The 143,446-nt window shown below is 43.2% G+C and overlaps 12 protein-coding genes across 15 annotated transcripts; 5 read left to right on the top strand and 7 right to left on the bottom strand.

Annotated features, from left to right (window-relative positions):
- Nucleotides 1–1,438: 1,438 nt before the first annotated feature.
- Nucleotides 1,439–6,974, bottom strand: LOC128731749 (uncharacterized). The gene is made up of 4 exons (XM_053824886.1): nucleotides 6,923–6,974; nucleotides 5,628–6,845; nucleotides 5,374–5,556; nucleotides 1,439–5,301 (listed from the first exon to the last, which is right to left on the bottom strand). The coding sequence occupies exons 1-4, from the start codon at nucleotides 6,972–6,974 to the stop codon at nucleotides 1,631–1,633; spliced, it is 5,124 nt and encodes a 1,707-aa protein (XP_053680861.1). The 3' UTR covers nucleotides 1,439–1,630.
- Nucleotides 6,975–53,256: 46,282 nt separating this feature from the next.
- Nucleotides 53,257–55,162, bottom strand: LOC128721140 (inositol oxygenase). Its single transcript, XM_053814863.1, has 5 exons — nucleotides 55,142–55,162; nucleotides 54,845–55,016; nucleotides 54,005–54,350; nucleotides 53,714–53,944; nucleotides 53,257–53,644 (listed from the first exon to the last, which is right to left on the bottom strand). The coding sequence occupies exons 1-5, from the start codon at nucleotides 55,160–55,162 to the stop codon at nucleotides 53,536–53,538; spliced, it is 879 nt and encodes a 292-aa protein (XP_053670838.1). The 3' UTR covers nucleotides 53,257–53,535.
- Nucleotides 55,163–56,887: 1,725 nt separating this feature from the next.
- LOC128721139 (protein suppressor of white apricot-like) lies at nucleotides 56,888–61,338 on the bottom strand. The gene is made up of 3 exons (XM_053814862.1): nucleotides 60,926–61,338; nucleotides 59,518–59,690; nucleotides 56,888–59,450 (listed from the first exon to the last, which is right to left on the bottom strand). The coding sequence occupies exons 1-3, from the start codon at nucleotides 61,336–61,338 to the stop codon at nucleotides 57,010–57,012; spliced, it is 3,027 nt and encodes a 1,008-aa protein (XP_053670837.1). The 3' UTR covers nucleotides 56,888–57,009.
- A 2,107-nt stretch (nucleotides 61,339–63,445) lies between these two features.
- LOC128730485 (uncharacterized protein CG7065-like) lies at nucleotides 63,446–67,880 on the top strand. Its single transcript, XM_053823535.1, has 3 exons — nucleotides 63,446–63,505; nucleotides 63,910–64,168; nucleotides 64,275–67,880. The coding sequence occupies exons 1-3, from the start codon at nucleotides 63,446–63,448 to the stop codon at nucleotides 67,769–67,771; spliced, it is 3,816 nt and encodes a 1,271-aa protein (XP_053679510.1). The 3' UTR covers nucleotides 67,772–67,880.
- A 538-nt stretch (nucleotides 67,881–68,418) lies between these two features.
- Nucleotides 68,419–70,880, top strand: LOC128731434 (U3 small nucleolar RNA-associated protein 14 homolog A). The gene has a single exon (XM_053824556.1). The coding sequence runs from the start codon at nucleotides 68,419–68,421 to the stop codon at nucleotides 70,861–70,863; it is 2,445 nt and encodes an 814-aa protein (XP_053680531.1). The 3' UTR covers nucleotides 70,864–70,880.
- An 18,145-nt stretch (nucleotides 70,881–89,025) lies between these two features.
- LOC128730390 (neuropeptide CCHamide-2 receptor-like) lies at nucleotides 89,026–95,732 on the top strand. Its single transcript, XM_053823434.1, has 5 exons — nucleotides 89,026–89,366; nucleotides 91,254–91,473; nucleotides 91,541–91,707; nucleotides 91,916–92,230; nucleotides 95,370–95,732. The coding sequence occupies exons 1-5, from the start codon at nucleotides 89,026–89,028 to the stop codon at nucleotides 95,596–95,598; spliced, it is 1,272 nt and encodes a 423-aa protein (XP_053679409.1). The 3' UTR covers nucleotides 95,599–95,732.
- A 1,351-nt stretch (nucleotides 95,733–97,083) lies between these two features.
- LOC128731729 (uncharacterized) lies at nucleotides 97,084–97,614 on the bottom strand. Its single transcript, XM_053824865.1, has one exon. The coding sequence runs from the start codon at nucleotides 97,612–97,614 to the stop codon at nucleotides 97,084–97,086; it is 531 nt and encodes a 176-aa protein (XP_053680840.1).
- A 15,063-nt stretch (nucleotides 97,615–112,677) lies between these two features.
- LOC128731718 (protein 5NUC-like) lies at nucleotides 112,678–115,113 on the top strand. Its single transcript, XM_053824854.1, has 4 exons — nucleotides 112,678–112,889; nucleotides 113,037–113,187; nucleotides 113,259–113,515; nucleotides 113,589–115,113. Exons 1-4 carry the CDS (start codon nucleotides 112,678–112,680, stop codon nucleotides 114,793–114,795), a joined length of 1,827 nt encoding a protein of 608 aa, XP_053680829.1. The 3' UTR covers nucleotides 114,796–115,113.
- A 194-nt stretch (nucleotides 115,114–115,307) lies between these two features.
- On the bottom strand, nucleotides 115,308–116,602 carry LOC128721205 (serine protease snake-like). Its single transcript, XM_053814932.1, has 3 exons — nucleotides 116,504–116,602; nucleotides 116,401–116,421; nucleotides 115,308–116,322 (listed from the first exon to the last, which is right to left on the bottom strand). Exons 1-3 carry the CDS (start codon nucleotides 116,580–116,582, stop codon nucleotides 115,460–115,462), a joined length of 963 nt encoding a protein of 320 aa, XP_053670907.1. The 5' UTR covers nucleotides 116,583–116,602; the 3' UTR covers nucleotides 115,308–115,459.
- A 1,024-nt stretch (nucleotides 116,603–117,626) lies between these two features.
- Nucleotides 117,627–118,816, bottom strand: LOC128731707 (serine protease snake-like). The gene is given in 4 exon segments (XM_053824842.1): nucleotides 117,627–117,973; nucleotides 118,042–118,566; nucleotides 118,655–118,675; nucleotides 118,738–118,816. Coding segments are annotated over 4 exon segments (972 nt in total).
- A 422-nt stretch (nucleotides 118,817–119,238) lies between these two features.
- Nucleotides 119,239–120,363, top strand: LOC128731696 (serine protease snake-like). The gene is made up of 4 exons (XM_053824831.1): nucleotides 119,239–119,308; nucleotides 119,373–119,393; nucleotides 119,472–119,978; nucleotides 120,029–120,363. The coding sequence occupies exons 1-4, from the start codon at nucleotides 119,239–119,241 to the stop codon at nucleotides 120,361–120,363; spliced, it is 933 nt and encodes a 310-aa protein (XP_053680806.1).
- Nucleotides 120,364–120,510: 147 nt separating this feature from the next.
- Nucleotides 120,511–129,798, bottom strand: LOC128722008 (uncharacterized). Of its 4 annotated transcripts, none has more exons than XM_053815818.1 (4): nucleotides 129,423–129,798; nucleotides 124,133–124,499; nucleotides 123,869–124,021; nucleotides 120,511–122,145 (listed from the first exon to the last, which is right to left on the bottom strand). In XM_053815818.1, exons 1-4 carry the CDS (start codon nucleotides 129,469–129,471, stop codon nucleotides 121,380–121,382), a joined length of 1,335 nt encoding a protein of 444 aa, XP_053671793.1. In that variant the 5' UTR covers nucleotides 129,472–129,798; the 3' UTR covers nucleotides 120,511–121,379. The 4 variants fall into 4 exon arrangements, 2 of the variants coding, with proteins under 2 accessions (XP_053671793.1, XP_053671794.1); XM_053815819.1 differs by having other exon boundaries at nucleotides 123,869–124,018; XR_008410786.1 differs by having other exon boundaries at nucleotides 122,025–122,145; nucleotides 123,176–124,021.
- Nucleotides 129,799–143,446: the final 13,648 nt, after the last annotated feature.

Genomic DNA, 143,446 nt, shown 5'->3' with positions numbered 1-143,446 from the left:
TACAGCCCCGGTAGGTGAAGGTTCGAGACGATAGAGTTCGGGATTTTTCTTCTTCTGGTAGGACCACGATATCACGCGGAAGCTAACCACCTATAGTAAAATTCGATAATCATAATCGCTCCTTATTGTTGCATAAAACAAGAACAGAGGGTGCGGAACTGTGTTAAAGCACCGGATGGTTCACAATCTTATCGATCAGATAAAAAATTGGAAATGCGAATTAGAGTGTATTTGTTTGATACCGTTCCAACGAGTATAAATTTTATTTGGTTTGGAATATTTTTCAAGGTAAGTTATGCTTATCCTTATCAAAATCACGACATATTCAACCAGTTTTCTACAATTAGTTTTCATTTACCGATGAATCGATATCTCAAAGCTCGATGATTTGAATTCCACGCTAGTGGAAGACTGTCACGCAGACTGCATACCTTTTGGGCGCGTATACATTTTGGGTGCATTAGTTGGAGGATTTTTTGCGTTTTTCAAACATTCCTTTACAGCAAGAGCTTTTTATGCCTGTATGTTCTTTCCAGCAACTCTCAACTAAAACACTACAGCATTATGTATATTAGTAAATTTTAATATCCACTTTTATATTTCACGTTAAATCTATTCGACTGTAAGTATAAGACGCTTCCCGATAAAAATATAACAATATATTAAAAAATATACAACCAAAGTGACGAAAGACAAATCTATGCCTTTGATTTCACTTGCCTGAATCTTAACACGCCCTTTATCGATGGTGTTTTGTGAACAATAAAGAGTGCTGTCGCGAACAAAACATTTGTGAAACAGTTCCAGTCCGGTGCCTTCAAATTTCGTAGAAGGGAAAAGTGAGCTTAAACTAAAACCATGCCGTTAAATATGACTACAGCACGAACCACCCGTTGGAATTAGCGTGTTTTACTTGTGTTATGTCTAGATTACCTTATTCTGTGCTCAAATGTAAATCCCTGCTTGCCACATCGATTATCCTATACATTACATATCATTCATATTGTGCCTCTTTTAACGATCGCTATTATGAGGCAGCATCAGTATAATACGGATAGCGACTGTAAAAATGACGTTGTGGATATTTGCTTCCAATCCATCATATACACATCAGGTTGCACGTAGTTAATTGCGAATCTATCTTTTCGGGCAGTACCAGCAAGATTGCAGACTGCAGAAACCAAAGGGAAACTGCGAAAATGTGAATCGTATAACTACTGGTAAGGATAATTGAGCTCTCATGTATATTAAATACATAATTTTACGCTGAGAGTTAAAGAAACAATAAAAAACATAAGAACAGACATCCTTCTATTTAAATAAGAAAGAAAAGCTAATATCAAACTGTATACCGAACTTTTTATCCAACATATCCTACTACGAGCTTCGTGGTATACGAGCACTCAAAAAAAGACTAAACAAAACAAAAATGTACCTTTTAACAAGCCAAAAGTACAATAACAAAAAATATTCCCACTGCCAAATGTTGTACAAGAAGAAAACATTTGTTTAGCAGTAGAAAAATTAAAAGCCAATAATAAATCTTTTTCGCACAACTGCTTGACTTTGGTCCCATTTGATTCGCATCGAATCCTTAGCGCCACCGTTCTCCAGAGAACGTGGGTTTTCATCATTTTCGCAACGAATCCTTATTGAAATTTCTAATGGCATCCAAGAGGGCCGTCCTCGTATCGATGGCCGGCGTATTGACGGGTGATTTTTTCACGATCGCACCTCGCACTACTGGTTGAGATGGTTTTGCCAGTGACGGCATCGGGGCAGGCGGCGGAGGCACATTTGACGCCGTTGGAACGGAAACAGGCACCACCGGTGCAGCGGGGATAGTACCGCTAACGCTTACATTGGCCTTCACAACTGTGTCGGCGGACGTTGTGACCGGATCCTCCTTAGCTAAGATTTTATCCTTCAATCCCGTGCGGCGCAGGGTGTGCTGCGAGAAAGGTAACGAATGTGGGGCTTCTTGCGACGCTGTGGCCAATGACGGCATATCAATGGTTTTCCGCAATGTCCCGGTGTCTATCATGGAGACTGGACGCAACCGAGGCATGCCACTGCCAGATGTGTTAGATTCAATATCGAGCGATTTGAAGCCTCGTACGGTTGGCTGTAGTACGCTTGGAGGTTTCGGGCCAAAGCTCAAGCGACTGATACTGGTACTGCCAACGGACAAAGCGCTTCCGTTTATGCTGACACTGCTGACGTTGGTTCCTGGAGACATGTTTGGCCCATTGCGCGAGAACGCTTCGTATATATACGATGGTTTCGGTTCTACTGGTGGCGGTGGCTGTCGCTGAGTAATGTTCTTTTTATACTCTACCGCTCGTACGATGGGCAACCGTTCGCCTGGAGCAGTAGTGGATGCAGATACCGTTGCAGGCTTTGGTGGATTCGCAGCCAGTTTAGTTTCCGTAGTGTCTTGCTGCTGTTCTTGTGATGCTCCCGATGGCACATTGACTGCAACTTCTTCTTCCTTCTGCGGCTGCAGCTGGTCGACCTCGTGGATTGTTTGACGGACATATCCGACCGAAGATTCCACTGTCGAGGTGGAATTTCCACCTGGCCCAATGCTGATCTTCGTGCTTTTCACACTGTTCACGTTGCGGAAACCACGCGGCAGCGTCGAACTGCCGCCGAATCGATAGTCTCGATCTGATTTGATCGATACATCAATCTTGGGACGCTCGTTCCAGGTTGCAAAACTGATCGTGGGAGGTCCTTGGTAGGTCCACTTCTTCGTATCAGATTCGTTCACTGGAGTAACTACTGCGGAAACATCGCTGGTGTTGCTGGCGCTGCTGCTTACTACCGTGCTGGTTGTTGTAATGTTTACAACTGTAGTTTGCGGTTCTTTAACGGCATGATGCTGGTGTTGCTGTTTGTTCTGCAGCTTTTCATCATCACTTTTCGACTCACTAATCATATAAGACGCCGTCTCTGACTTTGGCTTCCAATCCGCTTCTTCTACTTTAGTGTGAACCTCCACTTGCTGTTGCTTTTCTGTGTTCAGCCTTTCAGCGGATTCCTCCGGCTCTTTTATGATTTTAGCAGCGGAGATTTCTACGATGCGTTCGATTTCTTTTACATCTTCCATTTTTTGTTGGGGTTTCTCCGGTTCCTGTTCCATTTCGGGTTCTTGTTCAATCTTCGCTTCTTCAATGCTGTCTTTACGCACGGCGCTGCCTAGTACTCCGCAACTGGTTCCGTTCAACTGCGCCTTGGCACCATTCAATTGAGATAGCGTAGAAATGTCGGTGAAACTGTTGCGCTTAATAGCGGCCATTGACGGGAGCACAATTTCATTTAAGGATGAATCTTCCACCGCACCACCATTATACTGATGTAGATTGTTAATGCTACTCTTGCGCGATGTGTTCAAGATGTTCTTGATTACCTCCAGGCTCTGTAGGGAGGGAGAATCGCAGATGCTGAGCTCGCTGGTCGATTTTCGTCGGCTGAAGGAGCTTGCACCGCCAAACAATAATCCACCGGAAGCGGCACGGTTTTCCCAGCGCTGTGCCCCGATTAGTGAAATGTATGACGTGCTTCTTGGCGTTAGGTGCAGCGGCCCGGCACCGCTCGTTCCCGCCTGGGCAGGAGAATTCAAGGACTGAATGTAATCCGACCGGGTTGAATGGAACGAATCCGAACGATTAATTACCCGCGGGCTTTTGTTCTGCATCGTTAAGCTGCGCCGCTTGACCGGGGCTACCTCCTTCTTGGCACTGCTGCCTTGAACCGAATATCCGTTGACTTGCCGGCCCGTAGCATCGTCCTCGTCGCTGCTTTGCGTAAGCGAATGTGGCTTTCGAGGCGTTATGGAATCAACAGACATCTTTCGATGCGCAGTGACATCTGTTTGCACCTTATCATTGAAATTCCCGTTTGCTTCGAACATTTCTTGACATTTCGCGACCGGAGTTGCATCGATTGTCTTTTCATAACTTAGTTCGCGAGACTGCTGCTCTTGCTGTTCGATTAGTACAGAGTTGGTGGCGTTGGTGCTAGTGGTGATAATGTTTTCTTTATTTTCCGTGCTATTGTAGGTCGAAATTTTGAAATTTGCTAAATTGCTTCGGTTAACAACGGCAATTTCCGCTTCCTCTTTTCGACTAAGCTCAACACCTTCGCGGAGTAGTTGGTTCAACTCGCTCATGACACTACTCTTACGATCGTTCACCGACTGAGAGCGAGCAACCACGCTACCGGTGGTTTGAGTAACTCCGATAGATTCCCTTAGTGTTTCCAGTTCGCCTTCAATGATTTTTTCGCGCCGTTTCTCAAGCGTCTGCAACCATACTTCGCGGGCTTCTTGCGTGCTGTCTGGCCTATCTGTAGGTACTGCCTCCGATCGGCCGTTGCCAACTCGATAGCCATCTTCAACATCTGAGCTGATGTGCGGGACGTGCTCCGACACGTGCGTGATTCTATCGGTGTCTGTTGCTGTACTCAATGGACTTTCTGCCCGATGACCAGGTGGCGAGGGATAGAACGGAACATCTAGTAGTTTTCGGTCTGCAGTTAGCTCAAGCATGGTTTGCAAGCGTTCATGGATAAACGGTTCAATACGTTCCATTGGTTCATCGGACATGACAGTAAGCATATCGCTACGTAAAGTCGTATTGTCAACGAACGTGGACGCCGGTCGGTAGAATTGACCCCGTTCGTCGTAATCGCTTGTTTTAATAGACGAATCAGCAAACTTAGGAGGAGCTGGAAGCTGGTAAGTCCACTGCTCCTCATCAGCACCACCGTTCGTCTGTTGTTCATCCACTTGATTATCTCTATTTGGTACTGTTCGATGAGCTTTTGATTCGATATCTAGAGACGGACCTAATTTAGTCCCAGTAGGTGTAGCAGAGACGTCCTTGTTTTGCTTTACAGGCTCGCCTTCTGGTGCAGATTTTTTCTTAATCATAGTTTTCCCAGACTCAATGTTATAAATTTTTATCTCCTCGTCAGAGCTATTATCGACAGGAGATGTGGGATGTTCCATAGTTGCCATTTGTTTGCCACCAATTTGCACTTTCGAAACGATCGGCGTCGATGGAGATGACAGATTTTGCTGTTGTTCGCTTGTATCATTACCGACGATCTTGATGGATACGGATGAAGTCGATCCATTCTTTTGATGTTTCTTTTCACCACTGTCGGGAGTAGTTGATGTCACAATCGGATCGTTCAGTGGAATCTGCTCGACGTTAAGCATCACTTTCGACACGTTCTGCTGCGACATGTGTGGGGCTCGATGGACGCTCCCGTTAACGGCGTTCAATCGCGATACTGTATAAGAAAAGGATATTTAAAGTTATAAACAAAGCTTTGCTCGAATACTTGTAAGTGAAAGCATCTCACCTCTGTTGCGTTGCGTATCATCAGGTTCGCTGCTAAAATTGGAGTCCGTTTCAGAAATAGTCGTATCGTGATCTCTTAGCAGATCCAGAGTCGAGCGCGTTAGTGCCCTTGGCGAGGGCGTCGGCACTGGTGTGATGGCAGTCTTTGCTCTGGGCGGAGGTGCAGGGGCTTTCGACTTTTTGGCTTTGGAGTAAAAATTGTGGCAAACAGTTACAATATGATCCTCATGCAATAAAACCTTACAGTTTACTCACCACTGGAATTCAGACGTTTGCGCGGTGTTGGCTCGGGCATATCCTGGAAATCTCGGGGATCTTTCGCATCCGAACAGCTGGATGAAGCTCGGGAGTGATGAATGTCCATCATACTACCACCGTTGTCAATCGAGCGCTCCAGGCTGTTCGATTCTGGCTCGCGGATGATATACATGGACGTCGGGCGATTTTTGAGCGAATTAAACGACGTTTTGGTATTGATAAGGTTCTGTCGGTCCTCCTCCTCAAGCATCATTGTTTGCGTTACGCGATGACTATTGTTGTGAATATCTGTGCTATAGCCATTACGGTTACCGTTGGCGAATTTGGCATCTGCGTTACCATTAGTGCTGGTGTTGTTGTTGATACTATCAACCGACTTCAGCTCACGATCGTATAGATTTGGTGTTGAAACGTGAAAGTTCTGTCTCGAGTACGGAGGTAACTGGGGTTCTTTGAAGATGTGATCGACCGGACTGAGCTTTTCGCTTGTCCCGTTAGCATGCGGCATTTGTTCTTGCAAACGCACTTCAGAAATCGAGTTCTGACTCGGCGGTCGAGGAGCGAGCCGCTTTTTGCGCGTTGGTGCCACCGGTGGTCCCAATTGACCATGTCCGTTACCCACTTTTCCGCTAGAGGGACCACCGTTGCGGCCACTTCCACCACCCCTAGAGCTGGAGCTGACACCGGACGAGTCCATCGAGTTGAGTGAATTCGTGGAGCTGTAGGGTGAGGTCGTTTTCAGCACTAGTTTCGACGTACGGCTCATATCCGACGACGAAACGGACGTACCGCCGGACGTTTCTCGTGCACTTTTCTGGTGCATCCGAAAAATGTCGCTCGTGCTCAGGCGATAATCACTGTTGCGTAGCGCCTCCAGCTCTTTCCGCGATATCAACCGGATCTCGCTCAGCCCCACCTCGCCGATATTCATGTCTAGCTCAAAGCCTTGCTGAAAGTCGACTGGGTGGCGGAAAACATACTTTTGCGCATCCAGCAATTTGTCACTGCACACCATTTCCAGAAGGGCGGAAAGCTTCGTTTTGGCACCAACGCGTGCCACGTACAGCTGATCACGTGGCAGTAAAACCGTTACGCGGAATGTTTGTTCGAACGGAGTGTTTGCGACCACGGGCAGCTGTATAACTCTGGTGGTCATGTGACTAGAAGCGTCCAAGTTGGTTGTGGACCGGCTAAGGTTGGATGTTGATTTGGAAACTAAAACGACAGAGACACATAGCCAATGAACAACATAAACATATAGCAGACAGATGATATTGTTCATCAATATTTACCATCTTTGTTTCTTTTTCCCAACAATCTGTTGAGCGTTGATAATCCGTTCATTTTGCCTGTTGCGCTAGACGCTAGATTTTACAATTTCGTTTAAAAATTGTACGGTAACCTCGAAGAAGCATAAAGTATCAGCGTAATGCAAGGATCTGTGAATAGCCGTGGATCTTTTATCTACAACATCACAAACCTGAGCATATCGATCAATTCCATGGAGAAGAAGATGCTGTAAAATAAAGTAAAAAGAAGATGTATGAATATATTTGCTTTTAAAAATGCAATTTGCGAACATCTGAATTTAACGAGTTATTACATTTGAATGAGTTTTCGAATGCTACTGTGAACGAAAATTTCAAAACGCATACACGTGTTGATCATTGTCTTGTCAGGCATTCATCGAGTGTTATTTGACTATCGTGAGAACAATTGTTTGAATGCATGTGGAAATTTTCAATAGCTCTCTACCCATCTGCATCGGGAGCTTCACAACTGCTCCGTAACCGCGCATCAAAGATCTAGTGTTTTAATAGCTGAACTTGGCCGTAGTCACGTGTTCACGACGTACTCGAACCTAGTATCAACGCTAGAAAACGTATTTAATGGCAAGCTAAACGTTGATGGGCTCTTGTCTCTTCTGGTCAGTTTATTCAGCTTGAAATAGCAAAGAAATTTCCAAGATATGAGCCCAGTCGCCGACAACTATCTTTTTTGTTTGTATTGTGAAAAGTATGACTACGCAGTATGCATACATTTAAATTTTGTATAAAAAACCGCAGGTGTAGCTTGAAAATTAAGGCTGCTTCACTAATAAAAAAACAAGTAATTATTAGAATTTTTACACCAGTTTTTTCAATTGAAGTCTACTTTCATCTGTATTTTAGTTGAGTTGGTAATACCTTGTTGAAGATACATATAAGATTATATGAAAAGATATTTCATACAAGATGATATGAAAAACTACGCAAAATAATACGTAATAGTGTGGCAAAATGACAGCAGAGAAAAACAATCCGTCACTACTGCACAATCAAAATTCGTTATTGATGAGCGCGTACTGCGACCGTTGTCAACAAGTTGGGTCCAATCTCGGGGCATTCCACCGCAATCTGATAAGCGGACAATAACGAAAGAAGGGATTCAGTCATACTTCTCGTACAGTCACAACACTGCCCGATGACTACGTTGAAGACCAATTACAGCTCACTAATCAAGGACATATTAACTGACACGTTTCACCTGTCCTAACAAGGGGTTTTATGGAACTTATAAGTTTATAACCACTAGGAAATTATTCCGTCAGAGGGTTTCACCTTCATCGCTCATTGTAAACATTTTCAAAAGACAAGGGCCGCCAAGCATCACATCTCTAATCAGTTCACATCTACACAATGCTTATCCTGTCATACGCATATTTCGCTTTGGAATGTGACGTTTGTTCTTACAGAAAACATCGATTGGATAGCTTATCATCCCTACATTTCATTGACACCCCATATCTTGAATGTTGCAGTGGACGGCAGGTATGACCTCTAACGTTTGTTTTTATCTTATTTTTGTTTTTTAAGCAAATGATAAGTGGATTTTACATGGCACAGGGACCGGACTGGCATGGTATGAAGGTAAAATAGGTGGATTATTGGAGAACTGGATTATTGATGAAGCAGTCGTTGACTCACTAAAGAAATTCGTTGTACGTAGCACTTTCGGAGGAAGTACACAACACACTTTCGTAACGAAGGTGATTAAACACCATGACCGTGCCGCTAATGGCTGCTAACTGTAATGTCCTTATTTCCTTCCGTCTGGTTTTTTTCGATATCACCAATAACGCAAAGCACTGATTAAAATCAAGCCGAAAATCAAAAATCGCACGTACGCTCTACTTTCGTTCCTACTACTTCTGCTCGTGTCGACTTGATTGCGATAAAACGCGCTACCGACTGCACGATTCGTGCGCAACGCCTAGTCAGCAACACGTTATACTAGCGTCGGCGAGTGATAAAAATTAACTAAAACAAAAAACGTGTTCTATTGCCTCGACTCCACACCAACCTATAGCAAACCCCATGGAAGAATGAAGAGAGTGAGGCAGTGGAGACGAGTATCTCGTGGTTATTGATGATGATGATGATGATGATGATGATGATGATGATGATAACATTGGGTGGGTGGAGCTGCCAAGCAGAATAGACAGTGCACGCACACAAATTCACAGAGCCCTCGGGTTTGGCGCAATGTTGATACAGTCTTTCTCACAGCTGGAACTTCTGCTACAACACCGAGAGTACGTTTGGTCACGGCAGTGATACGGAGTAGCGCCCTGATAACGCAGATATGCAAGGATCGGTGCTGGATGGCTACTATGATAAGAGAGTACTAGCAAACAGGACCGTAGCGACAGCAACAGGGGGTGTAAATCTGAACTCTGAACAGTATCCACAATTCGGGGGAAAGGTTATTTTCAAGATAGTACACTTTATGAACTATATTTTTCAATTATTAAAAAAATAGACTAAGATATGGTTTTATAATTGACAGACTTCACCCACGCTTTGCTCTCAAAATCAACCATCTTCACCACGAAATAAGAAGTTCTTGATCGTATGTGTTTAGAAACAACATTACGATTGCGTGAAGTGCATTCTTCCCACCTCTAGGCCAAGCACTACGTCAAGGTGATGCGCCATGAGCTGCATTCCCCCCTTCCTTTATAGGCCCTACAAAATTCTAACAGCATCAGTATTCGATTGTTGAGTGGTAATTAGCGTTGATTGAAATGCAGCCGGCAGCAACCTTACCGCCCTTTCTCGGGTGGCAACCTCTACTAAAGCGATTGATCTTCGAGACGTGTCTAGGAATGCTATGGCTCTGAGAGACTAGATAATAAGATAGAGAAAGAGTGAAAGAGAAAGAGAACGAGAGACACAGAGCGCTAGATCCGGATTCTTGTGAGGAAGAGGATCTCGTCGGGTGAGATCATCATAATTGGGTACGGCTCATTACAGGGGCTTCAGCATTCAATGGGAGAAACAATGGAAATAACCGACTACTATGTAGCCAGGTTTTTTACCTTTAAATCACTGTAGTTCTAGGTGTGATTGTAGAGACATCATTTGCTTTGATAAACGGGAATATATAGCCTAGTTATTGTGCAATAATAGAAGTTATATAATTAAAGTTATTGCATGCAAAACAGGCATTTAAACGTTAAATTTCACATATAATGAAAAACATACATAGACAGCATTCAACCATTCAACATTCATCAGTGTTTTCCTCTTCTCCAATGCTCATTTAAACAAGGTCGTTCGTTTCAAATCTGTTGAGAAACAGTAAAAATTAACATTGTTATAGAACATATCCGACACGATCGCCCTTGTTAAAAGATGTTGTTTCTATATCTTAAACGATCATTTCTCCCATTAACACCCTCTCGACGCACACACGGATACAAAGAAATAGTGGTCGGAGGGATTGTGTGAGAAAAAGTATGCTCCATTACATAGCGCCCTTACTAGCAGCGAATCTCGAACCGTCAGCCGCGAAAGAGCTGGAAAAGCTGGTGTAACCCACGACTAGCTTGACTTATTCTCATACCAGCTACCCCTTTACATCCACCCTTCGTTGATGATTGGGTGTGAATAAAAATGTTGCATTTTTCCAGTCGACTTGGCAGTAGGCTCGGAGGAGAGGAAATACAAAAACTCCCCGCTCTCATTCCCTGCAGCTCTGAAACTGATGATAGTGATTATCGCGCTGCACCGGAAGATGATGGCCAGCTTGGTGTTTCCGGCTGCGATTGGAGTCGGTGCATCAGAACCGCAATATCTCATTGGTTCGTTGCGATGGAGATCGTATCGGTCAGACGCGTGCGAGAACTACCGAACCCGAAGGGCAGGATGGTTGTTCACATAAACCTTTTGAAGGGCCAAGGAAAGGCTCAACCAGATCGCTGTCTTGCAGGCTAACGGTGAGTCGAGCTTCTTCACACACATGGGCACTCGCGAACCTACCCGGGATGGTGTCGTTTAACGCAGTGCAAAGAATTCTCGCGAGCGTGAGCTTATAGCATGGGATCATTTATAACAGCAGCCGCGCGAGGTCATGATTTCCCTTTCGATCACTTTGCATACAATGGGAGCAGTGTGTACCTTGGACTTGAACAGAGCTTCGAGTACTTCAATCAAGGCGCACTAACAATAAGCCTCATCACAACCACGATAGCGCTTGTTATAGAGGCAGTGAAATTAGTTCGGACACTGCTAACTGCACAAAAGACGAGAGTGAAGCTGAAAGCAGCGATTATGTTTAGGCGTGAAGCATTCTTTACGACATCAAGTGCTCGCCCGAATGAAAAAGTACGTCCGGCCAGCATTCAACTTCCATTTGGTGCGGTTCATTTTACACATTCACCAGATGCAACTCCAAAAAAAATTGACATTGTCAAAGCTGACTCCGTTGATGTTGGGCGACAGTGGGCAACGCTAGTCCTCAAGCATCAATCAGTTGGCACACGATTTCTTCAAGAAACGAACCGAAACGAATCGAAGTTCTTTTATGTTTGACAACCAACCTTCAAGCCAATTTGATTCCCCTCATCCGGTGACTTCACGAGATGACCGCCACCCAGGGGGGAACGAGTGACGACTCGTTGATTCAATTTTGCCATTTAACACCAATGTGCTCATCAACCATCAACATTCGATCGGTTAACCATCGGAGGAATGCGATTGGCGGCAGCTTCCGATTAAGGCGATCATCACATTTTGAAGGTCTCACCACGTTACGATGATCTCAGTCTATCGGGTACTATTCATATCGCAGCGAAAAGAACTTTAGAGCGTCTTGGCTATCACTACGATACATTTTTTGGGAGTTTTATTTACAACGCATGTTTCAAAGACTTCAGTCCTTTCGCAACCAAGAGAGCGAAAGTGTGTGAATCGACTATGCATTCGATACTGGTGTGAATGATGGTTTCGCCAGCGGCATTTAAATCGATGCAAATGAATCATTCGATCTTTCTTCAGCTAATCGCGCATTCCACTGACTAGCCAAGCTATCCTTAGGAACGAATCCCTCGTCGAACCAATGACATCAAGCTTGGTGTCGTCATATCGGCAGGGATTTCAACTAAGGAATGTGCGATTTATGGACACCCTTCAAGCCTCTTGGCTCTAGGGTTTCTCCTTCTATTGCTGGGACTCCCACACGGCGCTTTACGACTAAAACGTCGATACACATCAGCGATGGGATGCACGTTTGGAACGAGCTCATTCGTTGCATAGATCACCGAGCATGAAACGTAACAGACTGAAGCAAAGCCCGGTTGTCCAGGGTGTTCGATTTCCATTTCATTCGACCCGGTTTGAATTACGATGAAATGTTGCGTATTGTAATCACTCACACTCATGGCATATGCAGCTAGGACACGTACTCTGAGTATTTCTCTTGTTTATCGCAAATCAAGTGCCAGAAACCCTCATTTTACTCAACCAAGTATTTGTCAAGTCCTATGCTGTCAAGCCGGATACTTGACTGCTAATCCAGGTTGGTCGTATATTGACTGTGGCTTGTGGTATATTTTTTTGTATAGTTACAACTGGTCTAATTTTTTGTTCAAACTGGGACAAAGAGATTATGACATTCTTCGGTGCATGAATATAACATCGTTTAGGGGACATTACAACATCATGTAACGGACGATAAAAATGAATTTCATAAGCTATCTTGATCGGATGTTTCAATTTTCCAGCAAACACAATGAAAACGGTAATATTGACCAAGCTGAAACTGAACAAAAGTTTAAATATTGCTTAAACAAAAATACGGGGCCTAAGAAACCTGACATAAAAACAAAAGTTATTTCATTCAATCATACAATCTTTCGTTGCAAATACAAATTGCATTGTAAATGCAAATTTTACAGATTTAAATTTATTTTCACCTTCACAAAAATTAAGCTTGGCCATCGAATAAAATAAGCTTGAGACAGAAAAAAACATTATTTGCAACCATAATGGGTTTGGGCATTGATCCATACCTTGAACGGCTAGGACAGGTTCCCAATTTTGGCAAACTGGATATCTGTCACAAGTTCGTCCCTCGGTGTCAATCGTTGGCTCATTCAATAACCCAAAACTATAGTTTGAGAGGACCTGTGAGTCTTTGCTAGAGGTGAAACGTGTCTAAAAATATCGACACCATCTGCAAGTTCAAGACTGGCTATACAACAGACCGAAAATCAAACGTCTACGATTCACGATCCTGGTTAACTATGTTAAGCCTTTGAACGAATATTAAATTAAGTCTTTAAACGAGATATACTAACGTATGACAACCATTTATACTACAGACTTGTAGACTTTGTGGTGCAGGACAAATTTAGTTATATTGTTTCACTTACAAATGCTAATATTTTTGGATACGTTAGTTTTTTGTTACAGCTTATTGAAATTAGCTGAAAATTCATCACGATAATACTATTTCCACAAAAGCAAAATAAGAAGTGCTAAATCCCGGCTATGAAGCGCGTGTCGGTAAGCAAGGTATAGTAATTATAGTAGTAACAATACAGTTCTTATCGCATGGTCCTTCTACAAGAGAGCACCTCCTCTAGCACCTAGTCCGAGGAGAAAACCTGTTCTGGATTCAAGCGCGTGGTTGCGCTATCTTCGCGTTCCGATTTCGTGTTTGCTTTTGATTTTGCGGAGGAGGCAACGGCTCTGGAATGTTAATTGCGCCACAACCCACCAAACAAACAACCCTTACGATGAAAAGACGGGGCCTCCGAAACCGCGACGCAATCGCAAGTGGTTTCTCTAGTTTGCAGCGGCACTTTCCTGTGTACCCAAACCAGCGATAAGCCGAGCTAGACTGCTTCTCCTCCAAGCACTTTACACACTTTATTTGCTAGCAATATGCTATGTGTTTAAAGAACCGTCGCAATCAAACGCGATCTTTTTCTCAACAACAATAAAGAACAGAAGTAATTAATTAAAATTCTAAAAGAGCACCAGAAGTTTTAGATGCCAAGGACCAACGAACAACCTGCCTCGGTTAAAAAGATATCAGATTGTTGTTACCCAAAGCAGAAAAGGAACGGAGCACCACAAAAATGATGTCATTCCGCTACATTTTTCGCACGTCTGCATTCAACGATGGTCAAGAATATTGCAGATAAGTCACTGTGCAGCGATGGAGTCACCGCTGACTTGCTGTCAAAGAAACAACCTCTCGGCGTGGACCACTCTTTGAAGCTCGTCGAGGTGAGCATGTAGCAAACGTACGGCTTTGATGGTTAGAAGCGCCATAAATAGTGTTGATTGAACAATAAAACAGATGGCCATTCTTGGAAGGAGAGCTTGACTAAAAGAACGCTTAATCAGTTGAGATTGAAGCGCGAAATCAACACAGTGATTGAGCCAGTGAGTCGACCTAGATGGAAGGGAACTGGGCCGTCGTGATTTACGGCGGCTCATCATTCATACTAATTATGTTCATCTCAATGCGACAAAGTCGCGGCCCGTTCGGTGTCGTCTTAATTAATCCTCGCAACCTGCTGGTGCGCGGCGTTATTCGCCTATTGCTACGAACCTAGCTCTCTGATTAATCGGAGAACTGTTTTCGAGCTTTGCCAACGGACCAGCTGACTCTGTCCATCCTCGTGGTATACATTAGAAATCGAGATGGGACCATTCCTTTGGTGATCGTGAATGCAGCAGCCGCTCGTCGACGTGTAGGCCACTGGGTCAGTTGTGCTGTGCCAAAATCGAGTCTGCATAATGTTACTAATTTGTGGCTCGCGGCAAAAGTGGCTTCCGTCAATTATCGTGGGAAGCAGTGTCAATTCGGGAAACCGACCGCTGTCACTAATTCATACTAATGACCAAGCTTTGCCTCAGACTGACGACGTATTTGATCCAAATATCTGTATCAATAGACTCTAAAATTGCAAGCCACGCGACGTTGGCAATACGGATGGCCTCAAAAAAAGGGAAAAACAACTGAATCCCACGGTTCTAATTCTACCGGACACCGAAAGCTGCGCGATCATTCAAACATGCCATCAAACAAACAAGCACCCATGTAATGGTTTATCTCGTATCAGCACGTTGCATGAAGTACTAGCAAGACTCATTTACAGCACGACGTAACGCATCCGGTCACTGCGTATCGGAACAGAGCCTTCTAGGAGGATCCCTTAAGCCCAAGAGTACCACTGTATTTAGATTTTCCAGCCTATCATGACCTTTCTTACTGGCAAAAGACCGGTGTGTACTTTTTAAAGCGTCCCAGAAGCTGGGAAACTGTGAAGCGGCATGCAAACGTATTCTTGGGACAGTCAACGGTTGGATGACGGCACAATGAGTGCGAACACGATAGATGAAAACGGTAGTTGCCAGCTGTAATTACACGACTGCCGTTTTGCAGAACAAACGCTCACACATCTCCTCGTGTTCCGTTGCGGGATTTTCGTGTACGCTTCATTACGATCACCACCATCAGTGCCGTCTTTGCCGCGTGAGGAAAAATAATCACTCTGCGCTTCCCAGAACGCTCGTTATCACGTTGGTTTGCCATCTTCCCCAGGGGGTGGTGCTGCATATCGTTCTTCATCTCAACACTGACCTGCCAGTGTACCACGAACGGACGGAAAACAAGGCTTTTTCCTAGTCAGGGAGCACAAAAGGTCAGCCGTTACACCGGTGCCGAACGATGACCGCAGCTAACGCGTGTGTGTCTATTCAAATTGGGAAAGAGAAGCCCAGAAGAGGATGCACTATGTTATGCTGTTCATAACATAAGCTCCTCCCTTACGTTTAATGCTTGCGAGAACAGTTTCACGTCGGAAAATATGCGGCTAACATTCATCGGAACGGCCTTTCCGTCCCGTTGTTTGCTTTTGATTCAAACGAGACAAACGGTACCGTGGACGAATGGGGTGCTACTACTCGGGGAACCAGTGCTTTGGTTTTAATTTGATATTTTTTGTTGTTGCGATCTTCTTTGTACACACATACACATAGTGTTGGGCAATCCCGTCGAGGTTCAGCTATTTAAAACGAGCAACAAACGAACGGGAGCGCAGAAGAAATTCGTTACCAGTTGGTAGTACGATGAATGAGAAGCATTCCGTTTCCGAAGGGCCAAAAGAAACCTGCATCCTCACTGTGGAAAACGTTATCTGACCCGGTGAAGGTTAAGCACGTACCCCGAGATCAAACTAAATGGAATAAGTACATTTGCTCATTGCCACGAGCATGACCAATGAAGGAAAGTATAAAAAAGCCATACGTCAATCGGAATGAAACGGAACAGCGAGCATACCTTTGTAGGGTAGCTCTCAATCCATGCAGGCTTTCATTAGGCTTTTGTAGTAGTACGCCGCATTTGAAGTAGCATCAAGGAAAGCTATACAAATCTCGCCCTTAATCATCGGTCACCTATTTATCGGATGGCCAGTCCTTCACAGGTCATAAACCCTACCACAGGCGGTATTTCATATCGTGGGGTTGATAATACGCTTTTGAGTACTTCACGCTGAAGTCGTCATGCGCTATTTTGCGCCATGCATTAAAAAAAAAAGCCCCATCCTTCAGAGTATGGGTTGGCTACTGTTCAGTGTTAATCAAACTGCTTAATTATCGGTTATTAAATGCGGCATCGCTTGAATCAAAACAAGCACTATGAGGCCAACCTTCGATAGAATTCATCTTTCTATTGGAAAGCTCAAATATGCTCCGAAGCACGCGGCTTTGATCACACATAGATTATAAATTTGCTCCAGAGCAGCCGATACTCGACAACGGAAGAAAACAGCCCTCGATAGGCAAGAAAAACGAAATGGAACAACATTTTTCCGACTCACAAACGGCACACAAGACGACGATAATTACGTTCGTTTATCGAAATGATGACATGATCAGCGTGGCTGAAAATTGCTTCTGGGAAGTTCACTCTGATGGAAGAAGTACGCAATGTAAGTAGAATGACCTAAAACGGTAGTCGTGCATTGCAACCTGTCGGTGAGCGCCACCAGTAAAGATCGAAACCAAAAATTAACCTGTCTCACGAACCGCTTCTATAGAGCTAGATTTCGACATGCTCTACATACGACCAGATTCTACTCCTCTTTCATTAATGCTCTAAACATGAGCAAGATGACCTATTCTATTCATCGGCATTGAAACTTCTCTGTCTTCGTCATCCTCCCTCAGTGGTGCCGAATCTCACCTGTTTGCCTCATTTCACTCGTATGTAATTTTCTTCATCCCCCATTTTCATCGTGACACCAAGACAAATCTCTTGCTCTTGCGTGCGTACGCGAGGTGCAGCCATCATTTTCAGCCGTTCGACTCAAAATCTCACCCAAGCGTCCTTTCGCACGCGAAGGAGCCGAAGCGAGACATTCAATCGTAAGTCATTCAGTCGTCCCCTCCTCATCGCTATCGAACGATGATAAATGTTCCCCTCAAACCATCGATGACCTCCACAAACGAAATGGTCCACGCGAGGGGCGAAAACAGCCACGATCCGCCACCCACCGAAGGGAGAGAGTTTTCTCCGGAACCGGTTTCGGCAGGTTCGAATTTTCGGCTAGCCACTCGTCGAAAGGCGCGGTGTCGGACGGGCTGTGGATGGTGGGGGATGGTGGGCACACACCTTTCTCCCGGGAGCTTCCCGAGCCACCGCCCGCACGAAGGAGAACCTCGAAGAAGTAGGTTAGAGGCACCACACACATATGATAGTTTTCTGAGCCTCGAGCCGGTGGCCTCGCACCGGTGAAGGGCTGCCGAGATCGTGACGCAGCCTGGCCCCGAGGGAAGGAAATAAATTTCGCATGAACGGAGCCACCTGGAGCTGCCTGCAATGGGGGTGGGATAGGGCGGCACGGGCCAACATTCCAGGCGCATTCGGTGGAGTCCTCGCTCCGTTCGGCCGGATGATGACGACGCGATGGTGATGATGACGGTGGTCCATGATCAATGGAAAAGCGCGTCCCGGCCAGCCCGATTGGGCTTTGGAACGGAGTGGAATGGAATGCGACCACCGCCCGGTTCGGTGCCACGCCACCCTTTTTCCATTATGCTGCCCGATCGCGGCCTGTTTATGCGCACGCCCCGGAGAGAAATCGCTCCAATCCGAGCGCGTTCACGGCTCCGAGCGGACACACGAACCACATCATAAACGGCTTCCCTTGGGGTGCTCCGGGTCGGTGTGCTTGGCTGTAACGCTTGGGCGGCAGTTCTTGGCGAAAAGTGTGCCTGACATAACAATAAACCCGGCAGGACAGATTTATATGCGACCATTATTCCGTCCTGCTGCCTTTGGCGAACAAGAGTGAACCCCTTCTAGTTCTAATTGATATTAAAACCGTCAATGTGGGCTGAAGAAACAGCGATAATATCGCATTCCAGTGTAGCCGCTACTGTGCCATGGAGCGACAAATTCACGATCATATGCTGCCAGCATATATTAGCACCCACTTTAACCTTCTCGTTAGCCTTCCGAGTGGTGCCAACGTACGAAAACCAGCCTGGTTAAATGGATGTTGGTGTAAAGTCTGTAAAATGCACAGATTCAAATAAAGCCTAAAACTCCATGATCGGGTAGCGAATATTGCATTTAAACTGCTTAATCGATTCCCATTCGCAGCGCGGCTATACGAGCGATAATTAAACAATCGCAAACCGAAAATCAACAGTGAAGGCTGTTGTGATGAAGTTGCTCAACCAACGACGCGAAGCTTTTGGTGCTGCAAAGGCGTCAAAACGTTCAACCTCCAAAGGGACCACCGTTGCTCGCGCTCCATCGATCGATCACACTTTCGTTTCTGATGGTGGAGAATGACAAAAACCGTGTCATTTCAGTTGGAGAAGGTATGTGAAATCGAACACAAAAACGGTTGTTTTTATGCAGTCATTTCAATTCGGCCGTCCAGGGTTGACCTTCAGAAAAGGTTTAGCGGCTTAAACGAATGTATGGAACAAAGCTCCCGTTCACAGGATCGAACTACCGTCACCGCTACATTAAAAGCTTTATCTTCGTCGTAGGTCAGAAAGTCAAAGACCGACGAAAAATTTGCACCACCAGGTCACAGTTCCCGCTCAGGCTATAGCTCTACATAAGTAAGTTTGTAGGTGGCAACCTGTGCCCATGCTTGATCAACTTCATTCCACAAATGAGAGCTGGAGAAAACGTATTCCAGACAGCTCCAAATCGTCCATAATGCCACAGAACGAAGAATAAAGCAGACACATAATTTGCAGAGCGTCGAGCAACTTGTCTCATCGGACGAAGATTCAATAAACGAGACAACCTGTCGATGCATTTTTCACACGGACGACCGTTGAACTTCGGATTCGCTTCTTCAGAATCGGTTTGAGCCCATCTCCCACCAAGAGCGCCACCCGGATGCTGAAGCTCAGGAAAACAGACTAAGATCGATTGCCAGCGGAAACACGTTGTGTTTCATTCACGAACTAGATATTCATGATCACGCGGCAAAGTGTCGTTGGTTGGCGGTTCTTTTCGCAAAGCGGAGTAATTATGCACAGCGTACTAATCCGTCGTAAATTCGACGCTCGTTCTCAGCAAGGGTTATTTTAGAAATCTAGAGCTATGTACGAACCGATAATATATGCTCGCTTTGCCGCGAAATGAACGGTTCTAGAGTGAAGAAGGAAATTGTTTATCTTAAGCAGATTGAGTGGCGAGCAGCGAGGTTCGCGCAAACATAGGAACTCTCAGCTTAGTCTTATGTCTAATGTGTCTAGCAAACAAGCTTAACGATGGACCATTGGACAGAGTTTTTGTCGTGGCTTTGCACATTATCCACCATCCGTTCATTCAAGCGAAACGTTCACTTCCTGTTCCGTTTTTTCCGTCCAGAGCGGAGGAGCGTCATTAAGATTTATGGATATTAACCTAATTGACCTTGGATCCGACCGGACCACATACGTCGGATTCGAGTATGCTCTGCGCACATAAGAGCTCAACCAGTCGTCACCAGCCACTAATGGTCGATCTATTCCGAAGAAATCCCACGCAACTTAAGAATGATAATGCCAACCGAACGATTTGTTTCAAACTGAACCAGATCTAAGTGACCTTTTGGATATATATTAAAGTGAGAGCGAAGCACATAATGTGCGATTTATTCCTCAGCCCGTTGGCATAATTCAGCTCAAAAATTGACTCTCGCCCAGCATTTATTTATTGGCCAGTGGCTAGTTTTATGCAACAAAGTAACAAAAACCGCTGATCTCGCTGAGGGGCTGTACGACGTCCTCGGAAAACCAGGAAGTAATACACAAAACGAAACGAACATCAGCAGCAGCATCAACAGCTACGGTAACAGTAAAGAGCCATGCATCGGCACTCTGGGTCAAAGGTGCAACAATTGGTGGCCTTAAAAAAGGGCACAGGGCTAATGATCGTCGCTCGCCTCTGACTCGTGCTTCTGCACAGCTTTCTCGACAACAGCGAATAGCATGATGTGATACTCCATTTTTAAAGAAAAAAAAATGTAGTCATTCGAACAATGCTGTGCAGTTAAACGCTGATGTGCGAACAAAAAAGCTCTAGTTTAAATATTATAAAAACATTTTATAACGTGCAACTTATTTCATTGGTAGATATTTGACTGATTAATAAAAACTTGTCGCATTTCCAGGACTTGATCACTATCCCAAAAAGAACATAATCAAAACAATTGCATTTGCCTATCGTAAGCAGCTACTATGCTTCTAACCAGTACACCGTGGCTAGTAAAAGCGCCGCATAAATTGCAATATCGTTCGACCAGGGAGTAGCATGTAAACACGGCGTTATTTGCAATCAAAACAAGATAATTATTGTTAAACGTCTTGCGGCAACCTGTACACTGAGACGATACATCCGTCCGGCTTTCCGTCTACTCACATACGATGGGAGGCACAAAATTGGTTTCCAAAAGACGTCTCTGCTAATGACTCGCAGGAGCAAAGACGCGAGCGGCAAACGAACCGGCGCAGAAAGAGGCCGCGCGCTTTAGATTGCCTCAGATTTCCTTCCAACTTAGATTTCCTACACTGGGAAAGCTGCTCCAGTCGGGGCGCATAGAATTGAAGGAGAAACCGGGCCCGCGTGTGTGCGTACTATCGCCTTGAATGTGCAGTGCAGCGCGTATATGTGAACGAGTGAGTCTCAGCTCCTCCTCCACATGGTGTCGTTTCTTGCGCACCTGCTCCTGTGCCCTTCGAAATAAAAACGGGGCCACAGCACGAACCGGCGAGCAGGTTTTGCGCGAAACGTACACTCGTCGTCGTCGTCGACCAATCCATGCCCAAGAGGGACAGGCAAACGGGCCCTTGGGGATGCCGCCACCACACGTCGGATACAAATGATAGCTTCACGGGGACCCGGTTCAACCCGGTTCTCGGTCTGACTCGCGATCGGGAAAGATTACAGAGCGGCCACGGCGGGTGCAACAGCGTGCCGGATGGACGAGATGAGAAATCTCGACAAAGTCGGCGACAATTTAGGTTAATGGTTTTTGTGGGTCTCCCCCATCAACCGCTTGCCATGGCACCACCGAACGATGCTCGTGCGGCTGAAACTACCAAGAAGTGGCCAACCAAAATGCACCCGAAGTGCATCGATGCACTCTCCCACGCTCGGTTTGTCCAAAAAAGCGAGCGCACTGGCTTAGTACTCAGAGTATTGGGGATTAGTACTCACCAAAACATCGAAGCTGCCGGAACAGAGCACAAATTGACATGAATGAAGGATTTTAAGATCGCTTTTAAAAAAAATACCAGCAATTTACACACTGATCGAACCGAATACGACAAATCGATCGAAAGTATATAGAATTGCTGAGCGTATTTCCATATTAAATGGCAGCCCATTTATGAAATATAACAAGAAATAAACGAACTTCAATGGCCGATGTGCTACTTTCAACACCAAGGTACGATTATCCTAACGAATAGCTACAATTTGATCGTGATCGTTACGGCATATGCAACAAATTTGAACCTCCCCATGATGCCGTTGCGTACATAAACGAACGAAACAGCTTCTAACAACATTCAAAAAACTTCGTGATGCCTGTTTGATCGCTTGCAACCCAGCAAGCCTAGCTATTATTGCAAGTGTCCTCGTGAGAACCGTAAGAGTTGCCTAGCCGTCGGTTGCAGAAGATGTTTTGCATAATAATTTACGTTGAAAAAACCCGTACGGTGACCGACCCTATGACGAGTTGGAATTTGCTTATGCAGCCCAATGGCCATCAGAAAAACCAAGGCGTCATATTTTAACACTCTCTCTCTCTCTCGGGAACCCTTCCACTAGAATCATAGACATGAATATCGGAGAGCTTTTATATAGCCAAAAAAATAAAGCGTGAAAGTGTAATACGATGCGATCAAGTTGGAAGAAAGCTGTTAGAAAATCGTACACCAAACTAGTTGCCCTAATTTTTCTGCTGAAATGTGCCTTAATACGCTCTCTGCTGACACCAACGAAGGACATTCCAGGTGATTTAGGGTGCGTATAAATAGTCCGAAACTCAAGGCAAACGGTCAAAAAACAAACGTGAAAATACCGACTCATTACTACAACGTCGTTACTACTTGATCGGTAAAAAGCCATCAACCAGGCACCAGCATTGATGGCCCCATTTTCCACCCGAGGCCGTGTGATTGAGAAATGATGGAACATAATCAGTCGAGGGTTCCGTTTGGTTTCTTCGATTAAAGTTTTACCATCTGTCCACCGGCAGACAACACGTCACTCGCACTAATGCCACCGTTTGGCACGTTTACATTAGGCTTTTTCCACTAGCGTTTCCACCGATTGAACGCTCGGTAGAAGGCCGACGAACCACCGATCAGCTGTCAACCGGTGACAGTTCGCTTTGTGCTCCGTAGTTTCCAGCCAGTGGAAAGACAGACCGGTGGCGATTGATTGATTCAATTTCCGAATGAAATTGCCGCCTCACCGCGGGCGCCTCCGGCTTCGAAGCGACACGGGAAAAACTGGCATTAGCGCCAGCGAACGCAAGAGAAAATGCGCGCGTTCGGACCGCTCATGGAAGCCCAATTAGACCAATTGATGGCTTACTTTCTCACACTCTGCGCGAGCCGGATGGTTTGTTTTCGGCCGGAAACAAACGCGCGTTCCGATCGCAACGATGTAATAGTAGATTTGGTTTTCCTTCGCCGCAAAGTGTCAATCGATAATACCGCTGGGATTTACTAAAAAAAAATATTTCACCAATATACGATACGATATATTTTCCATTAATAATAACTCGCGCAAATGGGTCGTGAATTTGCAACGTTCCAACCAAGGGGGCCGTCAAACAGAACGGAATGCTCATATCAACGCTGAAGCCACTCGACCGTACGGTCGGAAGTCAGGTCTCGCCAGGTGACCTCGTTCGGGCGTCGACGACAACAATGCATAAGTGCATCGTCAGCAAATGCAAAAGGGGGATAGTCTGCTAGGGCACTAGCGACGAACCATCCAGAACCAAGCTACAGCAAAATTAAACGAAAAGCGATCACCTGATCCGTCATCGACAATGTCGTTATGCCAGTCATTCCCCGTTTCACCGTCACATAATGGTTGGAGAGAAAACAATTTGTTGCATTTCACTGCGCAAGTCGATCTGGTTTTCGATTGCTTTGAGAGGGATGTTCATATCATTGTATTTTCATGGTGTATGAAATTCGTGCATGATTAAACGTAACATGTTAACTTAAAAAAGTACCCAAAAGCGCAAGCAGGTGCCAACACTCGAGCTTCAAATCAGTTTGAAAAACATTAAACTGTAAATAAAAACCACACAACATTCTCTAGCAATCGCATCAGCTGTTCGAGGGGTAATTTTTTATGATAGATAAAATTGAGGACAATTGTTCAATATACTGAATTGCGTACTTTTTGTCACGCATTTATTCTTCCTTCGAATTTGCGAGTGTTTTTATTGCCATGTTTTCTAAGAAGCAAGCTTGATGTAGGGGTTCGCTGACGAAACGAATGTGACAAAATGATGGGCAGAATGATTAGAAAAATTAATAGTCTAAAAGATGCACCGATAACGAGATTGTTGCGATCCTAAAACAGTGAGCTGTGAGTGTGACTAATTTAATGTCACTTTCTCTAATTCATTTTTCCCAGCAAATGACATTGCGTGTTTGCTAATTCTTTGCGCCGATGATATGCTAATTATATGTGTTTCTTGCACGAGTCACACCGAGTCATGCTATCGACCTTCGGTGCATCCGGTTTCTTCTCCATGTGGATCACCAAACTAACTACGAATGTAACGCGCCGAAATGCACTGCAACGCGCATAGAAAATTTGGAGAAATTTTTCACCATTCCAATGAGAAAAAACCAGCAATATGCAAAGTGAACGTGCGGGTGAAATCACAAAATTGAACTTTTTGATGTGAGTGTTTTTTCTCATGAATCCTTTCTATTTGTTTCAGTCTTACACAGTCACTGCACAGTTCGACAGGCTCTAGCAGCTAAGATAAAAAATGCCAAAAAAATGCATGGAAAATTATATGCCCATTAGCACAGCACAACATTCCTTCAATAGTATAAATTCAACGCATTTTGTTAAAATTTTCAACTACAAAGAAAGGTTTCCTTTAAAAAGGTAATCTTTGTATGATAAGAATCGAATTCCGATGATTTATAACCGGGCCACTAGAGATATATGATTGTGATTAGCGTCAAATATCCCTTCAGCAGGGAAATATTTTGAAAGTCATGTTATTAGAAAATGCTCTTCATACTATTCATGCACAGGGGGTTTCACAAAGATTCAATGGTCGAAAAGATAGAAGAAAGTTATTTATAGCAAACACACCACCCACAAACCCTGCAAATGACAAATGACATTGCTTTGTGACCCGCACCGGTTTCGTTTTATTTGATGCATTAATCTTTTGTTTGTTTCTTACGTAAAACCACAACCAAGAACATTTACCAGGTTGATTACGAATCATAGCTCAATGTTATGGAACACCATACCGCAAGCGTAATGGCATAACGCATACCAGAAACTAACAGCGACAAAATTACCTTCTCGATTCAATGCATCACTGGCCATAGCTGGTGACGATGGAACCGAGTGTCATGATCTTAATTTTCAAGACGACAGTTTCTCCCGCTAATGGCTTCCCGGTGGCATAGAAAACGAATAACAACATTAAGAAATATGCCCGCCGTGTATGCTCCACTGGAGCTGCAACATCTTTCTGTGGGCTACAGATTGCGTGCTTTAGGAAGTTCAAACAACCTGGTGGCAATTGGTAGCTAATTTGCTGACGCACATAACAAAAATTGAGAGAGTCACCTCGAAAATACGAACCAAATCAATGTGTTTGCCATTAAGAAAGAACTGGTTCCATTTTCGTTTTCTCTCCGGATTTGGTTCAAGCATTTGCCTCGTGCCCTCCCAGAGGGCACCAGCATCCGGTGAAAGATGAGAAAATATACTGAGAGGAAGCACTGCTAAGGTTAGTATCGTCGAACGAAAGGAGAAAAAAACTGTTCGTAAATTAAATTAATCAACCGCATCCGAAATTGGAGGTCCGGCCGGTACGACCGACCGGTTCGGCCCGGATGGTAGGGACAGAGAGAGGATTAGGCCGGAAAACTGTCCACAGGAAAGTTGTGCCCCACCGTCACACGTCGAGACATGGGAGTGTCTCTGTTGTTGTCGCCGTGTTCGCGGTGGGAAATGGGAATTGAGTTGTGACGGAACGGGAAACTAGAAGAAACCTTCCCCGATCCCATCCGGATCGAACACATCAATGCACCGGGAACGGCGTGGTACGACGAAATAGTAGCACACATCATCCCCGGCGGCACCGAAAATGTCGGCAGGAAAAGCCCAAGCCGGTGCCGAAAAGTAAACCACCAAAAGGCGCACGGTTTTTGGGGTGGCGGCGTCGTTCGCTTCAATCTCCCAGCCCGAGTTGGGCGGAACAATTAAAGAGAAATTATGACGCAACCCACGGAGCCGCCCGTCCGGACCATCGGTAAGATTATTTAGCTATGAAGAGCGAAGTGGGAAAAAAAACCGCACCCAGTGCAAATTACGAGAAGCCGATTGTGAGACGCTACAAACGTCTGCGAGGGGCTGTGGTTATTTCACGTCCGCAATAACATCGTCCATCCGGGCGGGTGCGCCCCGATCCTAGGTTGCGCGTGATTGGATGAAAGTGAAAACGCCAATTTCGGGCGAGAGCAACACGGGCCACACAATAAAATGTCGATTATTTGCGCGGTGCACCTCAATGGAAGCTTTTCTCCCCGAAACCGGCCTCGGGGCCCAGAGGTTTATCGATCTCGTACGGCCCGGCAAAAGCCATTGTGAAAGCTTTGATTTTAATTTGTTCCGAATCGAGCGATACGGAACGCACCACCCCCATCACTACGATGCGATGCACTACCCCAACGCAAGCAAGGCATGTTCCGACATCTGCTCGATCCATTCCGAGAATGCGATCCAAAGGCGAAGAAAACACAGGCCGTTTTGCGTAATGTGCACTAAACTATCGGCGGGAATGTGAGACGCGCTACGATTTACTGTGCTGTAGAGTAAAAACAATGAAGTATGTTTTCTTTACAGCAAGCATTCGCGTAAGGAGTTACCGTTCATTGCGCAGCCAGATGCCATCATGCGGACGTAATTGTTGTACCGCCTGCTCGAGTTATGTTTATTGCAAAGCCTTAATGTGGTTCAATCGCAGCTCGGACCTGTGATAATAGCCGGCAACATTACTTCATGGCCGTACAGTCCACCGGTGAAAGGTTTGCAAATGTTATGAATGATTACGTCGCCTTGGAACGACGAACGCGTCATCACAAGTGTCACGAGCAATTGACATTTGCTTACAGAGATCCTCGACAAGGGACAGCTTTAATGATGGTGCGATATCTACTACCCAATGCATGCCACACAACTAAGTAGTTTTTTTTTTTCACAAAATTGCCAGCTCTTATTAGACGAGTCACTACAGAACCATCAATTACTGCATGCATTATTTGCGTACTGGACATTAATTACTCGTCAATCACAACCATTAGAAAAGGGTATACTCAGCCCATTCGCAATGCTATCACACGATCATATCACTGTGGGAAGTAGCGTATTAATAGAATCCGTCTATTATATTGTTTAAATAAAATAACCACGATCTAGAATTTAGGAATGTACGAATATTTTCGACTTGCACAATTGTTACGCACCAAAGTAATTCACCAATGTTAGACCACTGTTAAGGAACTGGGCTTTTTTATTTTGATTTGCCAACGGAAGGTCAGTCGAGGATCAGTGGAAGAAAATGTTTCAGAAAAGGAACACGAATGAATAATAATAAAAAAGGTAAGTAAAATGAACAATTAAATGCGCATGTTGTCTAGGACAAAGGCAGTGTTTTGCTTAACAAAAATACGGAGATTTTGACAAGGCAAAAAAGTTTCAAGTGTTAAATGTCTTTCAAGATTGAGGTAAGAGATATAGGAAAGGAGATAGTAATAATACTAAGACAGACAAAAAGCCGAACATAGACCTGACAACTTCACTCGTTTTGAAACTATTTAATGGGCAACAATTCGGCTCTGTTGACTTGGAATTTGAGTGCATTTTTTTCTTGTTAATTATTCATACCAACTACTCACCTGCTCATGAACACGAATGAATTGCGCGATATGCTCGTTTAAAGTTGATGACAATGGCAATGTCATTTATGTAAGATTATTAAACCAAATGACGATCCACAGTTACATCATAGCCTCATCATCAACCTCATGCCACCTGAACGCGTGGAAACGTTAATCCACATCTCAGAAGAATGAACAAATTGACGAGAAATCTTTCCGCTAATGGAAGCAGTGACCAAATAAAATCAAAGATGATAATACGGTACCTCGGAAGATAAGAGAACCTTCTAAATTTTTTGTCAGTTTCTTAAGAGACATGCAGTTAAACTACAACAATTACCGACTTCACATACAATGATTTTATGACTCAGTTCTTCGCTGCTGTTTAAGAATGAAGTAGCTCATAAATAAGGTTCATTAGAACTTAAACAATTATATAACAAAAAAGAAATTAAATCTATCAACATTCATCTAATGGCAACATGATAGCTTTCGAAAATACAAATTTGCTTTGCTATTTTGGAAACGCACCGCTGATTCAACGTTTCCGTCCGCTTCGAGGAATGGCCATGGTATCTCGTGGGAAGCAAACAGCTCAGACCGTTCCAGTGGGGAACCGAATTGATTTGTCTATAGCCCGGGGTGTGTGACGCCAACCAGATTCCACATGACTGGGCCTGCAGTCGTCGAACCAATCGCTCTTCCCACGACAACAACAAGTAGGCGACAAAGTGCCCCTCCCAAGTGATCGTTCGTTTTCAAATCACCCAAACATTGATCCAACGGATTGACGCGCGACTAGTTTCCTTCCGGTCATCGATGAGAGATCTATCGATGAAAGAAAATTTTCACTTCAACAAATAAAGCGAGCTGTAAAAAACTTCAGTTCTCTCAAAAAAAACAAAAAAAAATCCTACTACCAGTCAAGTCAAACAAAGGAATGATTTAAGGTGGATGGTTAACAGAAAAGGCTGAATGAAACCGAAAGTAACGAATTACGCCAGTCGCTTCTATGTTTCGATGCCTTCTGTGAAGCATACGCAACCACTAAGCATCCTCCTTCACGCGAAACGACGTAAATCGTATCGAAAAAAAATTATCTGCTAAATTTATACTTTCATTTAATCGGGTAAAAAATAACAGTCAAATATTTGATTTAAAAAAATAAAGCTGAAAAATGTAGAGAGAGACAGAGAGAAAAAGATAGAAAATGAGAGAGAAATCTTTAGCTAGAGCGACTTGGTTGGTACGCAAGTGGGAAAAGTGCTCATAAACCATCACGAAGATGGAAAATGCTTGAAGTGGACGAAGTTTTCTGCAAGTTGGACCTGGAAAAGCTGTCATTTGGCACGAACCGGCATGTGTCGATCGGCACTCACAGCCGGCACTATGAGTGCATTGTTAATAGTGTGCCTGTACACGAGAGGCACGCAATTATGCGAAGCATCTTTCAAAGGCAGAGCATTGAACTTGAATGGCTTGGAAACCCTCACTCTGTAAACTCTTGAAATGATGCGATTGCACTAAAGAGAAATTCTTTCCATTGCTTTGATTTGCACCGCAAACGCTCATATGGGAACAAAATAGCCAGCATTTGTTAGATCGCGTATTTCAACAATTTTACCGCATACTTGTTTCTTGTTCATGGATTGGTCTTGTTCATGGCCAAAGATTTATTCAAAACTCTCTTGACAAAGGGGCGTTTAATTCCAAAATAGATTTTAAACAATACGTTTGTATATAAAGCTAACTATTACTAGCTTTATTGTACGCGAATAGAAACAAACAGGGCGGTGCGCTATATCCTATTGCCACCATAGCACAGAGTGATGTAAACTTAAATTATATCATTGAATTAATCTACACGTTCTAGACCAACGCTAGCGGCTGTTGTCAGTATGTTATATTACGCGTGATACGGTGTTATTATGGCATGGAGTCCATAATCGCCCATCAATACAAATCTATGCTAGTTGATCACTTGCCATGCAATGCAATACTTAAATTTACATAATTTGTTTGCGTTATGAATTATCGCACGATCATTGCGAACCTTCTTGCAATGGGCGAAACCGCAAAAGCCCTTGTTTTGGATTCGCACGAATGAACTGCCACCTGATGTTGTTGGTCGACGTAATAAACTAAAAAATTTCTCGATTTCCGATCCAGTAAGCTCGGCCACATCATTCCTATAAACTGTGATAATAGTCTTACTACTATCCATTTCTTATTTGTAAACATTACTTTTTTAAGTGCAGTAGCTAAGCAATGTTTTAAATAATTTTCCCTCTGCACTTCCCTCTAAAATCAACTCCATCAAGGTTTAAATAGGCTCAGGTTCACGTTGAACCTTTTCAAATTACACCGGTTACAAGTCTGTCAGCACAACAGTGGCAAGCGCTACAAACACACAATACCGTTATTCAAACGAAAGACTTCAACGGTACCATGAAGCAAGTGCGTAAAACAAGCGACGAACCTCCGCGTTCTTTTGTATTGTGCACTTTTTAGCTATTTCTTCTGTCGCACTCTCTACCTTTCATTTAGCTTTTCAATCCTCTTTTGAAATGCTAAGAATAGCATCTTTCGCCGGAACTTCAATCATGAATAACCACCGATACCTAAACACGATAGCAGCATGAATCAATCAATCGTAAACGAATCGACACTCTCTGCGATCGAGCCCATGACGATAGTCAAATATATACATACACAAAATGATGTTTTCGTCTCACAAAAATAATGAAATATGCTAATCAGTTTTACACTATTCAACATTAAGAAAAAACTTTTTGTTTTAAGATCGTATTCAAAAATTTATGTATTTACTGCATCTTTTTCATCAAATCAAAATATAAAGCACAACAAAAATATATATCTAGAGTCATTCAAATAACTTCTCATTATGTGCGTTCACAAACGAGCTTATATGTTATGAGTATTCAAACACTTACCAAAATTGATTCGTCATTCAAAACGCAATAGCGAGATAGCTTGATACATTAAACGATTCCATATGTTTTTTCACTTATCAATGATCTTTGAAAAGTGGCTGAAGAACCGTTGGGCTTTTACTAAACCTGTCAAGCCGGCCATTCGTGTATGATCTGAAATTAAAAAAAACGGAAGAAAAAAACAAAGACATTAAAAATAAACATAAATTAAACAATTACGAAACAGTTAGAAGCGATGTTGCATTTTAAAACAGCTCTAAATTTCATTTTAACTGCCAGTATTATTACTTAACCCCTAGGGAGTGGGAAAATTGATTGGCATATTCACACCATTTCCATCGCACCGTGCTTGGACTGCCCGATAGCAGAATTAATTGTGACCGGCAAAGCCCAGCAACGCGTCGAATTCGGAAGAAAGTAGAAACACGACGGACAACACTTACGATTGCACAGAAACGCACGTTCGTTGCGCAATGACATCGCGTTCAAGAGTTTAATGACCTGCTGGGCACGTGCTTCACCGGTAAACCTTCTCGGGTGACACCGCGAAACATCAAGCAAACTGCAAACAAACAACATTATTCCCTGACATTTTTTTATGTTTCAATTTCTATGAGCTTACTTTTTCCCAAAAAACAGAGATGGGCTACATCATAAGCATTGTTTTGATGCTTTGTCTTATGACTTTCTGATAACCACATTGAATGAAATCCAAACGTGAACGAAATTTATCCAAACGTGAACGAAACGAAATAAGCTACTCCGTGAAATATTACACGCTTTTTGCGATTCGTGTCGCCTCAATTCATCAGGGCGCTACATCATTTCGCCTTGATTTTCGCCGTCTTACGTCATGCATGCCGCCAGGTGCCATTTCTAGTTGATTGGTTACTGAGGATCGCACCGTATCTCTTGGGCAAATTTTGCATACAAACACGATCATTACTGTAAATTAAGCCCGCAAGCGAGAGCTATCTCCGAAAGGCCCATGCCCCTCGGGTGTAAGTAATAATTGGGTTGGATGAATGTTATCCAATCTTTCAGATCCTCGATTGTGCCACGTAAAATTTCTAATTAAATCAAAAATACAAAAACTCATCCTAAAACTAGTTGATTAAGTGTCACTAGTTTAGTGAAATTGGTATTATTAATGCGATATTTAAGATAATTAGCAAATCCGTCAAGAAATAACTGTGAATAGCACTAAACATAAATAAAAAAACTGTCTTTCTGCAACTTTTAAAAACGCTACATGAATACGAACTAAATGAATACTACAGTTTGCATCCAAGGTAGTAATTTTTTTCAATTAATTAAAACTTCAATTGCGCATAAATACTGGACTCGATTGCGTATAGAGGTAACTCGCAAACGAATGTACTTCGTAACGCTACATCTAACGATGGACACGATTACGAACCGAGGTCGATAAAAATTGCTAGCGCGAATAGAAATATCGTGTCTTCTGGCGGTAAACCAATAACAACGCGAACAAATTCTTTGATTACATCGATACCGACACATTACCTATTCCATTCGCATGACGTGCCATGTAGATGCAACAACCAACAGTTACAAGTTGTTAAGCTGCCGCTCAACAATATAAGCATCTATTTACATTCTTTTTGATACTGTTTGTGAATTAACATTAATATTTCATTTTCGATTTGTATTTGATAAATTTCTTTGATTTTATCAAAATTTTATGGTCTTGCTTTTTATCTATTCAGTCTCTATTATTGCAATAATTGGAAAGTTTTAGAGGAACCGTTATTCATCGCGAGAAATCCTTTGAGCTAGGAGATAAAATACGAACATAATTATCCAGTTATGAAAAGGTCCATCCTTTTATTCAAGGGCAACATACATCATCTATCGAACCAAGAAATGTTGCTATATTGATAACCAGCACACAACGATCGATATCTCACGTGCTGCACTGGTGCAGCTAAACCACACCATTTACTTTACGTGACAGTAATCTACACGTGGAACATGAGGTTAATCTTCAAATTAACCTCCACAGCTAAGACGGAAACGATTGAGGGGCTTGAACGAAGAGGAATTCTAGTGACCTTACCGTTTGAACTAGCGAAGTCTTTACTACAAAAATAATAATAATAAGCAAGCTAATCCAATTAAGGCGAGCAAAACGCGGGCAAAGGATCGAATAACGCAGTGTTGAACGTGAATGAGGGTTTCCCATGGGTAACTATTAGGACTATTAGGATAAAAGGCTCCTTTTGTTTAGGGAATTATTTTAAGTATTTTAATGAAAAAAAATCAAACTCCTTTTTTAAACATAAAATATTATTTTAAACCTAATGCTTTTTAAGCAAATTCAAAAGCAAACGTGTACCTCGACACACCAATAAACACACTAAAAGGAAAACAGTGTTTTCCTTTGAATCACACACAAAACAACCTTAGACGATTTTACAATACCTCAACGAATCAGATGCCCTGGTGTTTATGCTTCTATTTTCTCTGCAGGAGAAGGCCAAACCTATTATACGACACGCACCTGTAGGGCCCACCGCAAAACAGATTAACGCCATCGGACGACGGGTGACAAACGGCGCAAAAACAAAACGTCGGTCGTCCGGCATTACGAAACCGACGAAGCCGCAGATGAACCCATGGTTAGATAAACACGGGAGTCGGTCGGGTCTCGGGACCCCTGCTAATGAAGCATTGTCATCAGCACACGGCCATTCAAGGCACGACGGATGAGCTTATCGTTCCCTCCTCCGGAAGGCTTGGTTGGCGAACGACGGAAGCAAAACGCCCAACTGAAAGCTAATTCCGAGACGCGCTTCTCATTAGCAGCGCAACGTTGGATAAGAGGGCTTATAAAGCGGTCACAGCTGGCTCGTTGAAATGCTATTTTCAAATGGCTGAAAGTTTTTTTTTTTTAAATTACAATATTCATCACACCGTGGTCCGGATTGCAAATGATAGTATACCTTTACCCGCGGAATAAACCGTCACTTCCGAGGTACCCCTAGCGATGTACCTTGCCAGTTTGCCTTCAAAGTTCGCATTCCGCGACCTACACTGTGCTGTCCGAGAACGAATTCAGCTAGCTTATCGTGTGCCACGCGAGACGCAACCATTAGAATTGAATCGAATTTGGATTCATCGACCCAGGAAACAGGTTACAGACGCGAAGGCAAACTACCAGCTTTTCTCGCTAAAGCAACCGAGTTGTTATGTTTGCGAGCCATGCGTACGCCTCGACAACTTGGACCACGATTTGGTCTGGAATGTGGAAAATAGGATTGCTTCAGCGCTACCGAGTAAGAACACCTGCACAATGTCCCCTGCGGGTTTCAGTTCTTCGCCCTCATCCACTTTTTTTCTAGAGCTGGTGCGCCTACGCATCCGATTCAAATTTGAATAATTCAGTTCTAGAGACAACTCCCGCCATTCCTGGCCGCAGAAACTATTTCCTAACTTTGGTCGAGCGTCGAGATATTGCCTTGGTTTCGAGAGCGACCGTCTTGCCAGCTCGAGAATACAAACCCGAACGAAGACAGGCGTTGGCTAAGTCGATGAATAATAATTGAAAACGGGCTTGGATGGCGCACGCGCGCCTTTTTGAGAGCCATCAAGCGGCAGGAAGCGGAAAATGATCAGGTATTAGTATGCAGTGTGGCTCCGCTTTGAACGAACTTCAGGTGGGCCGAGTTGCATTCCAGAAGGCATCAGAATTGGTTACGGCACGAGACGGTGCATTGAACAGCGTGACCGACACCAATGTGACAGGAAGTGCATCGTTAGTTTTGAAGCACAAAATACAAATACGGCGAATCCAACAACCAAATGTTGAAGTGAATGGAAAGCTTCTTATTTGGCTTATTTTAGACGCTCGCCACACATATGCTTTAAAGCAAGTTAATGTAAGCCCATGCAATAGGAATTTGAATTGGATGACCGTTGTTTTTTATTTCCTCGCTAAACAAAGATAATAACGTAAAATGCAAGCTTGTATGATTATTCCAAACAAACAAAAAATTGTAGCTTTATGAGGCCGAACTCTATTTATAAATTAATATCTATCTTTTCAAGAAAACATCATTACCCTTCTATGTTATGTTATGTTATTTATTTAAGAACGGCGTGGTAAATCATTACCCTTCTAACGGCTATAAGAAAAAAAAATTTGTTGTTCTGTAAATCTCATGCAAGACATTTGATTTGGTTTAATCAGAATACTTCTATTGTCATGTTATTTACAAACTTCTCGAATTACAATTACCATAGAAGTCTCTTCTTTGTAACGCACCCTTTTTTCCGTTTGCACCCTATTTTCCGTTTGCCAGGGGTTTTCGACATAAAAAGGGTACACTCTTGACCATGGTCATAGCACTTTCGAAGCGTGGCTTAATGCGCTTAAGGAGAAACATTAGAGGTGTACCACGGTTGTCGGAGAACTAGCGACTGAACCCGGGATCGATCAGCTGAATCGATCAATTAGACCCAAGGTCTGTTGTAAATGCGCTTGGTTTTATCTCTTCCATGGCATTCACCAACAAACCAAACAAAAAAAGGATACCACGTTTCGGCACAGCAGTAAAAATCAACCGAAATCCACAACCGCTTACCAGAGAGTAGGTAAGGGCGCTCATACCACCTACCAAACTCCCGAGCCTTGACTGCGTGCATAATATCGAGCTTATACAACGAGATCAATTAAAGCTATCGTCACACGACAAATGTAAGAAGAAAGAGTGACATTAGCGAAACCAAGGTTTAGAGAAAGAAACTAACGGAAACTGTTTTATAGTCTAAATCCAAAGTCAACTGGAGCTACAGAACAAATCAGCTTCAAATAATACACTAACTGAATTCCGCTGCCGCAGTAATGGGATGTTTCAACAATGTTCAATACATTGCAGTCTAAAAGGGTCTTAACATATATAAACTTAAACCATGCCGCTAGCGAAAAAAAATGTGAATTCGCCAATGAAAAAAAAAATATTATCACAACAATACCGCTCAAACGATTACATTCTTCTTTTCCATGTTTGAAGATTTTACATTAAGATAAAATGTTGGCCAAAAACAAATGCTAGAGCTCACTTGAATCGGTTCATGAAACCAATAAAATGCCTGCGTGTTTCTTAACAAAGAGGTGGGAGTGTGTGATCGATCAATCAACCTCTTTTCTGCCCCTAGCTATTTAGGTTGAAAAGTAATTCAAACCACAAGGCACATGCATCTAAATCGGGCCATGAATTTTGAAGGTGTGATCGCGACCATTTTGACGCACAATTCACACGCTTCATTTCGAGGGTAAGAGCCATCGACAGTATAGCGGCTCTATTTAACTGCGATTTAAACCCATCGAACATGCTATTCGAGGCTGTTTGCATGCGTTTTCGATTCGCTCTACGATTCGCCGGTTTACAATACGTAACACATATTTTATTTTTACATCGACGGCATCGCGAAACAGGCGAATCTGATCGACGCTTCGACCGAAGCGACTGTAGCGACGGACACCGCTCGATGGTGTTCGATTACGAGCCCACTCCATCATGGAAGGCGTCCAGACGAACACGTGCATCGACGTACCCACCGTGACACTAGCGGCCGCCCGTGTGCAGTCTTTCCTGTGACCGTAATGCACTTTCGATTACAGGGCCGATTCGCAACAGGCCTCCCAGGGCAATGCGAGTTTGAGGACTGGCCAGCTAATCTATGGCGTTCCTTGCGTTACTGAAGACCGACACAATGTTGGCACTCACGTAGCCAACGGCATCATCGTGTTACGCATTACGCCATACGCGGAACGAGCCGGATGGCGGCTAGACCACTCGTGCCCAGCACATGCAAGGTAATATTAGGTCAGATTAATCGGTAGGTTAGCGTTCAAGCTTCGGTCAGATAAACACGACATTAATCGAACAAGAGTAAAGTTTTATCTTAATGTCGTGGTTTAATTTGCATGCAAACTTTTTCATAATGCACGCCAAAACTGTTATAAAAATGAAAATAAGAAAATAAATAAGTGATTTCGCTTTACAAACAAGCATATTTACGCACATAAGCAATTGACGATTGATCTTCAGTTCATTTTTGAATCGACCCTTCGGAATCAGTTCGATGAAAATGTAATTTCAATGTCCAGTGTACTACCAGGCAAGCATTAGAAACATGCATTAGACAAATTGTGGAGAACATGATCCATAAACCCGCTTCTAACCCACACGGTTTTCACAGGTCTAGCACCCGAAGCAGCTATAAGCTACAACAACCAAACGCGTACGATCGAATTACACCCAGCTTTGGTTACACAGGCAGGTTACCGTTTGCGATTGTTGGCACACACTTCGCTGCCGATTTTTATCCAGATCAGACCATTTCGTCGGTTCACTCGATTGGAATGCAAAGCATGCTAAAGCACAACCTCCAACTGCGCCACAGAACGGTATCGACCTTGCAGCTGGTATTCATTCAACGAACCCGCTTCGAATGTAACATAGCTCACCCGAGCTGTCTGACCCTCTTTGTGTACGCCCGTTTGTCCACCATTCGGTGGTATTCAACTGGACCATAATCGGATCAATGACTTCTTGGCAGCGGCTTACGAACTTCGACCAGGGAGCGGCAGTTTCGATTGATTTATTTCGCATCGTCCACGGACGATTCCGAATTCCGGAGAGCAAGCGACCATGCTTGTTCTGTGAAAGCTCATCGATCCGGTACTGTTGATGGATGCCTTTCCTAAGTTGAACTTGCCATCCTCTCGGTATCATGGTGTCGACACCCGGCACACGGAGGAGAAACACCGATTTATCCTCGGCGCACGGCCAATGCGAGAGTTGTCGACCTACTTCGCGGCCTTGCCGGACTGTTCCACGCGTCTTTCCGTCTTCTCTCTCTCTCGCTATATGCCTCTGTATAGCATTCAGACCACCTCATAACTTTACAATCTCCCTTCCAGTCATCCACCAAACCTGGCACGCTGGGAAGGCCAACGAGCGCCGAAGAAAAGCTCGTGCCAGCAGAGTAAAGCATCGCACGACCAGCTGGTCCACGTTTTCCGTCCCTGGCACACTCGCGATTGTCGACCGAGCGTTGAACCTGTTTTTCGATTCCATCTACACAATCCCTGACGCGACGCGCAGGATTCGTGGGCAAGCTTCGACGCGAGCGAAACGCTACTCAAAGCCCAAGCTAGAAATCTACAAGCAAGTGCCACGGGTCGCTTCATTGAGCGCTCGGTCTTTCGCCCGGCCATTCCGGAGCAGAAAAGCCAAGTAGGTTTCGTCTAACGAAACGCTGTCTTACTCACACCCCTGGCTACTCGAATCCACAAAACGGTCCCATTTTTTATGAACCAATCTACATGCCGCGTGCGACGGTGCCCGAGCATACTCGTTAGGGAAGGAGCACTTTTTTTAACATATGATTTTACTTTCGCAGCCAACATACCTTCTCAAATAAGCGAACAAAACGACGAGAAGCAGTCTACCATCGGTACGGGAACGAGTTTTTGCTACCACGGGATGCCCAGGCGGACAAACACGGTCAGTAAGGGTACGCTATGCCATAAAAATGAAGGAATGCAAAAACCGCACACGGCAGGTTGAGACTCGAAGGCTGCACACCATTATGTCATAAATCTACCGATCTGAATGAGGCAACCGAACGATGCAAATAATCAGCTAAAAGCGAAGAGATGCGCCCCCCAAATCGACAGAGAGGCCGAGAGAAGCCCTTCGGTTATATCATTTTCTCGACATGCGCGTTGGTTCTCTTGCTTGTGGTCTGAGCTAAATTTAAAAACAAAGCCGAGACCGCCCAAGTCCAATCAAAACCCACCATCACACGCCACACGGAGTGGCCCTGTGCACGCCGACTGTCGGTGAATAAATTAACCAACGTTCAATGTCGGCCGTCATCGCTTCGCAAGCGCCACGTGAGGTGCAATCGTTAACGAGCGATAGATTAATATCATCACAGGCCACCGAAAGACGGTCCCCGACGATGGCAGCAAACACTTGTGAGGAGCGCTTTTCACACGTTGGGACGTTACAATCAAACCCAAGCCAGGAGAGAGCATGCATTCGAATAATCGTCCTCGTTCGGGAGCAAGCAAAGAAAAGGGGGTTCGTTTCTTTGCCAGCGTTTAAGTCTTTCCCATTCCCGTAGCTGCGCCGGCGGCATTGATCGCATCACTATTTCAATCATCAGACGGGGCGCCGGTTCAGCTGAAAGAAGCGTTAAATTACGGACAATTGAGCGAAGAGAAATAAAGCGAAATAAAAAAACTCGTGCACACACACGCTCGCACACATGAGAACAATAAATAAAGTAGAGACAATCAGAGAGGGTGGAGGTGGACGGCAAGAATTTCTCCATCACGCGGGCACCACGGTGCGTTTTCCGTCCGATGATCGAACCCCCGAAAGGAGGGTAGCAACGCTGGCACGAATCGACAGCGACGCGCGCAAGGCAAAAAGGGCTCGGAAAAACCCCATTCTCGTTTCCGTCCATTCCAGCCCCACGGCACACTCAAGAACGCACGGCGCCGGCGCACATCAGCTGAGTTGGGTGAGGTTCCGGCGCGATGTTCGAGAATGGAAATCGACCGACAAGCAAGCGGCAAGGAGCACAAATGGAAACGGTAAGCCAGATTGGACAAAGCTTGCGATCAAACGGAGGAGAAGATGGCTAACCGTGCACCAAACAATGCCCACTATAACCCCTTCGTAATCGCATAGCCGTGGCCATTTCTCAGCCTGACACGCGGCCAGAAGGCAACGACAGCGGCATCGTCACCAGCGGCAGTCCAGCAGGTTCGATCACCGGTAGTAGGAGCTGGCGACTGGCGAAGGGGCGAAGTCATTAACCTTCGCTAGTTGCCGTACATTCACTCTGGAATGGTGGCGTTCTTGGGTGAGGCAGCAACCGCGTCAGGAGGACTGTTGCGAGAATGACGGCACTGCGGTGGTCGGCACAGGCAACACCCTTTCGGTTGAGTTTCGCGAACCAATTGACCGCGAAATGGTGAACTTCCAGTTAGCCAGCGACCGGTGGGAGCTGTGATTTTGTTTTGTTTCGCTCTATGCTTTCGCTCGTGAGCCCATGGTGCTGTGGAGCTTATGAAGAGGAAAACAAACCGAGTGTCGGCTTTTGCTGCAAAAGCATTAATTTCCAAAATCTATCCCACCAAATGTTTCTGAACCATATCGTGCGTGAAGGCAAGAGCAGGAGTTCGAATTCGACGCCAGGAGCATAAAAATACTTCATTCTACCGATCAAAGGATCCGCTGCACTGTGCAGCCAATCTTTGCTATACTTAACCCGCTGCAATAAAACCTTCTAATGCATACCGTTCAAACGCCCATGATCTCCTGCCATGACTTTGCCAGTCAGACCACGTCTTTCACGATGCCGGAGCTCCCCAAACCTCGGTCGCCATCGCAGCGGAATCAGGTTTCGATTAACGATTCGGCTCGAGGCGGATCGTTAATCGACGGGCGAAAAGCGACCCACCCGTTCGAGACAGAGGCAACCCTCGGATGCTTAAATCGATCGCTTGTGGATCGAACCCACCCGTTTGCTATCACTCTGGGCGACGATCGATAAACGCTAGTCGGGGCTGGAGTTGCGAGGAACAGGTTTGGCGCATCGCTCTAAGGCGGCATTCCTATCACGCCGCCGATCGACGCTTACGCATTCTTCCTGCCAATTAAATCGCCAAGTTTATGCATGCAAATTCGCCCATTGGTGCAAACACTGGTCCGGAGAAGGGAGAGTGATTTTGCGCCTATAGTAGCCAGCAGTAGACACCAAAATAAGGCGATTTACAGTATTTTAATTGGTATTGTTCTGGATTATTCAAGATCCTTAAAGATATACATTCCACATTGAAGGTTTAGGGAATGTGGTACACATTAAGATCACAAATTTTGTTTGATGTATGAAAAAAAAAAACGCATAATTTATTTTATAGTCTCGTTTCTTATAATCCATTTAATACTAATCTAATTTTTTTTTGTATTAGAGAGCTTTGCAAAGAAAATTTCCATGTAACTGCACAACATGCCACATTCAACGCATTTCATGGACTCTGTACTTTCGGGCTAATAAAAGCGAAAACTCTTGCCCATGCTCGTTAATATGCAACTCAATACACAGCAATATAATCCGGTTCCAGTCATCGCGTCATATGCTCATCGGAATTCTTCTCAGCGATGATACCGACTAAGACTGCTCATCTTACTCTCCGAAGCAGCTTGTTGGTGTTTGCTTCACCGAGAAGCTTCCATCTCGTCAACCGGATTTCGATAAAAAACGACTCGTGACATTCAACGTCCGTGCCGCTACCCCGGATCGTGGTCGTCCTTGTAGCAAGGACGCGATAATTGCGTTGCAGGAACCGTTGTTGGAATAAAATAAAAACAACAAATCAAAGCAAAATAAAACATCCCGCTTCGAGACGCAGTCACGATTCCACCGAAAGCTCGAATGCGCTATTCCACATAGCGAGTCGGGGAATAAATTACACGAAGCTGTTCCAAAATTAAACGAGAGAAAATCAACATCACAAAGCGACGCTGCGCTGCAAATCCGTGGCACCAATTCATGGCCAGCCACTCCACAGGTGTTCCCATTTTATCTGTTATTCTTTTTTATCGACCGCATCACTTTTCACACCCGGTCGGATTGGTTCGTGGCGATGAGCTTTTCACCTACCACTCTCTTTTTTTTCCGCGGTCAGCCCAAACCCGTTAATGAGAGAGCCCGAAATTCGACTGGAAACGCGATCCAGCAAACGATCAATTGGCTAATCTGCGATAAAGCTCGATCAACGCAATCGTCGCAAAGGGAAGGAAGGAACCCCAACAGCGTGGGGGAGGAGAAAAAGGGGCCATAAAACAAAACAAAATAAAAATCAAGATGAGTAGAGCAGGTTTCACGCGACACGATAGGAAAAAGGAAATCGAAAACAACACAGATCACCATATCGGGTGTCGCTCGATCGAGAGCAGGAATTTCCACTTACTTATTCATCCAACCGCTCGCGGAACGCTGTTGTAAAGTCGCCCGGATGGAATGTTTTTCTCTTTTTTTAGTAAACGCTGTGAGAGGATATTTAACGAGGCGTCCAAACAGCGGTACGAAAAAAGGAAGGTGTCGAATTATAAAACAGGATTTTTATGCACCGGCTACGGAGGACACAAATTATTAAGCGGATAGTCCGAAACCTGTTGCCAACCGCGGAGCATTTATGAGGTCGCAATTCCACCATCGCGAATGATGGAGACAGCGGTGTGCTTTGATGACGGTAGTGTTGTGCACCAAGTTTTTACTTATTGTAGGAAAACATAGAGCTAACAGTCTCATAAAATAATTCAGCTAACAAAAAATTTTAAAATGCTGACGAAACATAAATTCAAGCAATGATTGGCGTTGAAAATTGAACCGAATATGAATGAAAACGAAGTTTCAAAGTTAACGTGCGGATACAAATGAAACTTTTCAAACACAGAACGCGTCTTCTATCGGTTTGCTTCTCCCACAGGTCTCATTACCCGCACCAACTGGGCCGATTGGATAACCGATGGACGGCTGGCGTTGGGTTGCATTTTCCAGTGCATGCTGGTGATACGTTCGAACAGCCGAACCAACACATACGGTTCGCGAGAGATGATTGTCAGCTTACGTACGCTCACTCTCCACAAGCACCTCACGACGCAAGCCATCAACACGAACGTCATCATCATCATCATCATCGCGGATTGTCGGCCTCACCGCGAGCGCACACAGCCACGCGACGACGCATGGGACGACCTCAATTTCCAGTTTGTTCACTTTTCCTCTTACGAGTGGGCCAACCTGTGTCAACATCACGTTCCTTACCTGCTATGCGATCAACCACAGACACCAGCCTCTCCAGGCGTTCAGCGACGGACAACCGCTGCATTCGAGAATGCCCTTCGAGCAAGGCTCCACACCTAAGGACGTTTGTGACCGGCTCTCGAGTGCGCGTTGGTGTGTGCGCTCCAAAAACTACACCAAGCAACTATCTGCTGCTGTTGGAAACAAGGCAATAAAAATGAAAGTTCTCAATGGCTTTTCCTCCACGGGACTTTTCGTGTGGGAAGTCGGCATGGTTCTTTACCATCGTGACGCGTCCGGAAGGTAGCCACGCGAAAGTGTCTCTTATGCGATTCGCATTTAAAATGGGACTCTTGTAGGCGCTAAGGAGCTAATCTGACGAGCAATCCAGAAGGACTTTACATCAGTTCGCTGGTATGATTTCCGGTCAGCGGAACATTTGCTGTCAACGGTACCTCCTTGTTGCATGATTGACGGCGAGATGTAGACCAGATAAATTCAATTTCGTTCGAGTTCCCACGCGAAACCACCAACAGCAGGTGACTCGCGATCGAGAACACGATTCAGTGCCTTCCAAATGCATTCTAAATTGCGTGCTACGGTTTGAAATTTTGTAGGTTACATGCAGCTCCTCCATCGAACACCACAATAATTGCACCGTTCAAGAACCTGCTCCAACAGCAGTCGCTGAGCCAATGCCACTCGGGGTGACCTTGACGCTCCACACAGCTAGACAGCCCATCCGGCGGTGGTGGGTTGAGTCCAAAGACTTGCCACCGACACACCAGGGAAGCCGTGGATCTTGTTGCGAGTGGGCAGCATTTCACGGTGGGCTGCCAGAATTGGCAGGCGGCTGGAATTCGAGAATCCTACTACGCTTTCATGGGTGCCAGCAACACCAACAAAACATGCCGGAGGAAGTTATACGATGGCAGGGTACCTTGTTCTGGCCTTAACTAGCCGCGGAAACCAACCAGTGGCAACTGAAGTTTCTGTTATAAGTGGATAAACCTAGAAAATCGTTTTGCAAGAGGCTACTCGACTCAGGGCACTTAGCAACAGGAACTCGCACTCGAATGTATGCAAATGAAGGGCACCGTTTTAAAAAGGTTTTAACTATTCCAATTTCAGGCTATTTTCAAAATCCACTTCCTGAACTGCTGCTGCATCACTTTTGTTTAGTGGAGCGAACTGTGATGCAATTGAGATTGGTAAACAGTTCTTAAACGAATTAAACATTCCTTTACGGCCTCTGTGGCTGTGAAATGCCAACATCGTTTGCATCTAGTAGGAACGTAAACCTTTATTAGTGAAAATTTAATGTAATTTCATTCATTACACGGTCTATTCCTAAAGTAAAGATATTTTCTCTTTTATCCACGTGCGACATAAACCATCCAAACAAAAATGTTCAGCTATAAATTTCATATGTGATACAAATAACGGAAATTCAATATAGGCGAGCTCTGCTAAATTTAAGAAATGACTGCAATCAAAACATTTCAGAGATTTTTGAGCATGAAGAATATCAATAACCAAAAGCTCCTAGTAATAAAAATTAAAACGCTAACAATTATGATTCTTTACGTATGCTGCCCAAGCATACGCTTGTTTTCTGAAGTTGTTCCTAAAACCTATTAAAACTTGCATGCTGTAAATTAAAGTACCTCCTCAAGAGAACCAGAGCCATTTCTTAAATGGTAGATCTCACAGAACAATCAACTTTCAAAAAATTTCAACATAAAAGCGGACATTGTGATTCTCATGTTTACCAAAAGGCATAAAAGGAAAAAAAACGCCACAAAAAGCAGGAAGTCAATAAGTCGTCGAGCCGATGATACGCTTGATTCACCTTTTCCTGATGGAACCAATTCTTTCCCGCCGGTTCCTTGGTTGAATTCGTTCTGGAGGCCCGCCACTCCAATTTCTCTGCAACCAATCCAACGGGGAGGTCACCTAAGCGGTCAGCTGGAGCGGCACTAATGGCTCTCGCTCGGTTTGATCAACCCCCCCAAGAAGATCCATGCTGATGGGAAAGCGGACGGAGGCGAAAACGAATTACGACCGCACTACGCTTTCGTCGCCGACATATCCGCGGAAGCTGTGCGGGCAAAAGTTAACGGGATGTGAAACATAACCCGCTAAATGATCGGCTGGATGAACATGTGAAGACGAATTCTTGCCAGCACGATCGCAACGAAAGCGTTCTCAGAACGCAGCCACGACTCTGTAAGCGCTTGATGACATTTCTGGCGATCGCATTTTCCTACAACGCCTTGATCTTGAACGGAACGCTAGTAACTGTTGTTTATTGTTCATGGTTAATTTTTATAACGATCCTCGAGCGTCAGATGTTTGGCAACGTAGAGTGAATCGTTGGTTCCAGCAACCTCAGGCGAGGAGTTTAATTTTATACACAGATTCTCGCCTTATCTTCATGTCTTGGAAATAATCCACTGCGTAATCTTACTGTCGCCAAAACAGTATTTGAACGTGGTTTTGAACAATTATACCTCATTCCACGTTCAGCGTTGCGTCTAACAAACCATGAAGAGCTAAGTCGATTATACCATCCATTAGACAACGGCATCATAAAAACGGCATCCTTAGTACATGCCGCGGAGGTCTCTGGCTTACTGCAGTAGTAATAAAAGTTTCCCCAACATTAGACTCGTCCGTGAATGAAGTCGCACCGTCAAAACGCAGCAAACCATGACACTCGCGCAACACTTTGAGCGTTCATCTCCCAAGGCAAACCAGACGCGCGAAAACGCGCAAGTCTCGAAAAAGGCGAATGAAAAAACCCCAAACATTCAAGAGCACGATTATGTGACGTTGTCGAGGAAGGGTCGCGTTAATTTTTACGCCGGAAGTTGATCTTAAATTCAAACTTCCAACCTCTTGCAGCGCATGGCCACAGAGTTGGCGAGACACAGGGTTAAAGCAGTAGCAAAAACTGACCACTACTGGGCGTTCCGAAAGAGCCAGTAGTTTCTCGGCGGGCGGAGAAGACCACTGAGCGTCAGTTCGTTTGGTAAGGCTTTCCACAGTTCAACGTCAGAAGTTGGGCAGCATTTGCCAACTGCTAGCCGGAGGCTTCGTTAATTTGTTGTACCGTGTGGTGAAACGTATCGTCGTACCTCCGGCGGATGTGCTTCTGGGCAAACAATGGATCAATAAAAACTCAATCCTCTACAGACACCGTTCATCATGGTACTGTGTGGGCAAAGACACACACTCCCAAGGTACTGTGATGAACCAAAGTCAGTCAGTCCTGGCCGCACCTTGAACCCAATCATTTCTAGCATGATCGCAAAAACGACCGTTGGCGATCACTAGAAATGTACTGACACGTTCTCTACATCTTCACTTTTTGCTCGAGCTACTTAACACAGATAAACTCCGTCGCTTAGAATAAGTGGAGCTAGATTATGCAAGCCAAACACCCGTCGTGGGTCGTCACGGGCGTCTTCACCTGCACCATTCATTAGCGGATCAACTAAACGGGCTCTCCAGCAGGCACCACCCATTATGCAATCCTACCCAACCAGGCCAATACCAACCTGTCCATCTCCCGCCTCATAACTTCCCTGCCAACTTCTGCTAGCACCGCATCGCTGAGCACCACCGGCGCCTCATACACGTGCGCGCTGGATCATAAATTGTTGATTGTAATTTCTGCGGATCCAGCAAACCGGACGAACAGTTGCAATTCCGGATCACTCCAGCAAGCCGCGTGGTTGAACTTCGTCGCCTTTGTCGACCTTGACTTGGACGAGTTGCTGTGCAGAGCGTACGGAGTGAAATTACGAATTCAACCTGCGGCCAATCCCCCACCAGCAACGACAATCTGAGAAATCTTTATCTTTGGCCGTTGGCCTGGTAATCATATTTATTTATTCCATCGCTTATTAACACATCTCAGGCCAATCGGTCACAGTGCGGTGGTCAGATCTCGCGATACATTGCATTGCTGCCAACGTGGCGTTGAATAGATCATTCGGGCATTTGTGAAGGTCTTGTGAGACGATTCGCCGACTGCGATACCGTGATATACTCAACAACTCACTGATATATCCCAGGGAGTTTGTTCTGGCAAAAAGTCAATGATTTAGCTCAAACGAACGACTTTTGGATCCATACGACCAGATGTTTAAATAATATTCTTTTATAGATCTTGAAGTTCCAGGATCCACACCGTGCGAAACGTAATAAATCTGAATCTCAGTCGACTGGCCAACAGCATGATTACAATCCCTCCGCTGTCTTATTCGGCTACGCACAACCGTTATAGAGAATGCTGCCTTGGACAAAACAGCACAATCAAACACGGACCTGAACACGGGGCACGAATGTTCCTTGAGCGCGAAAAAAATTTCTCTGCCCAAAAGCAGACGCGGACCGTTCTGGCTCTGTGGGGTCTAAGGGTTTTGGTTGCTCTTGCTATTCCCCACTTCAGCCCCCGAAACTGTGCTTGAACAGCAAGCACACAACTCGTAAAAAATGTTAAATTGTTTTTTTTTTATCCTCAATTCAGAAGGCCAATACGTCAGGTGCCACGCTGTGGATTTATATTTAAATAAAAAATCACATTCATTTTCTGGGCTTCCCTTTACTTCCATCCTGAAAAACGACACTGACCTTCAGAAGGACCTAAGGCAGGAAAGGTTTATTTCTCAGCACATCTGCAGACGGTGAGATTTACCCATCTTCTTCGCTTTATCCATCTTCGTGGATGGAGCGTCAAAAATCCAGCACAATTCCTTTCCACTTGATTGCCCGGGTTCGTTCTGCCAGGCAAGAGGACGAACAACAAGAAGCACCTTCAGCGAACCGGTTTGCTACAACATCAGCAGTAGCTGATTCGAGCCGTAAAATAAAGTAACTTAAAACCTCAAAAAAAACTGTAAAAATACCACGAATTTGAGTTGCATATAGAAATATACAAAAATCACATTTTGGTAAGTATGACGCATGCTCTCTAGAAATAGCGTTTACTTCACAGGTAACATTTACAATGCTTCTGTTTACATTTGCCATATAGAAATTGATATCCTGACTTTCGAAGTGTGTTTACTTTATTCGTTTCGAATCTTGCAATCAACGATTAACACGCCAAAAGTCAGCATGGCAACTGACGCACAACATGATCCATCTGTTTGTCTCTCTCTCTCTCTCTCTCTCTCTCTCTCTCTCTCTTCCTTTTTTTTCCTTCCTGAACAGACTATCCCTTACATGGTGCGCAATCTTTTTGTTGTGCTGAACATTCTCCCTCGAGATAACATGCGACCGTCAAGGATGTTTCTGTTCCTTTTAGCTGTCTTCCAGCGAACCAACGGGGTGCCACCTCGGGCAGGGCGTAAATTGTTCAATCGAACAATTAAAGTACAATTGCCCAAAAAGCTAACCCCCTCGCACACAAACGCACCACCTTCGAAATGGGAACGAACCCATAGCGGGCTCGCCATCGAAATGGCCACCATAAGCTCGCCAGCAAAGGCAGTCTCGCGACTTTTCGGCTGTCATAACGGGGATTTTTACGTCCGTTTTTGGCCACTCACGAGTAGACGAGCATAAAATCGAGGGGCGAGAAAAAAAAACCCCATCCCCACTGGACTTTGGCCCATCCCAACTCTACCGGTTCTTCGGGGATGATGCGGGGAATAGAGCGGAATGTATTCGAAAGTCTCCTCAGACCGACCACTAGCCCGATTTAATACGGCGATCGAGAAATGGACTGAGGACATGAGGAATATTAATTTTATGCTTGTTGTGTTTATTATTTTTTTTCGTTTTCATTATATGTCCTCTTCTTCTTCGTTGTCGCGCCGAACATAACATCACATGTTCAGATGTTTTTTTTAGCACTCCTTTCTTTTCGTTCTCCTGAACTGCGTGCGCAACGAAATATCGCAAATGAATATATCTTTTGGATTTCGCGCAAAGTGTCTCACTCCCGCGGCAGGGAAGGAACTGTTATGGTAGTCGCAGAGCCGAATGATGGCGGGGCGGGTGAAAAAATCGCTGCCCTAAAAACACCTGATCCGATCGCTTTTCGAATCTGGTTTGGTAAAGGCCCTTGCGGTCCAAACGGAGCACAAAACTATGACTTGTGAAAGTAGAGAGACAAGGAGGAGTTAGCAAAGCTTATTTTGTCATATTCAAGAAATGATAAATTATGTTAAGAAATTATTCGATTAGTCTTCTTGAAATTAGCATACCACTACATTCGAAGCAGTGAGTTTTTTTTGTAAACCCTACCGAAATAGTAAGCTATTTGCAAAATTTATTTTATTCATGTAAATTTGTTTTCTGCGATTCCATTGCACCTGCGATCTTTCCTGTGTGCTACGTTTTGTTATCATGCAACGAGATCAAGCTGAACGGGAATAGAATAGTGAAGGCAGCCGTGTAAATTATGCAACCACAACCATGGGATTCGTTTGGCCAAGTCGTAAACACAGAAAATGTAGCCAAAATGAATTGTTTAGCATAATTGTTCGCAATACCGAGCCTGCCCTGTCGTCTTTCTTCTTTCCCACCGGCAGCTCCCACGGCGATCGTTCGTCGGCGAACTTTATGAGCAAGCGGCGAAATTGATAATCAAATTGGACACTGGTGACTGCACACCGAGAGAAATGAAAAAGGAAACCATTTGCAAGTGAGCATCATTTCACACGAATACAATGTCCTTATCTCCGCGGTAGACGACAGAGACCGGGGCAGATAAATTTTTCTTTAATTTCCGTCCGAGTCGCAAAGTGGCAAACAGACGAAGTGTTTATGACTGTATGTTTCGGACGCCCAAATGGACACGAACGCCTTGCTGCAAGGAAAAACAAAGTGGGAAATAAAAGCACCCATTCGACGTTGGCGTCAGCTTGCAGTTAGTGAAGATTCAGCAAGATTTGAGCGCTTCCCCGTTTGCGTAGAAACGTTAACGGCGCGAACAGGGACACCGACGAAGGGCGCACGCCCGATCGCGACAATGACAGTGACGAACCGTCCCTAACAAGAAGTAAAACAAACTCCCCCAAAAGGCCAACGAGAAGTTCCGCCAGGTCGTTCCGCATTAAGTAGCAACGAGCCGCTTGAGTGCAAGGACGGCAAATATACGTCACTTTTTGAGAGCGAGTTGATGAAAAACAAAATATTATCACACTAGCGAGAGAGGATAAACATTGACCGATCCAAAAGTCAAATGAAATTTCATAATATTCAACAATTTCGTTTCATTTTATACCCAGCTAAACCAATTGCTTTGATGAAACTACTAGCCTTGTCTTTTCGTAATAATCTCGGCATCGGGTGCAACTCATCCCTTCCCAAACCTTCTCATAAATCTATATTATTTCATGTCTTGCAATCTTCTGGTAAAAAATCACAAGGGACGGTAATTCTTCCTTCTTCAAGGTCAGTAGCGACACAAATTTGCATAAAATTACTGTGCCACGGTGCGATCGCTCCCAGCAAGCGTAAAAATGAAAATAACGCCACCGTTTAACTGAGGGTCACCACATCCGAGCCACCGAATCGCCCAAAGCAAAACAGTTTTACCAACAAATCGTGTGATTACTGCCGACGAAATGCTCGGTCAGAATGAAATTGAGTGATTTTTCGATTCAAAAATTCCACCCGGGAGACGAGTCGTGATTCCAACCGACCTTGACAAACGGCTGCACCCCGGTGGAGGATTACACCAAGGACGACCTCAAACCGGTAGAAGCCACCTCGAATGCGATTTCGGATGCGCAATGTATCGCGGCGACTCGTATCGCGTATTGCGCAGTGTAGTTCGGTGGTACCAAACGACTCGCTCCGCTTGTTGCGCGTAATATCTGTATTTTATGCAATGTGCATTTGCATCCAAACAACAACCGAAAGCCGATGAACGCCAACTCAACTGCCCGTTGGCAATGGCACAACGAGAGCCTACAGCTCCATGTCAGTTGCAATGGCACCCTGCGAGAAGGTTCGCTATGAGTGGTACACGATGCAAGTGGATGCAGCGAGCGAATACGGTGCCGCTAATAACACGAGAATGCATCCACCAGACCGTCGTCGAGGGGAAGCAAATTGTGCAACCGTGGGCACTCAAATGAGTCTGTAATGAAGTCGGCGACGAGTAGATTACCCCACGGCACGCAACGCTCAGCTGACCGGGATAGTGCAGGTCACTATAGTGACATTCGGTTCCACCTTCAAACCTCAGCCAAAACGACTCGTTTTTTACCAACGGCTATGCGGAACCGATGATTGCTTCTGTTGCTTGGATATCGCACATGAGCTCATCGATTAAATTTGAACACTCCGAAGGATGAGCTGGACCGGACGGTGATGTCATCCCGCCGAAGAAGCAGCCTGCAACAGCTAGGATCACCGACGCCACATGACATCACAGTTTAGTGGAGCAATTGCCATGTAAATCTGCATTGACGCTGGCTCTGTCTTAAGAAAACCCCGCGTCTAATTAACAGCACGGCATGTATAAAAGAGAAGAGAAAACGCACACACCAGCATGAGTCACTGTTGGATCCCGGGCGGGGGCTAAAACAGCGCTGAAACAGAGCTGGCACTTGTGACAGGGTGGCCCAGCAACAGGGCGGTTCATTGTCCGGATATGGAAGCCAAGAAGGGAGTGCGGCAGGGCACTTATCATTAAGCAAAACCTAATAGCTGGATAGGTAGAGACTAAAACTCCATCGAGCTCCATCCAACGATACCGACAAAGGGAGAGGTGAAGCCAGAGAACGGAGCAAACCCTGTGAGGACGTTGGTGCAGCCGACGGATCGTCGGAAGGGAAGCCCTAGCGCAAGTGACACGCGGATTGCATCCGGAAAGGCAAACAAACGCAAAACGCATCATCATAATAATGATGTCGTCGCTGCACATGGGCGCGACCGTTAGTTAACGGCGTTTCGTTTCCCGGGCGGCGCCGGGAAGGCCAAGAATGGTGCTCCAGAGACACCATCGGTCTGGAAATGATTCTACTTGAGCGCTTGTGCCCAATTATTCCCGCCAGCTGATTCCGGCGACGCAAATCCCCACGCGCGAAGGCAGCGATTGAGGTGAGCCCCGTAAGCTGCAAATTAGGCGAGATCCGAGAGTCGCGATCTTATCGAAGCGTTTCGTACTGCCAGGTCGTCACACTTACGGGGTTGGGGTAATTTCGATGCCACCGATGCTTGGGTTGAAAAGTTCGGACCACTTGATTGCGCTCCGGAAACCTCGATTGCGCCGGCCCGTCTGTTGGTTGCTTTCTCTGCCACGAGGTGCTATGGACGTGCACGCAATTCACGCGGATGCGTCGGTGAAAAACACTACCGGGTATCTTGTCGATGGTGGGTGTTGGGTGAGATAAGACCGGGGGGCACGCTTATGTTAAACTTTACACGGCTTCAAACGGCCACAAGCACACACTGTACGCACGGGATTTCAGCCAAACGCAGCGATTCCCAGGACGCCACTCATTCACAGGATACGTTTAGGGAATCGTTAAGGACCCTCGGGATATTCCACTTCGCGGCGCTTGTTTCGATTAAATCACGCCCGGTTTGCGTTGGCCGTTGGTGGCGTTATCGCGTGCCGGAAGATGCGCAATACGCACCGTCGTCACAGCCAGCTGTCGCCAAGCGCTTTTAGACGGCCACTACTGTCATGATATGACGCACGATCCGCACCGTGTTTGTGTGTGAGTGATGCCGGCGATCACTACACTCGAAAATGGTGGCGGATCGGTGATCGCGCTGGTCTCAAAGATCGCGAATGGCTGACAGTGAAACGCACCGTTTCACCGGCGCGACCGGATCAGATACAAACAAAACACGGCGTTTTCTTGTTGCGCGTCGTTCTTGGTTTTTATTATGAAAGGCGACGATTCGTACACGCACTTAGACGGGAAACTGCAGATTTAGGACGGGACACAATGATGCACTGCACATTAGCCACCGGCACCGAGGCACTGTGCCTGATCGTCGTCCGTTACTCACGACAGAACTCGTTTTTTAACGGCTGGAGGGAAAATCGCGGGAAATCTAAGAAAAACAACACGAGCAACCACAAACGCGTCCGACGCCGCGGAACATTTCGAGAGAAATGAGCGCGATCGAGAGAACCATCGCAATGCACATTGGGAGAAAGAGTAAAACTTTCGTCCAAACAATGTGCAAACTTTTATGTTTGCCAGAAAAGCGCAGATATCGGATTAGATTTTAAAATTGTTTGCGTTGAAAAATGAATCGAACAAAAGCAGAACTGTGTAAAACTATAATTACACAAACTAGTTTATTTTTATATTTTTCTACAATCACTATAATAATATAAAAAACTTTTACATAATATCAATTTTTAATTTTTTATATTAACGACCAGACAAACCAAGTCCCAACTTTTACATCACTAAAACGTGCTAAAATTAATGTTGATTCATTTGTACAACATTCACTGCTATTAAGTGGCCAATTCTAAACACATTGCAAACTCAATGTGCGCTAATGCGAGAGTGAGCAAGAAACAATGCAAGCATTAAGCTCCCAACGCACGTAAATTAATATTTCTTCCAAAAGCAGCATTTGTGATAAATAAGAAAATTACAATTCTTTCAATTCATTGAAATACATACAGGAAAACAAAATGTGTTAAGTGAAATATTTGCAATTGTACAAATCCATTGCCTAATTTATTAAAACTTGGTAAAGCAGCATCGTACGATTTCTTTTGCGGTATACCAACTGTGGTTGAAGCAGGGATGTCAAACTCACTCGAAGATATATATATAAACTATGATACGAATATAAGGGAAAAAACAGTACGATCAATACGAATTGTTTGATATTTTTTTATTTAACATCCAAAATTTTTAACAAACGGTACGTTGCATTAAAGATTGATTTATTCATCACAGAAAATGGTATGGGAAGATATAAACATTACAACTAGGCTTTAGCAAACATTGTTTCTAGGTAAATGTTCAACAGATAAATTTTTGCATTTATATATCATTTCTATCATTTGCATCATGGTTTTATTTTAATCATTTTTTAATTATATTATTTTTCTCCATATATTACGATATTTCCAGGACTTTCATTTCAGCCTACCATACATTCGGAATCATGCCGTTAATTTTAAAACTCTAGCTCCCCCGGACAATATTTGTTGATCAGACTCTGATAGTATGGCCATAGTGAATCAATATCCGGTAGAGTCGTAGATTTAGTATAGAGATCGTAGCGGCTGAAAGGAGAATAATGACACATTATAGTCAAAGCTAGTTTACATTAGGTCTTATACAAGTCCTCTTACTTGAACATCAAGACCCATTGCTTAGTTTGTTCGTCCTTCTCGTTCGTCAGATGATGGTAGTCTCCGCCAGAGTGCCACGGGTAGAACGAATGATAACGAATCATATGCAATGCTTGCTCAGGCAGGGTACTGCCATTATGTTTCAATACTCGATACAAATATTCATCGTGCCCCCAAGACATGGTCAGCTGCTCTAATCCGCAGTTAGGCTCGTACATTCCATTTCTTGTGCTGTGAAAATGCATTGGCATACTTTTCAAAAAGTAATTTTAGGGTTACTTTTTAACTCACTTGTATTTGGGGTTTTCACCATCCGGGTTATCGATGAAACTATCCTCCCGGTACACGATGCTCGGACCCCATTCACATCCGACCGGAAACGTGTCTCCTACAACGGCCCATTGTGGTTCTCCGTAGAAGGCCATCACTTTACCTAAGTCGTGTATTAATCCGGTGAGGTGCAACCAGTCCAATTCAGGAAACTCTTCACGGGCACGTTCGGCGGTCTGGAAAGCGTGCACGATGTTCGGCAGGTCGAGATCCGGATCGGACTCGTCCACTAGATCGTTTAGTTTTTCCAGCGCCTGTCGGATGGTTGCCTTGAAATGATCGAACTTGAGCCACTCGGCATGTCGTCCTGTTGGAAAACAATGTGCAATGCAGGAAAACAATGATCACAAACAATTCTCATATGTCGTCACTCGATGCCACATAAGCGCGCGTTTACGCTTCCCGCCAACCATTTTTACGCACATGTTGTCGCATGTGAATCGCGCAAATCACACATGTTCCAACGGCTCGACGGTTTGTTTGTTTGAAACGCCTCGCGATCGTTATCGGAAACTATCAAAACAAAGCATATAAATGCTTATCAATTTAATCACTCAAGAGGCTCCTTGGCCTTGCTTGCGCAAAACGCAGAACGGCCTCCACTGACCTGATTTTGCAAACCGAGTCACAACACAAGGTCGAATTGCGTCGTTTCTCGAATCTGCGTCTTGCGTTCGGGATTATGCTTTGTTTTTGTCTGCGGCACGGATATCAATTATCAGGAACCGATAGCGCCCACAATCATGACTGCCATGAATGATTAAAATTAACAGAATTTTTTGGGCAAAACTTCACACCAACCTTTGACAAAATCCACCGTTTGGTGGGTGTGCATGAGTTTGTATGTTCGCCGGACACGCTCCTTAAGTGGATCACTCTCGTCGACTGTATAGTCCCGAAATTTGGACACCTCCTTATCAACGAACTTTGGCTCCGGACGCAAAAGTTCTGAAACGTCTAGCACGTTTGGGCGCTGCAACGAGAAAGGACATTAGACATTGACACGCAGCAGCAACACACGATCGTAATTTCAACCAAATTTGAATCATCAACAAATCTTTCACAAAGTAAAAACCCCTTTATACGAAAATTATATACCTCTTCGATAATAATTCTCATGATGTAAATGGCACGTCAGTTATGTACAAAAATCTATATGTTCGAATTGATCACTAAACACTTTACGCTTTTGCTATGAAGTCTGGCAGTACCACAAATGATGCAAATTGCAGCTTGTAACTGCAAGGGCGAAGACCGACTGTAGATCCTGGCCTGGGCTAGCCCACGGTTTTATATACAAACCACTGCTAGACATACTGATAGTGCCTCCACTGCGTGCGCGTCCCTACATTATAACAAAAAACTCAATCACTTGGATGAGAAGAGATTAGGCTTGGTGTGAGCGATACGTGAAAGCAAAAATATAGAATCCTGAACAATCCGAAACACCGAGCGGGGCGTGGCGATGGTGATACGCGATGATAAGCTTAATCGGGAATTGGGATTTGAATTGTCTGATTAGTAGATGAATTTTATATTCGTTATTTATAGGTTTCATTATCTTCGTTTGGCAGACGAATCTATCAATTGGTCATGGCAATAATTTGAAGATAATTCTAATGATTTAAACTGTCCCCTTTAAACTTATCTGAACTACTTCAATTTACATGAACTTAGCCATCTATGATTATGTGTCCATTTACATTCTTCAGACCGTCGAATAGAAACTTTATCTTTCCTACTTTCGTTTAATGTAGATAGTGGTATTAAATGCTTTAGTACCGAACATCCATTGCTAAATTAATCTGAATTCGAAATGAGCTAATTTGTGGGTGAATTGGATTATTGCCTATTAAATTAGTCGCAAAATGAGCAGCAGTCCTAGCCTGATCTACAATTTAATTTGAAATTCAATGTAAAAGAATGTACTTTTTTTTATTATAACGCGAAATCTGATAAATTATGTAATATACTAAAGGTCGATCAGACAAAATCATCGAACTGTTATAATTCCTTCACTTTTTTGTATAAAGCTAATCCAATTCTGCTGATAACACGTCTCGTGACCCGCAAACGCATGTGACCAGATCCTGTTAAAATAATTCATAACTTCTGCCGAAACGCAGTCTTCTAGCTGAAATGATACTTTATTTTCTCCCAAATATACAACAGTACAAAGATGAATGATTGCACAATCAGCTTAAATTGTAATAAAAAATTATTAACGTCGCTAACTGCTATCACAGGTCAAGGAAAGCGCAAGAATGATTAATCCTGTCATGAGATAGCACTTTTCTCTCCATTCCATTCGTACTCTTGTGGCGCGGCTAATGATCGTCATAAAAATCGCGAAGCTTGTAATAATAACGATCCCATTAAGATGGCAATTACGAAACAATTACATGGTGCCAAACCATCTCGGCGTTCTGTTATCTCGTGCAAATAGAACGGCTACATGGACGGGTAATCGGCGGACGACATACCGGATTCTTGATGTGCGATAGAACTTCCGCAACATCGCCGTACCGGTAAAGTAGTCGGAAAGTGATACTTTATCAGTGCAAGAAATGAAAAAATATCAAGCATAAGAAAATCTCAAGAAAGAGGTGACGTTCAACTGATGTTGTACAATACATGCTTTGCCTAATCTTAAAAAAAACCTTAAGGAGGGACATAACTCTTATCACTGCTCTGGACAATTAGAAGTGATTGAGTATGATTGTAAAATTACTAAAAGAATTTCAATCAAATTAAATTGTTATGTGATATAAACAATTAGTATAATTTTAAGAAGATTAAGATTGAGAAATTTTTGTATATTCTACAAAGGTATGCATATTCTGAATATTGATATCATTTTCTGAGCTTTATTGCTTAATCCTTAACTGTACAAATAAAATCCATTTTTACCACCATTCCCATTTCGAGACGAATCGCTGAATGTTACTAACCTCCAAATTGGATCCTCAGCAATCCCAATATCTTGCCCGGGTTGGGGGATATCGTTCGTCGTAATCGTAGTGTCTATCGCTACGGACCTCTGGTCTTGTTCGGTGACTTCGCCGGTGTCGATTTTCCGTATCACTGTCGCTTTTCCGTCGTGCTGAACGACTACGTGAGCGTTCCTTTCGCTTTCTTTGCGCGGATGATGAACGTTTCCGTGAATGTTTTGATTTCAGATGAGACCGTGACTGAGATCGAGAAACCGATCGGCTACGGTTGGCACGTTCAGATCGCTTCGCATGTTTAACTCGACTTCTAAGGGTACTATTGTCGCAAATGGTACTGCTGCTACTTTCTTTGTTGCTGTTCGACCTAGAACGACTTCTTCCACTGCGATTGCGTTTTCGCTCACGTGAACGTGGCGAACAGGACCGATCGGCCCTCGAACGAGACGATGAATGAGAGCGGGATTTCTTTTTCGATTTCTTCTTTCCCCGCACTGATCGATGATTTTTGGATTTTTTCTTTTTCGATCTCGAACTGGAACCATTGTTGGAACGTTCTGTATCCAAAACCGCTTCACCACGTGAACATGAACGGGAAGGTACCGGCATTGGACGCGATTCACTGACCAACACGACGTCGTCATCATCATCATCATCTTCGATCACAGTTGTGGTGATCTCCGAAGGCAACGAATTCTGTTCTTTTGGAGACAAACTCGTTGAACGTATCGAATGGATGGATCCTTCGTCGTCATCACTTACAGTCAGCTCCCTCGGTACTGTTTCATCAGTAACTACTTTCTTCGCTATCATTCCGCCATTAAGAGATGCTTCCTGTGGCACATCTGGCTTCCGATCAACGTGCTTGATCAGATTTACAAACATATTAACACGTTTTTTGCGTTCAGCCTGTTTCTCCTTTGTAGCAGCTGGTTCTTTTTCTATACACGGACTAGTGGCGGGAGTCCTTGAGAGCGATCGCGGTGGAGAAGCTTCCAAAACATCAGTACCGCCCACAACGAGATCATTCACAATATCCTCCTTAGAAGAACTTGGTGGTGTATTTATTGATTCTTTCTGTGCATACTCTTTGCTATCGGATCCATTTTGTACTGTTGCCCCACTCTCTGAATCATGCTGTCGCTTGAGTTCATCATCTGTACAAATTTGAGAAATTTCATCTTCTTCATCGCTCCCTAGTCCTGGCATGGTCTTCACCGGACCAGTTTCATCCTTTACCTTGCGAACGAGCGAAAAACTAACCGGTGCTCCAAGCTTCTGATGCTGAATGTTCGTCACTGGCACAGGAATGGTTTTCGGTGCTGCCGTATGTACCGCTTTAATGCCTAGACTGGGTGTCGTCTCAACCACGGTACCGTTTTCGTTTTCAGTGCGTACCTTCGTTGGTGGTGGACTTGGAGGGTTTTGGCGCAACGGTAGCCCAACTTCGTCATCCCCGCTATTCATGCGATGGCGAACTCGATAAGCGTAGTATGGATAAAATTCGTGGGTTTGATTAAGAAACACAAATCGAGGATCGTTTTTGACCCGTAGCGCTTCTTCAAAACTATACCCATTCTTTGCCACGTATGTAGCAGTACGATCGATAACATGCTGAATAGCCAGCGCAGGCACTAAACCTTGAAAAGGAGGAAATTCTTTACTCGTCTTCGCGACATCTTCATTGTTGGGCACATTTTTTTGGGATTCATTTTCATCATCATTTTCACTGTCAGAATCATATTGAACCAATCCAGCGAGTCCTGTGGATACCTTCTTCACTTCAACCGAAGTGACTGTGGCATCCGGATAATACTCAACTTCTGTATTAAGCGCAGTTAGTCGCAGAGTGCCCGTCGAAGTCTCTCCTGCATTATCTGTGACATCGAGTGAGATTGTCGGTATCGGGGCTCCTGTTATCTTGCTGATCAGCTGTGTATAGGCACAGTCCACGGATGGCTTGTACTTAATGGCGGGAACGAATATCGTGGGACGAGTCAGGATCGCCTGCTCATTTTCTGTCGTACCAACACCATCGGGTACGGTCGCGTTTTGTTCCTCCATTGGCTGTTCTGATAACGCAGGGTACTGGTTGGTGCGGAACGCTAGCAGCATATGCCGGTAGTACCGAAATAGTCTTCCATTTTGGTTGAGAAAATCGAACAAAGGATTGTTGGCCTGCTTTGTTTTAAGCAAGATCTCCATCTGGGAATCCTGCGATGCGATAAATTTAGCTGTCTTTTCAATAATTGCATGTTCCTTCATGGTTTCTGGCAATACAATATCCGACGGGACATCGAAGCCCTCTGGAATAACGTACGGATCGTCGTCTAGGTCATCATTACTAACCGCAGTACGATCTTCGACTGTTGCTACCGTGACCCCTTCCTGTGGTAGAGGTGCATCATAATTGAAAGGTACTTGGTTTCCCAGCATTTTTTCCCGTTTGCGGACTTCTTCTGCAAGCAAACAAAATGTAACGATAGTACTAACCAATTGAAAGAAATTACAGAATTTAAAAAATACCTTGATACATCTCTTCTTCCACTTCATTGTTGTATAGGCTGTAGTATCGTTCCTCTTCACACAGCTGTTCTGCTTTCTGTTCTGCTGCAGTAAGACCCTCCAGACGATCCTTATATCCTCCGGGAGGCGCTTCATAGGGGGACAGATCGTGTAATGCACCGCGAGCATCATATCTGAGCCCGGGAACATGATCAACCACCATAATCCGCCAATGAGTCAGAGAACGATAAAGAAAAAGAAAAAAGAAACAAAAACGAAAATTAATATCATTTTTCTATTACATGTGCCGTTCCGTTCTGAACGGTTTGTGATACGGTTATTCAATCTCTTGTATTTTTTAAGAAGATTGGTCGGGGGCTTGGCTTGACATCTCAATGAATGCCGCTGCCAGACTATGCAAATCACTTGAGACAAACGAAAATGGGAAGAGAAATAAAGAAATTACATAAAGGGAGCCGTACTTCTATCACTCTTGGGAATGCCTTTGACCAGGGAAACCCCATCTAGTTGGAATAGCGTCATAAAAAATTATTCCGCATCCTTTACACCAGCAGGGATATCCCCAATCGTAGCCTCCCGAGAGAGTATAAGCGCACCCAAGTGTCCAATAAGCCATTCGTTATGTCCAAGTTTTGCGGTCGTCATACTCAGAGCAAGCTGGCAGGAAGATTTATTATTTGTTTAGCAATTACTATGCATTTTCGAGTATTGGTTCTTTTGCTTACAACACAAAAAGAATAGAGAAAAAATGTTGAGAATTAAATCAAACATTCAGAGAAATATCAATTACCACTTGTTTTATACATACCACTGCCGCTGATCGACTACTGGTTGGGTTGTAATTGATTTGGTTAATTTGAGACCTAAAAATGAATGTATAACGTACGATTTTTTCCCAAGCTCTCTTCTGCTATGCTCAGGCATTCGAACGGGAGGCCTTCAATCCTGCACAAAAGATACAGTCTATACCACAACTTATAACAGAACTTTCGGCGACCTTCAGCATTTCGAGGACGATCTCCACCAGATACTAATGCATGTGCGCTGTGCAGTTGATTGGACTGAACCGAATATCCACCATGCTAATTACAAAACATATGATGCACCAGGAACGCCAATAGAACTGGATATGTGCTCCAATTTTGGTAGTAGACCCATGCCACACTCCATTCCTTGTATGGTCCCAGGCAGGATGCTCATTATTTTATAGTATTTTGCGTTGCGAACGTCATCCATCAATGATTATTACTGCATTTTCAAGAACTGACTATACCCTTCAACGAATATCAAATTGAAGTTGCTGGAGCTGATGATGCTGTTGCTTAGGGTACAAATGTTTTCTGATATTGCATGGTTTAGGTTGAGCAGAAAGAAAATGGTATAGAAGGTAGAGAAAGTAGCTATTAACCTGTCTATCTTTAACTGATTGTCGCCCATCCACGGTATCAGATGCTGGCCCTGATCGATGAAACGTGCCCTTTCGTCGTTACGGAAGATCTTGCACGAGTATCCGAACACCAGCAGATCGTCGAAGGTTTCTGCAGCGCCGCTGTGCTGATGGTAGTGTCCAGTACGCCGTAAAATACCCGATTCCCCGTTGGCCACATTAAATGTGGTGCCGCTCGCGCCGCCCATGTGTGTTCCTGTTCCTGCTCCTGCGTTTCCTTCCCCTTTTACGATGCCATCGCCCAAACTTCCAGTCCCTAAAAGAACACATCCTATTCCTGCACCATTGGTGCCCGTATTGCTTGCACTAGTCGCCATTCCGTTGTTCAAGCCACTTCGCAAAGCGCTATTGTTAAAATTCCACCGCTCAGTCATGGTGTATTTTACGTTTGTCCGTCCTTACGAAAAACATTCGGAATGGTTCCTGATTTGCAGTGCTCGCGCAACAGTCACATTTGCAGCCACATCTACACGAATTGGCGATCTACCACAACAGATTGTACGATGTCGAATGTTGCACAGTAAACCAAAACACATCGAAAAAATTGAAAGCAATATTGCGGTTCTTGCAAATCTTTACTATTCCCCGTAAATATTTTGCTAAATAGACGCACCGCGAAAGAAAATTCTTTGACAACACTTGGATCAAAGCAGCTGTCATTAACGTCAAAAGCGATGCCAAATGGTGCAAAAATAAAAATGGATTCCCATGTCGGACGAGACGAACTGCTATGATAATCTTGAAAAAACCTAACAAACCTCAATTAAAAGGTAAGTTTGTACAGATTGTTTTAAGAACGGTGTTGTATGGTTTGGGTTTTTATTAAAAACCAAACAGTTTTTAAAGTACCTTCTTGTAAATCTGTTCAGTGCATCTAAGTCAATTATCTCGAGGAGCGTCATCGCCAAGTATCGGCGATGTTATGCTTATATAGCTGATATTGGCCTTGCTTACCATTGGTTTTATCAGCATGCCGATAGCAATTTCCCAGAACGTTTTTCGTGTTCGCATTGTAATCCGTGTTATGTGGAACAAAAGTGTACCAAATGGTAATCACGATTTTAATTAATCGTTTGCTATTAAATAAGCGCGTGCTCTTGGACTCATGTTTTCGATATCCGCGAGGGTGGTTTTATCAAAAGGTTTTCTTAGCCACATTTTTTACAATTTCTTGCTTTCGTTACGAATTAGTCACGAATATACCGAATATGCTTTGTCACAGCATTATATGCGCGTGTTGCGTTCGAAAATTAGCTAATATTTTGTCACCTTTTCTCTAAACTGTCAATCTAGGTAAGACCGAATGCAGCTGTGCATATCATCTGCACACTAGTATAAGTTTCTGTCTAACAAATTTATGATGATTTCAAAATTGTCTCGTTTGTACGCCTCGAGATTTTTTCTAACCGCGGTTCTTCGCTGTATTGTTTTTGTCTCAAGTCAAGTGAATCTTAATGTTTATATTGTCAATTAAGATGTTTGTTCCACCGTTTATTTTAGTTTACGGTGTGTTAACACAATATCCAACGAAGGTTGGTCGAGTCTTTAAATCAAAACTGATCTCACTCTGTTATAGTTAGTGATTTAACAATGAAAGTGTTGAATTGATCACTTGCGATGCTTTTACAACTATGTAATACTATTCACAACATAGAAATGAGGTAAGTAGATCTGCTAAAAATATACACAACACGTTTGATCATAGTCTGAATAGTAATGGTAACTCTGCCTCCAATAAAGTATTGATATCGCCGCATTATGTTTTTCTTTGTTCAATAAGTTCCCCGAATAATTACAGTTGTTTGCAAAGAGTTAGCCACCATTTTACAATGCTGAAATGCCTACGTGGATACCAACTGGTTAAATTAGAAAAGTTCGCTTTAATTAACCGTATATTATCTTCTTTCACTTATTCCTTTCAGATATTGTCACGTACAAGCGCGTTTGTATGCTACTAAAGCGTGCTCGAAGTAAACAAATAGAGCTTTGCTGTACAGTTTTTTCTTTTACATGTTGGTGCTGAAGGATTTAAAAACTGCGTCCTTCCTTTCTCTGTCAAGCCGGGGGGTTTTGATGAGCGACACGGTGTCGGTACACATTAAGGATTCATTAAATTCACAAAAACGCGTATAACAAGTATCTACTTTCTTACTGTTGGAATATAATAACCCACAGTTAGATGAACGAAACTTGTACTTCAAGCGGTACACTATTTCAAATCCCTTATCATATTCTGTGTAGCTTATGATCAGTGTGAGTGCATGTCAGAGGACACGTTCAACATATATTAGATAAAGTTCTTTGGTGGGTGGCCTATAACGTGCAGATCTTTCGCGTTAGATGCTATAACAGAGGCGTGAAAAGCCCAGGAAAGCAATAACCGCAACAGGACTGCGTGGAATCTAAAAAAAGGATAAGTTAGTGATCACCACCAGAAAGAAGACGTCGTCCGCTAAACAACTAGTTGCTTATATGTAAAAAATGGATCTTGAAAGCTCGAACGATGTAATTGCACCGGGTGATAATGTAGCCCGATCGAAGGTAAGTGTATGCTACAATATCATGAAATAGTAATGCATCCCCGCAGACAGATCGTGTTGCCAATAAAACCGAAGTCAAATGTAAAGTATTACAGTCGACTGTAACTATAACGGGGTAACACAAGCTTTGAGGATGGATTTACTAGTGCGGAGATGTTCTTCAGTGATCCAAAAAGTGCGTGAAGTGGGTGAAGTTCATGTGTAATGAAATGTGTTGTTCTTGAATGAATATCACATCTTAGTGCTAAGTGTAAAAACAAGAATACCTCGACAACGTATGTGATGAAAACTGCAATTAAATATAGCGCATTTATCGTTAGACACATTCCTACCAATGAAAAAGCATTCGTAAATAATCAATCTTTATAAATGATGTTAACTATTTGTCTTCTTTTTCATCCATAGCCTGAAACGGATATCGAGAAACATGTTCTCGGTACAACTATCAAACTATCCAATGGTACCGAAGGGTTCGTGTTCAGTCGGACGCCCCGGAATAAAGATCTGCTTTTCGGATATAGCTGCCACATCTGTGGTGTGGTATGTCTGTACGGTGAACGAATGCTTCAAATTCATATTGCTGGTCGCAAACATCAAGCCCGGCTGAACGTGGTCACATTTGACGCCGACCAGTATCATGCCTCGCTTGTTACAAAACCGAAAGGTAATTGATAACACTTAAAATAATAAAGTAGTTGGTAATATTTTCCTGTGCTGAGAGTGTTTTTGACTCATCAATTTTTTTTTTTATTATATTTACATCGTATTAGGCAACTTGGCTGGTGGTGGTAATAATGCTGATATCAACTCCGGGAATTTGGCACAACTCCAGGAAAATGAAGCATCGTCAACTAAAACATTAGCTAAATTGCAAAATGTGTTGGACGGATACCGCGATGGTCCGCTGGTGGGACTGGAGTATATTGTAGAGTTAAAGGGTAGCATCCAGACGAATGATGATCCTTGCTATAGTTGCGTGTTATGCAACTTACACAACGAAAGCGAAAGTGGTATTACTACTCACATGATTGGTTTGGGTCATCGGTTCAAGTTTCTTGAACGACATTACCCGACCGTGCGTAAGGTACTAGTTCCATATCGGAATGCCAAAGCAGAAAATGGTGGGCAGGTATTCTTTCGTGTTGTTCAAACCGTTTGCGAAGCGATCGAAGATCATCACGGGCGCCTTACACCGCAAGTTTACGAGGCGGGTGACTTTGAGCGTAATCGAGTAAAGTACGGGCAACAAATCGCATTTGGAAGTCACTTTGATGAGCGCACAGGACCCAAGTTTGTTGAGGTTATCGACGCGAAGGTATTGCAGGATTTGTCTAATGCAGACGACGGGGCTGGACAAGGTTCGAATATACAAAAGCGCTATCGAAGTAGGAACGACCGTGGAAGTCTTGATTCGATATCCAGCGTCAGCAGCGCCAACTCGATGTTAACGATCTCATCGGACGGAGAAAACATTGGGGATCCGGATCGATCACGCCACCGAAGCCCGCTAAATGGTGGGCGTCGCAACAGTGATCATCGCCGAGGCGATATGGGCTCTCAATACTCACGGCATCATAATTCTACTCAACGTTCAAACGATGCACCTTCATCAAGTAAACAAATGATACCAACGCCGCGAGAACTGTCTCAACAGTCGGCGGCAATAGCGCATGAGCGCTATAAATGGGAGAAGTATCGCTGCACGGTCGATTTAGCTGTTGGTCAGCTTACGAAACAATTGAAAGAGTACGAAAAAAGTCCAGAGAAACATCCGTTGTACTCAGAGGAATGGAAAAAGTTTTGGAATCGGCGTTATAAGGAGTTACAGGCGGAAAAGAAGGACCCGCAGAGGCACAACTTTAAACCGGAATGGATCGAGTTTTGGACGAAGCGCATGAAAGAGCTACACGAAGAGGAGGTGAAGCGGAAAAAAGAAGAAATCCGTACAAAGATGAATCTACCAGCGGAGGACGAAGAGCGAACGGACGAGCTGCGCGAACAGTTCTCGTTGCGTGTTCCTACTTCAAGCAACAAACGGTCGAGGTCGGGTGATCGAATTTCGGGTAACACCACATCGGCGCCGATACTGATAGATGTAAATTCCGACGAAGAAGAAGATGATTATATGGGCGGACAGCCACGTACCAGCAAGGATAAGGCTCGTTCATCAAGGCTCTCGTCCAGAAGGGACGATTTTCCAGAATCAACAAAGAAATCGCGCTCACATCGATCCCGTAGTCCCATTACTGATGATTTGGATATGTATTCGTCAGGTCGTACTCATCGCACCGCCCCAGTAGATCGAAACAGTTGGTCTGGGGGAGCTCCTAAACATAACGTCGTACCTTCACCGGAACGAGTAGACTATGACGAGTGGGCCAAGAACTATTACGGACCCAACAAAAAGGTGTTTGTTCGCACTGAGTTCGAATCGGAAAACAACACTCCACTCAATTTTATATCCGTATGTCGCTTACTAACGGCCTTCGAAGACTATTTGGGCAGCCTTGGTCCGAAGGTAATTGAATTACTTGCAAAAGCGTTAGCTTTGGAAAAGGTAAAGGCAAATTCGGCCGACGACTTGCTACTGAATGAGGACAACTGCATGTTCCTGGAGACGGTAAAGGAAAAACTAAAGGGACACATGATGGCCGAAACGATTGAGGCTTCTAAAATGGCCCCCATAAAGAAGGCTGTGAAGAACATTGCGAGACTACTGCATGAAGCATCTAAGCGAGAACCTGTCAAACCTATGGAAGATGAATTATCTCGCGATTCTCTTCCGGTAAGTGATGCGGTTCCACCGATAAAAACACCATCGCCGAGTGTCGCCAGTATAGACAAAATCGCTGTTGCCGAGCAGCTAGCCAAGTCGCTTGTAGCTCAGGGTAAAACAGATTTTACCACCGAAGAGCTAGAGCAACTAATCAACGTATACATTGCGATGGTGAAGTTGTCCCGTGAGCGGAACACCCACATCACGACGAAAGCCTACCTAGCGCTTTTGCCTGTATCTACTGTGCCGCTAGCGCGTAAAGAAGCAGCGCCTTCACCCGTTGCTAGTGGGTTGTCGCAAAAAATGGTTCCCGAACGTGTCCGACCGGAACCGGCTGCTAAGGTAGCGCGCTGGACGGAGACGACGAATCAAATTGTTCGTTCCATCAGCTCTGGCCTAGCGGGCATTGAACCAGCTGATCCAAGACCGCCCTCGTCGGCAGTGATGCTCGAAAATTTGACAGATTCCGATTTGCAGACGTTGCTTCAGAGCTTCAAGGAGCTTTCAAGTGATGAGCAAATGCATCTTATTTCATACCTTCGTAAACTGGAGCGGGCTGAGCCGGACAGGGTAGAAAAATTGAGACGGTATGTTAATTTTGACGCGTGGGCCAACGTACCACTGGTTCCCAAAGGGCGTGAGAAAGCACGCGATTTATCAGATGAAGACGAGCGTAACTATAGGAATCACGGCGATGAGCCCAATTTTGATATGTTCCGGCCATCGGAAGTGAAGAGCGGGGAACGTAAGCAAACTCAAAACCCAATGATTAGCAACGGACAAACAAATTCCACCCAGCGAATGCAGCAGCAAACGCAAAAGGACATGAATCAGCTGCAGAAGGGGAATTCCGTGATTGTAGACTCAGAGGACGAGGATGATTATTCGTACGACGATATTTTACGTGCTGCGTCGAAGAACGTGTCCACCATTCCGCAACAGCAGTCGAAGACAACAGCGGACACCTATGATACTAATTCGAACAATTCGCACCGAAATATCGCAAATAATGAGACAGGCGTAGGAACCAGCACTGCAGGTATTTCGTTGTCTGACACACAGAACCTGATTGCAAATTTGATGGAATCGTTGCAAAAGTCCGTGTCCGATGCTAACAACCAGTCTGCGAATGTTCAGGGCTCGTCTGGTACGAGCAGAACTGGCCAAGGAAACACATATGCTAATCCTATCTCAACTATTGGGGCGCTTGCGGGTGGAGGAGTTTCTGCTTCGATGAGCACTGCAGATAGCGCATCGACAACCCAGGGAACGTATCCATCATACCCCCAACAACAACAGCAAAGCCAACAAGGAATGGCAATGATGAGTGGTTATGGGCAACAGCAAACTCTAAACCAAATGCAAGGATCAACAGGACAGATGCAATCACAATTTGGAGGGCAGTACATGTACCAAGGGCAAATGTTCGGTGCGAATGGTTCTGGACAGCAACAGATGCAGTACGGTTACGGTAACTACGGATATTATTGAATGGAATCTTCGCTCAGTTGATACCCAGATGCATGCTTGGTATTTTAAAAGTACTGTTTGTTAAGGAAAAACTGCTGACTGTCGTAACTAAAACTAATTTTTTTGTACAAAAAAGTTAAAATAAATCAAAAAATCTGATGAAGTGCGTATTGATTGTTTTTTATTATTACAGTTATATTTATATATATATATATATATATATATATATATATATATATATATATATATATATATATATATATATATATATATATATATATATATATATATATATATATATATATATATATATATATATATATATATATATATATATATATATATATATATATATATATATATATATATATATATATATATATATATATATATATATATATATATATATATATATATTTTTTTTTCTAGTGCACATTAAAACTGGATACAATTCTGCGATATGTATTTATATCAGCAAACGTCTCATGTACAAACTGCTTGGTCGGCTCCGCTATCCCTTATTATACGGTACGTGCAACTGTCAAATAAATGCTAACAGATGTAAACAAACGTGGGGCATTGAGTGTGACATGCGGTCGTTGCAATTTCCTTGGAAGCATACTAGTTTGCAGTGAAAAAATTTATCGTCTTGCAAAATAACGCCCAAAATGCCTATTGAAATACAACGGGGTGTCGCTCTCGAAAGTGGACGAAATGAATGTGAGGGGAATGATGAAATAGACCCAACGGCACATGCTAAGCTCATCGATGGTATCAACAATTTAACCGGATCGCACTTTATCGGTGAGGCCACGCGTACGGAGCCGTCACTGCAGCGCACGGAGTTTGGTCTTGCGAAGACGAAAGACGATAAGGTAAGGCTAGCCGATTTAGCCAAATTTTTCACAAAAACACAGAAGCACACTTCGGTCGTGAAACAATTGAATAGGCTGAAAACGCGAAATCCTCTAGAGAAACCGCTCTTAAAACCGGTAGCAGATAGGCTTGTGCGACAAGCAGGCTACCAGCGTGCACAAAAAGACCTGGACAGATGGGAACCGGTCGTGACAGCTACGAAAGTTGCACCGCAAACCATATACCCGCTGCGGTACGGTGGGACAGCCGTGCACGACGAACCACCGAAGCAACTGTCCGAATATCGTGTCAAGACGAAGCTGATGGAGGAAATAGAAGAGTTAGAAAAGGCATACGGCGGCGCAGAAGAAGTCGGAGAAAGAGATTCGGACACGGACTTGCAAAAGTATGACCTAACACTGGCCGAAATGCGAGAGCAACAGCGCGAAAGGGCTCGACAGAAGATTCGACAATCGTACGAGATCGCAAAGAACCGGCGAATGAGCAAGATCAAGAGCAAAAAGTTCAACCGGTTGTTAAAGAAAGATAAGCTGAAGCAGCAAATGAAAAAGTTCGAAGAAATGAAGGAGAAAGATCCCGAAGAAGCATTGCGTCAGCTGGATCAGATCGAAAAACAGCGATTTCAGGAGCGTGTGACGCTGCGTCACAAAAACACTGGCACTTGGGCTAAAAATCTTCAAGTGCGCGCAAAGTACGACACTGAAGTCCGGCGAGAACTAGCTGAACAGCTGGCGATTAGTAGAGAATTAACGGCAAAGCGTTTGCAGCAAGCGGGCAGTAGTTCAGAATCTGACGACGAACTAGGCACTGTAGACTTAGCCAATCCGTGGACGCAACACTCGGGGGAATACGAACGGGCAGCAGTAGAGTCGAAGAAACTCACCAGTGGCTATCGGAAGTATTGGGAAGAACGCAATAAAATCGAGAATATGCAGAAAAATCTGGCAGTTGATGATACGCTTAGCAACGTAACAAATACCAATGGAAGATACGACAACGGGCTGAAATCGAATGATATTGATGAAGAACGTTCGACTGACAACATAATTAAGCCTGTCCGGTTCGAAAAGAGTGGCAAAAAAAGGAAAGAAAAAATCATTATGGCATCTGGATGTTGGAACGTTGAGGATGTAGAGATTGAAGAAAAGCTGACACACAAAGTTTCACATTTGAAGCCCAAAATAAAGAAGAAAGTAAAGGATCCTGTTCCCAACGTAGAGCAACTGTTTCAAGAGGCCGAAGAGCTCATACAAGACATGGTGGAGAACAAATTGGAACAGGTACAAGGGAAGTTGTTGCATGAAGAGGAGCTTCAACGGGATGCATGCTTCCGGAATCGGAGCACGAAGCAAAGAAACGGTTCGAGTGATTTAAGCTTTAAGCAAAAAGCTTCCTTAGCCGATGCAGATGAGCAGTTGAACGAGACGACCGATGCAGATGCTGCAGATCGATCCGAAAATTCGGTGTTGCCAACGATGAACGAGCTGCAAAGGTTGAATGGCGAAAAATCTTCAACGGTATCAGTCCAGCCTGTGAAGTCGATGGCAGAGATCAGCATGAAGAAAGTGGTGCAGATGAAACCGAAACATCTGTTGACTGCTCTACCGGACACGGTCATGACCGGAGAGCTTTCGGATGATGAGGTGACTTCAAGTGATACCCGCAGGTTGACTATTGCAGAAGCCTTCGAGGATGATGACATTGTGGCAGATTTTGCCAAAGAGAAGCAGGACGCGCGCGACAAAGATCTTCCCCAAGAAGTAAACCTATCGCTGCCGGGATGGGGTCAATGGGCTGGGCCAGGAATTAAACCACGGAAACCACGTCAAAACGCTCGAAAAATCTTCAAACCACCTAAAGAACTGCCTCGGCGTGATGACAACCGTGACCAGGTGATCATTAACGAGGATGCTCTAAAGAATGAACAGCTTAGCAAACACCTGATCAACGAGGTGCCGTTCCCGTTCGTCACGGTGAAGGATTACGAAGCATCGCTGAGGGCACCGATCGGTCGTACGTTCATTCCTGAAACGGCGCATGCTGCTATGGTAGAACCACGCGTAGTCACCAGACAGGGTACCGTGATCGAGCCGATGAAGAAAGAGATTCTACTGGAGAAACCCAAAGGACTACGGCAAGTAGGGAAACGGTTGCGTAGTGCGGCATCAGAACAGTTCGACGCGTTCGTCGATAGTGAGAAATTAGGAGAAGGAAAAAAATCGAAACAAGTACGCTAAGGCTTTAAGAAGGGAGTTGCATGAAAGGGATACGAACGCAGCAATAAAATAATCGAATAAATCAAAGCGGTCCTTGATGGCTTTGTAGTTGTATGGATGATGACACTCGAAACTAATATGCATATTTTCATATCAATTGTCCATTTTAAGTGTAGAGAATCTCTTTCCCTGGTTTTGATTTTATAATTTTTGGATGTGGAGAATTGAAATTATCGTTCGTTAGTTTTTATACATTTATTATCGGCTTGCCCGAAGGAATGCCGAAACCAACATTTGCACCACAAATAATAAAGAATCAGATTGAATAACTCTCTCAGTCTATATTTCTGGTAACAGTATCATCCATCGTTTTGCGGAAAAGCCGGGTTGGATTGGCCACCGCTATCAGCACCAAACGCGGTGGCTGGGGGAAATTCACTGTCTGGCATCGGGCGGTCCGGTACTGGCGTAATGTCCGCTGAATCGGCTGTGCGAATGAATATATTTGCGTGAGGAAAATGGGGAGACAAATAGAATGCGTTAATACTGTTAAATTCATGGTACCGTCGCTTAGCTGAAGTGGAAAAATGTAAAAATGGGTGGGTTAACAGCGGTATTTGATGTTGCGAAATGTTGGGCCGTAACACGTCTTTATCTTCGGGCGGAATTTCATGCACAAAATACCTCGCCAATGGACATTACATTTGCTTACTTGTGCTTCACATATCTCTTAGTAAAATGATTTTTTTTGTTAATTGACAAGTATTGTGTCCCTATTCAACAAAAAATATATTAAGAGATCAAAATAATAAACAATAAACTATTACTATAAAAGCTTTGTAATTTTTCTTAAATCTGAAATTGACAGAAATGGAAATTCATCGATCAAATGCGCTTCACGAATACCTCTCTTCCGCTGTTCGCACAAATTACTTTTTCACGCAATTTAATTGATGAATGCCGCCACTCTACCAGTGACACTGAACTTTCACATTAAGTTTTTCTCAGTCCTGCATGCTCGCTGAATCATTTTCCGGTCAGTGTAATGTGCACCATCGTACGTAATAATATGATATCACGGAATAACGCTCCATAAAAACAGCAATAATATTTTGCGCTCCACCAAGCGTATTGATTTAATGATTGAACACCTCATCCTACCCCAAAGCTTGATCCGTGTTCCGGAGAAACCCTCAAATCCCTTTACATCCGAATCCATGTATCAATACGAAGAACAAAAATACATATTTAGTAAAAACAGAATATAATGAATCAGTTCCGTGGATAAATTTCAACAAAGGCACTGGAAAGGCGAAACGATATCGTCCTTTACGTTGAAATGGGAATGGATTACAGGATATGCGATGGATTCGCTTTGAACGGGTGCACATGAGTTAACAGCGTGATTGATCGCCCAAACTGGCGCTATTACCACACTGACTAATTTTTACACACACACACAGAGCCAACTACGTTCCGAGTCACGCGTGCGGTGCGGGTCGAATCAATTTAATATTGTTTGCACATCGCTTAACTGGTTCTTGCATCTTGCAGGAGGAAATTTCTGGGAGACCCAAAAACGTCAACCCAATCTGCCGACCGTTTTACTTACAGCTACTGCAGCAACAACCCATCGGATTCGCGTGTAGGAGAAAGGTTGTGCCCCGGTGAGTGCTTAAATTCCTCGCACGTTAAGGATAGAATCCTTGGTACTAATTGAACTGTTTTGCTTTTACGCTCTGTAGCGTCCCGTTCAGCAGCTTGTGGGAATGTTTGTCGAGGTCATTCCTGTGATTTAACGGGACACAGCAACTTTAAAACATCCGCTGCACTACCGAATGCGGTGCCAAATGTGTGACCGACCTGGTTTGGTTGGGAAAATTTTATCGGTAACACCGCGCCCTAAGCCGTTTGGGTGACGCGCGCCGCATTCGATAAGATATACTGCGGAGTAGGCCGCGATCGACGACGTTCGAGGCTCGCCGCGTGCACGCTAGTTAGCCTTATCGAAGTGATTTGTTCGGCCACCTCACAGATAGCGCGGGGTAGAAGATTGAATAAAAAAAAAAGAAAAATACACAAACGGCAACCGAACCGGAAGCGGAGTAAGGAATGTAGGTGGTGGAATAAGGTCACCATCGAATAAATTTTACCGTTTCGTCGAGGGCTGGAAATGTGTCGACGGCTAGAGCTGGCAGTTACGCCACGTGATTCGTTTACGAGCGATAAGATCGTTTAAATTTATTCATCTCCAAGCAGCTAAGGGGCCGGATTTCATCACTCAGCTTTATCGTTTCTGCTCGGCACCGATGCTGCGCTATTCTAGAAGTGAGGTTCCTCACGCGTTTGTGATTAAACATCATGCAATATTTTTTGCAACTATTTTTTCTCTATTTCCAAAAAGAATTGTTGCGGCATCAAAGGATTTTTTTATATAAAAAAGCGGATTATATATCATGTAAGTGGTGTCTATGCTGGTCTATCTAATGTATAATAACAAACAAAATCTACATAATAATTGTTGTAAAAAATGTAAGCTGAAGTGACCATCAGATTAATGAGCCCATAATTCGTTTCAACTCAAGAGGTTGCGCGTCGTCCTGTCGATGGTTCCTCACGTGTGCAGGATGCTCATAAATTAGAACGCTGTTTGTTTCTCGTCTGTCCTGCCACCGTAGGCTACGAGCAAACGGCCAGCTAACGATGTACGATAGGGTGAAATATTTGCATTCCTCTAATGGCTCCCACTTGGCTCTACTGTAATGGCGAGGGCGATACGGAGCAGCGTCAAAGTATGCTCTCGATCGAGATATCGACGTGTCTTTGTGTGATAACCGAAGGTTCGTGTGCTCTATGTTAAGATCGTTCGCACAAATCGTCGCCGTGCAGGCCTTCGCTCGTCCTTCGAGCTCCCGACGCCAATGCGTGGTCGGAAACAGCGCCGATACGTCGCCATCCCGACACGTCGTTGCATTTGGGTTGCGGTTGAAGTGCAATGTACACAATTAATTTACCACCATCCGGATATCAGGGATCAAAAACCGGCAATTGCTAGCTCACCGATGGAATGTTCAGTCAATGTTCGTCGGACGAACTTCTTCGTCCGGTCGGTTTGTATGCAAAGGATGGTTTTGGTAGTACGGCGTAGCTGGAATCTAAACGTCGCCAAAGGCGACACTATTTATTACGTGCAACCTACCTCGGGACCCATCCTTGCGAGAAGCAGCTTTCAAGCTCTCCTCTGATGTCGGAGCAGGTAATTAATTTGTGTGGTTTACTAACCGGTGGCGTGGGTACTGCCGGGCGCCTCGTGATTGCTGGCGATGGTGGTGTTGTCCGACCGTGATCGAGTTGTGTGGCATTCACTATCAATTTTCATTAACGGCAGTGATCCGATTTAGCACCCAACCCACCCCGTGCAGCCAGAGAAGAAAGGTGTATGTATGTACTCTGTTTTTTGTAATGTAGAAGCAAGCGAAAAAAAAACGTTATGTGCAAACTGAATGCAACGGTGCTCTTGAATTCGGCGGTTTTAGTCAATGTTTCGCCATACCAACGAGCGGCTCTAGTCGCTCCTGACGGTGGATGGTAGGGATTCTTTTTCCTTGGAGCGAAAACGCTATATTCAATGGCAGCAACATAACACACTTTTATTTATGCAATTGGATTATTCGGAGAAACGTGATGAAAAAAATTACATAAGCACCGTATATTTCGCAACGTTTAGTAATTAATTTATTTAATTTGTCAAGGTAACTGTTTCAGAAATTACTTTTACTAATTGTTGCATTTTCGCGAGTGTCTATGTAATACATTTCAACCCCTATAAAACACCTGTTGCGTTCTGCAAATAGGAAAGTTATGTTTCACCATTCATCATGGGTATTTACAGCACTACCATTTCGCTGACTGAAGTGTTTAAAAACTGATGATTGTGTCGACACTTACGAAATCATTAGTGTTATCTTATATGTAATAAATACATATTTTCAGTTATTTTCTACGTTAATTTTTAAGTACACTTGGATTCAATTTGTACTAAGACTATAGTGTAGCTACGTTCTCTTATCACTTACTTTTGAACAAGAAAAACAAAGCTGATTTATTGTTATACGGTACCTCATTGAATTTGTTTTTGCTTCACACACAATGTTATTTGATGTGTATTTACTGCTGGAAAACAAATTTTATAGAGAGAAAGAGAGAGAGAGCCAACATGAAAGTTTCATCCGGCACTGATTTGGGTTAAAAAGCTGCGTTTCGACGCAGTTTTACCTGCGTTCATAGCCGTCTGTCCGTTCTCTGGACATGAAAGATATACGATAAATATTTGTTTCTAGCATCAAATTAACGTCATCCGCAGTATCTGAAATTGCGATGGTAAAGCGCCACTCTTTGCATGGACAATCAGCACCCGTGCAAGCAGAAAACCACAAGAAAAGTAAGGAAAACAAAAACTAGCTTTCATACGCCATACCCAAGCACAGCCAGGGCAATTGGAAATCAAATCGCAATACAAACAATCAAACAAGTAAACACAAACGTGCTATGCTGGCGGTGGGTGCGAAAACTTTTCTTCCAATCACCAGGCAGGCTGCAACCGTCGTGCCATGGAGTTTCAATAAACTTTTGCTTGTCGCGGAATGCCCTTTTTCCCATCAGGAATCCGTCATTGTCAGGTGGTATGGCTGGAGTCAGTATGCCTCGATAGCAAGCAAGATCTAATAATTCAGTGGACTGGGATTTGGGTTTTGCATTTAGCTGTCTGTATATGGCTTTCGTAGCAAAATCATCGTTTTCGCTAAGGTAAATACTTTACTAAATAAGAGATAAAAAAATATGCCGGCGACAGCTGCTTGAAACAGGTTTTTTGGGTGGTTTCGGGGCGATGTTTGTAGGATGACTCCCCGACGCGCTGCCTTGGCGTTCCCTACGAGGTCTGCTAGTATAGAACTCAACACGTGCTCTGAAGACGAACGTATTCCCGAAGAAAGCCGAACGGGCAATCGTCTGCCCAACAGTATGTGTTGAATGTTGTGATACAAATGATTTTTGATTTAGTATGCTTTTTTATCGACATGTTCAATAATCAGCTGTGTGAAAAATTCTTTACTAAAATATTTTTAAACATCAACTCCTGCACATGGAGGATAAGTAGAAAAAAATAGATTTTATTTTAGTATTTTTTGCCAGGTGGATGCGCCTGGTGGTTTGTACTTTGGTGTTTGAATAAAACAGGTGGATGCGCCTGGTGGTTTGTACTTTTGTAATTCAATAAAGCAGGTGGATGCGCCTGGTGGTTTGTTGTTCAACATAAAAAAAGAATTATAAAACATAGTGTTTTTAATGTTTTATTTCGTTGATATGATCATAATAAATAATATATTCAACATCATAGTTCATATGGTTATCACATGAAGTATTTTATGTACATATTTTTGAGAATTTCCATTAAAAGACATTAAACATGCATATCAAAATAATTGTAAAGTTTTGTTGATAAATGAAACTACTGAAAATAAAACTGTCTTCTTGCAACGAAACAAATCCTGATCAAATAATTCCTTTGCACTCCTTATTGTTCAACAATCTCGTTCGTATTGCACATGATGATAATCGAAGCTCCATGACAACATGCACTTGGTCAGCCTGTAAATCATACTAGCATAAGAATAACACTGCCTGTTTCGGAGCCGATGTCAGTGCTCATCCTGCCTTCACGAACCTATCATTACGCCGTCGGGATGCAGAGTAATTCCGCGCACTCTGGTGAATCCGAGAGATTCGTCTAGTAGTTGTTCGTCCTTCGTCCGGTGCGGTCCTTCTGCTTCGTCAATCCGTAGCGCAGTTGCGTAGTGTCGTATTAGATACGGTCAGTGTATCGAATAGCAAAAGCGAGTTTCTGTGTTGAAATTGACCAGCGATTTGTCCATAAGGTGTGATAAAAATTGTTAATTTTATTCTTTATCCCGAAATTGAGAATATAAAAAGCTCTCTTTTAAAATAGCATGCTAATGTAATTAGTATCGCAAAATATAAAGCACTTATAAATTACAGCACATATAAAGTAAAATCATTAAATTTGCTAATATTTTAGAATGAATTCTCTTATTATTATTTAATAGTAACTAATCATTGATCTTGAAGCATTGATTTTTGGGGATCATATACCATTATTCGTGTTACATATAGTTCAGTGACATTATTGGAAATTTTAAATTTAATCAAAGATATTTATGGCAAACTTTCGAATTGAAAAATAATAAAATGAAGTTAAAATAAACAAAACAAGTGGTTCAGTAAGGGATGAAAACTGTACGTCGCATGATTTACAGCATTCCGGAGGATTGGCCTTTGCAATTCGCATGGTTCCTAGGCACTTGGTTGCGAATGCTTTTCCACGTGCCATCTCCGTGCCATTATTGGTGCGTTATTAGGGACTCGTAATGGATGTAGTGAGTTTGATAGACACCGATCCCGGAAAGGGAGCACTAAACGAGCAGCAATTTTCTTCAGATCATTTTATTGCACTCATCAGAATTCCAGACACGGTTCGTTTTATCTTGTCCCCGTAGGCAACAGACCGATAGGGACGACGACACGAAGTGTGTATTTATTTGTGGGGATGTCCAGGCAATATTGGTAGAAAAAAGTGCGCTAAAATGATGGTGACGAAAGTGTGTCACAATGAAAATCGAGGAAAAACGGTTTGAAGGGATAAATAATGTACGTTTTCGGTGAAAAATTACCTCCCGGGTATGCCAGCGGCCATCAGTCATGTGAGTGGAACCAGAGGTGACAAGTGTGTCCATGCGTGTAGAAAATATCATCACCAAGTGAGCATCAGACGTTGTGAAAAATCCTTGCCACGGTACGCATGTGAATAGAGGTTTGTCGATAAATGAGAGTTTCTGATGAATGCTTGTGATTGTGTGCGAGGTAGTCAAAGTGGCCATTACCGATCGTGCCGGTTAAAACGGGTTGATGGATTCTAAAAATAGACACCGATCCGTCGGGATAGTATCGTTTCTACATATCCGCAACATCATCGTCCTCGTACCGTGCCATAAACATCATTCGTTTTAATTATTTCATTTTTTTTATCCCCATAAATGTATATTGTGATCATTGTTCATCAGTAGCATTCTCCACTTCATCTCGGATGGATTTAAAACAACGTGCTTTGTACCCGTGCGTGATGTGGTTAATTAATTTGTACCCCATTTTTCGCGCGGCAGTCCCACCAGTGGTGGGTGGACATTAAAAAAAAGAAGCCGTCAACTGGATCGAAATGATTGATGTGTGTGGTGCGCATAACGAGGAAAGTCTGCTAGCCTGCTGGAATGGTACGAATCGCAGCTAAAACCAGATGTGAAAAATGAGCAGCATCCCTCCGCGTGTATGTAGCTCGTTCCTCTTGCACAAGCACGTGGCTGACCATAAATGTGATGAGTTTGTCTAATCGGTTGAAAGCGCGGGAAAATTAATATTTCCTCCCGTTTGCTTCCTCCGTGTTTCGAGTGTGGTTGTTTTGGTGAATCGCGATATTGAATCCACACGTTTCGGACCAGCGTGGTTATAGGCGAACAAATTTCGATGGCGATCTGGCGGGGAATTTAGTGTCCACGCTCTGCTTCTACCGCTTGGACACGCCACACATCCAATCGGACCAGTTCACCAGCATCCGGAAAATAGGAATAACGTTCGCCACCAGAAGCCGCAACTAAGAAACGAGGTAATGACTGATGCCGTTAATTGCGGCCGTTCGGAATAAATAATCGCAACCTCGCGCGAAGAGTGTTGGTAAAAACTTCTTCGTGTGGCGTAGTAAAACTGTTTGTAACAGTAGAAATGGGTCGTTAAAATGGATCTGGAGTGCAAATAATTTGAAGCAAAAATATCGTTGGATATTGGTGGATTAAGCTGCATTCAACTTGTCCCTGGTAATAGGTTACTAAGCAGGCTGCTAATAAATATAGTAAAGAGTAAATGAACATTTCTTTGGGCCTGCTTAATGCTTTAATCCGTGAAAAAGACCGTGAAAATCTTTAACGTGAAAAATTTCGTGAAAATTTTACATTCATTAGACACTGAATTTATATTTTTTATAATATACTGGATGAATCGTGATTGGATAAAATAAAACAGTTTGGGTGTTAGCGGCTGGGTTATTGAAAAGAACCGAGAACTATCCTTTTTCAGACTGTCGCATTGTGCCGTGACCGGGTTGTAAGGATACTAATTAATGTTAGATCGTGTATTAGTTTGGAAAAACAATCGACTTGCGGAATTGCGCGTTGTAATTTAGCAGTTAAGGGTGTTTTTAGAAATGCACGTTTTTCATTCAAATGCCATCAGCAACTTTTTATTAGTCTAATGAACTATTTTACCCATTCGCAACGTACGTGCTGCTGAATAATGCGCTGAACGCCTCGACAATTACATTGCGAGCCGTATTTGTTTTCGCACATTCGTGTAGAGGTTTTTGTTTTGTTGGAAGAACTTTTTTGACTAACGTTGTTTGATACGAAACATTATATTATACCGCCTGGTGATGTGATCCGATGATATACGAAATTAAATTTCCTTCAGTGCTGTAGTCAACACCGCCTGCATGTTTGTGATTTGCCTGCCATTTTTGGTCTGCAGACCTTTTGCAACGGTGACCTTTATTTGTGGCTTCTGGCTATATTCTGTGGGTTTTTATTAGCAGCGTACCCATCCGAATGCAAGTGATCTTGATGTGGCGTGTCATATATTTTTTCAATAATACAACCCATTATTTCTTGTACCCTGAGGTATACTGTATGGTTGTTTTTCTTAATAAACATAAGATAAGTTATCCTTGTTTTCTTTTCTGCAGGACAGTTGGTCCCGTTCGGAGAAGAAAAATATTACCCTTGTCAATTTTTTCGACTTCGCGTAGTAGATTGGCTTGTATATGAAACTCAGACCGACAGTCAGAGCTATTAATAGTATGTCTTGTGAGTGATAATGGGGCACAATCGCTTATTATGCATCGCATGCAATTTTGACAGTCAGCCTTTAGGCCATCATGGATTTTTCATTTTCTGCTTCACTAGCTTTAAGGAGAAACATTGAATATGCATGTCCCTTTGCTCTATTGCTTAGAATGGCTGGAATTTCAATAGGTAGAAACCGATGAAAGACACAGGGTTAAGATCTAACTGGCAATTTTGTTTTCTCAGAAAACCAGTGACTTGGAACGGCTTTTCCATCGTCATGTGTGCTGCAGCGCGTGGTGTCCGTGTGGGACTAGCGCATCTAATGAATTATTAATTTACCCACTTCAAGAGTAGGCTCAGGCTGGATCATTATTACTACGCGGGCTGCTTCAAGGATAAACATGCTCATAATTTCTGTGACAATTCAGGTTACCAAATTAAAATATCCTATCGGGTGCCAAGTGGATAAAGAAACGGGAGAAGACATATATAAGAGGAAGCGAGATGAGGAAGGTGGGAAAATTTGCATATTAACACGTACGTTTGAACATATTTTTCAGGATAGATGACATCACTTTCGCGCATGTAATCTAGTGAGCGTGTCTATTGAAATATGATTAAAATTACATCAATGCAAGAAAAAAGAAATCTTAGGCATGCTCAAACTCTCTGTAAAGACTTATAATATTGTTCGGTCTAAATTTTAAAAGTCACATATGTCTACATTTTGAGTTGTTTAAGAAACTATTGCGACTCATATCTGGGGCTAATCAACGGAAAAATATCTGCATTAATATTAATGAGATGTTTCACTTCCTTCCTCCATTTACACAAGTTTATCTCGTTGAATTATTATAGGTTTTTATCATTTTATAAAAACTATTGTATATTAATAATACATTTTTGCTTTTTTGGTAAAGCAAGCACAGTGTTTTTCATGTGTATTGTACATTCCCTTCATCAACATGTAGGGATCTGAATCAACAATCAAACAGCTGGCACTCAATCACAGTACTGATTTTTTAGATCCATTAGATAATATACCGTTTAGTTTCTCGACCATCCAGGAAAAACCTTAATATTTGTAGTACAGGTGAACCTAAAAACTATCATTTGTTTGCTCCCAACTAGTAAAGTTAACAGAGCGGTTTTAGAATTTTGTTTATAATACGTAGCTTCAGCATCTCCTCACTAAAAAAATTTTAATTAAATTTCAATCATGGTGACGGTAAAATTCATGGCATTCTTACCAACTGTCTGGCACTGGTCCTATTCAACCATCCAACAGTTGCAAGCGTCTTGCTATACTCGCTTATTGAATCAGCTTTATCGATTTCATTAAATACTCAATAGCCTTGTCGTATACCCATTGCTATGGTAAAGGCATACATCGTACTGTTTCAAGCTAAGAAAAAATATAAAGTAGACACAATCAAGAGCCGATTGGCTCACCTTAGTACATTAGCGAAGCGTCTTATCAATGCCGTACACTTTTGGGAGTTTTGTCAATACATGAATTGAAATAATGGTGCTATTTACCTTAACCAACAATCGTGACATTGCGAGACATACGTCATAACATCGTTATGAATGAAAAGAGATGATAAGAATGATCCGTCAGCTTTTCAATTACTCCTGACCTTCGCATATAATTTTACCAAAATTAAGCTCATGAATCTCTGAAAACCAGTGCGATATGATGATATTTCGTGGGTTGTAACAATTAAGCGTCGTAAAGAGTGAATCGGAAACCTAAAAATATTTTAGTTGCACCGGGGGCAACGGTTTCATAAGCATTGAAAAAGCTGCACGGACCATGGCTTATCTACGTCCCAGTTTAACTATACTGTTGAATGTCTAGAAAGATCCATTATTGCGGATAACCAGGAAAAATGGAAATGCTTTAGTAATACCTAAGCCGTGATGATGCAGACGGAAAGGAGTTTATGAAAAAATCATGAAAACTTCCAGCTGGGTTTTCATAAACTGCGTGCAGTAAAACGTGATCGGTGTCAGTTTGCTCTCTTTCCCGTGGTGCGCGTGATATCTTGCGATTTTTATTCAATCAGATATTCTTCATCATTATTAGCTGTGATTATAAACGTTTTCGTTTTTCCAAGAATATATAACTAAGAAACTGCTTCTTACAGGTCACTGCAAGCTCACTTTAAAATATTAAAGTCATGTCAATGTAAATGTCCATTGCAGATATTAGGTAATAAGATATTAGGTGAAAGATATTAGGTAGTAAGATATTAGGTAAAATATTCCAAGTTCGAAGAAAATCTATGATACTTGTGGATTGGATTTCAATTTTAAGTAACTGTATTAATGCGCATCCTGAGTTATTGCAATAAAAAATCTTGTTCTGAATAAAATTTATGCATCAATATTTACAAACCTACTAAAACTTCGTGCAATCATGATGCTATATGTCTCCAACAGTCTGTCTGCACACTATATGCACGTTACATTGCAATTTTAATTGACGTATTCAAACTTTAATTTGTTTGAGATTGACAAGAAATCAGATGTTTTCATCGCTTTTCTTTCAAGCGACAGCAACACTCAGATCATGTGATATGTGCGCGGAATCTACAGTACTATGTGTACATTTTAACGCAATTTTGATATTTTCCCAATCGTTAAATATATATCTAAAAATGTCACAAATACAAATGCCGAATCGCTACGATTGCAGTTGATTCTTTTGTTGAATCAAAATTTATTTTTTGATAGAGATAAAAATATTTAAATTTTTTACATATTTTTATAGGCTTTTAAACAAGAATTAAACGAAAATTAGGGCTCTTTTAAACGAATATTTAAAGTACCTGAATTAATACAGACAGCTTTGAATTGAATGAGCAATAAACTGATTTTTCCTAAAAGCAGTCTCGTGTTTATTTTTATCGTTTTTACTTCAACATGCTTTATGTTGGAAATCTCTTCCCAGCAAAACCTTATCTCTTTATGACTTAAAAGATATATGGTATTAAGATATGCACCACTCTTTCAACGTTTTTATTATCAGCTCGCTTGCTCTTTTACAACTTGAGATTGCCATACATCGTTTTTCTAATACATTTACATACCTACAATCTCAGCTCCTAGATCTACAAAGCTAGCCCGAAATTTAACAGAAAACCTTAATTAAATGCATATGTGACTTAAAGAACGTAGCAAATCTTTAGCGTTAAGAACGTAGCAAAAGGGCTTAGGCTCGGCTAGCAGACATGATGGTAGTCCCATAAGCCTATCCACACAGTGCAAACTGACCAATGCGTCGGGGAAAGGTTTGTTGGATTTTTGTGGGTTCCTTTCACATTAGAACCCACAACATAAACAAAACTACACCACACTGTAATCGATTTGAATGTGGTGTGACAAGACTAAGAATGTCATCCCTGTATTCTCGAATTTCTTTGCCCATGAAAATCCTTACGGGAAATCAAAGAAAAGAAAACCAATCACCGTTTGGGTTTGAATTTTTTTCCTATCAAATTGCGACATGTTTTTTGTGTTTTAGTGTTCTTGCCAGTTTTTTGTCCAACCTTCCAAACCTAGCAAATGTTTTAACACTGCACGAACGATACGGCAACGGTGTCGGATTAAGTTAGACTGAAATTGGGACGAAATGGCATAGGAAATACTATCGGTTGAAATAGGAAAAGGTTTCTGCCCAAACGAAGCACCTCATCCATTAAGGTAACGGTTCCTTTGCGTTGTTCAAGCCAGTTATTTGCTTGGTTGGTTTCAGGACTCTTTCTTCTTGCTGCTAGGGCTACGTGGCCCTAACATGTTTTGCATTCAGCATGGTAGGAAATTGTTTAAAATATTATCTACTTTTTTATTAATTTTTGTCCGAAAAAGGATGCTTACCACACTTGCTTAGATATTTGCAAAAAGTTTTTTCCATACCCACTGCCACGTACGCGAGAAATGAGGATTCACTTGCTTTTGCACTAATGCCAATTATTAGGTTCTCTTTTGAACCTTCCCAAACGTTTGGAAGCAAATATCCATGTTTGTTTGCAGATAGCCAAATCAATGCCAAAAAAAATGTCAAAATCAGTGTCTGAACTCAAAATGAAACATCAAAATTGGTTTCAAACATGTTTTTTTGCCTTAGCGAAAATAATAATTTGTTAACAAGTAAAAGTATTAAATTGAAATTAGTTTATCTTATACATTTTATTTTACCTTAAATTCTAAATGAATTTATATTGATAAAATATACCACATACAATAAATAGAACCCATGATATTATCATCACAGAAAAAGTAAGTACCAGGCGTAATAAGTACGAAGAACTTACAACCTGCTCGATCGGTGCGAAGTATTTTTCGTGTGATTTGCAGCCCACTGGAAAATCGAAGTGATTGGCAGTAACTGACCGTGACGTCTCGATAGCAGGTTGCCAACCGAGACCCCTAAGAGCGTATTAAATTTCACTACACAGCGTTCGTCTGGTTCACTTACACGGACGACGTAACTAAGACGCACGCTCTCTAACGGTCAACCACTTGACCTTGCTTTTTATTCTTTAATGCGTTGAAGTGGGGCCAACAATTTGGTGAAATGTTATGCTATCGAAACAAACATTTTCACAAAACACATTTTGGACGACATTTATCAGTAAGTCCCTTTCTCTCCAGTCCTAGTCTTTTTCAATTCTGAAAAGTATTTTTATTTCTCGAATTCACTGGGATACCAAGCCAAATTGTTTTTGGAGGATAAAAATGTATCATTCGAACGGCTACTTTCCGACATACATCAATTATTTGTGGCTTCCCTGGGTGAACATAATTTGAAATAGTAAAGTTTGCGAGTAGCGTTTCCGCTCCACAAGGTAACTTAAAGTTTGATTGATATCCCGAAATAAGTCAGATAAGTTTGTCCCCATTTCTCATGAGCTAATTTTCCTGGAATTCCATTAGCTTCACTACACGGTGTCCGATTTTTTGCTCTGTAGGGTTCAACATCTTGGTGCTAGTTAATGGCTTCAAATGATTCAAAAAGTAGTTGCAAATAGATCATTACCTTATAATTTCCGTGAATTGCGGTCCAAATTGTAGGAAAAATGCGCTACGAAAAGATGCTGTACGTTGTTACTTTTAGCTTATGACGCGTGATTTACAGTGACACATATGCCTCCCAGGGTTTTTTGCTAAGAACTTAGAGCCAAAATTATGTTGACAAACTTTATTGTGGCATGATGTACTTAAATTTATGAGTATGTCAATAAAAGAATTTGTCAAAGTTCACGTTAAATGAATGTCTGTCCACATGCGTTTCAGGCGTGTGTGTGCATTCTAAGCTACTAATAAAATTGGCGTATGCAATCGACGCTCAAACTGAACTTTATCTTTCACGAGCCTTGTTTCTTTGGTTGAATTTGCATATCATTTCACTCAAGTGTTACTCGTGTGGAGTTTTATGTATCGTCACAGTCTCTAATCGTTCTTCCAGCCCAAGAGCTTTCTCCGAAGCTTACCATCCACATGTATGCCCTCATGAACCGAATATTGTCTGAAAAATAGATACCAACCCCTTTTTATTCCTTGTCGAAAAGGTGCTCTCAATGGATTGCGTTGCTTCTGCTAGTTACGCTGTTCCAAGGGAATCTCGAAACGAACAACCAGCACGTGTCAACTTCCTCTCACGACATGGATATATTTTCAGCATACGATTCCCGCCCCTCTACAGCGTAAGCTCGTGTTTTGCTAAACCAACCTCCATCTAACTGAAGCGAGCCGTGATTCCCCGGATCAACGTGATTCCTCTACACGGAGTAGCTTCGAAGGTGTTTCGCAGAGATTGAAATTCAAATCGCTTTTAGGCCTTCTTGACCTTGGTTAGAAACTTTACATGAGGAAGGTGGCTTAGAGAAAATAAAAAAAATAATCCCCTTTTGGAGCCATGTCACGCTTTGCCGATCATGATCTACCGATGATTGTACCGCTATGCATGCATGAATAAAGCGATACACATGACCTTGATGATACGTATATGTTTGAAGCTGTGCATGTGATTGAAGATGGAAAGAGGCTTAACAGTAAGTAAGGGAAGTACAAGAAGCTAGATTTCACTCTCACCTTGATAAACGATCCTCAAGACATACGGTACATACCTAAGAGTGCAGCTGAGTAGTCTGTCAGTCAACAATGACAGTTTATGCAAAATTTATTGCTTTGGTCATTACAGTTGGGGTTAGATAACGCTGTTGGTGTACTACTAGCCAAAATACTCATTTTTCTACAGTTCGTAGATTAGATTGTACTCACATACTTTACTTTATATTTCATCTGGCTATCAAGGTCTTGTAGTTAGAAGAATGTATCTTGTCATAGAATCGTTCAGGTGAAAATCACACAAGCGATTCATTGATTTCAGCTATGCCTAGTCGCATCCACCGACATCTGATTGCTGTGATGTCCAACTCTGACTCAAGCTCCCTTTTCGAAAGGATTAGGGTAGTTGATTGTATTATGTAAATAACCATCTTGTTTCCGGTTCAGCTACGTGCTTCCGATATGAATTGGATCCCCATTTCCTCCGTTGATATTAGCCATCTGCTTCGGTCGAATGAAAAGGGTTTTGGCACCGATGGAGGCGCCCGGTGTCCCGTGACCAGCATTAATCCTATCCCACTCTTGCATGTGCGTGACCCGCGTCTTTGCAAATGGGATATTAGTCCTATCCAGTGCGAAAGGCAAAATCAGTACATTGAAAATCTTTTTCTCATCCGACTACGAATTAGGCTGTGCTTCTCGGCGGTGTTTCTCTCTATTTGTAACTTTTTTAAAATTCATTCCTCGATTGCGTTTCAAAACGCTGTATGTATATAAAAATGAGATTGAATATTTCGGATCGATTATTCACTTGTCCAAAGCATGTCTCCATCACGGCATGGAAAAGTGGTTCGGTCGACATCCACCTAGCTACCAAGCAGCTACCCGGCGTTGTGAGATGTAAAAGACGCGGGTGCTCGTCGCCATGGCAACTGATAATCCAGAGGTCCTCGGGTAGAAAATAATTTCCCTTGCTTTTTACGCCAGCAGCATTAGTGTTCGTTTCGCTAGAAGAGATTGCGAATTATTGCCACCACTAACGGGTACCGTCGACATTCGATGCGCTGCGTCTTTAGTCGCATCCTACACCGCTTATGTCGTTCGATGAGAAAGGCCAAGAAACATTCTCTTCCGGTACTTTTCAGTAAGCAACCACTCGAATTCGACACGGGTCGTGTACAATGCAGCAGGCGGACTTTATCAACCCTTCTCGTTCATGCTGGCGATAAGAGGAATTGGCGAATTATCCCTTAATCAAGCGGGTTTCGTTTTGATGTTGGCTTGAATACGCGAAGTATCTTTATCCCCCGCAAGCCTGTTGCTCGCCGAGGGAGGCCCCCGATCGATAGCAAGCTTAGGGATGAAAGCTAGCTCCCGGTAGGCAAATGAAATCTGATTTATAGCCCAGTGCGGCCCTATTCCGTTACGTGCTAAAATTTACATCGCGTAATGGCACACCGAACGGTATTTTTGGCATTTCCTAGGAGGTTGAAAGAAAAATATAATAGGCGTAGTTCACTTTCTCGCACATTGAAATATGTTTCGAAAAGGAAGAGTGGGAACTAAGCTTAACAGAAGTTCCAGTTCAAGCGCGATATGTTTGAGCATTAGATTTTCTTTACTGCCTTTCAACTTTTTTTACAGCGTGCCCCTATCAACAGATGGCAGTTTTTCTCGAGCAGCGACTCGTGCGCGTGGCTTGGCACTCCGAGTTGTGATGTCATTCTACACTCACAACCACTATTCGACATTCGAATAGATTATTCTGTGTACAAGCTCTGAATCCCGGTACGCTTTGTAACGAACTGATCTCCTTCGTTTGGGCGTAACGCTTTCTGACTAGGGCGAACTCACTCAATGCCTTGTCAGATTTAGAGCAGTTTTCATTTCACATCAAAATAGATACTTTAAACATAACACCATACTTGAATTCGCTTTCAACTGCTGCACTCTTTGAGCAATAGCCTCAAATTCACAAAAAGCATGACGACTTCTTTGAAACAGCTTGCACACTGCGTGAAACACGTAGTCACTATCACGAACGCTGCACAAACTGCACTCGTTTGGCGATGGAATGGTGAGACAACATAATGCAATAAGCCGGTAGAACAACATTACCACCGGGAAAGACGATAAGTTAAGATTGTAGGATATGTGGTTTAGATGCTTCGAAGAGTTTTTTTCATGCACCGAAGTCGAGTTCTTGATTCGGGGGCCGTGTGTGAAGGTTTGCTACAGCTTCTAAATCCTTCTTAAGATAGATTTAGCCTGAGAAATGGAATGTATCTCAAGTTGTATGGATGGTAAATGGAGGAGCAAACAAAGCCAGTGAATTTTCGAATTGCTTGATACATCTACATTTAATATATTATTCATATTTAAGGCTGTACGGAATACCTTCAACGGTAAAACTGTCATTCTCGTCTACGCTATTTTATTTACATTCACAAAAGCATGGGTTTCAATGCAAATATTTCAATGAATTTGAGTCAGGTTTCTTAGAAATTCTTTCACTATACACGTTTAAAGTTTTGTTTTTTGCACACCTCCATTGACAACCGAAAATTGACTCCATTGGCAATCGGATTACCATATAAACCTCCAAATACCTTAAACATATTCTATTTTTGAAGGCAAAGCGTACTGCAGAATAATCTCGTTCTCTTTGACACGTGTTCAAAATTAAATTCGTACCAACGTCATACCCTGAAAACCCACATAAACGATCTAAAACAGAGTGCTTTTCATCTTAAGAAAATGTCTGGTATGTGACAGCTGAGAAACGATGTAAGTTTAATATGAAGACATAAAGTTTCTACCTGGGGTAACGTAGCTGTTTCGTGGAAAGGCGTTGATAACGGGAGAGTGTCTCGTTCTTGGTGCATTTTATTTAACTCGATTCCTGGTACAGTCAACATGAATGTAACAGTTTTTCTCGTTTCACTTTTTTAAGACGACGACGACGACTTCGAGCTCTGAAAATTGTATTCAACGTTTTCCGCAAGTCATGCTTTTTTAAAGGTAGTCAGCGGCTGGTGTGATAAAACGAGCTAAAATATTTCATGCGTTATTTTTCGCCATTTCTGCAGCAGGGACAACCGATTACTGCATTACTGAGTTATCGTCACAGCGCTGGGACAAAATGAGCTCCCTACGGTACTATCGCGGAAACTTCACATCCGAAGCCCCACTATCCGAAGGAAAGGATGCTGTAAACCGAATACAGAAGTCTATTCGACTGCTGACGGAAGAAACTGGATCAGAGGGGTCGCACACGTGGACGAGCCCCGTACCAAACGGTTCGCTGAAGGAGCTTGTCCTGGACGAAGTGATCGTTGACGACTACGTGCCATATGAACAGCGGCCAGAGACGTACATCGTGCCGGTAGTGTTCGCCCTAATATTCATCGTCGGGATCGTCGGCAATGGCACGCTGGTGGTCATATTTCTACGACACCGTGCGATGCGCAACATTCCCAATACGTAAGTGAAACCGATTTCCCGGCGATGGAGACGCCCAATTTTATTTGTATCATATTTTGTTGACATATTATTGCTAGTGAAATACATTGCTATTCCTTATATAAAATAAAAATGAATGAGCTATATTGTGTTCAACAAGTGTATAGCAAAGGTATGCTTCCACGAAAGGAAAAACCTATGAAAACTTATCTGGGTTAAACACAGAACATATTCTTTTTATGTATTGAATTTATTGAACATCATATGAAGATTTTGATGTATTGATACAATTTGGTGAAACAATTCTAAATTGATCGAATAAACTGAATTGTCACACATATGCCTCTTTTCACGGACATTCTACGAAAATGAAAAAAAAATTACAAACCTATAAATCTAGCATTAAATATCTAATCTATCTAATAACTATAAATGGATAAACTATGCTAAAAATCATGGAGTTTGTTTTTGTTACTTTGATAATATTTTGAATATCCAATTTGAAGATACGTAATGGTGCGCAAAGGTCAGACATAACTGCATTATATTCAATGACATTGAAGTAAATTCCATACCTTTGGGGCAGTTCTTCATCAAAATGCTCCATATCAGATTCTTTTGTCCTTTCCTTGAACTGTTGATTCGATTGGTTGACCCGTAATAAATTGTGTTTCGCATCAGTAAGACGGAATACAGTTATATTTTCAGGACGATCCTGTGTGGGAGAAAGTAACCTAATGCCTGTGAAATCTTCATTTTTATTTAGTGTCATCGATGCAACTTTTCCAATTGATATAAATCGTGTTTATTGGTTGGCATAGCTATTTGAACAGTTGGGAGTCGCCATTAGTCCATTCAGAAAATCTTGGAAACGCCTTAGTGTTTCAACGCTGCTAATTGCTTCCGCTACAGTGACAAATATTTTCCAGCTCTTGAACAAATAATTGTATTTTTTATGAGTATGACGATGTAAAAATGATAATAAACTATTGCAATGGAAACTGCGTGGGTATACAGTAAGTGCCGTGAAAAAAGTGTACTTTACACTACTCTAGTCGTCCACCAGTACAGTACGGCTGTTTTCTTCAACTTTATAGCAAAAGATTGGATTTGGATTTTACGCTTCTCAAATTTTTAGAACTTGATAAATCGAATCGAAAAAGTTATAACACATAGCTGTGAATAAAAAGATAACGGATGGTATCATACTAAATCAAACCACAAGATAAATTTTCATCCCTCCATGGGGAAGAGTAAAGAGAGTGCTACAACTTTTAACGCATCCGATTTGTGCTTGAAACTTCCTATCTATGCCCAACCATCAACGGGTTGTTAAGCACTTTTCACAAACTCTTGAAATCTGGCCGCTTACCGTTTCACATGAATGGTGATTCTAGCGACAGCTTTGAAATTAATCATTTTCGTGCCATCGTTTTTGCCATCTAGCAATTGAAAGGGAAATAAAAAAGTCAGGGTAACGGGTCAAAGTGAAACTGATTTCGACGAGTGACAGATATTTCGTTTGTCCCGAACTGCCGGTCCGACTGAGGGGGAATTGATTTATTGCTCGAATTCCAGCAAGGAAGTATCTCTTTATGATGATGAAAACTCGGCAGAAGAAAAAATCGCATATCCTTTAACACTTTTTCTTGCTTCATTAAGACGATACCTTTTGTAGCTTGAGTGCACTGTGTAACTGAGAAAAAAATGGCGCATGAAACCGCCAATAAACACTAGCATGGAGCTCTTTGCAAATAATTGATAATTTAAAAATGTAACAAAAAAGTGCAAAAGAAAACAAGAAAAGAAAAAATCGAACCAAGTGCACCTTGAGTAAGAATATGAAAGTTTGGTTCAGGGCTGTGATAAGTTTTTAAACGTTATTTTAATTCGTCCCGGCCATAACAGGTACATATTCTCGCTGGCCCTAGCCGACTTACTGGTGATACTGATCAGCGTACCTCTCGCATCAATGCTCTATACCCTTGAGTCCTGGCCGTGGGGTGGTGCCCTATGCCGGGTATCCGAGTTCGCCGAGGAAATCTCGATCGGCGTATCCGTGTTTACGCTGACAGCGCTCTCAGCCGACCGGTACTGTGCCATCGTGAATCCGCTGCGAAATCTCCAGGTATCCTTGGAACAGGAATACACTCATGAACACAGTGCTAATCGAATATTTCGCCAAACCCTTTCAGACACGCCCACTTACGGTTGTTGTGGCGTTTTTTATCTGGGTGCTAGCCATCATCTGCGCGATTCCATCGGCGGTCATGTCTGACGTGGTGGTGGTCCGACTTCCAAACAAAACCATCGAGTTCTGCTCTCCATTTGGACCACAGGCGAGAGATTCCAGCTACTCAAGGTAAGTGGATCGAGCGGAACCGGATCTCGATACGAATTAGTGTCATCAAATATTATGTACTTTTAGTACGGCTAAGTCAGATTAACTGGATCTCGAGAGCCCAAGGGTGCTAATAGACTTTCCGTAACCGTCCCCAAACGGGTGCTCGTATTTTCCGGAAACATCAATATTTACTCCATCGGTTTGCCTGGTTGGCTTGTCGTTCCAGGTACAAAACGGTGATAAACTCCATCGTCTACTACTTCCTGCCGCTCTCCATCATCGCCATCCTGTACGTGCTGATGGCACATCGGCTCCATACCAGCGCCCGAGAGATGCCGGGTGAGAATGCTGGCCATCAGAGCCGTTCACAGGCCCGAGCCCGTCGCCACGTTGCTCGAATGGTTATCACCTTCGTCGTCGTCTTTATCGTTTGCTTCTTGCCGCATCACGTGGTCGAGTTGTGGTTCCATTTGAATCCGAAAGCCGAGGAGGACTACGATGACTTTTGGCACATTTTCCGCATCACTGGCTTCTGTCTCAGGTGGGTGTGAAGGCTCGGACAAAAGCAGGAGCATTTGAGTAGGGATTTTGTGCCAGGCATTTGGTTCGTCCGTCATCCGATGACATTCCCACTGGTCCGTTGCTTTGTGGGAGCGGTTTCCATCCATTAATCTATTTGTGGTTAGCAGGCCACCGCACCGCTGGTTGTCTTTCCGTCATGGTCAGTCAACTCGCATTTGTGTCAACTGTCTCCAGTGAAACAATTTGCAACTTCGGTCCCGCAGGATAAAAATGAAGGCTATTTAAATCCTAATTTACTCAACAGTTTTAGATTAGTGTCGCTATTCGGAACCTAATGGAGTCTTAGTGACGTTTATTGTGCTTGATTATATTTTTTTCTTGATTCAGAGATTTTTATTATTTTCTTAAAGCTTAAGTAATTTGGAGCGTTGCTCTAAGGCTAATTATTTCGTACATCACCGGGCGTCGAGCTGTTACTTCCGTCATATTGTCGATATTGTTCCGACGATTGGTACCAACACTTGCGCGAGCTATCCGTGCCATCTGGGAAGAAATTTGCATCGCCGATTGGACAGCTTGATTATTAATTAATTGGTTCCGAATAGATTCTCCACTAGAGGTGGGTTTGAGAGACGATTGGTGTCCCGTTTGTTACCTGTTCACCTGAAGGCACGTGGCAACCAGATTCAAAAAGGTGCCCAATGGCAAATGATCGATTCGTACGCAAATAGTCATACTGATGCGGTGACTGACGCCGCTTGTTGTTGAACAGCTTTGATGTTGGGATTCAATTTCTCGTCATACTGCTGGCTTATTGAAGCAATAAAATGGAATGGCTCCAGGGCATTGGCACTGATTACAGATGAGCGAAAACGCTGAGCTTAGTGAATGATTATAGTTTGGAGAATAATTTATGAATCATCGTGTGCTAACAGCCAACTGTATTTACATTATCAGGCAGTTGAGGCTTGCAGCTAACTAACTCGCAGTGTACTCAGAACAAGTTTTACCATATCGTGTTTCGTATCGCATTATATTTTATAAGTATTGTTATATCCCTTGAGATGGTTGTTAGTATAACACGTGACTTGATCGTCATTGATGATTCAATCAGCAGCTATCTGATGGATATTGGATTCAGAATGAAATGCCATTGTAAAAAGTACATTGACCGTTTAGCAAAACGAAAAAAAAAACACATATACGCAATTTGTTCAAGAATACAGCCAAGTTTTAATCTGCATATTACCGCTTAACAACTAATAGAAAATACCATCAAAGAACCAATACATCTTTGGTCACAGGGTCGGAAAAATGAGCGACTCGCATAAATATAATACATTTTAAATATAATACACGTCATAAGACACCTTCACTGGTTCTTGTTCCAAGTCTTGTTGTTTCAGCACAAATAGCTGAGCATTAAAGCTCTCCTCTATGCTCAGACAAGGCGTGCAGAAGAAAATATCACATCTCGTGCGTTAATTCGTAGGCTTCTTCTTATTTTCGCTCACCCCAAAAGTGGATCCGCTTATGATATGCCACTACCATCCTACGCACTATTATCGTTCCAATATCGGGCCCAATGATGCTGGACGATTTTCGGTGTCTTTTTTCCCAGCCAGTTGCGATTGCTCGCCAATGTTCGGAATGGGGCTCAGATTTTATCTGCACACCCATCGTTAAATATCGAGTCTGCACAGCGTGTGGGGTCAACGACGATGTTGAGGAGGAAGTATCTGAATCTCTCACACGCATTGCGACACCGGCACACGATTAAGATGGCGTCTCATCATCGCAATTCACGTGTGACGGACCGCAGGATGCATGTGCCCGTTAAACCTGACATTTTGGAACTTTAGTACGCCGAGTTCTGGTTGGACCATAAAGAAGGAAATACTGTAGTGTCGGTGTCAATAATCAAACGAGCTAGATAAAAAGGCATAAAAGGAAGGGGACATTATTCGGGCTTTTATCGTGACACAATAATAACCTTCACGTAATGATTCCCTGAACTGGTCGTCAGATTCCCTGAGAAGTACCCATTTCAATTTTCCTTCATAAATCCTACATCGCCAGGTTATGACAGCTATCGTACACGTGTGCGTCATCCAGAACTGAATTTAATCAGACGATCGAGTGAAGGTAAAAGTTTTCACAAAGGCGACTGAAATTTCGGATGAATAGATGCAATAGACCTGTTAAGCTTTACCATCTCATGCGGATAAGTATTGGAAAGTTTTGGTTCAACCAAAGGGGCTCATTTTGGATCATCAAACGTGGTTCTGGATGAATCAATCTATCGAGGTCCTACTGCCGTTCTATAGCTCACATATAGGTCCGTCGATTTTGTCTAACCAGCTCATGCAAGTTTTGCAAGGTTGATGCGTCCTTGCAACTTAAAAACTTTTCTTCAAACATTTGAAGACTTTTTCATTTACACTGGCAGCTTTCATGAAATTACGTTTCACGGATATAGCTAGCAGAAAACTTTCGTAGAAAACAGTCTCACCCATCCCCAATAGCGATTTCAAGTATTCCCAATTGCCAAAGCCTCCTGTCACTAGAATTCTTGGCACTGAAACTCAGGTCAGGAATGGTAAAGGCTTGGAATTTAATTACTGCTTTAGTTTCAGGTTCTATACACGATGAGCATAGTTCTGCTGACAGCCGGTTCGTGAATGCTGTAAATTCTCTCCGCATACGCTGGTAGACTTGGGTGTGGAGAAGATATAAACATGCGCTCGAAAGAAGGAAACAAATTTTGTTTCATTTCATTTTTTCTTTGAAGGACTTTATTCCATGGCCTCTAGATGGTATCGAAACATTGCTACAACGATGATATAGTTAAAACATATACTAGAAACTCGGTAGTCAGAGGAACACTTTGATTAAGTCTATAAGGAAGATACTAATTTATTTTGAAGCACATTATTTCTATTAATTTTTTTCACTTCTTTTTCTTTTAATAACAATATCATCCCGTTGTTCAAACTTTTTGTTACGACTCTTTTGTTACGAAGAATTTTAGTGATAAAAAATCAATACTGCTGAAAAATTTTGTCACATGCAATTTGTATCACAAATCCATATTCGCTTTCTTTTTATCCTACTCACCGTAGTGTTCACACGGCATTCGCTTTTTCTCTTGTTCACAGCTTCCTGAACTCATGTCTCAATCCTGTGGCACTGTACTGTGTGTCGGGTGTTTTCCGGCAGCACTTCCACCGGTATCTGTGTTGCCGCCCAATGACGGTCCAGCGTCGGATCGGACTGTCGTCTGCCGGTAACGCCTGTGAAACGAGCTTCGTATCGACCATCCGTCGCTCGCATAACAACAGCATTCGGAAGTCGCTGTCGGTGCAGAGCGTCCATGGGAAAAGGTGAAAGTTCGTGCGTCTGGTCGTGACTGGACGCGGTCGCGCGGACGCCAAAGACCAGAATCTGCCGCAGGACCAGCACCATCACCAACCAAAGGCCGGCCAGATTTAAGAAGCTTTTCATGGTAACGTATCCTTACGGAGAATTAATTGGGCACAGTGAGCTCGATTTGAGGTAATCAAGGAAACTACTTCCCACCTCAAGAAACTCTCATGCGACGTGTCGTTCGGATGACTAACTGTTGTGAGATTTCAGATCCCTTCTACCTGTTCAGAGATAGTTTAATGTAAAGAAAACAAAAACATTTACTTGCTTTAGGATGGAGAATATTCCCGTAGCCATGATCATTCGCAGCTATGTATTTTAAGAAATGCATTTTGAACCTATCAAAAATATGATCCACGATCCGATACTTTGCTCAATTCTCCCAAGTGCATTTCGGAGTGAAATGGATCAAAGCTTTCAGTGCAAAGGGAAAACAAATTGGTGTAAAACACCTATTACTAGCGAGGCGGTTGTCTTGTTGAGAAGATGTCCTGCCTATGTTCCATAGCAACTTCAACATCCCTACAATCCAAAGAAAGTAATTTCGTGAAAAGCAGAGTATGAAAAAAAAATAACCTACCTATCACGACTGGTAACAAAGTTCATCAACTCTTTATCACGCTCCTACCAGGTACTATATTGCCTACACCAGGGCCCAGATTGCTATTTTTATGATAGCTTACTTGCACCAATCCCTGCAAGATAGGACGATGCGCGAAATAAAACTTAAATAGCGAAAAAACTCCCAAAGAAACAGGTACAATTTTCGGTTTCTCTATCGACGGTATGCGCTTTCCTTGTGCCGACTGGGCAAATGAGAAAAAGTTTTACCCAAAAACTAATTACCGTCAGCACTCGCGAGGCTCGTGACATTGCGATGAAAGCTGGGATTTATTGAAAAACTTGATCTGGATCAGGTAGGTGATAATGAGAAAAAGACACGCAGTGTAGCGAGTTTATAATTAAAATAAGCCGCAGTGCAAGAGCAACATAACTAGACGAAGTATGTGACGAGAGAGAGAGAGAGAGAGAGAGAGAGAGAGAGAGAAAGAGAGATAGAGAAGATTTGAAACAAATTGATGCTTATTGTGCAAGAAATGAATGTGAAAATTATTTTTCAAAGTTCCCAGAAATCGCGAGATACAAGTGTGGTAATAAATCTTAGATCGTGGAACGAATTTGGATGTTTTCTAGTTGTAAAATTAAGATTTATATTTGTCTGAAAGTAAAACGATTATACTAAACAAAACTGATCTCTAATTACATGTTAATGTTTTGGCATAAGCTTTATTGGTCCAAAATAGATGACATAAGGGTGAGATAAATGAGTACATCTTCTGTCTTATACGCTAAAAAGGTGACTAGAGCTTCCTCTTTGAAGAATGGATACATTTGTAGGTAGTTGTCGTGTTCAGTAGTGACTAGATGGTTACACCGTGCTCGGCGCTAGCAGCTAGGTAAACTTCTGCCGTCCGGTGCATTCGATCGTCCGTCCGGCTGTGGTCCAATGAGCCGTCTTCGCAGCTGCACCATCAGAGGGCTATCTGGTGCGATGCCTTCGCGTTGCAAGAAATGCATCGTTTCCCGAGCACACACGGCCCACCCGATTGCTTCCGCTTGACGACCACCGATCATATTTGGCACGTGTTGGCCCACGTCAGGTGTGTCGTCCTCTTCGTCATCCGTGTCCTCTGCGTACGGGTCGTTCTGCAAAAAGTCCAGCTCGTCTTGCAGCTCGCGGATACGTCCTAGGGCTCTCAGCATGTAGTCCATGGACGCCGACCGTCCATTATGTCCATCAGGTGAGAGATCGGTGGACGACGACGACGAGGAGACGCTTACAGGGGATGAGACCCTATTTTGCACCGGGGCAGATCTCCTCTTGGCTGCTGGGCAGTCTGGTTGCTGACTTGAAGCGCTTAGAGTTGGCGCCTGTTCCAACTTCCGTTTGGACGTCTTCGAAACGATTTTTGGCATGGTAAATGAAGTGCCGTCGATTCGAGTATCGACTGGAGTGGTTGAAGACTCAAAACGAATAGAAAGAACTTGTGCGTAATTTACCAAAAACCGGACATTTTCACAACCGTGACGTCGAGCTGCTTTGTTTTGCCGCTGATCACTGTTTTTAACGTTCACTTGCCAGCTGATACTCTGCACAAAACGCACACACTTGATGCTGGATCCTGCTGGAAGATCCACACGCTTCTTGTCACCTGCGAACACGCGATGCACTTCGATCGGCTGCACTTCCTGAAATGGAGGCGCGTATGCGGCCGCAAAGTGCGATTTGGGCCTAGTTCGGAAGCACGAGCAGGTTCTTCTTGCTTTTTTTTTTCTTTTTTTCTGATGTAGATTCTGGAGCCGTTTATCCTGCGTCCAGTAACGGTTTTGAGCGACCCTATCGCTCACTTGCATCTTGTTCCTGCACACACGGGAACGAAGGGCGAATGAAAGAGACGGTGCGAAAACAACTGCCGTCTGGCGCAAGGACAACGCCAAACGACGGGAAGGAAGGAAAGGAAGCAAATCGAACCCATGCACCGGTGCCCTTCCGTCCAACGCCCATCGAAGGACACGCAGCTCAACACTGCATCTGCACAATGGGAGAAATGGGGCAGTACAATGCGATATACATATAACTAGTTGAAAGTTCAATCGATGCATGGCCTTTTATTTTTATTTTATGTCTGCTGGAGTTAAATGGTTATCATAATTATCAAATGTTTGCAATAAATGAAATACAAGAAAATCATATATAATTAATATGATATTATGTAAACATCCTTTTTTGTGACATTGGTAAAACTGCTTACATATAAAATGATTTTGTTCGAAAGCTCCTGTTTGTAAGTAGTTGTATAGATGTATATAGCATGTTATAGCAGTACAGTGCAATGATCTGTCTATATATTATCCATGATTGATCATTGCACATTAGTGCACCCATTGGCCCACTGTGTCTTCCACAAGGGTTTGCGCAGCCTGCGTACGGCACACGCTTGATTTCAAACAGCTGCCACAGTTTCCCTACCAAAAAGCAGTTGGTTGTTGGTATGATCAAAGCAATCGGGAGAAAGCAAGACAAGGACCGCAAAGAGAGAGGGAAAACGAACGCGATTGCTGAACTGTTCCAATGAGTGAGCAGCCGTGAGGGGATAAAGGACGTGCAACTGCTGCCAAACAGCTTGCTGGCGATCGAAAAGGTATTGTAAAGGGAAAGGACAGGACACGTGGCATCGCTTGTAGTGAGAACAGGCTAACGACGTTGGTTTTCGCGTTTGCCATCTCGTTTCTACATCGGCGTCATCGGCGTGCGCCGATGAACGCGCGGTACGCGTGCCATGCGCAAACGACACACGTTTCAGCTTGCGTTTTTGGTTTTGTTATACTTATCAGGGCGACTGAGCCAAGTCAGAGTTGAAGATTGGCTGGAAACCCAGTTAGTCCTTTTTATTGTTGTTGGCTTATTGTTACAGGGTGAAAATTGCTAACCTACTGGAACTTGTCGAGTCTCCTGCTTCAGGAATAGAGTATGGATGCATGCAGCTCTGCACAAACTCCAATTCGCATTAACAGTTTTGTTTCAACAAGCCATACTCGACTTTCGTTTTCGCAATATCACTTCATGTAGTCATCTAGATGTTTTAAACTCATACAAGGTTGCTTAGTTTTTGAATTAGCAATAAAATATTTGAATACAAATTATGCTAAACAATTGATCAGGTAAACATTAACATCAGCTATCTATAATCAAGTTCAAATTTGTTCTTTAACACAATATAAATTATCGTGCTCAGAAAAAAAAATTTTTGAACCACAAATAATATTAAAAGCGAAGCGAAGGCTATAAATAACATTTTTACCGAGAAGTATTTGTTTGCTGCTTTAGACCAAAATTGGAACAGCACGACATCTAAGTGTTTTTTTACTTATGGATTAGAGAGCATTCCTCTTGATACCTTGTTTAGTCTCAATTCCAGGTATGAGTTGTTTGCTGGTGGAAGCAATTCACTCGTAGCTCGTTTAAGGATCACTTTCTGCACCCCAACTTACGTAAGCACTTGAATTCAGGGAAAACATTAGCAAGATGATAGACCTTTTCTACACGGGAAATATTACAAGTCCAGTGGTAAGGAATGCAAAATGCCTTTACATACAAGTATTGTGTTATATGTATAAAGAAATAAACAAATAATCCATTAAAAAGATGTACATAATGTTGTTGACATATTGAACTCAGATTAAATTTTAATAATAATATATATAATATGGTAATATTTTGTGGTAATATTTGAAAAAGTTTTTAATTGTTTTTTAAATGGCTCTATATCTTGTTTCAGATAATGTGATAAATTGTTTGATAGATAGATCGACGTTAGCCTAAGTCCTAATTAGAATCAATTGTAGATTTTGCTATAACGAATTTTTCATGCATTCGGAAAGCATTCTTCGTTACGAAATCCTGTTAACGAAGACTCAGAAAGACTCTACTACCAAAACGATCCTTCAACAGCTGGCCGTAATCGATTCAACAGAATGCCCACATAACCCGGCACATGATCATTTCTTTACATTCAAACTCAAGTAATAGCCAGCTGCTCTGGTGCATTAAGCGAGTTCAGGATGAACAAGCAATGGTCTCACATTTTGAATCGGAAGGACTTTGAAAAAGGGAACTTGAACCAAATGCAGCTGCTTTTAGCGACAGCAGTAGCTCGTGAGGACGAAAGAAAAAAGAGATCTTTGAATGCAAACACAATTATGGATGGAATCATTTGGGGCGTTTGCTAAAATGTTTCATTACACATACATTACATTACATTCGTAATGTACATACGTACATATTATGCTTACAATACATTTCAGAATGTCATAAAAATCCATTTTAGAATACTCATAGTTTCCTGTAAAATAAAACCTTATTGCTCCCCAATACGATAACGATTTACGATTGAATATTCGATTGAATTATATTAAATCTACCACAGATACCATAGATGTTGCTTGCAGTTTCGGATTGGATGGGATAGGATTAGTTTATAACTTATGTAACACAGGAATGTATGCATTGATCACTAAAACTTCTAACTACATTTTACAGTTGCCATCTAGTTATGTTATTGATCTATTTTCCTCCATGCATCAATATAACGAGGGAAAAACCTGTGATTCTGTACAGAAGCAGCGCTGGGAACCCATTAGTGTAGCGTAAACCGAGAACTACTCATTAGGTGATGAAGTTCGAGATTTCAGTCATCATACATATACGATACGATGCACGATTCCCAAAATGTTTGATATGCTGCTGTTTTGCTACGGTTTTACTATTTTTCATACATGGCTGATTCAGTTATTTTTGTGATGCTTTTGCCGCCCTCAGAGATTATAATGAGCACAGCTGCATTGGTTGCTTTTGCTACTATCATTTCCATTCATCGCATTACACGAAATGCTGCTTTACGCGGAAACCATATCCAATTAATATTTTTGGAAAGCTCATTATTATAAACCTAGAATTTATATTCGCCTTAGGACGATCATGTTTACGTATCAGAATTCCTGCTGAAATGCTACGCTACGAAACCGGTAAAGGCGGTACCTATTTTAGTAGTTTAAATTATACCCTATGTCGGAGATCAGGCAAAGCTATATATATATATATATATATATATATATATATATATATATATATATATATATATATATATATATATATATATAAATCTATCTTGTTTGATTGTAATGCTCAGTGATTTTACGATTATACTTCATTTAAAAAAACGCATTTATGACACAAATCCGGATGGAAGTCCTGCTGCGGACCTACGCAACTGTTGGTGAAGTTTATTTTATGACATCTCCAGTCGTTCGTCTTAAAAATAGACGGTATGGTGGGATTCATATTTTGCACTCGGTACCACACAATGCAAGTAAGCACACAAACCCTGGCCTATTGGTGCAACTGACAATCGCAAGCGGGTGCGCATTGTTTCAACTCTTTTCCCTCGCTTAAAATCGATCCTTGTACTAGAAAACAGGCTAATGCCTCCGGCTATCCCGGATAACTTTTGTTTTGCTGCTGCAGTGTACCAAGACCGCAGTAGGTTCTTTTTGTGTTTGAATGCGCGGCTGCATTTTTGCCATTGATGTTTTTTACGTCATTCACACTGCAAACATGGCACGAACCATTTCAAAGAATGGACCTTCAATGCAGTGTCAACCTACAACTTAACTGGCAAGGGGCTTTTGTACGACAGAAAATAGGCTCGTCTTGTACGGAATGAGTTCAGTTATGTGGCACACATCTTAAGCCAACGCCGCAACGAATGCAAGTTAAATAATAAACTTGTACACTTTTCCAAACATGTGCTACCTGAATGCAGTACGAACTGAACTGTGGCTTCTGTAATGCTATTTACACATTGAGAAATTTTTAATCATTTAAAAAAAGAAAATTCTCGACGGCAACATCGTATTTATGCTGCAATTGCTAAAAAAACGAAGATATATTGAATAATTTTTATTGCAACACACTTTTCCAGATGGCGTTATCTAAACAGATTTTTTGCTATAGCGTGATGTACTTATTTCGCGTTACCAAGATTTTTTATTTCCATCACAATGATAATATACGGCGCAGGGCAAATATGCAGCATCAGATTGTATGGTTGGCAATGGTTGCGCGCTGCGCTTTTGCCCTTGAAACGGTTGCAGCTAATTCTATTCCACTCTCCACCTTTGCACGCTAACATGTTTTATTGCTAGTACTAGCTTAAAGCCTGTGGTGCTTCCAGATGGGCCAATTTAATTCATGCTTGACTGCCTAAAGGTCCGACTGGGTCCATATGGAAATTGTTTGCGGCATATGTGCGCAAGAAACTGTTAACCAACTGAGGAGAAATATATTCTATAGAAAAACCAGTAAACCGACCAAAAATTATGTTTAAAGATGTTTTGATTCACCAAAATAGTTTATTATTCTGCTGGTTTAGCCGAACCTGCATGTCAATATAAAATTTAACGTGAAAATGAAAAAAAAAGATGTGTTAGCAACAAAAAATTAACATAAATTTAGCCTTTCAATATCGAGTTCTAAACGATAGCATTTTTTCATCTGAATGTTTATAATTAATAAAACACATCTTAATGGAAATAATAGCTATTTTGTTCAAACCAATCCGTGTTGAAGTAGCTTTGTTTCTTTAATAATCTCTCAACTGCTCAAAAATCTGTTGATCAGACGTTCACTGTAAAATATAAGTGATTTTATATCTAATATTCCATAATTGAACCCCAATTATTTTTGACGGTGCTGCCCGTGTGCCAAAAAGTTTAAATACTCCTGTTCTGGACGGATATATGACGGAGTGACATAGAATGAATGGAAAATCCCTCTATATTCATTAGCATTCACACAGTCGAGGCATTTATGTGTATGCAAACGATCTAAAACAGAACAGAAAACCCTTAAGCTCATAGCGACGACCAATGCCGGTTTTTTTAAACCAAACCAATCTGTGTATCCTTTTTACGGTTCCCTCGGCAACCGTAGCTATGGACATTGAGCGTAAAGCATGCCTTCTCGCTTCTGAGCGGCACCTCTTATTCACGCTTTCCTTTGCCAGCCCATGTGCATTATGAACATTTTCGTCCCTCCTTTTGCCGTAGCTTGCGCAGTCCTGGGGGTTTCCCCTTCGAGGCATTCGATCAGCTGCATTCGTCATCCGGACCGGATCATATGGCTTCCATATTCTGCGCCTCTGCAGGAGGAGGAGAAGGCAGGAAGAGAATAACGCAGCGACCCAAACCATAAAGCCCCGTTTCGATCCTGAGAGGGTGTGCCATCAGGCAAACGTCGAGGCGACCGTCGACAACCTTCGCGACCGTAGTCCAACATCGTCAATCGCTCGGAGTGGTGTCGCTGGTACCGGCAGGCTACTGTCAACGTAATTTAGAGCTTCCCCAGTTCGCGAACGACAAATTGAATATCCTGTTTCCGGAACGAGAGGAACGTAAAGTGGGCCGCGATGGTGCCGTGTTCGCTAGAAGACGACACCGGACTTGAGCTGGCACGTGATCGAACCCCGGCACGACCGTTGACGGCCTCCTTCATGTACGAGCGGCTCCAGCGGATGTCCACTGAGCACGGGTTGAATCTTTCACCGGAGGATCTGCTTGTGAGCGCCTATCTGGGACACAATCTGATGTACACGTCGCAGGTCAACATCGAGGGTGGCAAAGCGGATGAACGGGAAACCATCCCGTCACCGATAGCCAGCCGGTAATCATTCGGGAGTTAGGATTGAGTGCAACGAAAGAAACGGATTCTAGTCCTGTCGAGAAACGGAAAGGGATATGGCATGTCAATACCAAAGAGCAAACTGTACCGCGAGATGACTCTTTCCGCTGTTCGACGCTGACCGACCACGATGCCGGTTGTTTGGTCTCCGTTCCACAGGGAGGCGTTATTGTGGAATGAAATTTGACCAAAGCACGATATTACATTTCCAGAGCGGTGAAATTACGCTTTATTAAACCCGCCAATGGAACAGGGTATGTGGAAGCGATCAAAGTGTGTGTGCGTGTGTATTTGCAGTGAGATTGAACTGACCTTTACAAAGGAGGTACTGATTGAAACTTCACCCGTGCGTAAAATTTAGCAGCTCAAATTGAACTATTAGGAAGCTGACCATTGGATAAAGTTTATCACAAACAACTTCGTTTATCAGCACTCACTCATTGATTCGTGCTGATGCTCGAGAAACTTACATGAACCTTTGAGTCATTTGAGTCGATCCGAAACGAGACTAATTAACGTGATTGTGAGCCCCACAAATAATTTAATTTCGATGGCCACTCAATACGCTAGTCACGGTAACTGAACTGAAATAAAGTTTTTGAAGATGTACTTTTTTGATTTTGCTTCGTGATACACAACCGGAACATATAAAATCTGCAAATAAATTGATGATATTTGAAACGATGTTATCTTCTTCTTCTGCTGCTGCTTATTATTATTTTTCTTCTTCTTCGCCTCCTTCTTATGTTCCGTCTTCCTGTTTTTCTGCTTCTGAAATGTTTCGACAACCGATACACGATTAAGGCTTGCTATGTTGAGGCTTTCTAGGACTTGCAATTTTTACGTAGCCGGATAATCAGTCCTGCGTACGGGGGTGACTCAGTCAAGATTTGAGCCCGAAACCATGCATGGAAGTCGTGGATTAACAATTCGTTTATGAACTTTGTGAAAGTAATTAAGACCATCCGAAAAACAAGGTTTCCCAAGTGAATAAATAAAGAGAACGACGCATAGCAGTATTTTCGCATTAGACATTCTGAGAAGTGAAGTATTTTAATATAACATTCGACGACATGGTCGAACCAGCAACTAGCACCCAGATTTAAGTATATGATATTCGTGGCATGGATAAAAAAATAGTTGATACAAATTTTACCATAATGAAAATTAAAATCCATATAATCCAATTCATCTACTTTAATACGATTGATTACGCCTTGTGGTATGCAACACGTAGAGCATGTTTGTTTCCTGGCAACAGCACAACGGGATATATTCATAAAGTTTCAGATTTGTCTTCATTATGAAATAAGCAAAATATTTGGAATGAGTTGGACACATTATATAAATTAAAAATTGAAACAGAGTTAAAGCAACATTGACACTTCGCTCAACAATACATGGCTATGCACTATTTTCAACGTACTTCGTCAATAATATAATACTTGACAGATTTCGGCGCAAAAGCATCATATATCATTATTAAATTATAATATATGAGTCAATCAATCTTGAATATCACAGCTTTTTTTAAGGTTTTATTTGTGAGAAAACTGATTTAAGGTAACATTAAAATGCACAGACGCACGAGTTAAGCGACGATACATAAAAAGGAGAAGCACAGATAGGCCGATATAAATTGTATGGTCTTTGATCGCTTCCCTCAGCTCGACTACTCAAATGCAGATATACGTTTCATAAAAACCTGATGAATACTATGGTGGGTCAAGGGTTCTTACCATTGCTACGCACTTTTAGGAGAAAACGAACAACACAGTCAATCGTTTACATTAATGATAACGATCCTTGAAAACAAGAAAAAAATGTATGTGATTAGGTTGTAAAATATTTACTGCATTGATACCTTTAGGAAACCATTGATCAGTGGATTTAGATATAAGATGATTCATATATTCAACTCTGCTGATGCTTCCAATATTGAAGGTCCCTTGCTACTCTTATATTTAAGATAAAATATTAGTTGAACGTTGTTTACGGTTCCAAGTAACCAGTACCTAGTCTCTCAAATGGGATAATTGACAATGGATAGTCCATTTTCAGAACAATTTTATCGTTATTAAATGGCAATTTCATAACGATGCTAATTACTTGCAAAAAATGTGAGCAAACCATTTTACGTAGTCACACGCCTCCACACTAATGAAGTTGTCAATTACTATCGGTTTATGAGCATTGAAAAGTTTCTTACAAACATTATTGGCACAATATTTTATGATTCACTTTTTGCTCAATTGCTGTATGCATGATCTAAACAATAAATATATATTTGTCATATGAAAACTCCTAATGTGTTTAATAAACTTTTTTATGATGCTTAACGAGAGTAACTTATCTCGTATTACTACGATTTTCGATTGCTGTAACACTCATTTTCATCGCAACACACTCAATCATATCACACTTCATATCTTTGGTGCTGGTAATGGAATTGTCATTCAATGGGCTCCTGAAAGTCCGCTTGGAAGTAATGAATGTAAGAAGATTAGCCTCTATTGTGCTGTCAATTACCGACAATATTTGAGTGAACAATTGTTAGCACCGCAAATGGCGCCTAAACGTAGTACCATTGATAATATATAACGTGAAAACTGGCCACAAACCACAACCTTCGATTCCCATTCAAAGTAGATGTAATGATTTGCAATTTGAACTTCAAGCGCACATTTTGGATAGGGTTTAATGAAGTGATCTCAATTTTTTGCCTCGATTAAAAAATGATGAATAGTTTGCATACCTGTGCATGATTTATAATTGTATGTTTTTAGCTGTAAGGTCATAGCGATTGGACGAACGCCTGCAAATATTTTCACATATTTAATTTTTGCTACGAACTGTATCGTTTAACTAGCTTTCGACCCTATCGTTTAACTGGTCTACAAAAAAACAACAATAATTTCGGATAAAATAGTAACTATATTCTAGCAACTGTTACCAAATGATGCATCTATTGTGTTTTTGTGGAGAAAATCCGCAATCGAAGGCATTCTGCAGCGGGTACTTTCCGCGAGAGACAAACTTCCATCATACCCTGCGACCGCATTTTTGCTCGTGACTAGTGCCGCTCATCGACAATTGAGCGGTTTTCCTGGCCCGCAGCATTTCATTTTCCCATGCTTTACCGCTCGTGCATACTGTTCCAACTTGTGACCACATTGCGGATGCGCGCGGAAGTGTCTGAAACGTTTCAGAACGATAGAAGTGAAAAATGATCGCATTTCCGCAAGGCACACAACGACACGTTTTCCTTGCATTCTCGTTCATTGCTGCGCGGGGTTGAGAATATGTGCACGTGCTCGTAGCCGATGTTGCTATAAAGACACGATGGTCGCACAGCCATTGAGCTCTCGAGTGAAGCTGAATTTGCATTTACCCCGCGCCGGAGGGGCAAATGCAAAGCAATAGCTGTTGATAACGCACAGCACAAATAAATATGCGAAAAGTTCAAATAAAAGGGTTTGGTTGCTACCACGTCGGAGGACTTTTCCTCGCAGCTGTTCGTTTTCGTTGAAACGCAGCGATGCACACGGGCCGATGACGCGCTAATTTCTGTGCTCTTTTCCTCCCATTGCAAAGTAACGAGACGAAAATGGTGCTCGCGTGTAACTTTTGTTTCGGAAGAAATGTCATTAGACTCTCCGGCATGCGATTGCCTCGATTCATATAGGTGAACTATTTACCATTTCCGTAATTTGCAAAGTTGTTCCAAATATGACAAAACTTTGTAGCATAACATTTATGATTTCCATTGAACCAAATTTACAAACCTATACTTTTAATAACATGACACGACTGATACGCCGGCATTTTTTCGTTGCAATTTCCCAATAACTGCCATCTCTTGTGTGACCGGCATTGCTTAGTGTGACTGCTAAAAACGGTATCATCAACAACAAAGCAAAGAAAAGTCATTAATGACTGTAACCATCCAGCAACCATCACAGACAAGCGGTCTCTTATCGTTTCTTTATCTGACCCAAAACAAGGCATTTATGAAGCACTTGCGTTGATAATTGAAAGTATTCACTTCAAAAAGGGCATGACGGATTGTTTTCTACCAAAGCGTTTTATTTTGCTTCATTTTGTAAGAAAAAAAAACTTCATTCGGCTATCTCATAGCATAAATTAGTTCTATCTCTCTAACAATTTTTCGAACAATGGCAAAACATTTACGTAGAAAATGCTTATCAATTGATGAAACCGTCTATCACGGTAAAGCAGCCTAAAGAAACCTGTTTGTAAAAAAATCATTTTAGAATACATACCCGTTCTTTTTATACTCATTCATGCTACTATCTATCTTTATGATTAACATAATCATCACTTTTTCATATGTAATTTATATCAGTTTCCAAGCTCAAAAATAAGATTTTACATATAATTTACCTTCCCTTCTATGCTGAATTCCGTTGGCAGCTAAAACAAAACTCATCCTTTAACATATGTTGCCCTCATTTATGCAGATAAAATATATTCAAATTAATGATGAAAAGGGATATAAAGGAGCTTTTAAACAGGTAGAAAGCGTGTCTGCTACTGACCGACCTTGTAAAACTTCACCTGTCCAGAAGAAACAAAACGATGAGCGCTCACCAACACACACTTTAAACACTTCGTTGCCGGTTATTGCCACTTGAATTATGTCCTTATTATCCTGTCCAAAACACAATCACATCGAGCTGGGCAAAAAGTTACTCCATTCTCCCTTATCAAGTTCTTCTCTTGCAGGACCGTACCATCCCCACCAGCATCATACGTACGGGAAAACATTTGCTCAACCCACACCAACACCACAAAAAAGATGCCTAACTCGACGACCCGCGCGCTGTTGCGTGTGATCCTCCATTTTTAGTATTTTGACGATCGCCGTACCACGCGGAACTGCGGCGCTTCTTTACATCAGTCCTTTAACTAGACAGTGGTACGTGCGAGACACTAAGCCTACACCGGGATTCTTAAAATCACCCGTTGCTGCCGTATCCCGACGATCGTGCTTATGGCGGCGCTTCAACTGATCGTGCTGAATTAAAACTGTAGCCGTGCTTGGCGCAAGTGCCGGCATACAAAATTGCCTTACTGAACACGGACACTGTAGGTAGTCGGTTTGGGACGTACTCGATCGTTTGTCAGCAAGTTACGGCAGCGTACTTATATCATCACGTGAGTAAACGGCCGTCCGTGGCAGAGTAAATTAGTTTTACTTTCTGTGTGTAACCGGTGTGAAAGCACATTTCTGCTTTGCTGCGCGAAGGAGATGGAAAACTGCGTTCCCTTTCCGTCGACCGCAAATTCCGTGGTGCAACGTGTTTGGAATGAGTTGAATGTGGCGGAAAAACACTGCAATTTGTTTCTGCATTATCGCAGGTCATGCTATAAAATGGATTAGTTCGTTTCAATTTTTCGCGCTGCCCAATGTGTTTCAGGCTTTTGCGAGCTACGACAGCTGAAATGGAAGCAGCTGTTAGTAACTCCATGAAGTTTTTCGTTCTCGTCTGTTCATTTTGTCGATGCGCTAGTTTACACGAAGATGTTGTGCTATAGTTATGTATAAAGAAACATGTTCACTAGCGCTCCACTTAGAACGCTTCTCATCAATCACCTAACCATCCGTAACCGTACACTAAGACATATCGTTAACGGAGAACCTTTGCGAAAAGCAACGTGCTTATATGTTGTGTTTTTTTTTTTTACTTGAAAACTGTGTCGACGGTCGAAAATAGATCACTCGATGCCGATGCCGACCGATAACAGAGCGATACAAAATGTGACGGTCGCAAGACTCTGGAAGCGCGACTGGCATGATGTAAAATAGAAGTGGTGCGGAATAAGTTAACGGAGTGAGAAGTCATTTACTCAGATTTCTCACTGGCTCTGCCTTGCGAGGTCACTGCTAAGGTCACTGAAAACGCGTGATCAATACCAGCGCTATCGGAGTACGCTTCCGGTTCGAAAAATTCGAAAAACGAACGTCAACCAATACGGTGCTCCTGCGCGGCCTCGTCTGTCGACCGAGAGCTCGTCGATCACTGTGCCGGCATATCAGCGCATCTGACGGGCACGCGCACCTTAGCGTAGCTAATTTTAACCATCCCCTATGGGCGATCAATGCGACCCGTTTATCGGTAGCTTAATTTACGTTCATCCATTCGGATGACTAATTTGCGTCACCAGACATCGTTGATGAGCTCCTGTCAACGCCAGCGTGCGCGAGTAGTGCACTGGTGCGAGTGCTTCTTGTAATGACAGCAAACGCTGTAAAAAAAGAGCCGCCATTCCTTGCACGTGACTTTGAACTCAACGTGATAACCGAGGTACGATACTATTGTTGCTGCAGCGAGCAAACAAAAGTAATGATGCGTTTTTTACTGGTCGTAAGAAAATACGAGTTTTTTTTTGTTTTTGGGTTTAAGTACAGTGAATCATAGCATTGTACACTATAAAGTTCCGGTTGTACATATGAGTGCACCTGCTGCACATCTCCTCTAATGTGTAGTGTGTTCACTTTTGCTATATTTTTGGTGTATTCGTTATCCATCGGTGGCATTGTTCGCATTACATGTTTTATACATTGTTTTAATATTTCTCGTGCAAAAACGTTCGTTCAACACGAAGCACGATTCACCAGAACACAATTAAAAACCGTGCAAGTGTTTCGAAAAACTTTAGTTAGTATATACAGGTTCAACAATGATGTGACCGTCTATCTGTGTCTCAAGGAAATGCATTAATTTTACGTTTAGCATCACAATATATTTTCTTTGTTCTAAACCACTTTGCATTGCTTGAGAACAAGGTACTCACGCTATATATACAATTTTTTGCTTCTTATATGCAATAATTTTTCCCCTTTTACTACATCCAGTTATGTCTTTGGTTTGCTCTTTGCTTTGGACTATTTGCTCCGTCGATAAACAGGCTAAACTATGCTATCGCATTTTAATTGCCCTGCAATTCACATTTTACGAAACCATCATGCCAATTCCTGTAACTATGGCCCCGTTTTGTTTTTCTAAATTAAACTGTTCTTGGTGTGAGACTATTAACAACGGTGCGATAACAACCACCTTCTATGGAAATTCCGAGCGGCAAAGACAATGGCTTAGTCGTTGGACAACAAACATCAGCATTGATAGGCACTTCTCACCGCCACGGCTGCTAGCTAATCATCGTTTTGGCGGGCAAAGAAAACTTACTAATCAATTTATCGTGTTTCCTAGATGATCAAAGCTGGCTACCGCTATTAGCCACAGCTCTCACTAATGAGCTGGGATCTGAATTTGCTTGTAGAAGTCGACAGTCGTAGATTTTACTTCCAACATTCGGATGGTCGCCTCTAGATTCAAACAGAGGAAGATCCTGCTTATCGGTGTTCTCATGGCTGCCTTACACTAGCACCGTCTTCGTTTGGTGTTTTGGTAAACTACGCCGGAATTCCAAATAAATCAATTGACCATACAAATCAAAGTTTCTTTACATTAAAAGCTCTCAAATTACATGAATTCTGTTGCATCAAAAATAAAAAATTCAATTCGATGAAAGCTTGATTTTTAAAAATTTTCTAATGTTTTTTCTGTTACATCTATCTGCTCAATATAGAATTTAGGATGAAAAATGAATCATTTCAAAACAAGAATGTATGTTATAAATTCTGCTGTATGCTGTAGAGGCTTCTGATTATACGTTTCTTTAATCAATTTTTTCCACGAATTTGGCAGCGATTGAGATAAAAATGCAAGCACAGTGGTTCAAACATAAAAAGAAACCGGTAAGAAGAGCCCAAACATGGTTTGATTTCGATCTCATACATATTAATGGCCTGAAGGAATGCAGGTTGCAGGATTTCAAAGAGTATGGCTTTGAATGGGTCAACATAACCACGTTCCTTGCTAAAAAAAGAAAACATTTTTAAACGTGATTAATAATTTCTGAAAATATGCGTTCAAATTGTTCTATCCTGTTTTCACAACAGTTTTGATTTAGAACACAGATATCGATGATTAATATTGATAAATTCAATACCCTTTCGTTCTTCACTGTATTTTTTGTTTTCACACGATTCCTCTGGCCAATCGTAATCTCTCTGTTATTCACCGCACATGATCAAGATTGTTGCGGACGGGTTTATTGTCAATTAGTCAAGCAAGACAGCGACCATCACCCAAGGCGCACGCGGACGCGAACCTTACTGTTGTGAGATAGCGTGCTGGCGGATACGGATAGTGGCCTCCTGCAAGATTTGTATGCTGCCTGCCGTAACGTCAGAGATTTATCAACCAAGGGCCCGCCGTACGATAACACGGACTTAACGAATGCAAACAGTAAAGAGTGAAGGCGTGATCTGCGAACAGTACTTGAAGGGAGCTGAAATGCAGGCATTGTCGCAGGTTGATAAGCGTCAATTGCTTTCGATAACCAACGACCATTTACACCGAGCTCTCGCCTCGAGATGTTCATAATTGGTTCGGTAAAATCATTTGATGGTTTTACAGTTTAAGAGTAGACGGGTCTATTTGAAATTACGGTGAATCCGACAAGATGGTGGAATAATTCAACGTTGAAAGCGCGAGTGTACTAATCGAAGAAGATTTGTTTTATTCTGTCAAATAGGATCATCGAGCTCGCGTTCTAAGCTTGTGGTCCTGAAAAAACGCTGCACTACCCTTCTATCATCCAAGCAGTGCGTTAAACGGATCTCTACTGATCCAATGCACACGGTTTTCAGCATGTCATCGACGTGTACGCTGTTGCTGTTGGTTGCTGCCTGGTTCACTTGTAGCATGGCAGCACCAAAAGCAGGTGGATTGGAGCTTATCATACTACACAACAATGATATGCACGCCCGCTTTGAGCAAACCGGTGCCTATAGCAACGAATGCCAACCATCCGATGTATCCAGCAACCGGTGTTATGGAGGATTTGCCCGAGTCGCTCATAAGTAAGTATTTGTTATCTTTCAAATTCTTTTCTATCATTTCTTATGCATTTGGTTGCTAGTTCTGCTATCAATTTCTCGTAGTGGGCTTATTTGCAAACAACAATGATTGATTAGTTTCCAACTCATACCATTTCCTTTGGTTTACAGAGTTCGCGAATACCGAGCGACCGAAGCTGCGGGCGGACTTCCGGTCTTGTATCTCAATGCGGGCGATACCTATACCGGAACGCCGTGGTTTGCGATATACAAGGACAACATAACCGCTGCCTTTCTTAACATACTGAAACCAGATGCCATTGTAAGCAACCCAGTCCTTCGTTATTTTTTATTCGAATGAATCAGCCATGTTTGCACATCCGTCTCTTCCAGTCTCTCGGCAACCATGAGTTCGACTTGGGTGTCGAAGGATTGGTTCCCTTCCTGAATGAAGTCGACTTTCCGGTGCTGGTGGCGAACCTAGATCTGTCCAAGACGCCTACAATGCAGAGCACCAAGTCCCTGCAGCGATCGGTCGTGTTTACCAAGGCGGGAGTGCGCATAGGCGTGATTGGCTATCTCACGCCGGAAACGAAGCAACTCACGCCGGTGAACACAGTTGAATTTGAAGACGAAATCACCGCCATCAAGTGAGCATGTGGCTGGAATATTCATACCACTGTAGCGGGTATTTATCATGTGTCCTTTTTACCACCCCATTAGCAAGGAGGCAACCACCCTAAAGGAGCAAGGTGTACAGATTCTCATCGCCCTTGGGCACAGCGGGTTGGAGCGTGACAAACAGATAGCAGCCGCATGTCCCGACGTGGACTTAGTGATCGGAGGCCATTCGCACACGTTCCTGTACAGCGGCACGGCGCCGGATGTGGAACAACCGGCCGGACCGTATCCTGTGATGGTACAGAACACTGTCGGGAAGAACGTGCCAGTGGTGCAGGCTTACGCATATACCAAGTACCTTGGCTATCTGCACCTTATGTTTGACGCGGACGGAAATTTGATCGAGTTCGACGGAAGCCCGATACTGCTAAACGGTACCGTCCAGCGGGACTCAGACGTTCTGGAGTTGCTGGAGATTTACCGACCCGGTATCCTGGCGCTGGACGCCCAGATTGGACGCACGAATGTGTTTCTTGACGCGAGCCGCTGCCGGTTCGAGGAATGTAACATCGGCAACATGATAGCAGACTCGCTCGTGGTGACGTACGCGATAACGCGCGAACAGGCCAACGATGGCTTTTGGACGGACGCAGCGATCGGGTTCATACAGGGTGGTGGCATCCGGGCTTCCATCAGTGCGGGACCGATCACAAAGAAGGATCTGAAGACAGTGCTGCCATTCGGCAACGCGATGGTGCTGGTGGAGATCACCGGTACCCAGCTGCGTCAGATGCTCGAGCAAAGTGTCCACCGGTACGACGGCGTGTCCGGATACGGAGAATTCCTGCAGATGGCGGGCGTCCACGTGGAGTACGATCTCTCGCGTCCTCCGCTGGAGCGAGTTGTTGCAGTCGAGGTACGGTGCGCTCAGTGTCAAGTACCGACGTACGAAGCTCTGCAGGCCGATGAACACTATCGCGTGATCTTAAGCCAGTTCCTGTATGAGGGTGGCGATGGATACGATATGCTGCCTGGTTCCCCGATGCAATTGCTCACATTCGGCGAGTATGAGATTACCGAGGAATATCTTGTGCGTTACTCGCCTATTTATCCGGCGATCGAGTGGCGAATTCGACTGGAAGGCCAACCCATTATCCCGACGACCGAAGGACCAGTTGGACCTACCACCACTACGATAGCTAGCACAACCGAAGATGATAACGGGGCTGGACGAAGATTAGATGGTTTGACACTTGTCACAGTCGGAATGACGCTCGTGGCTACGCTGACCGCACGTCACGTGTTGTAAATAGTACCCTCATATCTTGCAACAAGCAATGTGTACCTTGTGTTTCCATCAGGTACATTGTGTACCGTGTTATTAACGGGGTTTTTTTTTGTGGAAAATCCCAAGAAAAAGCAACAGAAAACAAGAGTTGAAAGATCAACACTTAAACAACTTAGCCGTTGCTTAGCAATTGCGATCAGTCGATCTCGAACTTCATGCAGCGCAAATAAATAACAAACAACAATGATAGTTTACGAAAACCGCACTGTTCCGGGAAGTGTTTTCAGTTGTGTTCTGTTATTTAAGACAAAACTAAGCAGTCTACAATACATTGATTAGTTACATGTTCCACAAGATGTACATCTAAAGAAAACGTTGAATCCCGTTTTAGGGCTTTGATACGTTCATTTTAATTTATTTATGTTATAAGCATGAAACGCTTTCATGTGGCGTGAGTTGTTCTTTGTGTCGAAGCGGCCACAGCACACATCAACGAATGTTTCCGAGCACAATTAACTTATGCGCCAACAAACATAGACATACAGCATAAGCCAATAAATTGTCCATTTTGCAGTATTCATCATTGAGATTTTCTCTTTTTTTTGCTCCTTACTTGAAATAGCTCAATCATGGTAGTTAGACTTTTTCTCATGCACTTCTTAGAACCATTTTATACGTAATCACATCACAACGCATTAGCGCCCCAAACGTTGTCTTCTATCCAATCGATGTAATGCGATACCTTGGTGTAGACCGCCTTCGACTGACCAATGCCGCATGCCCCACCGGTTGATGTAATGCCCACCACGGCATATGTGCAGGTTTTCGAGTTGGTCACCACCTGTAGGGGTCCACCCGAATCGCCTTGGCAGGTGTCGCGACCTTCTACAATGCTCCCAACACATAGCTGACCCTCCCGAACTCCGTTGCGGAATCGTCGATCGTATTTAAATGATTGAGTGCAATCGTCCACCGGGAACTCGTCCAACTGCACTTTCTTCATAGTTTTGGACAGCTCACCACCAAGTGTTTCGTTATAGCCGAATCCGGTCGCAATGTAACGCGTGAGGTTGCGGTGCTCGTTGGTCCACAAACAAGCCGGCAGGATGTCCTTCGACAACGGAGCCTTATTCTTTAGCTTCACTATCGCGATATCATTATATACCCGCGTGTTCATGTAATCCGGATGCCGAAGAATTTCAGCGATATCGGTCTGGAACTCGGTGTAGGTCCTGTATGTTATATCGTATTCGGCGAGTCGCACCACGGTTGGCGTGTCATCCGAGAAGCAGTGGGCCGCGGTCAAGACGTGTTGATCACTAATGAGAGTTCCACCGCACCGAAAGTCGTACTCTTCTTGATCCGTTTCTTTTGGATAACCGAGCAGGGCGTGATGGGGAAACTCGCCGAGCTTCGCTTCCTCACCACCGACGATTAGCTGCACAACGTTAGTGCAGTTAAAGACCTCGAACTCGATCGCTGTTGGATGAAGCGTGAGCGGTATAACGCTTTGCTTTTTGCTAAGGATCTTCCGATATTCCTCGCACTCTGGTGATATAGAAGAGTGATTTGATTTGACACATTTCTCTCAGAGACATAAAAACCACTTCGTGTTTTACAACTTACTTTGTTCGGCAAGTCTTTGACCTAGGGGTATCAACATACACAGGGGTAGAGAATGAAGCAAACATTAACTATTTTGATTTTGCACTTCCGAAAACACTCTTACCTTGAGCGCCATAACCGAACCAGCCACCTAACACTAGCATTGTACCCATCCATATTACGTACGGCACCTGGCCCAACATGTTAATGATTGCAGCTTGGAGGTTTATTTCGAATCTCTTCCCGCTGATCGGCCAGCATTTACGCTCACTTTGATGCAGGAACAACTGATACCGCGCGCTCAGATGCAAACCTGCGCTTGTAACACTTCGGGGGTCACTAGGAAACTGCGACCAAGCGACGCCACCTCGGAGCGATCTTCAACTATCAACGCATACGATCAATCAACGAACTGGTCTTTCCACTTTGCGACTGCTAAGACGCGTGCTTCGTGCTTCGAAACAAGTTTTTTGTTGAATTTTTTTCCTGTCAGCTGCCATCAACAATTCCATGTCGAATTGTACGATTTTACTATATTTACCAAACCGGCTTTTTTAGTGTGACTCTCTTACTTGAATGCTGATCTATAGTAGAGATTTTTATTTGCGATCATTTGAACATTTCAATCAGGCGCAATGTTTCTAATGTACCAAATAATTTGAGCTAGAAATGGAATATAAAGTACTCCTTGCGGCTATCGCCGTTCACGTGATCTACTACTACTCCATGCACAAGAGTAGGATGTTCCACTGCAGTGGTGCAATCCATATCAGTTCAGCAGCCTCAATTCAATTGCGATAGTGCATCTTCCTGAAATAGATTCCGTTTCATATTCGTAGCTATCTCTGAAATGCCTTATAATAATGGAATACATTTTGTTGGACTACACATTCAGAAGGGTTGCAAACACATTTTTGCCGTATACTGCAATAGCTATGACATGCCAGCAAGCCTTCATAAATGATGAAACAATAAATGATTAAGATTAAATTACTGAGTATTCTAACATTTTACGGAAATGCTTTACATTTAGTATTGAGGGTTTAAAGGAAATAGCAAATTAAATGAGTGTATATTATATATTTATGTTATTTGGTCCATATGCAAAGTGATTTCCAAATGGTATAATTTTTGTCAAAACTTTATTCGTAATCAAATCATGAAGGTGTGATTTTATTTTGCATTTTCGTATACAGATTTGGAAAAAAACAAATTTTAAACAAACATCGTAGCGAATTTCGAATGCTTTACGGTGGCTTCGTTCATTTAGGCCAAACGATTTGCTCGATCCACTCCAGGTAGTATGACACTTTCGTGTAGATGGCTTTCGAATGACCAATTCCGCATGCAGCCCCTGTCGACGTCACTCCAACGATATTATAAATGCAGCTGCGTGGCTCCGTAATCGTTTGTAATGGACCACCAGAATCACCCTGACAGGTGTCCTTGCCGCCGATAATGCTTCCTACACAAAGCTGACCTTCAGAGATGCCGTCACGAAATCTACGATTATCTCGAAACAGTTGGCCGCAATCAGCCGATGGGAACAGATCCAGCTGCACTTTCATCATTTTAGAAGACAACTCCACGGTTCCTGTAACGATTTCGCCCCTTCAGTATACATGGTAGATGTAAACACACACACAAATTGTGAATACACACCTTCCTCCAGCTTCCCGAATCCGGTCGCTACGAAGCGACTAACGTTGAGCACGGGATCGGTCCAGAGACACGCAGGACGTATCGTTTTTGAAAAAAGCACGGTTTCGTTCAATCTTACGAGCGCTAGATCGTGGTAGGAACGAGAGTTCCGATACTCAGGATGTCGAATGATCTCCGCGATACCAAAATCAACCTGGCTGACCGAATCCATCGTCAGATCGTACTCTCCCAAGCGCACTAGCACCGGATTGCCATAGCTGAAGCAATGCGCGGCGGTCAGAACAAAGCGATCCGAAATCAACGAGCCACCGCAGCTGAAGCTATACCCGCCTGTTGATCCATCTTCTAAAGGATAACCCAGTAGTGCGTGGTGTGGAAACTCGCCTTGCTTAGCGGCCTCTCCGCCAACGATCAGCTCCACTACATTCGAGCAGTTGTAGGACTGATAATAGAATGGCTTAGGACTTAAGGTGAGCGAAATTATCCCTCGTTTCGACGAGATAATTCTGCGGTACTCATCGCACTCTATCAAATACAGCAGAAGTATCGTTAGAAAACTGCATCGCTTGTCCTAGAATGTATCGGTTTTTGCCTACTTTCAGGCGATACTTACTTTTTACAGATATCCTTGTCTCTAGAAATGAAAAACAAAAGTGGTTAGCTGGAGAAAATGTTGTTAAAATTTCTTGTCCATACCTCCCTGGGCATAGCATGCCACAAAGTGTGACCCCAGAAAGACGACTGCAACGAAAACAGCACTTGTGGGACTCACCATCTTGTCAAATGAAACGTCGGGAAGAGTTTAAGTGACCGGAGGTCAAGAATACGAATGCTATAGACGATAGCGATAATGAACAGCCCGACAAACACGAGCGTTCCTTACAAAAAGTTTTTTCGTATTGGTGGACCATTTCCAATACTTGTAGGTTACTAAAACGTATGTTGAACATAACAATTACGTTTTGTATCAGTAATCGTTTCGTTGCAGCCGTTTCAAACCACATTCTGTGGTTTGTTTTGCAAGAATCACCCCAAATGACCCCTTGCTAAAAATTTGCACTCGCATGATCAAAGAATCTGAGAATCTTCTCCATTTGTATAACGGTTTGGTATAAATATGCATGCAAAAATCGTCAACTGCAAATAGCGGCAGTTGCTATACTAGCGAGCTTCTACTTAGCGTTGTTGTACGACGAAATGAAACATACAATTTTCCACACGGTGTGCGTAACTGTATTACTCTGCTTTTGTACATACAAGGTGCTAGGTAGGTTTTACATACATATCTAATACACCTCATCTGACACATTTCAATTTCTTTACATATGCAGGAATTCGATTGGCGGAACAAAGTGAGTAAATCAACCAGCGTTACTGAAAATAGGTATATCGTTCGAAGTATGTCTTAATGATGCGATACATTATCTCAGAATGTCAGGATTATCGTAAGACGATTGCCGCTCTATCACCTGCACCTGCGATGGCTAGCAGAACAAATGAATTTGTCACTCCCTCGAACGGACTACCGGCCATGGACGGCGAGTTTCCGCACCAGGTGCTCGTAGGCCAGTGGTTCTACGAGGATGAGGATGATACTGCTTTCATTATGCGTTGCAGTGGTGCTCTGATTAGTGATCAGTACGTACTGGTGTCAGGCCACTGCTTCTGGGCGTTGGCCGGCGACGAGGTTTCACTCGGCCGGCATGACTATACGCGCAACTCTTCCTTCCCAGAGCTTCTGATCAAACGTGGCTCCTTGATCATGTTCCCCGGATTCGATGAGCTAACGGTGGCATCGTACAACGATATTGGGTTGATTAGACTTGAAGAATCCGTCACTTTTAGCTCACATGTGTATCCGATTTGCCTATGGACCGACGATAAACCGTTGGATTTATCGCATCTTATCTCAACAGGATTTAGAATGGGGAAGCAGGGTAAGTTTGCTGCGATCACTTACTCTTCATCAATTAATTCCCTTGGTTAGTGAACGATACACAGGATACCCAGCTGATGAAGCTACGTATGAGGCGTGTCCCAAATGAGGACTGCACTCAGGTGTACGCCGGCAATAAATACTTCCCGCAGGGTGTCTCTGACAAGCAGCTTTGTGTGGAGGCTCCAGTGGATTGGAAATCGACCTGTGAAGGTGACGTCGGTGAACTGCTGCAAACGGTCGAAAAAGGATCCGTTCACGGCGCATATCGACTCATAGGACTTGAAGGCAAGGGTGTGGATTGTGACGAAGTGCACCGAAAAATTGTTTTCACAAAAATCGATAAGTATCTCGATTGGATCGAAAGTGTTGTTTGGAAATCATAGGCTAACTTCGCGGCAAAATGAAGCTCGACAGATTTCACCGAAATATACGCTCTTGCAACTTCGATCGTTTGTATTGGCAGTGTGTATTATTTTCAGGGCCATTTTTTTTTGTACAAATCTTATATTTTATTCATTTATTTCCATCTATTTTTTCAGTACGTTTCAGTATCGGCTCTCGGGAACCTCGCTCAAATTTCTTATCACGCCTGTCTTGTCTTGCAATGATCTCTCTCCTTCGTATTCAGTTTAAATCACAAGAATTCTTGTACGCTTACACTTACTGTATTCTGTTACATTGAAATTCTTATCTCTATTCCGTCACTCGTTTGCTCCGGGTGGGGTTTATGCGGGTAGTGGTGTATTTTAGCTTGTTATTGGACATTGGGTCATTTGCAACTTTCCATATCAAGTCGAGGTATGGCGACGTATCAAATAGCCAAGTGCTGTCTGGACAGTTCATTTTCAACTTTTCAAACTTGTAGCAAACCCAATAGTCAGTCAATGTGGAAAAGTCCATCAAAAACTCCATTTTGCTCATTTCACTGTTTTGAATGCCAGAGGGTCTAACTGTCCTGAATAGCCAATTTTCGGGTCTTTTCGCCTCCAAAGAATCATTAGACTTTGATAAATTTGACGATTAGCCGTGGTTGTTCACTTCATTCACCGAAAGTGAAATTATGCTAGATGAGTATTGGCAGAGGTCCTCTCGAGAAGGATCGTCCCGGAATCGAGCCTACATGACCGTCCTTGTGAAGGTCAATGCAAGGAGGTCATGGGATGTCATCCTCAGAGAGAACCGCCTGTCATCTCATTCGCATGTCATGGTTGAAGCTGATGGAGCAGAATTGAACGGTCGAAGGTCATATGGGATTAAAGGGACGCACTACAATTAAAACACTTGTCAAGCTAAAATCGATTGGACGGATACGACCTCTAAAGCACATAGTTTCGCATACATAGTTCAGCTGAAACAGAGGAAATCCAAGCCCAAACATCGCACGCGAAGCACGATTTTTCTATTTTTTCTGTGCATGGCTTAGTGGTTCCCCGAGGACACGCATCGTGTTGGCGTAGGATGAATCGATCTGTGGTACTACTTTCTCAGCCGGACGGATATTCTTGATCAAATCAGATAACGAAAGAAAGCTCTGGCGGCTGTCGACGCGCAGCTCGCGATCTCCACTACCACCAGACAGCTGTTCGATCTCTTTCGTGATCTGTTTCAGTTTCTGCTCGACCGGAATGTCGTCGGGCAGACCAGCGACGGATGCTGAATCCTGACCGGCTGCTAGCGCTTGTTGGTGGTGTAGCTCGGCGGCCTGCTCGTCCTCGTCCTCACTTTCATCATGATCGTGCTCTTCCTGGTCGTGCTCTTCCTCCTCGTCGTCGTCGGCTGCTGCAGACACGCTGCTACTGCTGCGACCGACAACATTCAGCTCATCATCGTCCTCTTCGAGTTCATCCCCGTGCAGCTGCTGCTGATCGTCGTCCTCCTGATCGTGATCGAGTTCCTGGTCATCGTCCTGTTCCTCTTCGGCGGTGTTATCATTCTGAGCCGGCATGGGTTTCGGTGTGCGATCTTGCTCCAAAATGTCACCATTCAACAAGGAGGCTAGTGGTGAAGTATGTTCCCCGTTAGTTGTTGACACTGTAGAGTAGGACACAAACTGGCGCGCTTCTGCGGAAGTCGTTGCGGGCTCTGTCGTTACGGGGGCAGCCGTCGTCGTCGTGACGGCGAGCGTGGTGTATAGTGCGGTACTGGTCGATGTTTGAATTGGGCGGCTAAAAGGAAAGGCACATGAAAACATTAACAATTTATTACTCAAGTAAAGTCAGATCCCCAATAGGAACAGCGTCATACTGAGGAAGCTTACTTTATTAGCAAGGTTATTGTACAGGAGCGAATAGAAACGCTATTTAAGAAAATAAAACCTACGCTCAATCGAAAGCATAAAACGAAAACTACTACCACACACTTCCCATATGGCCGACGACTGTTTTCCGCACGGGCGGATTTACTAAAACCAACAGTACAGAGTACAGATAAAATCGCAGATAAGATCATATCGCATAGATATCTTCCACATGTTACTTGGCGGCAACCGAAATTCAATGTTGTCAATCGTTGATTATTGTGACCCGTAACAACCCCAATGAATGCTGTGAGTGTTATCAGGCGCCAGGCAATGTACACTACATTTAAAAACCAATTGCTGAGTGCATTTCAAGAGAACGAAAAGAATCTTATTTTGCTTTATTAAATGTGCGGCAAAGAATGGCCGTCTGAAACTTGGATAGCATGAATATTTTCTTTTTCCGTTCTATACGTTTAATGAACTAACTCCAAACCACCAGCCAAATGTTAATGCAGATTAATATAAAAGAGTTGAAGAAGAAGTAGAAGTGTTGTGCGAGCTAATAGCTACAGGCCTGCATGTAATCTTCGCTCTCTTCCATAGAAAGTCGTACGTTCAATTAAAAAATGTAGAGTTTGAGGAAAACCATTGAACGCATGTTTCAAGTATCATTATTTGTTTTGCTTGTAGCTCATAAGCGGCCTGGTGAAAACTGAACTGATGCAACATACTACAGAGTGCTGTGAATTGAAACGAGCTCGACCCGAGCTTATTCCAGGTGCTTTCAAATGGGCTTATGTGTTTGTGTGTAAGTGTCGAAAGGGATTTGAGATGGAAGGATATCTAAATCGCTCACCAGTTTTCTATCGGGTGGTTAATCATTAGACGGAAAGCGTAGAATGAAGCATTAAATAGCGAAACTTAACATAAAGATGGTGGAAAGGACGTTAGCTCACCTACGGCACGGTACCGTGAGATTCGGTTTGTCGATTGCTATCACGATTGCGCACGATGCTGCTTTACGTGCACAGCGCGCAGCAACGTAAAATAAAAATCTAGCAAACCCCACTCAAGCAGTTTGTATCTTGGCTGTCTTTTTGTCTCTGCGCGTGCCGCGCTTCATTTGATTTCGCTCCATTCATGTTTGTCATCGGCTATTGGTGTATGTCAAATCCGGGCACCAAAACGCAGTTTTGCATAATCCATCAGTGAAGGATTTTGAAGTAAGTGGTTTTATCGGATCTCGCTATGTAAGCATGTTTTGTCCGGCCTTCTTCGTTCCAACAGTGCGCTTCGATTCCACCAGAGCGCGTCACGCCAAGGAACCGTGTTGTATTTATACTATGCTTTTTTTTTGTTGTTCTAGTGCTATTCTAACGGATTGCTGTTTATTTTAATTTCGATTGGAAGTTGCTGTCCATTTTATTCCATTTATCGTTGTCTATTGTCCTTGCTGTTGCTAGGGTTCAGTGTATTTGTGAAGCGTTCGATTGGAATAATTCTGGGAGGCAGGATTGCAGTCAATTTGTCAGTAGGGTGGGATATGGAAGTTAGGAAAGGTTGATGTCGGAGTGGTAGGAATGTCTTGCTTTTTTTTTAAGTGTCCTTAATGCGCTCAGTGCTATCCCGTTGGGTGAGGCAATATTTACCCCTGCGCGGACGAAACCGGAATGCTACCGTAGTTGTAGTAGTAGCATCGCGTTTGTTCACAGATGAAATCCTTTACGGCAGAGCAATCCTCTGGGGCCCACCGTAGGCTCGGAGCCTTCAGGTGCACGCAGCCCTTCTGCAGTCCGCTGCTGCTGGAGAGGTGAGAGAGAAAGAGAAAGATACAAGATAATATGAGACGTTAATTGCCACCTTAGACGCTAGAGCTAGCTAAACCATATCAAAGAAGAAAGACGGAAACCAACCTGTCGCGAGCGGTACGCTGAGGCGATGTGTTGCTGTTATGGTCCAGAGGGTCCATGCCGACGGTTTCCGGTGACTTCTCGAAATAGTCGAACGTGGCATTGAACGGAAGTCCGGTGCTCATCCAAAGGAACATGCCCGTACCGAGCCGATTACCGGACGTCCAGAAATTGTACTTACCGTAACCAGCGTTCTGCAGGTATTCGGTCATCGATTCCACCTTTTCTTTAGTCTCGAACGAAGCTAGCTGCAACCCGAGCGAACGACAGTACTGATACGCAAGGAAGTAGTTCAATTCCGGCGAGTACGGGTTCATCCGGCTAATAAAGTACTGCACGCCGTCCAGCTGGATGGTCGTGATTCGTTGGCCTGCGTAATACGAAGAAAAATAGAACAAAAGGCATATGTGAAAATCTTTGTTGGCAATTTTCATAATGATTGGTATTTTGGCGATATTTTTACAATTGAATTTGAATGGTTGAACACATGGTTGTGAACTTATATTTTTCATACCATGTTTTTTACCCATAGTCAAACAAAAATAGTATATAGTAGCTTTTTTGTGAAAAGAATAATGCAAAAAAACAATATTGATTTCATGTATTTGGTTTGATTCTTACATGGTTTTTCTCGATCTATAAATAAAAAAACAAACATTCAAAACTCAACAAAAGCTTGAGATTTAAACCTATATATCGCTAACTGACAAAAAGAAAATCCAAGACGTGTATTTTTTTTCTTCATTAATTTAATAATGTTTCGCTTTCAAAAGCGTCAATTGGGAAAAAATTGTCTAACATGATGCTGTATCAGATAAGTCCGCAAACATCTTCGTTTTGCTGGTTTTTTCGATAGCCTTCCGGTTCAACCTACAATAATACTGTTCGTAGGATTCCATTGCGCACGCCCTCGTACCAGACGTTCTTGAGCTAAAATCTAACAGAACCGAGCCCCAAAATCACACACCCTTTAGAGCTTCATGAATTATGGAAACGCTTTATCGACGCAAGGCACTTTAAGTGCAGAATCGTAAGAGCGACGGAGCGGCAGACCCGCATTGGAAGGAAGAACACAGCAAACAATACAGCAAGCATGAGCATTTCCGGTTTCCTGCGAGAAAGGCAAGCCTACCGCACGTAGTCCGTGTTGAAACAGTCTTCGTTTAACGCCTACTTTGTTTAAGAAGCATTTATCTTGGGTTTTTTCTTGTACTATTGTTTGCTTTACGACATTTTTCCTTCATTCTTCCAGGTTTATCTTTCTCTCTTCGCTTTCGCTTATCTTCGTTTATATAAGTTCTTATATCAATCAATCGATGGAAGCTTACGAAAACGTACAGAGATGCACATACGCATCCTAACTATAGTTCCCCGCAAGAGCAAAAAAAAGCCGCGCGAAAGGATAACGGTGGTGAACTTTGTGGGGAATTGGAATAAATCGAAGCACGAAGCATGACCAGGCAAGCTAACGGTACCTCGCGACAGGTTTATCGGTTTAGGTGTTCCAATTTACCAATCATTTATTAAGCTCGGTAGCTCCTGCTGGACCTTCACCTCGCAGACCGGTTTTTACCGCAGCGCTTGGAGCAGGTGGAAAGCTTGAAAAATTAAAACGACCTGACGATTGAACGTTACCAACGAGGATTCCAAAATGACACGAAGAGACGTGTGCGTCATATTTTTATTTTTGCAGTGTTCTTTTTGTTCAACGTTGTTTAGCATGCAGCAACACTCGCCGATTGTGCAGCAACATTTCAGCAAGCGCCCAATCGCATACCAGCATGTTTTGCCGAGTGGTTCTACTTCGGACCCTGTCCCAAACCAACAACACCTTACCGCGTATGGCGACAAAGTAAGCTTCTGCGAATGGTAGAGGAAAATTACCGTGTGTCGTTTTATTGACTCAGCTGTGATGCGGCGCGAATATCTAATGATTGGACTGCTCCTGCCGGAGGATGAGATGAAGTAAAATACGAAAAAGCCACCTGCAGTGTACGCCATCGTTTTGCATCTGTCATTGAAAAGCACTCGAACCATGCCCGTAAATTGGTTCCAAATGTAGCGTGATGTTTTACATTCCCGCATTAGCTTGATGGCCGGGAACGGGTTTCGTGTTCTTGGTGTGGCGTTTTATCTTCTCTCTCAAACTCCTGTCCCATTTTCTTCTTCCATAAACTCTCCAAATTACCCGTATAACTTAAAGGCTACATAGAGACAAGAAGAAAAATCCATCCCAAAAAAGCTCATTCTCGTAATCGTGCAAAAACTCCTTCAAGCTACGTACAGTTAACGGTACCAGCACTCAGTTTCGCATATATCGCGACAGCTTTTTTCATTTACCTTTTTTTTTGGTGTTATTTTTTTACACCAACCATCAGACGGACGAGTCAACATGCGGGAATGGTGAAAAAATGCAAGTTACTTTCAGTCTTCCTTCCAAAGCTGCTAATGAAAATCCAGATCCATCCTCCAGTTCACGAGGCGAATCTACATAACACAGAGATGTTTCCAGCGCTTTTAGCACTCTGGTGGCGTAATCATGCCAGCACGCATTTTCACCTGCCTTTGTGCCTAAAAGTTATTTTTCTCGCCCGTACAATAAGGTTCTGTTTCTTTATTGCTGCTGGAGGAAAACAAAATTCACATTCACAGCCAACCTAACGGAGCTCTGGTACATCCCATCCACGAAAGGATCGAGAAATGTCGTAACACCCCGAACCATTCGTTGCGACGGGTCCGTAAAAACCGGACCAACACTTCCAACTGACCGCCGTGACCAAATCCGATGGGAGTACGGTCAACCGAACGGTTCTTTCCGGTGCAAGCACGCGTGATGGCATCAGGTCGAAGCCGCTTCAAGCGGCGGAAAGGAAATATAAACAATTCGGAATCAACGCAAACTGCTCCACCAAATGGTCAGCTCGTCGGTCGGCTGACCCAACCGAGTGCCTGAATAAAAAACAAATAGCATTAAAATGGATTGAACAGCCACTTTGATGGGAACACGATAAGAAAGCATTTCTCCCGTCCGGTTGAGGGTTTTCCTGAGCCAGCGTCTCTTTTGACCGCGCTTCCGTTAGACGGTGTGAAATTGCTTTCCCGGTTTTATCCTGTGGGTCCGAGGCCGGATTGCTCCAAAGTGGCCAGTACGGCGATCGTGAGCTTAATAAAAATCTACCTTTTCCTCTTATCTGCCGATCGGCGATCATGCGTGCGTTCTATTTCCCTCCGTTATATTTCAGCAAACGTGGCCTCGCGAAAGGTAAAAGAAACAAACAGCAAACGAGTTCCCCGAAGAAACGGTGTTCTCCTTCGAGAAAGTTCAAGAGGAAACAGCATCGGGCACTCATCCACCGAGGTTGGTGCCGCCAACAAGTTTATCGTTTGTCATTAAGCGGTTTCCACCCGTAGCACGAAAAGAACGCCGGCACGGAAGCGTACCTATTTGTGGCGTTATACTTTCGGTTTATTGCCGACCCACCCGGCGGGAGGGTATCGACAAAGCCACAGTCCGGTCAAATCTAATCAGCGAAGCAGCGGATTTAATTACCCATTTCCTGTCATCGCTTTTTTCGGAACGCTTGGCTTGATAGCCAGTTCACGATAGTGAGATTTTCTGCGCTATTTGTGCGCCTTTTGGAAGCTTTTATTTTCCTCTCTAAAATAGCGGGAATCGTCATCGTTCCGAAGTTGGCGAAACAGCGCAAAATTTTACTGCCAAAACAGGAATGGAAGTTCACCGACGGTGCGGGAAAAGGAAACCCAGCTGGAAGCCGTTCTTATCCACTTTTCAGTTGGCCTGTCGCTGGGCGGAGCGTTGTCCGTTCGTCCAGCAAAGGAAAAAGCACCGCTACTAACGGAGCCAACTTCCGACGTTGGCTTCACGGTTATGGTGAACATCGGACATCTTGGGAGCGTTTGGCCCTTCTCGTGCACGCGATTTGCATTGGTGTCGCTGACTGTAATGCAAATGTTAACCCTTGATGCTAATGCCCGGTATCTGGTGGATGGGTAATTGTAATTGAGCATTTCGTATGAGTCCCTCGATGAAGCTCACAAAACAGAGCCATTTTGTGAGCAACTTCATCAACGCAGTACTTAGCATGTAACGTCATAGTCAACGTCCTGTACTCACGTCCGTTAGCAAAGCATTCAAGGGTGTGTCAGGCATCGCCGAAAGCAGAGACAAAACCACCAGGTTTTTCATTGCAGGTGGTATCATCCTGCAATTGTCGTTGCGCAATGCACTTCCGCTCGCTCACATGCCGAAAGGGAAAAAGGCTAAAGCGCTGAACGTTCTACAGAACCTACCGGACATTGACATTCATGCGTCACACCGAACGTATTCATTTCCGTCCATCCGTTGGAGCAAAAAGCAATGGTCCATTCGCGTGCATCCCACCGCAGAATGGTGAAGCTTCTCGGACTCGGCGAGGCTGCAATTCAAACCCAAAGAGCGGCCCAGAAACAGCGCTGTGCAATAACCGACCAGATGTTAGACATCGGTACGTCATACGAAAGCTCATTAGCAATTCCGTTCGCAGCGCATCGTCCGCTTCCCACGTCGATTCTCGCGGAAGTTGCCGTCCCGTTCGGCAACCTAACCCCCGCACGAGGAGGTTTCTTTTAACAATAATAATGCACTCCCCACGCCGAAGGGTTGGTCGCTTCGTTCCGCTCAAAAAAAAAAAGAATAAATTTAATTTCCGATGCCAACGAACAAACGCCCGAAGTGGCCGGGCTGAATATAAAAGCATAAAAGTGTCTTGAAAGCGTCCAAAGACACCGCACCGTTAATGACTAACTTTAGCGCCTTCCGGCAGGAAAGAGCGCAAGCTTTGTGGTTTGGACAGGGATATGGAAACGCCCTGATGGGTTTGGTTCTTTCTCTACGCTTTCCTCCGCGAGCTTGACTCAAATGGTACAGCCGTTACGAAGCGATGGAAAGTCCAGCCCACGACAGCCGTCATGGCGAACGGAATGACAATTTGCAGGATACGGAACATCAATAGGCGCAGCTTTCGCGTTACCATTGAAACCAGCTATTTTCGAGCCGAATTTACGTCTAGCTTGAGCTTCATGGCACAACCTACTATGACGAAGAGCGCATTCATGGCGGATGCAGACATCGGTTTGATTTTGGACTAGAGCTTCCTGCTCTAGTTACCATTGAGGCAGCGGCCTAATGGTGTTACTCCACTTCATGCGAACAAATGTGAGCCTTTTCATGGATCCTTTTCGCGCACGGAATTTTCCCACACTCATAGCAAAGCGGCAAACCGTGGCAACTTACCTCCTGCGTACGCCAGCACAAACACTAGACACAAAATGATGGACTTCATCGTGTGAGAATGGGTGGAAGGACGTTTTGGCGGCTTGAAAGTTCGTTCGTCTCGACGTCTGGCGGGATATCCGGGGAGAACACCCAATTAGAACAAAAACACACGCGCGCACAGCTCACGCACTCGGTCACTCGTGGTATGCGCCGCTAGCCGCTCTCTGGCTGCTACTCGGACACAATGTTCCGCGTTTCCGTTTCCGGCCGGTCGGCAGTTGATTTCTTCCTGAAAACCACGTGCGGACGTTCGTCGGTGGCACGCAAAGGCACTATGAAAGTCACCGTGGTTGGTAGCAACAGCAGCGGCAGCAACGATGTATGCGGATGAGCACTAGAACCGAAGCGACCCGCTTCCTTTGGACGATCTTGCACAATTGACCGCTGCACGGCTCGCGCAGCCCCGGTTAACGCATTTCCACCGGGAGATCCCGGGCCGGGCACCGGGGTCACCTGGGTGAGGGAAACCCGCCCAGCGAGGAAACTCGCGTTCTCACTCGCTTTCTCTTCAGCACTCTCTCTCTCTCTCCTTCTCTTTTTCTTTCTCTTTCTTTCTTTTTCTTTCTCTATTTCTCTCTGTCTTGCTGGGCATGGCACCCTGAGATGATCGGATGGGTTGTGTTCTTCTTGCGCCGCCAGCTCGCGGTGGTAGGTTCTGAAAGCTGCCGGCTTGCCCGTTTTTTTTTGCGTGGCGCTGACATGATCGTGTGATCGTGCTTTCTTGCTGGCCGTCTCGCGCATCGCGGGCACACCGAGATTTATCCTGCAGCACAACGGAAGGCAAAGCAAAGCTTTTCTTCTCTTTTTCCTTTGGAACTCTCTCTCGTTCTCGCTGGCTTTTTATTCTTTCACCTAGCTTGGTTTCTCTCGTCCTGATCGTACGCTGAAGGCGCTGTTTTGATTTGCCTGTCTCAGCACATTTTTTTTGTGGCCCGTTCTCCGCTGGCTTCCACCAGCCCGAGCAATCCTTGCGGCTGCTTTTCTTTTCGCTGCTTCATCTCACCTGACCTGTGCGCGGCCAGAAGATCGAACGATCGCGTAACCATGCGCCCCAGGGAAGGTACGGAACGAAAGCGGTAGAAGAGGGGTGATTGAGGGAGGAAAACCTTGCACACACACACACACACACTCCCCGCTTGTCCTGTTTCTCCTCGCGATCGTGCAGCATCCCGCCACGATCGCTTCGCCATAGGATGCGCCTTTTTGCCTTTTCTGTCGCTGCTTTGTTTTGTGTTGCTTCTTCCACACTTTGGTTTATCCACCGGCACCTTCCACCCCATGTGCTGGCCTCGCCGATCGGGTGCGCTTTTCTACCACTCGGCGGAAAGATGTATAATTTACAACAACCGCTGGGCCGGCGCACACGTTGTTTGTTCGCGGTCTCGGTTCGGCGTGTTAGAGGTTCATTTTCGTTCTACCTTTCTGGATTTTCTTCTACATTTTTCTTTCATTCTCACTCGGTGTGATGCGTGTTTTGTCTCTCTATCATTCTCTCTCTCTCCTTCTTTCTCATTTACTATCTCTTTCTCTCTCTCTCTCTCTCACTGTGTAACAAACTGTTTTTATTCTTTTCCCAATGAGATAAGTTCCTTTTTTACCACAAGTTCAGTTGCTCTTTCTTCATCTCTTACCGTCGTTCTATCTTACTTTCTCTCTTTCTCTTTTTTCTTCGTTTTTCAACTTCTCAGCCATCGACTTTTGCACCTTTTCCGGACTCTTTTCATCTCCTCTTGCGACTTGTGCGAACGTTGTGAGATCTTCCCTCTACGCCACCTCCGCCATAGCCCACAAAAGCCCGCGGGCACATCTTCAATTCCCGCTTTGGGAGCGCCCGATCATCGATCCTCAACACGCGAAACTCAACGCTAGCTTGTATGCGGTTTTTTTTTTTTAAACCTTACATTCCCTTGATTCAAGCTTTTAGCGACCCTAACGAAACATATCGTCTCTCCATTCTTTACTAAAGCGTTAATTTGCGAATTGCTTCAATGCTCGCTTAGAACTTTTAAGTTCGTACGATAAGAAAACACATCATGAATCTACTCTGAACATCGTGGTTGTACCTAAACGGTAGCCACAGTAAAAAAGGGAGAAAAATCAAGCTCATCTTAAAACCTGCCTGAATGGTTTAAACGGTCCTGCAAGCCCATAAGCAGTGTCCTACCGTCGAAAACCATTAAGAATAAGACAACAATCTTGTTAAACTGTCCGCTAGTGGCCTCTGCTGAAACTGTGGTTGCTCCATCGTTGTGGCGGATGGTAAATCTCCAGTTCAAAGTACCCATGATAAGGGATGAAAGCGTCTAAGGATGAAATCGTAAGTACGCTTTTTTTTACAAAAAAAACCAAACACAAAAGAAACAAAATAAAATCCCACCGCCTGGAATAAAAGCTCCCCTAAGAGTAGGGCGTATGCGGACAGAAACCTCCGCTGGGAATACGAGGACAGCAGCGGTAGAACCGAGTTAAACAAACAAACGGCAACCAAACGGAATACGAGCAGCAAAAGCATGCCAAGCCATGCTTCAGATCATGCTTGTTCCGCCAACGGACTCATCTGAAGCTGGCCAACAGGACTGGCTCCGGATTCTGAGTGCAGAGTTTCTAGCGCACACCGTGGTTTACGAGGTTTATCAGCAAACACGAGCCCTGGAAGCATTGAAGTCCCGGAAACTTGATAGAAGCAGAGTGGGCCCATTGTTCGTGCACGTGTGTAAGAGTGCATTTTCTTGAGACGGCGCTGAAATGGGCAACGGATACAGCAAACATGGGCCATGGAAAGGCGAACTCTGACCGCTCGTGAAGTGATTCTCGGCTTCAATGTGTTCACATTTCCATCGTCGGAAAGTGATGAAGTTTGAACCACAGCCAAGAAGCCCTACTTGTGGATCACCCCACAGTTATTGGAGAACTTTTAATGCAAATTCTTATCTTCCACGGTATTGGGTTCTTTCATCAGGTGAGCTTTTTGCAAAAGCGCTATTATAAAATACTGAAACAAGGATATTTTACCCGTATCCTTGGCTTATATTCTTGTTCTAGGAATAAAGAATAGGTGCATAATCCTGGATGGTTATCACACATTGAAAAGCTTCTGGAATCCTTGAATCTTTTCACCAGCAGAACATACTATGATCCGAGCAATTTCCATTTCCTGCAAGTCCGCCAATCGGCATGCAGAGCAATCGCTAATGCTAATGCCCGTATCGAACGGTTTCAGCCACAATTTGCATACTTTATTATCACCGCTGGGCGGCTATAACGCGGATTCCCGTTACCACCAAGCGGCCACGAATTTATTACGCAACAATGTCACCCCGGTTTCGTGACGAAGCCGTTCCCGCGGGAACCGGTAAAATCCAGACGGGCTCGAGCCTTCGAGCATCAACCTTTCCACCGTCCGAAGCGCATCGGGCAACCGAGATGGAAATGGGGTGCTTCAGTTTTGTTTTTTTTTTGTTTCTGTTTTTCAGCCATCGAAACGTCGCTAGAATCGCTAACGGTACGTATTGCCGCCTGTCCACCCGTCGCCTTCGATGCTTGATGGAAAACTCGAACGTCCAACGCCGGGAGAGCAAACATTCCACCGTTCGGCCCGAAGCGTTCACAATTGATTCCCCAAACAGGGGCGAGCCCAAGGGATGGCGTGATCAGGCCTCCCTTGGACTCATGCGTTGATCTGGTTGCTAAGTGACAGTGTCAATAACGCGGCTGGTGGCTCTCCAAAACCCAACGCAATCTGCTTGTACGAAACGAAAAGCCCACGGAACGCTCCACCAACACGCTGAAGCACGCGTTGGGTTTTTTGGGGGGTGTTTTCTGTTTTTACATCGCGCCCGAGCGAACACTCGCGCGGTTGCACAGACTCATGAAAAATTCCAGCACACGGTGAGGCGAGTGAGGAGAAGTAAAGAAATCTCCACAAACTAAAATAATGCTACAACTCCCCACGTCGGAGAATTCCAGCACGGTTGTTATTCACACGCACCTTTCAGCGAAGCGGGAAGAAAAAACCCAAAGGTAGAACAAACAAGAACAAAAAAAATAAATACTCACCAGCGGCCCAAAAGACTTTCAATGCGTAAAATTACCGTCGCCCCAAAATGGGCTCCAAAATGAACCGGATGGGGCGAAACAAATTGGAAGTCTTTCTTGCTTCTCCTTGCACCAGCCGTGCAGTGCGTTTGTAGTTGGTGCCCACAAACGCCTATCCAGTATTTGCCCACCCTCTCTTATTTCTCCCAGTCAGCCAGCCCTTTCTCCGCCGTATTTCCTTTGCATTGAGACAATGCACCCGCGTTTAAAAGGAGAATAAGAAAAAGTGAGGAATACGCGAGCCGTTGGGATGTGCAACGGAAAGCCGGATTATGATTCCAATGATGCCACCTCCCTCCGGCTCACTTTAGCTCAGCGCGGTTGGTTCGGTGTGTCGAAAGATAAACACTTTTATGAGTCACGTCTTGAACTTGACACCGAAAGCGATCCGCCGGCGGTTGCGCCATGGAGCTTGGTGTGGTGGAGGCCATAGCTTGATTTCACAGCCAAAGGCGAAGTTTTCGTAATGTCATAGTACTGGCTGAAATCTGGTCGGCGTATTTGTGTGTAGTTAATGGCGAAGGAACAAATAAATGCCTTAAAGAAGGTCCCTGCGTCTTTGCTTCGTACAAGCATGAATTTATTTTTCAAAATCTTTGCTACAAAAGATAAGAAAGGAGCAAAAGAGAAAGAGAGAGAGAGAGAAAGAAGCGTAAATAAAAACAACCAACCCAAAGCATAATGCGAATGTTTAGCGAGGTGTGGATTACAAATAATTAATGGATAATGATGTTTATAAATTATGTTGTGCTTTCATAATTCATTGCATGCTTCACAATCACGTAACTTAATCTTTTTCGTACAATTTTTCAATTAGTGCCAGATAGTGAGGTAGCTCGATAGACAAAAATTAGGCTGAAGGATGATAAAAGCTCCTCAAATAGAGAAAATAATTAATTAATTTTCACGACTAGTTGTTTAGTTTGGGTTAATATGGATGTTTTTTGTTCAGTAAAAACCAACCCACAATAGAGACACTAACAAAACACCGACAAATTAAATGTGAAACACAAATCATATTAAACAAACGACTCCAGTATATCATTCCAGCGTCATTCTCGAAAGTAGAGGACAATCATTTTCTTACGAAATAAAATTCAACGTTTTTAATGCTATTTTTATAATCAAAATAAAACATAATGCTTACCTATTTTTTTCTCAACTTCCAGAAACAAAAACAGCTTTATCAAGACTCAAAACAATGAATACAAATATTCTTTGAATTTTGCTGTCAATATTCTTCATCACAGCATAGATCAGAATGGAAATAATGTTCCATATACCGACCATCTCGCATGTAAACACCATTCAAGCCAACCATCACCCGTGATCTGCTCTTTATGCTCCCGACTATTTTCCCGCTGTTCCAGTTTTTCCGGGATGTTTTTCTCGCATTGCGCACTGGCACGTGCGCCCTCACCTCGAGAAGCGTGCAAATTTTCTTCAACTAATTTGCTAATTGCTTTCGTAAACCCGCAAAACCGCTCCTAGGGCAGGGTGGCATTTTCCTTGGCTCGTATTCCCACCTAACCCACTCACACTCGAACGCGCACTCGAAGGATCTAATCGACAGTATTTTTGTTTGTGTTCCAGCATGTTTTCGCCTCGGCTGGTTGGTTTTTCCTTGAAGTGAAAGGTAGCGCGCTGCTCCCATTCCTAATGGCCATTCCTTCCGTGTACGCGTGTTGGATTTTCCCGTGCTGCAATTATTCGGATGCGTTCGCCTGTTCAAGCCAAGCCAGATGATTGTTTTAAGGCCAAATTAAAGGTGCCAAACATGTCATTAGCGACGGGTCGGTGACAATGGTGATAAACTTTTCCTAACGGGCTCACCCGTGCCGTCGCACGGGACGTACGGCGACAAAAAAAGTAGAAAGGAAAAGAGTGACTAACATCGTGGGGTCCGCCACGCGCAGAGCCTCGAAATGTACTCGAACAAAGCAAGCCCTTTTTACCGTTTACCGACCCGAAATGCCTGCCTTATAGAAGCTGGAACCCGGTCTTCATAAAAAAAACGCGCTAGCCCACTGTTGCGAAGCGAGAGGAAAAACACCAGAAGGAACATCTAGCGCACGCTCCAGCGCCAAGACAAAACCTAACAGGACAATCACACGAGGTAGGTTGGATTCCAGTCGACATGCCGGACCTCGGGGTGATTTGATGCACGCGGTGCTCCGTGGCATGGCCTGGGTGGCGGAAAGTATGCTGTCAAGCCGTCCGGGACGATGGAATCCCGTATCCAATCAACCATCCCCGGCGAATGACATCGGGATTGCATTTTTCCGAGAAACATTCCCTCGCTCGCGCGTGTCCATTTTCGTGATGCAGCCTCAGAAGATGGTAGAGAGCGCGACAAAGGGTTGCTGGAAGGGGGAACTAAGCGTTTGGGTGGCACCGAACCCACCCGGGTTGGTTTCTATGCTACACTCGGGAGGTGGGAGCTGTTGGATTAATTTTCCTTCGTTCTTTCTAGCCCGCGTTCGACCCATCGTTCTCTGGCGGCGTATGATGGCTTGTTCCATTCGCCTGAAGCCGAAGGGCGGCAGCTGCAGTTACGGGGTTAATTGTTCACTGGATTAGTGATCCTGTGCCTGGATCTCGTCTGTAACCCCTCTCGTTTTCCCAACACTCCTCGTTGAACGCCACCCAGCAAAATGGGTGCCTGTATACAGGCTACACGGGTGCGGTTTGGTAGACGATTATTACAAGATTCGCCGGATGCTTGCTGTCTTTTCGCGCTGTCGGTGACTCGTGCCCTTGACCTGGGTTGCTGGACGATATATTTCGTATTTTTTTTCTTTTGGGTCGTGCAAAACATTTTTAAAACGCTGCAAAGGTGCCTGGAATTTTAAGGTCAAAAGGACATAACAAAGCTCCAAACTCGATGACATATATCTCTCGACGGAAAAAGGATTCTCATTCAGCTGTTCCGTAATTTAACCCAGTAACTATTCCTAAAAAAGGATATGAAAGAAATCTCGAAACATTATTGATCTGCCCGAAACTGTAATGACAAATGCAAACATGAGAAACAAAAAATTCTCATTTGAAACATTTTAAATCACTACAAATGAAAAATGTTCTAGATGACGAAACATATTTACTATGTTCATCTCACGTACATGCGTTTGTTCGTTCCGAATGTATCAATACGCTCAATTTTACCAAACGAATCAATTAAAAAGATTTTTCAGAATATTCGTAGCTTCCCTCTACTCGAGACTCTTTACAACGGACTCAGTTGGTCGGAAAATTTAGAGAGCATTAGTTGTTGTCGTATTTATCTATCATCCCCGAAAAAGATCCCTGCTCTACGCCCCAAACACGCTAGCAAATGCTTTGTCACGGCACACAAATGCATCGATTGTCACTGACGATTAACTGAGCTGAAAGGGCAAGAGTTCCATCGCCGAAACGGTTCCTTTCCAGTAACGGTAACCGGATTTATCGGAGCGGGATGATGAACGACGAATGGAAATCATGCATCTAATCCATCCATCATGAAACACCATCAGGGCCTGCCCAATGACCAGTGGATTAACGGTTGACTAAAGGTCTGATATCCGAAGGTCCTTTCAGTACCGGACAAACAACCTACATCTAGGGCAGTGGGATTGGTGATTTTGTGCCAGGCAAAGTTATTTGTTCCGTTATTTGTAACTCCACAAATTTCCTCGCGGTGATTGGAAATCTGTTGTCGGCGAAACGAAAATAGCAAATCGGCGTGACGAAAATAGAAACACACGGTACGAATAATTTTGCTTGCTTATACGAGCAGTCCAATAGGCCAAAAATCTTGTAGAATATTCCATTTCTACTTCGACTGAATGTTGATTCTACATGAGCTGCAAGTATGCAAAGGTATGCAAAGTACGAGCACTTGAGATAGATTGCCGACAGTTAATCAACGCCAACGATAAGGACCTCCCGGAAGCTCTTGGCAATGAAAGGAAGAAGATAATCAATTTACAGTCATTGGTGGCACGCCGACCTTCCAGCTAGGGTTGCGAGCCTTGGTACAAGGGAATTGAATATAAATCACGTAAGAACGCACATGTGATGCTCGCAAATGAAAAGCAGCGCCAGGAAGCGGCCTTTTCAGCATGAAATCCGATTAGAAGCTTGTAAACAACCGTATGCTGCCGCTCGACATAAATCACTTAAAGAAGCTGAATTTCTTTCCCAATTCGAGCTTTTTCCCTCATTCAGAACAAACTTGTTGACATCTTTGAACATGTTAGGGGCATATGAGTAAAAGAAAACAATGAGAGTATTTTGAACACACAGGTTCGTGATGCTTCAGGTAAGCCCGGACCGGTACCCACGCTCACGCAAAACACTTGTAAATGTGCACTTTTTCCCAATTTCGAAAATAAATACGGCGTTTCGTAATGAGTTTAAAGATCCACCTTCGCCTGCCTTTGTTACGTAACGAATCCTTTCGCAAAGCACTTCGTGGTAGCATTTCACACGGAAGTTGTAGTTGTGTTGCTAAAATATACCATCCAAAAATACACCAATGTTGTGCATTATAGCGCATTATAAACAACATCCAGCGGTCTGACGCGGAAAGTAGATGCCAGTTTACTGCTCGCTTGGTTCCGAAACCCGGCACACGGCTTACCGACTTCGGCCCACTCCAAACCACGATTTTTGAGAGGTTTATATTGGCTCTTTGAAATTAAATAATAGCAGAAGCTTAAAAAACGAATGTTGCCTTCGACGAAAAAGAACAGATCTCAGACCTAGCCGTTAGCGTTGCTAACAGTGTTGCAGTTGCCAGGCGAAGTCGGGTTGCCATTTTGTTTCCCCGAAGGGGTTCGGGATCGTTTATCACATTTCACGTTAAATTACGGCACACCAGTCTGCTGCCGTCCCGTTGGTGGCATGGTGCCCGATAAAGCTTTCAAGCTCATGATTCCAGAAAACGAAAAATACAAATTTATTTGTTTTGTATTTGCTGTGGTTTTGTACGCTCTTTTTCCGTAAATGTAAACCATGGTGTGCCACGAACAATTGCAATAAGTTGTGGAAAAATGGTAATATTTACATTTTGCACTTCAATCTATGGTTGGCAGGAATAAATATGAACAGAAAAAATCAACACGCCGAGCGAGGGGCGTTATATTGGATGTGGAACCAATGCTGATGATTCAGCAAATTCGCTCCCAAATACAAGAAATCAAAAGATGTCAGAAACATTCACTATAAACCTATGTTAAACACACCCTCAAAAGCATTTCTTCTCGGAAGAAAAAAATAACACGCACTCAAATTGCGCTAAGAAAATGTTTTCATTCTTTAACGAAACTAGACATGTTTTTGCTTACCACATGCCAATTGTTTTTAAATGTTTACCAAACTATGATTATGTTAAACAATTTAATTACATATATTATATTTAAAATCTTATTAATGTAGTAGTCTTTATAATAAATCAAATAATAGACACCAGAAAGAGTGTTAAAGTAAACTTTACCTGAGCTTTATGAAAATGTAATCTTAAAAGATACAAAATTTAATTGGTTCTGTCATGCCGTTAAAATAGGCCTGTGATAAAAACTAAAAATAAATATGTTAGTTTTCAAATACAAATAATAGTAGGCCAGTAAAATGTTGAGCAAACGCTTCTATTCTGGCTTGATTATAATATTCTACTTTGTAACAAAGTAAAAGAAAAGCGTATTTTTAGATGACTAATCGCTAATAAAAAGCAGTCACACTTCTATATTTCTTGGTTTCCTTTTATGAATGCTTTTACTTAAATATTAAACTGTTATTTTTTCACAAAGTAACGTTATTTAGTATTTTTATAACGATTTTTTTTACACATTATATGTTTGAAACGGTAAGATTTATGATGCCTCTAATTAATATTCCTGTATGCCGATCAACTTCGGCATGCTAGCGATAACGTAAATGGAAGCGATTACTAGCAATTTTTATTATCAACTGAACGTGACGCTTCTCGGGTGATATTGCAACCTTCTAGTGTCCTCGAACTTACACGAAATGAGTCTCTAATAGGTGCCGGTTGCATGCTCCATCCGGCATGCTCCAGCCTTATGCATAATGGATGCCCACACTACCCGACCTGTTTCCAATGCCTGGGACGTCTTTTTTGTACGCTCTCAGTACGATGATACCAGCTTCTACGACATCCTTCCGGAGCTGCTCAACTAATCCTAGATCCGGCAGCAGTCAGAAGAACTCTTACCTCCAACTCTCTCGTTCAGTCCGGTTTGTACTGAATGAAAATGTAAAGTATTTTATTACAACCTTCCTCACCGTTGGAGGATTCCCCAAGGGAACGGAAGACCAGACGTTGCTTTTTCCATCAGCTACAACTACTTCGCGCGCTCGGTAGCACAAGCTAGCATCTGCACTTACTGGTGACGGCCAGGAGTTTCTGCACCCGCAGGACATGGTCGCAACATTATCATAATAAATTTTAAAAACCCATGCATAGACATTAGCTGGGCACAGGCATTCTCGACCACGGAGCCCTACCTGGGCGGAGTTCTCCCGTTCGTAAGCGTAGATTGCCTCCAAGCTTCCCGAAGGGAAAATGCATAATGATGATTATTAAACGAGCAGCAGAGTAGTGAGTCTGGTTCATATTAATGCCTTTTTTTTGCCTTTCGAGAACTACACCACAAAGAAGATAATTATCAGTTGCATTGGCTTCAACGAGCAAAAAGTTTATCAAAATGTGATGTCAGCGTTCGTCACCGAGTGGCATTAATTACACGCTAAAAAAGAATTTAGATTTTTTTTAAATTGAATTTTAACAGTACCACTCGCTACTTTGCAATCGGTGGAAAGAACGTAAAATGTAACAGACCATTAAACCCACCCACTAACGGGTTTGCTTGGGTGTTAAATTTGCTATCGACCTGAAGTTCAGCGATGGAATCGGCAAGCGATTGCTCCTACTTCGATTTAAACGATCGCAAAACCATAAAACTGGCAAACCTCTCAATCACCCTCTTTTCTTCACGCGGCATCGATAAAATGGAAATGAAAAATCTCTGCCAGAGTTTTCATTCTCTTTTTTGGTCTTACTCGCACCTTTTGAACCATTATCACCACCGTGGGAATAATTCTGTCGAGGCATGGATTGTTGGTTTGCGAAAGAAAAAACGAATGCACACACCAAAATGCCAGGGCAAAAAACAACCTTCCTTACATTCGTTTTATGGACAAAGTACGATATTTTCCTGCGACGTCGTACCAATCGCATCCATCGCATTCGTGCGTCTAGCGATGCTCGGATTGCGAAGGAGACCGATTACGATAACGCTGGCAGGGGACTATGATGGAAAGTGATAACGTTTTGCAATAAAAAGGGCAGATATATAGCCACAATGCAAACGAGACAAAAACGCGGCTGGATGGTGCACTTGTACTCCATCCATGAGACGATTTTATGCTTCCCTTCAGGAGCAAAACCTTATCTACTGAAATGTCAATAAGGCTCGCGGAAACTTGAACCTGCCAGTTAAAGGACGTACTGGCCGGATGGGATTTAAGTGTTGGAATAGGATAGATAAATTCAACGTTGAACGCAGTATGACCGATATAGTGTTTGGCAACCTCGAGAGCCCATTACGACCCTATTGATGCGCTCGTAAATGTCGATGGAAGAGTCGCGAACACTTATCAAACTTACTTAAAGGAAACCTCTCTCAAGCTTGTGCTTGATGGAAAGGTGAGAAACACTTACATCTGCGCCGACCCAATGGGACGTATCTCGAGCACAACCCGTTCGATGGAACGAGTACAACGATTCTTAGACGAGTTTGGCGTCGATCGATCACGTTCACTCACGCACTTGAAGGATTATCGAACACGCTATCTCGTGTCACACCCGGCTCTAATCGTACGTGACTTATGTTGAGTTAATGGATTTCGGTGCGAGCCATTGGGACGTATCCTTTATGTCGTACACTTCGATGTGAAAATATTGAGAGTAATTTACACCGGTGAAGTGATGGAAACTAGCTGAAGACACCTTCCACAGGGAGCCACCACGCGACCAACGATATATAAGTGCATTTTCATCGAACGCGTTTTAATCAGGATTAAAACAGTCTCATTCTCGGGCAATCGCTTTGGGAATCCGGCTGGGAAAATACGTATCTTTATCGTCTGAATTAAACGTTTCCGACACGCTTACCCATTATTGTTTGATAAAGATAGCACATAGTTGATGCTATGTAGAGATGATTTATCTCGGGCAATAGATCACGTTCAGCAAAAATGCAGCAAACAAAGATTGATTCAATTTACTTCTTTTCATTTTTGATATCATCGCATTACTTTCAACTATCTACCGTCCAATCGATGAGACCGTTGATTTTAAAATCATTTTTATTGCAACAATGTATTATAGTATTATAATCATAGTATGTATTTTCGAAGAATCCATTTTATAAAGCCTAAAAAAACCATAAAATAAACAGAAACTTTTCATATAGACGGAACGTCTTTAAGAAAATGTCTTCAACGCACATAGAGATTTCATTTATTGAATTCAACAAAGGAATACCAGGAGAGACTTAATGGAAAGACTCAATATAAGCGTAAATGATTTGACAGCTCATCTTGTAGAAGTTGAAGTTAATTCAAAAACATATCCACAATTCTAATAAAACTTTTATTTATTAAAGCTAACGAGGAAACACGAGGAAAGGACTAATAAACGGATACATGTTTTGACAGCTCTCAATTTTTGCTACTATTGCGGACCCACATCATCTGTCAACATGTACTGCATTATAGCACCCGTGAAAAGGATCCCGCATCATTTGCAGATACAACCGAAATTATGTCGGTACTATCAATTTCATTTGCATGTGGAAAATCAAACCCAAGTTTCTAGAGAATGAGCAAAACCGTTTCCTTAATGCTCATAAACCTGGGATACCCGTGCCATTCGCCGCCAGTGGGTACCGGGGTTTACCTTACTCGTGGGTTTACAAAGGCACCATAATTTTCCACGAAGCTACAAAATCGAGACAGCCAGTGGTGGTTGTAATACTTTGATGACCGTAAAGTATCGAATTACTGAGCCAGCTAGCTAAGAGCTGCAATCAAAAAAAATTGTTCGCGATCGCGGCCATCGCACTAACAGACGGCATCATAAATACGGCAGTAAAGGCGAATAATGACATCTTCGCCGAGGGAAATCGAGATATCGTGGAAAATTATCGCTAACCCGGCCCGAATGTGCTCTGTGAGCCGCCAAACTGAATTAGGAATCGCTGTACCGCTTTGAGAAATGATTCACGGATTGGCCTGCGATTTCACCCGTCATTTCATGTTCGCCAGAAAGTAACCCTTTGCTGATCACGAGGCTCACTCAACGAACGACACGATAAAATAGAACACACGCCCTATGATACCGCGGCTGATAGCCGATTGAATTTCAATTGTCTTCGCTTCGCCTCACGCCAGTTTATTGGAATTTTGAGGAGGAACTAGTATCATTCAACCTAGAATTAGCGCGTCCTGGGAAATTCTCGTGAGCCACCTACAGCGCAGCAAACAGCGAGCCCGAGGCAGGACTCTAGCAATCGTTGCTGTCATGCCTCCGAGCGGAACCGAATGGCAATTTTCCTTCCTTTTCCACGTGCGGTGGCAATTTAAGTTCCATCACGTCGTCTATTACGTTGCGCGATAGGAACCGCGCGAGGGTGTCGTGAACGTGCGGCCTAATCGCACCGTGCTTTCGTCGTTGACCAATCTGTATGTTTTTATTTTGTTGCCGACGATTCTTCCCGGTCAGAAGATGCCGTAATTCTCTCCTGATGTACATAAAATGCAACCCGACTTGGCCGGCAAGCGGTTTCAATCTATTGTGGATGTTGGAATCCACGGGAAAC

The sequence above is a fragment of the Anopheles nili genome, chromosome 2, assembly GCF_943737925.1.
Source record: "Anopheles nili chromosome 2, idAnoNiliSN_F5_01, whole genome shotgun sequence".
Taxonomy (NCBI): domain Eukaryota; kingdom Metazoa; phylum Arthropoda; class Insecta; order Diptera; family Culicidae; genus Anopheles; species Anopheles nili.
This window is presented reverse-complemented; position numbering and strand designations above follow the sequence as displayed.

Bases quoted from the DNA above. Each gene is read 5' to 3' on its own strand.
- LOC128721139 (XM_053814862.1), bottom strand. From the start codon at position 61,338: ATGACTGAGCGGTGGAATTTTAACAATAGCGCTTTGCGAAGTGGCTTG. The intron at 59,691-60,925 runs GTTAATAGCTAC...TCCCGGGCTCAG, and splicing joins AATCAGTTAAAGATAGACAG to ATATGATGCTCGCGGTGCAT. The intron at 59,451-59,517 runs GTATTTTTTAAA...GTTTGCTTGCAG, and splicing joins GGAAGAAGAGATGTATCAAG to AAGAAGTCCGCAAACGGGAA.
- LOC128721205 (XM_053814932.1), bottom strand. From the start codon at position 116,582: ATGTTGGGCCAGGTGCCGTACGTAATATGGATGGGTACAATGCTAGTG. The intron at 116,422-116,503 runs GTAAGAGTGTTT...TGATACCCCTAG, and splicing joins GTTCGGTTATGGCGCTCAAG to GTCAAAGACTTGCCGAACAA. The intron at 116,323-116,400 runs GTAAGTTGTAAA...CTATATCACCAG, and splicing joins TCAAAGACTTGCCGAACAAA to AGTGCGAGGAATATCGGAAG.
- LOC128730390 (XM_053823434.1), top strand. From the start codon at position 89,026: ATGAGCTCCCTACGGTACTATCGCGGAAACTTCACATCCGAAGCCCCA. The intron at 89,367-91,253 runs GTAAGTGAAACC...CGGCCATAACAG, and splicing joins ATGCGCAACATTCCCAATAC to GTACATATTCTCGCTGGCCC. The intron at 92,231-95,369 runs GTGGGTGTGAAG...TCTTGTTCACAG, and splicing joins ATCACTGGCTTCTGTCTCAG to CTTCCTGAACTCATGTCTCA.
- LOC128722008 (XM_053815818.1), bottom strand. From the start codon at position 129,471: ATGAAGTCCATCATTTTGTGTCTAGTGTTTGTGCTGGCGTACGCAGGA. The intron at 124,500-129,422 runs GTAAGTTGCCAC...CGTATTACGCAG, and splicing joins TGTGCTGGCGTACGCAGGAG to GCCAACGAATCACGACCATC. The intron at 122,146-123,868 runs GTAAATATTGCC...CTTTCCTTTTAG, and splicing joins CCGGTTTCGTCCGCGCAGGG to CCGCCCAATTCAAACATCGA.
- LOC128731749 (XM_053824886.1), bottom strand. From the start codon at position 6,974: ATGAACGGATTATCAACGCTCAACAGATTGTTGGGAAAAAGAAACAAA. The intron at 5,557-5,627 runs GTGAGTAAACTG...TTTACTCCAAAG, and splicing joins CAAACGTCTGAATTCCAGTG to CCAAAAAGTCGAAAGCCCCT. The intron at 5,302-5,373 runs GTGAGATGCTTT...TTTCTTATACAG, and splicing joins TGATACGCAACGCAACAGAG to TATCGCGATTGAACGCCGTT.
- LOC128731434 (XM_053824556.1), top strand. From the start codon at position 68,419: ATGCCTATTGAAATACAACGGGGTGTCGCTCTCGAAAGTGGACGAAAT.
- LOC128730485 (XM_053823535.1), top strand. From the start codon at position 63,446: ATGGATCTTGAAAGCTCGAACGATGTAATTGCACCGGGTGATAATGTA. The intron at 63,506-63,909 runs GTAAGTGTATGC...TTTCATCCATAG, and splicing joins ATAATGTAGCCCGATCGAAG to CCTGAAACGGATATCGAGAA. The intron at 64,169-64,274 runs GTAATTGATAAC...ACATCGTATTAG, and splicing joins GCTTGTTACAAAACCGAAAG to GCAACTTGGCTGGTGGTGGT.
- LOC128731729 (XM_053824865.1), bottom strand. From the start codon at position 97,614: ATGCCAAAAATCGTTTCGAAGACGTCCAAACGGAAGTTGGAACAGGCG.
- LOC128731718 (XM_053824854.1), top strand. From the start codon at position 112,678: ATGTCATCGACGTGTACGCTGTTGCTGTTGGTTGCTGCCTGGTTCACT. The intron at 112,890-113,036 runs GTAAGTATTTGT...TTTGGTTTACAG, and splicing joins TTTGCCCGAGTCGCTCATAA to AGTTCGCGAATACCGAGCGA. The intron at 113,516-113,588 runs GTGAGCATGTGG...CCACCCCATTAG, and splicing joins GACGAAATCACCGCCATCAA to CAAGGAGGCAACCACCCTAA.
- LOC128721140 (XM_053814863.1), bottom strand. From the start codon at position 55,162: ATGAGAATTATTATCGAAGAG. The intron at 53,945-54,004 runs GTGAGTTAAAAA...GCATTTTCACAG, and splicing joins GGTGAAAACCCCAAATACAA to CACAAGAAATGGAATGTACG. The intron at 53,645-53,713 runs GTAAGAGGACTT...TTCTCCTTTCAG, and splicing joins CAATGGGTCTTGATGTTCAA to CCGCTACGATCTCTATACTA.
- LOC128731696 (XM_053824831.1), top strand. From the start codon at position 119,239: ATGAAACATACAATTTTCCACACGGTGTGCGTAACTGTATTACTCTGC. The intron at 119,394-119,471 runs GTGAGTAAATCA...ACATTATCTCAG, and splicing joins AATTCGATTGGCGGAACAAA to AATGTCAGGATTATCGTAAG. The intron at 119,979-120,028 runs GTAAGTTTGCTG...TCCCTTGGTTAG, and splicing joins ATTTAGAATGGGGAAGCAGG to TGAACGATACACAGGATACC.